This window comes from Mytilus trossulus, chromosome 5 (genome assembly GCF_036588685.1).
Source record: "Mytilus trossulus isolate FHL-02 chromosome 5, PNRI_Mtr1.1.1.hap1, whole genome shotgun sequence".
In the NCBI taxonomy this organism is placed as follows: Eukaryota; Metazoa; Mollusca; class Bivalvia; order Mytilida; family Mytilidae; genus Mytilus; species Mytilus trossulus.
This window is the reverse complement of record NC_086377.1, coordinates 57,281,121-57,425,299: the sequence shown is the minus strand read 5'-3', so window position 1 is coordinate 57,425,299 and position 144,179 is coordinate 57,281,121. Positions and strand designations below refer to the sequence as shown.

The 144,179-nt window shown below is 32.7% G+C and overlaps 4 protein-coding genes across 7 annotated transcripts; 2 read left to right on the top strand and 2 right to left on the bottom strand.

The window, feature by feature from the left end:
• Positions 1-27,439: 27,439 nt before the first annotated feature.
• On the top strand, positions 27,440-33,136 carry LOC134718962 (tubulin beta chain-like). Its single transcript, XM_063581841.1, has 2 exons — positions 27,440-28,308; positions 31,485-33,136. The coding sequence occupies exons 1-2, from the start codon at positions 27,787-27,789 to the stop codon at positions 32,301-32,303; spliced, it is 1,341 nt and encodes a 446-aa protein (XP_063437911.1). The 5' UTR covers positions 27,440-27,786; the 3' UTR covers positions 32,304-33,136.
• Positions 33,137-41,222: 8,086 nt separating this feature from the next.
• On the bottom strand, positions 41,223-61,625 carry LOC134718961 (probable G-protein coupled receptor 139). Of its 4 annotated transcripts, none has more exons than XM_063581837.1 (4): positions 61,471-61,625; positions 46,316-46,774; positions 45,150-45,575; positions 41,223-43,135 (listed from the first exon to the last, which is right to left on the bottom strand). In XM_063581837.1, the coding sequence occupies exons 2-4, from the start codon at positions 46,757-46,759 to the stop codon at positions 42,920-42,922; spliced, it is 1,086 nt and encodes a 361-aa protein (XP_063437907.1). In that variant the 5' UTR covers positions 46,760-46,774; positions 61,471-61,625; the 3' UTR covers positions 41,223-42,919. The 4 variants fall into 4 exon arrangements, with proteins under 4 accessions (XP_063437907.1, XP_063437906.1, XP_063437910.1 ...); XM_063581836.1 differs by lacking the exon at positions 61,471-61,625 and adding an exon at positions 52,125-52,320; XM_063581840.1 differs by lacking the exon at positions 61,471-61,625 and adding an exon at positions 52,121-52,315 and having other exon boundaries at positions 46,316-46,770.
• A 25,992-nt stretch (positions 61,626-87,617) lies between these two features.
• LOC134718960 (uncharacterized) lies at positions 87,618-92,299 on the bottom strand. The gene is made up of 2 exons (XM_063581835.1): positions 92,083-92,299; positions 87,618-88,924 (listed from the first exon to the last, which is right to left on the bottom strand). Exon 2 carries the CDS (start codon positions 88,844-88,846, stop codon positions 88,205-88,207), a length of 642 nt encoding a protein of 213 aa, XP_063437905.1. The 5' UTR covers positions 88,847-88,924; positions 92,083-92,299; the 3' UTR covers positions 87,618-88,204.
• Positions 92,300-100,098: 7,799 nt separating this feature from the next.
• Positions 100,099-120,258, top strand: LOC134718959 (integumentary mucin C.1-like). The gene is made up of 12 exons (XM_063581834.1): positions 100,099-100,171; positions 101,861-101,899; positions 104,248-104,330; positions 105,215-105,286; positions 107,847-108,105; positions 109,096-109,187; positions 110,071-110,148; positions 111,957-112,377; positions 113,156-113,302; positions 117,064-117,221; positions 118,328-118,514; positions 120,047-120,258. The coding sequence occupies exons 1-11, from the start codon at positions 100,153-100,155 to the stop codon at positions 118,511-118,513; spliced, it is 1,554 nt and encodes a 517-aa protein (XP_063437904.1). The 5' UTR covers positions 100,099-100,152; the 3' UTR covers position 118,514; positions 120,047-120,258.
• Positions 120,259-144,179: the final 23,921 nt, after the last annotated feature.

Sequence of the window (144,179 nt, the reverse complement as noted above, 5' to 3'; positions counted from 1 at the left end):
TTTAATATGCCACGTGTTAAGCGAAGAAGCAGCAAATAACCATTGTGAAGACTCTTGTTTGACGCGACCAGTGTATGGACCAACGACCGACCTCCCACACCCAAGGCGAGCACGATACCACGAGACCTCCGAGGCGGTTAAAGAATAATTGAAGGAATTTAGGAAACGAATAATGAAGATATGATAGATAAAATTAATTCATCCAGATCTTGAAGCAAACTGTGTGCTTTAACATATGTTCCGATTGGTTAGTTCGATTTGCATTAGACATTCGGTTTGCAAAAACTCGGATTTGCAATAGGATTAAGAAAAATAAAGAAGTCAAGGCTTAAAAGGAAAATTCAAATAGTACCTAATATATAGTATCCATTTTTCTATTCACAACCAAAATCCAACATTGCTTTCAATTTACATGTTCAAGAATCTACACACAATAAAAAAAATTAAATTAAGATGCTTTAACCTCATCATTACCTTATTCTATTCACAGTCAATTGTTTCAAATCAAAATCCAAATTAAAACCAACAACAATTTTTTATGACGAATCTATCGGCTAGGGTTCACGTGTAGCTTTTCAATTCTTAAAGAAAGCAACTGGTTGATTATTGGTGATTGGTAATACCATAATAATGTAAAATTGTAATATAGCAGTGTACGAAATAGTGACAAAATTGTTCATGTTTCATAGCTAATAACGTTGTTTTATGAATGATTCGCTAGCTAGGTCAAATAAATACTAAAATTAAATCACACTAAAAAGTTATCTTTTTGATCGATCAAATTGAGAATGGAAATGGGGAATGTTTCAAAAAGACAACAACCCGACAATTGAGCAGACAACAGCCGAAGGCCACCAAAGAGTCATCAATGCAGCGAGCAACTCCCGCAACCGGAGGCGTCCTTCAGCTGGCCCCGGGACTCTTTCAGTCCAGAAACTAATTATTTAATTTTTCAGAACTTCTGGATTTAAACAGCCCAGTAGTCATATTGTCTGGACTACATGTTTTTAATAACAGCTCGTTGATGTAGTGTGCAAAGGGAGATAACCATAGTATGGCAACGGTACAGATTTTTTTAATGAAATGTAAATTTTGCATTTGTTTTTAATATCTTTTCATTTACTGTGTCCAACCCAACATATGGGGATGGAGATCGTCGTCATAAGAGTAGCCCTACAGCAATGTTGATCACTACGAACAAGATATGTCCGTAAAAATCGTCAAAAATATCATATATTATATAAAAAAGAAGATGAGGTATGATTGCAATGAGACAATTGTCCACATGAGACCAAAATGACACAGAAATTAACAACTATAGGTCACCGTACGGCCTTCAACAATGAGCAAAGCCCATACCGCATAGTCGGCTGTTAAAGGCCCGAAATGGCAATGTAAAACAATTCAAACGAGAAAACTACGGCCTTAGTCATATAAAAGAATGAACGAAAAGCAAATATGTAACACATAAACAAACGACAACCACTGAATATACATGCTCCAGACTTGGGACAGATACACACATACTGAATGTGGCGGGGTTAAACATGTTAGGAAACTTTGGATAGTGGTATAACCGTACAACACAACAAAAAGACACTAGAAACAGACATGAGTGTATTCTCAGTTAGCTGACCGCTAGTTCAAAGCCACTAACAACTATAATAAAAAAAAATCATGCATCTTAGTCTAAATTATCAATCCGTATACATCCAACATCCAATGTATTTAGTGTAAAGACGTCATAAACAATCAGAGAAAACAATGACCTTGTACAATGCCAAGATACAGGTATCGACAGATTGTAGATCCACGAATGTGTAAAAAGTAAAAACACAAAAATACTGAACTCCCAGAAAAATTCAAAAAGGAAAGTTCAAAATCAAAAGGGATAACAATAATAATAAATGTATATAGGTGTAATACCACCATTGATTTTCCCCTATTAGTCTTTGTAAAATTTGCACTTTTCAAAAAAATCTGTAGAATTTATCTTTGTTTCAAATAAAGAAATACTTGGCACCAGTAAAGTTTTAGAAAACAATGTACATAACATTTCATTGCATATAAGAAAATAACCATCACTGGAAGTTAACCAATCAAATTCCCCCCCCCCCTTATTTTATCTGTGTACAAGGTTTAGTCACCATGTAACCTCAAGATTAAAAAAATATTCTATAGAAATCCCAAATAAAAAAATAATGGTGCTTTGAAATAACCAAGACATATGTTTATGACACAGAAATCTTTTACTGCAATAAAATGTAGGATTAATTATCTACAACTGTCAAATTCAAGGGAATAATTTTTTTCGACCTATTTTCGTACAACAGGATGTGACGTACCATGATTTGGTGGTATTACACCTATAACATACTAGTAATATTTAGTTTGCTTTTAATTTACTGATAACGAAATCAATATTTATACCAATAAAACAATATTCAATGATCTATTTACAGTGTTGAATTGGTAACCTTTTAGAATAAGTTTATTTAAAGGAGCGATAAGTTTACAAGGATCATTTCTAAATTTCCGGGCAAGGTTAACAACATTTCCGTAAAAATGAGGATGTGCTATCCCGTTTGAAATAAGTTTTCTACATTTCTACAGGTAAAACTATACTTCAAAACCAAATCTTTATATCTATGGAAAAGTTTAGTAAAGGTTTTAAGTAATTTATGGTAACGATATCCCTGGTTTAATAATTAACCAGTAATACATAGATTACATTCGTTAAAATCAAAAACGTCACAACAGACACGGGCATAGCGAATGAGCTGTGAAATATAAACACCGTAAGATGTGGTGTCAAAGGAATATCACCATCTAAAAATGGAAAATTAACAATAGGAAACGAAAAATCGTCCCTTTTGTCGTAAATTTTATTGTGAAGTTTCGCGTCTTAAACCGAAATATCTAAATCTAGGAAAAGGACAGTTATAACCGTTTAAATTTGATTCATTTAAAATAAGTTCCTTGGGGTAAATTGCAGCAGTATATTGAGAAAATACTTGATTATTTAACGAAAAAATATCCTCAAGATTGAGGTAAGGAAGAACAACATAACCTGTATCATACCAACAACTGGTTTTAATAGAATAAATGTGTTTAATTCCGATGCAAAGACTTATAAGTATCTGTATTAATTCCAAATTATCCCATCTGCAATAAACTGACAACAGTATCGTAACTTTATCCATTCAGAATAAGTTTGTTTGAAAATTTGGTTAGCTTTTAAGGTGATGACATTTTTGTGCTTTTTATAGAGTATTACCATTATAGATTGGGTTTAAAATACCTGAATAGATAAGATGTCTGCATGTTGATTGAAATTTACGAATGGTGTCCTAGTACTGATTATAAAATTTAGTAATTGTTTTTACTAGTTTGTGAAATCGAAAACCCTGGTGTAACATTTCAATAAAATAAATAATTAAAGATTGGGTGTGAAATGATGATATTTGTGCTTTGTATAGAATATTACCATTAAAGATTGGGTGTGAAATACCTGAATACATAAGATGTCTGCATTTTGATTTAAATCTACGAATGGTGTCCTAGTACTGATTATAAAATTTAGTAATTGTTTTTACTTGTTTGTGAAATCGGAAACCCTGGTATAATATTTCAATAAAATGGTGATACAGGAATATTACCATCTAAAAATAGGATAATTGACAATCGGGAATGAAAAAAAAATGCCTCTTTTATCTTTAATTTTGGTATTAAGCTTCCCGTTAAAGATACAGATATCAAGATCCAGGAAAGGTAAGGTTGTTCATTGTTAGGGAACGACCATTTAACTTAAAAAGGGGGTATGTTTTTTTAATTCTGAATCTTGATTTTCCCTACACTTTATAGTGTTAAATTTGCACAAAATATAATTTGATTGCTAGAATCGAACTAAAAATCTACATACCCCCCACCCCCTTTCACTGGCGAACATTTTTCTGACTCGGAAAAAAATAAAAAAAAATAACCCCAATAAATACTTCTTATTAATTCTTCATGGATCTGGTGATTTGTCGTGTTTGGGTTAGTGTTCCAAAATTCATATCTCATTGTTTGGGGGTAATTTTTTATGATGATAATTAACACCCTTAGGAATAACATTTTTGGAAAAAATCAAAATTATTTCAACATTGACATGATGTAAAGAATACCTTTCTTTAAAGTTTCAATGATAAAATATGATTATAACTGAAAAAAGAAAAAAATATGAAAAACAACATTCTCACTATTCTATAAATTTAACACGCGCGATGCGTTTTTTTTGGATTTGTCTTCATCAGGAACGCTAAAACTTGAATAACAAAGTAAAATAACAAAAGTACTTAACTTCATAAAAATTTCAAAACGGAAATTCCTTTAAGACATCCATAGCTCAAACACATCAAACGAATGGCAAATGACTGTCTTGGATGATGCATACTCATCGACTTGGTTTAGCTATTTTCGTATGTATACAATGGAGGATTAAACCTGGTTTTGTATGTAGCTACACCTCTGACTTGTATGAAAGGAGCGTAAAATATACGAATATTTCAAAATTTTGGTAAAAAAGTATAAACATATAAATTATACCAATTTAATAGTGAAAAATATCTTTACTTTATACTGGTAAAATCTTTAAAAGACAATATAAAAAAGAAGATGTGGTATAATTGCCAATAAGACACTGTCCACAAGAGACCAAAATGACACAGACATTAACAACTATAGGTCACCGTACGGTCTAACTGACTGGTGACTGACACTTACAATTTTTTGTAGTCGTTTAGAGAGTATTTTCAATACAGTTACAGTATCGAAGTTTAAAATTAACAACACCTATATATAGATACAGTTTTTTTTATCCAGGAAGTACAAAGATGTTTGTTGTATATTGCGTAAATTGGTTCGTAAATGAAACGTTTTAAATAAAAATATGGTTCAATGCAGGCCGAGTTAAATAACATGGATTGAATTTTATTATCATTGTTTGTTGTTTTTGCTTAATTTTTATCAGATGGAAACAATAGTCTATGTGCTACAGAATAAAACCGAAACCAATATTCAATCTCATAGGTCATATAATAATTTATTTTTTAATTTCAAGTCCACATTTTACATTGTAAATTTGATAACGGTAACAGTGGGCCGTTTTTGGAACAGCTAACAAATCAACGATGAGCTATTGTCATGTGATCGTGGTCGAAAGTAAAGATTTAAATATACCAGAGACTCTGAACATACGTATCTTACTAGTACATAATTTAAAACTTCTAACTTGTAAAAGTATGTCAAATAACCTTAACACTTCCTTGAATTTTGTTACGGCCGAATAGCCAAACGGCCAAATCAAGGGCCATTTCAAAGTTGAAATTAAACATAATTATTAAACTTCGATGAACTGTTTAAAAGGTCACTAGTAACATTACTTATATCTGCCATCTCGGCATCTATGTCGGGTCATGGAGAAGAAGGGGGGGGGGGGGTCAGAATAAAAGAAAAAGAGTTAAGGATACCTATTTGAACTCGGGTATTTGAAAGATCAAAAGATTTTGTTTTTATATAAAAAAAAATATATTCTAGCCATAGAACTGTTCTAATCTTTTGGTCAGTTCTAGGTAGATCTGTCTGAAATTGATCTAGGATAGAACTTTCAGAATCAGTTCTAGGTAGAACAGTATCTAAATCAGTTCTAGGTAGAACAGTACCTAAATCAGTTCTAGGTAGAACTGACCAAATCTGTTCTAGGTAGAACTGACCAAATCTTTTCATGGTTAGAACTGTACTAGGTAGAACTGACCAAATCTGTTCTTGGTTAGAACTGTTCTAGCTAGAAATGTCTAATATAGGTGTCAGGACTACAGTTCTACATACTGTCCTGAAACAGTTCTGACAGTTTCTGACCGATATGATAAGAGGTAAGAAGTGATCTCCACTGTATCATACAATCAATCAAAAAAAATATTAACACATATCTGCAAATGATGTGAATGGAAAGATTGTTATTTTACCGGATGATTTCTGTTAATACACTCAGACAGGAGTTTAGACCAGCCAATGAATTGTACATTTAAATAATTCCTTGCACTAGTGTGCACGTAACGGATGCCGTATTGGCTGTTTCAGTACCTTATACAGGACGGTTTCAAAGCACAAACTAATAAGAAAAATAAAAAAAAAGGAAAAAATAGAAAATTCAAAGAATAAAGAAGTTTTATGTTTATCCAGCACATACATATATGACAGTTATTATCCATTCGTTTGATGTGTTTGGACTTTTGATTTTGCCTTTTGATTTTGGACTCTCCTATTTGAATTTTCCTCGGAGTCCAGTATTTTTGTGTTTTAACTTTATACATACATGTTGAATGGTTTACTTTTATAAATTTTTATTTGGAAGGAGAGTTGTCTCTTGGCACTCATACCACATCTTCCTATATCTATGACATCATAGACAGAATGTGGAGCGAAACATGAAAGCAACTAAAAACAATAATAGTTTAACGCGCAGATACCTACTACATATCTTTGGAATCATGGAATGTCGAAAATAGGAAATGTACAGTCGTTGATACGATCGAATGCTTACAATTTATTTTAAACTGTTTTGAGATGTTCCTTTAACATTAATAAAATAAAGTTATCTTCCCTGTTAGTAATTTCAGAAGTGTATACACAATAATCACAATTGATGTTGAATTGCGGCAAGCAACATATAGACACAAATAAAAAAAAAAATCCGTAATAACAACTTTAAACAACAAAGGCAGAATAATGAAAGGTAAGTTGTTTTACTGGATGACAAATATTTGAATATAAAACATTAATTGGAATCAAAGTCGACCGCAAAATTACTCAAAAAAAATATATTATATTTTGCAAATTGAAAACTGCATATGTTTTGTGATAAAGTGCTGTGATAGACAGATCAAAGAATATCTTTATTAAATATTTTAGTATTTTTTAGAAAATTAATGTTCTTTAAAATATGTTTTGGGCGGTGTTCTTGTTCTTTAAGATGGTAAATCTCCGCTGATTTCTATACACAAAAAAATTGAGAATGTATGCTCTTTTCTTTCGAAGAATTTAATTTAAGCATATTTTAATTAAGTGTCCGTGTTGCATGTAGCGTCAAAAGACTCTGAACCAGTAGCGGATACAGAATGTGTCATAAGTGGAACTCACTGACTGACCTGATTTCTATATAATCAACGTAATATTTCCCACAAAAAGGGGGGGGTCCTCCTAGATCCGCATGTGAATGTCATTCTTAGTTATGTGTCAGTGCCACCTGCCTCTTCAAGTCGTATCAGTGTACTAGTGTCCGTATTTTCCAGTTACAGTTCGTGTTTCCCCGACCTCCAATAAAGACTGCCTCTATTAAGAACCTATCTATTTTATGTTTTGTTCATTTGTTCAAGTTCTGAATATACATGAACTATTGGCCACTGGGCGTTAAGCAACCATCAATCAATCAATATCTTTCGTCTCGCATTGTATATAGGGGATTGACAATTGAATCGTTGTCAAAATCAGGCTAGTTTTGGGCGAATAATAACATACATTGTTTTGATATACAAGTAACCGGCTACGTCCACTCTGTGTTTGTGTTAAATGTATTTCTACTTGTATCCATCTGATAATTTAAGCCTTTTTCAACTGATTTTTATAGTTTGATCTTATGTTCGATCTTATGTTGTACTGATACACCACTGTCCCAGATTAAGGGAGGTTGACATCCCGCTAAAATGTTTAACCCCGGCACATTCTGTATGTATGTGCCTGTTCCAAGTCTGGAGTCTGCAATTCAATGGTTGTCGTTTCTTCATGTGTTACATATTTGTTTTTCGTTCATTTTTTTGTACATCAGTTTTTCTCGTTTGATTTTTTTTTATGACATTTGTCATTTCGGGGCCTTTTATAGCTAACTATGGGACAAGTTTTAGTTTGTTTGGTTTTTTTACTTTAAAAATGTGTTTTTGTCTTATAAATATTTTTTTTCCATATTTGACTTCAAGTTGAAGTATGATATCGAATATATAATAATATACATTATTACAAAACATGAAGTCCTGGGTTACAACTCGGGAAAAGTGCGATTTTTAAATCACGTGACGAGTCGACAGCTAAACGAACTTTTCACCAAACTTGTGACGTCTTCAGGAGTCAGTTCACCAATATTGACGAGAAAATACCAGTGTTTATTTATATCCTCAATATTTACGTTTTATTTTTAAATTTTGGTGTGCTGTAAAATTTTGCAACAACTTCCATCTAAAGTATGTCAATAGTAAATAATCTTATTAAATACAAATACATGTAAACATTCACATTTAACATCAAAAGGGGGAGGGGGGCGGGTCCGAATCCGAAATTTTATTAACCTTTTCAACGTTATCAATGAAACTATTTGCTCAATATTTAACTCTGAAATGTAGGGGGAAATCTTGATCTGCTTGATCAGAATGATTTCAGTTTTTTCATCAAATAGGGTATTGGAATATCTTTTTGGAAAAAAACCTATAACTTCCCTTGAAGTTAAATTATCGTTCCCTTATTTGTTATTTTATATCAATTACTAATTGCCTATTATTGGTGATGATAAGATTGAGAATGGAAATGGGGGATGTGACCAAAGAGAAAAAATCAATTGAAGTCCATCAATGATTGTGCATTGCCTGTTAATTACGAAGCTATTTAGTTTCTTAATCTACATGGGTTATTTTTCGTTTTTGCTCAGTTCATATACTTCTTTCAAGGCGATATGTCTACACTGTCTGTTTTGATTATATATGGAATCCTGACTTTAAAGTCATATGAAACCTCAAATTAAAAAAAAAATAATGCATATGTTTTTAATAACTCAATGGATAGTTTTCATTATAAAACTAATGTACATATTCTTTTTTCTGAAGAAAATTCTTTAATTTGACAAATTATTCATATTTAGAAGAAGTTTACTTTATTATAGTTGCTTACTTCCAGGTAACAATTCCCCGACATATTTTCCGTATGCAAGTGACCTCAGTGTGACCCATCTCGTAAAAATCCGGTGATCGCAATATACGCATGGATGTCCTTAGAATACACTATTATCTGATTGTATATGTTGAACACGTGCTCAATATCCATGCTTTTTGTTATGTGTTTACTATAAGGTGACAATCGGCAAACTTCGGCTTCAAAACACGGCATTTAATGAGCAGCCATATTTGTTAAATCATAACAGACAGACAGAAAAAAAATTGACGATTATACGATATAATTGCGTAAAACATGATAAAATCGTGCACAGAGGACTAAGTTTATGATATATACATGCGCTGGTTCAAGAATTGGATAAACATTATTTTTCACCACTCGCTCGTTTCATATGACTTTAAGTGAAGTTATTTGCAAACATTCCATTTCATTATTTGTTCACCAGACATTTTTATCAAATGCTTTTATTACCATTTCTGCTATGTGTATTCGTTGTAATGTGTATATGTCTGTTTGTTATGTATGTGACCCTGACCTCATTTGCAATTTTAATTAGTGCGGTTAAGTTTTCATGGTTAAATATGTATTCTCAGTTTTGTTGATTGTTGTTGTTGACAAAAAGTGACAATCTTTAAACTTCGGCTTCAAAACACGAACTTTAATTACCTGCCATATTTTCACAACAGCACTGACCTATGGAACGCCATAGCTGTCTTCCATTGTTCATATTTAGTATATGCTGTGCTCATTTAATTATTTTCAGCGGTTTTTTCTCGATTATAAGTGCCCTTTTCATTATGTTCAGTAGTATAACAATTATGTTTAGCAGTAACATCATAATGATCAGTAGAATAATCATTATATTGTGCAGATCTGGTATTATATTCAGCACTTTAAACAATATACTTAGCAGTTTTGGCTTTATGTTCAGTAGGTAATTATTCTATTGAGTAGATTAGTCTTTATATTCAGTACTTTTGAAAATATCTTCTGTCAACATATTTGTATATTATGTAGATTTATCATTATGTTGACTACAGACACCGAAATATTCAGTGGTCAAACACACTTTATAATCAGTAGTGTTATCACTATGTTGAGTGAAATAAATATTATGTTCTGTAGATTGATCATTATGTTCTGTAAAATATATATTATGTTCAGTACAAACAACTTTATGATCAGTGGTCAAAATGTTTTATGTTCGGTTCAAAAAATATTATACTAGGTGGTTAATCAATTATATTCAGTGCTTTTTTCATTATGTGGTGGTGGTAGACTTCCGGAAATAACCGAAAACATACGAAGCCGGACATTTTTTTCGGGTTTATTTTCATACTGTCTGCTATACAACGTGCTCTTGCAGAACTTAATCTGCGAACCTTTCAAAAGTTTAAAGATGAGAGGATAGAGGATGACACTTTTAAGCAACTTACTAATTAATACTTGTTCAGACTAGGTGTTAAAACTATTGGTGATAGAATAAGATTGAGGGAAGCGATGAGGAAGACTCTGTGACTAAATGACACAGAAGTTAACAACTATAGGTCATCATAATGCCCCCAATAATTAGAAAAGCCCCCGCGTAGTCAGCTGTAAAAGAGGGAGTAAAGATACCAGAGGGAGAGTCCCCGAAATGCTGTGTGGCAGACAGTGTTATTAATTAATTATTAGCTCCCTTAGTAAAACTCCAAATTTCATATTTAATGTATTTCATTGTTAAACAATTTATATGAAGCTTAATAAGTATATATTTGTTAATTGCATAGTTTTTGGTATTTGAATTCATTGGTCAAAGATATATATTTATATTGTAAAGTTTAATATTTGCATCGTCGCAAAATCTTTGCTTACCTTCTTTGGATACCTGCAGTGAGAAAGTTATATTGTTTATATGTATATACCATTTAAATTAACGACCGTGCAACGGCTGTATAGCCAGTCAAGGGCATTATAAATTGGAAATTTAGTGGAAGATAGACAAAATAAATAAAAACTCTAGTTGATGGAAGAATTAAATTTGGGCTGACACTGCAAGCCAATATTATAAAGAAGATTGCCAAGGAGACAACTATCCACAAAAGACCAAAATGACACAGACATTTACAAGTATAGTTCACCATTACGGCCTTCAACAATAAGCAAAGCCCATACCGCATAATCAAAAACAAAAGACAACTCTTATCACCATCTTACGGTGTTTATATATCTCAACTTGTACGAGTCGTAAATATAGCTCAACATGCAGACTTCTTTTACGTTTAGGTATTTCACATCCAATTGTTTATGGAAATATTCTTTATAAAGCACAAAAATGTCAGTATTCACCGCAGAAACTAACAAAACCTTTAAATAGACTTATTAAGAAGGAATATAGTCATGATACTGTTGTCAGGTCATTAAATATTGCATATTTTGGCGTTAATATTGATACACTTGCAGGGTCTTTGCATCGGAACTAAACATATTTATTCAAAAACCAGTTGTTGGCATAACACGGCTTATGTTCTTCTCATATATGTTATGATGGTATGATACTAAACCCCTAACGGGAAGGATTGTGCCTGATATTCATATGATGAAATCATAATCTTTCATTCAGTTTAATTGAAGTCTGGAGCTGGCATGTCAGTTAAACTGCTAGTAGTTTGTTGTTATTTATGTATAATTGTTATTTTGTTTATTTTCTTTGGTTACATCTTCTGACATCAGATTCGGCGTTACACTTAAAATGCGGCGTCGAAGAGGGTGTTTGACTTTGATTATTTTTTGCAAGTTTTATTCGTTTTTTTTTTATATTGTTGGTTGATTTTGGTTCTGTTCGTTTTGTGATGTCATTTTATCAAAAATTACGTCGAGTTGTGGAAAAAGATTTAAAAATACTGTCGCAAGTAATGGAGGAAGGAAAGATGGGACGGAAGTACATGTATACGGTTTTCTATATTTTTTTTTATCATAGGATGTTTAACTTTCAAGGTGCAAATCATCGGTCATTGTTAAATTTCTATATCTTAATTAAACCCCAATACAAATATATCTGACACTCTGCAAGTAAATCGAACATTTTTACCCTTGGTTAAATTTGAATATTCCCTGGCACATAAGTTGTCCAAACACGCCCCTTCAATTACTTGAACCTTGGTTTGAGAATTATTTTCAAGTCATCTATAGTGTTTAACTTCTGATATACATTTTAAAAATATAGCAATCTACTCCTGGATCGTCCGCGAAAACGGCAATTATAATCCCGAGATGAAACGGGTTTCGTCGCTGTTTGGGATTCGTCTTTCAAAGTTTATATTGACGAAAAGTTCCGGCTTCGCTAGTGCAGGAATTACTTTCATCACGACAGTTATAACATGAATAGCGGGACAAATCGCGAAAGTAAAACATTCCGTGAACTGGCATTTTAAAAGTCTTTTAATACTGGTGATTAATTTTGCACCTTACTGAAGTGACGACTTTAAATGATCTATTTCGGAGAACTGCCGTAACATAAATTTCAATTAGCATTTTACATTTAGAGGATTGTCTTGGTGTCTCCAATTTGTCTTTGCAAAAGTTGGAAGAAGTTCATGTAATGGGAATTTTCCCCCATTTCCCAATTCTTTTGAATAAATCGTTTAAAGCTATAAAAGATTGATAAAAATTGCAAAAAGTAACCTGTGTCGAATCGATGTCCCCCAGTGGAGTCTATATATAGCAACATGCACTAATCTTTTTTTTCGGCAGCAATTATAAACCTCGTTTTCCAAATTTCATAAAACGATTTGTTTTAATTCTCATGAACATTTAATTGAAACTTTAGCCCATGTAACGTCGGAAATTAGCGTCTTTAGGATTTTAGACGTTTCAGACGTTTGGACAAATTGGCTACCGTTTTGTAATGTGTGGAAGCATTTTATTCCTTTAAGACCCAAAAATGTTGTTAATACGAAAAGATTATTGGCAGTTTTTACTCTTCGTGTATCTAACTTTTGTATTATCAATTATAAAAAATATGCGTTTAACTGAAAAATGAAATATCAAATGCAATTTGGATAAAATGGTTACAGTTTGAAAAACGACCGTGTAGAGAAGATTTTATTGAATCAGCAATATGTAAACTCACATGAGGCAAATATTTGTACTTTTGTTAGATATTATTATTGTCTTACTTTTTTCATTCATTTTCTGCTATATCTACTTAAAAAATTAACTTTCAGTCGTTGAGTTAACGAAAAACGTCGTTGGACATTTTTCTTATTCCAGCTTAATATGTAGCCACCGAGTCAAATGATATTTGGCAAAAAAACGGCTTTATCGCCACAAAGAACCGACACATGTCGTTGTTCCTGCCAAGAACCAAGAAGATCCGAGGATCGCTATACATTTTAGATTTTAAACAGTTTTTAATAAATATAACGTTCCGTATTTATTAAATATAACATCCGGGTTATTTTTTCACATAGCTTTCATACTCTTGGATTTATTATTATTTGATGGTATTATCTATTTTTTTTTTATCTTTATTCAATTCTTCAACATATATATACAACAGATATATTACATATTACACAAAATATCACAAGGCAATGTTTTTAAGTATAATCATATATAATCAGCACAATATTTAGAAATTAAATGTTATTACACCTTCGGTTTCTTGTACCAGAATATTATTCTTTAAAAAGTGTTTCTCAAAAATATTTCTCATACATCTTGCATCACACAAATATTCATACAGGTAAGTTATATAATGTTTTACAGTGTATTTAAATAGTCTAATAAGATCAACATTACTGTTTAAATTTTTAAGTAAATTCCTTCTTCTGAAGATACAATATCTCGCTACAGATAACATGAAATTGACAAAACTTACATTTACGCCTTTGATAGGTCCAAATAAACCAAACATAAATACCTCTTCATACACTAAATTATCAATTTTGTCAGAATCAACATTATCAAATAAAACTAACAACTTTTGTTGCATAAACAGATGAAATTCTACTAATTCAGAACATAATAGAAATAAATGAGTGATATTTTCTACTTCCTTTTCACATACATCACATACATTGTAATTTATAAGTTTCATAGTCATAAGTTTAGAATTTGTGAAAATACAATAATGAGCTATTTTGAAATCTAGATCCATTAATATAGATGGTTTCCAATAGAAATTAACGTTTTTCCATACTTTACAAAGATCATTCTCTTCAATCTCAAAAACTTCCGTCCACTTTTTATAGCAAATAGGATGCTGACATAGTTTACTAGTAAGTAACAAATACAGTTCTTTTGTCGAACACATAGAAAACTCTGACAATTTATCTTTGAAAATGACATTAATATTTATAGAGCGAGAAACATTTCTCCTATGAATATTTTTATGAATAATTTCTGTCCATTCTTTAGGCAATACAACTTTTAAAGTATTATATCTTTTTACAATACTGTTAATATCACAATGATTAGTTACATTTTGTATCATCTCAACTATAGCCATTTCTGGTAAAAAAAACCTCTATAACTTCATTTTTTTATCTTTAATATAACTTCATAACATATATATTTCATTTATATTTGAGTGGCGGATGTTTCTCAAAAATATATATCTTTCTCACTGAATGTATCCAAAGAAGGTAACCAAAGATTTTGCGACGATGCAAATATTAAACTTTACAATATAAATATATATCTTTGACCAATGAATTCAAATACCAAAAACTATGCAATTAACAAATATATATACTTATTAAGCTTCATATAAATTGTTTAACAATGAAATACATTAAATATGAAATTTGGAGTTTTACTAAGGGAGCTAATAATTAATTAATAACACTGTCTGCCACACAGCATTTCGGGGACTCTCCCTCTGGTATCTTTACTCCCTCTTTTATAGCTGACTACGCGGGGGCTTTTTCTAATTATTGGGGGCATTATGATGACCTTTAGTTGTTAACTTCTGTGTCATTTAGTCACAGAGTCTTCCTCATCGCTTCCCTCAATCTTATTCTATCACCAATAGTTTTAACACCTAGTCTGATCAAATATTAATCAGCAAGGTGCTGAAAAGTGTCATCCTCTATCCTGTCATCTTTAAACTTTTGAAAGGTTCGCAGATTAAGTTCTGCAAGAGCACGTTGTATAGCAGACAGTATGAAAATAAACCCGAAAAAATTGTCCGGCTTCGTATGTTTTCGGTTATTTCCGGATATCTACCACCACCACATAATGAAAAAAGCACTGAATATAATTGATTAACCACCTAGTATAATATTTTTTGAACCGAACATAAAATATTTTGACCACTGATCATAAAGTTGTTTGTACTGAACATAATATATATTTTACAGAACATAATGATCAATCTACAGAACATAATATTTATTTCACTCAACATAGTGATAACACTACTGATTATAAAGTGTGTTTGACCACTGAATATTTCGGTTTCCTGTAGTCAACATAATGATAAATCTACATAATATACAAATATGTTGACAGAAGATATTTTCAAAAGTACTGAATATAAAGACTAATCTACTCAATAGAATAATTACCTACTGAACATAAAGCCAAAACTGCTAAGTATATTGTTTAAAGTGCTGAATATAATACCAGATCTGCACAATATAATGATTATTCTACTGATCATTATGATGTTACTGCTCAACATAATTGTTATACTACTGAACATAATGAAAAGGGCACTCATAATCGAGAAAAAACCGCTGAAAATAATTAAATGAGCACAGCATATACTAAATATGAACAACGGAAGACAGCTATGGCGTTCCATACTGACCGATTCAAAAAAATAGACGATTAAACGAAATTAATCCGAAAAAAAAAGATAAAATCGTGCACAGAAGACTATTAAGTTTATGATGTTTGTATGCATTGGTTCAAGAATTGGAATAACATTATTTTTCAACGGTCACTGGTTTCATCTGACTTTAAATACAGATAACTACTACCCGGTATTAAATTTTAACATGCCGATATATAAACTTTAATTTGGTATCAGGATTCGTGTGAGCGTGCTGTACCATGTGAGGCGTTTAAAGTTCATGCCCTTGACCATCAAGTATGAAGTTTTATTTTCATTTTGGTGTAGGAACAATGAGATTACCCATAGTCTTTTAGATTCTGAAAAGGCGATATTTGTTAGGGCCTGAATAATTTTTGCTTAGCAAAAGTTCGATGAGTGTTCGACCAAAACATGCTCAATTTGAAAAAGGCACTGACTAGGAGGTTGGGCTATTTTTCCACAGGAAAAACATGTTTCCAACCTTTATCTAAAACTACTATTTTTTTATGTTTTTGATATTTTTCTATCAAATCAGTTGGTTTTTTTTCAATTTTTAACAAAAACAAGTTATGTATTCACTTCTCTTCTGAAATAAACTTTTAATTTAAAATCAAATAATTTATCTGACAAAAATACCCCATACCTACATGTACTCCTACCTTAAAAAAAAATGAATGACCGATGCCTTGATTGGCATATTGACATTACTGCTTCATTTCGTCTAGTGCATCTATTGATCTAACAATTTTGTATTTTGGTTTTTTTAAGTTACCAATTGGTGTGCGTACATGAGTAACATGTACAAGTTTTTAAAAAGAAAATTGAGGGACTATTTTAGAGGAGGCTATAGGTTTACATCGTTGAGTGGTGATATGCCGGATGCCCGACAATTTACAGTGGAACTGCCGCCTCTTGAAGAGGAACAGTTTGGAATGGCAGTCTGTGGAGAGTGACATTGAAGGGTAAAGTTTATTAGATGGAAAGAAATCAAATCAGTGATATCTTCAATTGTTTTCTTTATTTATCAATAAAGTTAATTAAAAAAAAAGTTTCCAATTTCGTTGACAAATACGAACAGACTAGATTGATGCGTGTATCTATGATGAATTATTAATATATATAATTATTGACAGGATTCCTTTGTTACACAATGCTTTCACCCAGGGGCAATTCATAGCTATTCATATGATTTTTATTATTGCTACTTGTTGAAGGCCGTACAGTTCAACTCTTTATAGTGCACATGCTCTTACTTTTTTAGATTGTTGAAAACACAATGGTATAAACACTTAAAAGTATATTTGTATCATATAAACTATGTAAACACATCAACAGTCAGAATTAAGGCTAGCGTGCATCCATGTTCTTAACGTTGGTTTTTGAAAGAATATCTGGAACAGTTGACAATGGCAATTAAAGCAGCAACCATTTGTTTGTTTCACCCTCAGCTGACACTATATGTAATGCTAAAATTGAAAGAAAAAAAATATTTTCGACTTGTCGCGAAAAAACTAGATTGTTTTTCGCCGCAGGCTAAAAAAATGTTGTCCAGAAAAACAAACCAAAGCACCCCCAAGCCCCCCCCCCCCTCTTCCCCAGATGATCAAATGGTTGCTGCCTTAGAAGTTTTGTTTATGTTGAGATTTGGCTATATCAATGATATATTTTGGCATGTCGTGACACTGGAAAGTTGACTTCGTTTTTTTAAAATTATTTCTGTTTTTCGACAGATACAGAAATAAACTTATCTTTTTTTCTAATGATTATAAATTTTAGTACTGTGCTCATCATTTATTTGTAAGTTAGTTTCTCATTTCAAGCACAATTATAAATATCTAATAAATAAATTGATCTTGTTCTAACAAATGTTTGCTTTCAATTTCAGGAAAATTTGAGACAAGAAGGAAAAACAATTATACCAGGCAGTTAAGCTATGTAAATTATGTTTTACTTTTCCGTGTTCTCCTGATTTGTTGGAATTTTTATATCATTATTTGTAAATAGAACCATTCGTAAATGAATGTCTATTCTAAATGAGTGAGTTTGTGTATGTTCTACTGAACGTTTTACAAATATAACTTACATTTTATATTTTTATATGTTTTTACTAAGAATTTATTTTTTTATATCATATTGTACACCTTTGTTTTTAATGTATCCAGATGTTTATCTTTCATAATGTTAATTTGTAATTATAAATTTTGCTTTTTTTTGTGAGTGATGAATCATTTATTTTTGACAGGGTCTTCCTGTGATTTAAATATTGGCGTTTGACTTTACTATATGAGGGAGGTACCATTTGATTTTTAGGTGGAATAGGATAAACAATTTGACCTGCCTTTTTTTTTTTCACGCTATTTGTTCATGCCTTTTATTTTCTTGTTTAGCCTAACTTAATTTTACTGAAATTGTCATCCTGCTTTCTTTTTTTGGCAGTGTCTCATCCTGCTTTTTTTCACTCAAAACTCCTGTCGTGCTTATTTTTTTAAATTTTGTCATAGTCCCCACCTAAAGATCAAACAGTAACCCCTTCAGAAGACGCAGTTAACACTTAAATAAATGCAAATAGAAGTCTTATTATAATCATATACAGATAATTCAGTGGTTGTCGCTTGTTGCTGCGTTTCATGTCTGGTTTTTGTTTGTTCTTTTGTACATAAATGACACCGATGGCTTTTTCGGTTGAATTATTTTATATGTTTTATTTCTGGACCTTTTATAACTTAATTTACTACGCAAAATTGATTTTGCTTATTGTTGAATGCCGTGTGTACGCTTAGTTTTCAAAACCTTCATTGTTCTGTGGATATTATATGTTATAAGGGAAGTAACTCGAATTATATTATTTTCATTAGAATTTGACAAACACAGTTGAAATGTATTCGTAATGTCAAGAGATAATATGGATAGGAGGGGGTGTCTTGAAAGTCGTTACTATGCTAGGTTGTACTTATTTGGTCATGAAACAATTTAAGAACCATATTTTGTTTTAAATTATAACTTACAATTCTTTAATTCAAGCAACTCTGAGACCTGTATACATATACATTGTAGATGTTGTAGTGTTATTTGGAGGCGATATTGTTAGCCGAAAACTTGTGTCTGATGCATTGTCATTTTTCTTGTTTTAACAAAAATAAAATTATAAACTGCTATAAAAATCTTAATATTTGATAATTTATTGGGACGTTTTAGATCTTCTTTTTTTTAAAGTAAAAACAATATGTAGTACCGTTTTTCATGTTACATATATCTGCCTTCGCTTGACTTTTCATTCATATACTAGGACTGGAATACTTGCAATAACAAATGTAATTCTGGAAAGATATAGATATGCATATGACAAATGTGAAGTTTGTAGTATCAATTTTGTTACATTATTCAATTTGCGTGTCTTTGTCCTTGGTGTATCAATTAGATATAGCATATACACATGTAACTCGCCTTCTAATGTACTAAGGCCACATTGAATCCATTGACTCTATACAAAATTGTTTCAACATGTTGTCATCCTAAGAGCGGCTGAATTCAGTTTAAAACATACCTGAAGCAAGACATAATTACTTTAATTTTCACTTAGATTTCTCGAAATATTTAGAACTGTGAGGAAATATTTTGTGTCCTTAGGAATTATAAAGTATGCCAAAAAAAGAATGAAATGTGATAATGATATGCAGATTTTATTTTTCATTTTTTATTCTTTTATTTTTTTTATTGTTCAAAAGTGTCTTTCGTATCATAAAAGAAATGTAGTCATTATTATTAAAAAAAATATTGTGTCAATCTAACTTTTTTCTCCAGAACCACTAACAAAACTCGTATAAACTCAAACATAGAAGGCAAGTATCGGATTCACCCGAGTGTTGACGATTGTAACCGACTACTAAGCAGGTGTCAATCTTTTTAAAAACAGTTTGCTTAATGTCCAGTAGCAATTAGTTCATGTATTATGATAGATCGGTCTATAAATGGTAGTTTCAACCAAAAATATATCCATATCCAAATATAAGATTGGTTGATTGGAAGTTTGTGTTTCAAGCCACTTTCAGCACTCTTGCCTACTAGGTATATATATATATAGTATATATTGTTGCAATCTATGTTTGGTGGAGGAAGCTGGAGTGCTTAGAGAGAACCATCGATATTTGGCAAGAAAACTGGCAATCCTAGTCACTTAAGATTGAAGTCAAACACACCTTCCACGTGCGGGTTTCGAACTCACAACTTTTTAAAATGTTTACAGACTATAGTGGTTCAGAATCTAAAGCATCATGGGTAATTTCATTGTTCGTACCCCAAAATGAAAATAACGTCACGTCATTGGTTAAATTTCCATTGTTTATGAAACAATCACGATGTTTTAGTGTACACTTTTGAAAATATTACCCATGATGCATTAGATTCTGAAACGGCGAATTGAACCACTCTTCTTACGAGTACTTCGAATAACACGAGGCATCAATGAGCACTGTCTACATATCACATGCATTTTTCAATTCGATAACTATATGTATGTACATTAATTTCCGTTTTCTATCCATTTTTGCGAACTATTTTTGTACCTTTTTTGAAAAAAGTTAACTTCGAAACAAGTCGTACACAAAGATATTTTCGACCCGGAAAATTCCGATCGCACCTGACCTGTTCTAACGTTCACGTTTTGTCTCGTCTGCTTCAGACGAAGTAAGCACGTGGTCATGACTGATAAAAATACTGTAAAATATTCTTGTTATACAGCAAGGCTCTCAACAATAAGTAAAAGAATTGTTGGTAGAATGACACTTGAGGCCCCTCATGGGGGGTCCTAGTAATCACATAATCACCATTTTTTGCCAATATAATCACATAATCATTAAATATTTGCTTATCTTTAGTAATCAAATAATCATAAACTAAAAATACAGTCCTAGGTAATCAAATAATCATGAAATATTTGGCTTAATAATCAAATAATCATTAAAAAAACGGCCAAGTAATCACATAATCAAAAACCCCATGAGGGCCCTCACACTTTGATGATACCAGATTAACAGTAAATAGATAACAATATGTGGCATGAGTGCCAACAAGTAATTTTTATTTTTTTATCTAACGACAGTTACCTGTTTCGTATTCAAAACCAATAATATATATATTATGCACAGAATGAGATGGAAATAACAAAACAGTTTTAGTTTTTCAAGCAGATAAGTTCAAATTATTTTTAGAGTTGTCCATCTTTAACTGATTTTTTTTCCATTCACATATGAGTCGCATATATAACAAACATTTTTATAAAAACAAGACTTAGTGTTTAGTTGTTAATGTAACAATGTACCAATCATTCTGTACATATACAATTTATTTCAAAATAAAATTACAACAATAAATGAAAGTTTTAACGACCTTGACTGGCTTTATAGCCCTTGCATGGTCGGCGACCCGACTCTGTATGTATGTTAAATAAATGTACCTACATGTACCTCCTGAAAGGAAGACTGATTTTTATCAGCTATAGTCAGAGAGAGGAGAGGGTCTTGTTGATTTGGGAAACGTCCGGTTTGTTGGCTTTTTCATTAGGTGTTGTACTGTGGTTAGAGATTTTTTAGATATATTTTATAAAATAAAATTGAGAATGGAAATGGGGAATGTGTCAAAGAGACAACAACCCGACCAAATAAAAAACAACAGCAGAAGGTCACCAACAGGTCTTCAATGTAGCGAGAAATTCCCGCCCCGGAGGCGTCCTTCAGCTGGCCCCTAAACAAATATATACTAGTTCAGTGGTAATGAACGCCATACTAATTTTCAAATTGTACACAAGAAACTAATATAAAAATGATACAAGACTAACAAAGGCCAGAGGCTCCTGACTTGGGACAGGCGCAAAAATGCGGCGGGGTTAAACATGTTTGTGAGATCTCAACCCTCCCCCTATACCTCTAACCAATGTAGAAAAATAAACGCGTAACAATACGCACATTAAAATTCAAAATTTATGTTTGACTGTCATTTATAATCGATACAATCTGCCTTCTTCTGCTGGTCTGTTGGTGTTTATTTTAATAGCTGTTTCTGATTTTCTTTAAGCCAAGGAAGGTGTCGTTTGTTTTTCTGTCTTGAAACTGATTAAGAAAAGATATGGGTGAAGGGAACAGCTCTCATCCGTCTACAGTAACTGGAAGTATTTGATTGACTCCACGATAAATATCGTCTGTCCTGGTTTAGTGTATTTGGCAAGTAGATTAGACCGTTGGTTTTCCCGTTTGAATGGTTTTACACTAGTAATTTTGGGGCCCTTTATAGCTTGTTGTTCGGTGTGAGCCAAGGCTCCGTGTTGAAGGCCGTACTTTAACCTATAATGGTTTAATTTTTAAATTGTTATTTGGATGGAGAGTTGTCTTATTGGCACTCACACCACATCTTCCTATATCTAAGGCAAGACGAAGTTATGACATGATCATCCTAGATATACGATTGTTTTTAACTATAATTTCTCGTAAGTGACAAAAAAAAACTATAACAGTAAATGTTTTCTTTACATTTTGAATGATTACACTATCATAATTATCATTTGCTCTGATATCCAGAATGTTTTATGTCCTTAACACCGATAAACAATCTTACAGCTTTGATTACAACCATTTTAAACGGAGCCTTTCTCCTTAAGGATGTATTCTTCTGACTTTTCAGTCTCGTTCAGTCTCGTTGAAATCTCGTTCTTGAATTATTTCTAAAACATGTGATAGAAGTGGAAAATATGAATGAATTTTAAAAATATTATAAGCAAAAATAAATCTGTGAAAAAATTTTGTATTTACAATGAATGGTTTTTGCGTAATCCAGTTTTCAAATTTTACGACCAATCAAGTCAGTATTTTTAGCCAAAATTTTGAGAAAATGGGTGAGGGATACAAAAAATGATTTTACAAGAATCATGTACATCCCATATCATTTTGGTCTTTTCAAATTTCTTAGATATGTCTTTTTTCATTCATTGATAACAAAAAAGTTGAAATAATATGCATTTTGTTCTTAAAACTGAGAAAAATCACAAAAATACAAAATTGACAGCATGGTAAATTTTACACAAAAAAGCGTCAAAATATGATAAAACTTTCTTATATTAACACCTACCTATAGTTTTTGTAAGTAAAATCTATTCAGATTGGTCCAATTCATCTTTATAGAAAGTATGAGAAAAAGTTTAATTGTGGAACTGTGATTTTTTTCATGATAATAGCCCAAAAATAGGTAAAAGTCGATGAAAAATGGGAAAATCATCAAAATTGGGCATTTTCAAAGGGCCGTAGCAAAAAAAAAGTGCACCACCATATGATTTTTTCTTCACCAATTATTTTGTTACAGTCTTATAAACCAAAAAATCAGGTTAAGAAAAAAAGTTTAATTCTAGAAATTTTTGGCTCCTCAGAAGTGTACATCCTTAAAAGGTAAGAGACAGTGATTGACACCCATTATCATATACTTGTATAAAATATTACTTAAATTTTACAGTTCAATAACATTTAAAAAAAGGCTCTTGGGCTAATATCATAACCTTGGGCCGATAAAGGGTCTGATATGAAAAATGCCATGTAATAATCTATACAAATTAGTATTTTAGGACAACCATTTGAATTAAAATAAGTTCATTACATGGTATATAAAAATTTCAAACAAAGATAAAATAACAGACAGTTACTTCATGAATAAATGTCATTGACGATCATAATATTGACCTATCAATTGATTTGGGGTCTTTTATTTCTGCATTCTTTATTTTTTATGGAATTTTTCTCTATTTTTTATTTTTTTGTACATTATTCTCTGTCGGTTTTTTTATATTTTTGTAGACAATGAAATATATTCTCTATTTTTTATCAATTTTGTTCATTATCCTCTATTTTCTTACATCTTAGACCAATATTTTTCGCAATTCTTTATATGTTTTCTCATTTTCTGTACATTCTGCCAATTATTGTCTTATCTGTAAGGTATCAACCATTTAAGATCATTTAACATCAAGGGGGTTAAAGTTTTTTTGTCCGAGTCAGATTTTTTTTCGCGCACTCTACCGTAAAGGGAAAACTGCATTCAGCATATGTTATTTTGTGTCATCTGCTTGTCCAATCTAAAAAAAAATTAACAAATTGGGGATCCGAATCTATGTTTTTAAGGAAAAATCAATACCCCCTTTTCCCCTTTTAAAATTAAATGATCCTCCCCTAAATACTTTCCAGACCCTCATCATTGCTGTATTGTGTTGATAGGGATTCTATGGCATTGTCATTTACCCACAATCCTATTCTGTATTCTGTAAATATTTCCTGAACAGCCTTTTTAGCAAAAACCTTCCGCAGCGTAAGAATTTTTGTAAACAATGATGCACATATTACTAACTGAAGATCAGATAAAGATAAAGCTATTGTATTTAGTACCCGTCTGTACTGAGCTTGCAATTTAACACTTTTATTCTTTGTAACTACTTACGAGCGATGTTAAGAACTCGTTTGATAAATGCTAAATGTAAATGATAGCGTTTCAAAAGAATTATCAGAGACAATTTTCGCATAAATGTACAGCTATGATAAGAGTTAAAGACATATTTTGTCCAAATTACAAATTTACTATTTTTTTTAAATGTTTACAATTGGCGCAAACCTGCACTCCAAAAAAAATATCATAAGAAATGAATAAGACTTATATAAGTAAACCAAAACCTAAAATGTTACGATGTTAAAGTCATGTAATGTTTTTCAGAAATAAATTAATAGTAATTTACTTTTCGTGTACCACGCCAGCTTTAAATCAAGTTCTACGGATATCAGCTGCTCCAACGAATATAGGGCGAGCGAGCGAAATTTCCTGTTTTATTTTTCTTGAAAATTATTAATTTCTTTTACATACTAGTGCTTGGTGCGAAAAACAAGCGTTTTTTTTTTTTTTTAAGTTGTTTAATTAAACATCAGACGTACTGTTCATATGATAAAGAATGTTTGATTGCTACTTATAATCCATACGAAACATTGAAACAAATTTATAGAGTATGCCTTTTCTGTCTCAGTGAACATGTCTTAAAAAAGTAAAACTGGAAGCATATCGGACCACTGTTTCCTCAAAGACTGCATATATATCCACGACCATGACCTGACACAACTGCGTGTATTTCCTTTTTGTAATGTTCGCTTACATACCAATTAATCTACATTTATCACATGTGCGTTTGAAACGATTTGAAAAAGAATGCATACGAAAATGTCTTAATTTCCCATGAGAGTTATCGGTCCTTGCTCTCTCAAAGAGAGTGCAAGGACCGATAACTATGTACTGGAGATTGAAAATGTCTGTTAAGGAAAAACAAATAGTTTAAACATATTTTATTTGCGTAAATGTACAAAAGGGATGAGACACAAGTTAATCAAACTTATAAAGTCTACTCCCATGGAAAAACAAATCCAAGGCTAGCCTAAACAAATTTCACAGCGGCATGCGGACTACAAAATTAAAGAAGCGTTGTTTTTTTTTAATTTAATAAGTCCAAAATTAGAAGAGGGAAAGTCCAAAAAGTAAGATATCAAAATGGTGCACTCTTGGGGATGTCCTGTGATGTAGAAATAACTATTAAATTTGTAACACAGTTACAAAATTAAGATTTTAAGCGCACGCACTCTAAATTTTTTTTTATTGGATATGAAAATGAGATGGAAAATTTTATAAATACAATATTTACAATCTTCTTCCAATATCAAAAATTCTTTTAATTTTCATCACTCATAGATCGAAAATAAACAGACAACGCGATGGCTAAGGGAGCTACCATTTGATTTTTATGGGGGGGCTAGGATGAAATTTGAAAAAAATAGGCAGGACAGGAGTTTTGAGTAAAAAAAAAAAGGCAGGATGAGACACTTGCAAAAAAAAAAGTCAGGACGACAATTTAGGTAAAAAAAGTCAGGATAAACTAAAAAAAAAAAAAGGCAGGACAGAGATTACAGTAAAAAAAAAAAGGCAGGACAAAATTTTTCATCCTAGCCCCCCCATAAAAATCAAATGGTAGCTCCCTAAGCTTGAAAGAAATACATGTAGATAGAATACAAATAACAGTACACAAGACACAACACAGAAAACTAAGGACTTAGCAATACGAACCCCATCAAAAACTGGGGATTTATCTCATATTCTCCAAACATACCAGCCAAGAGTAAAAAAAAATCATTCAATTAATTTGAAAACTCAATACGGACGCGCTGTAAACAATAGATACAGCTTTGTTAACATCTGGCCATAGGGTAGAGTGTCACATTGTGAAAGGTAAACCAATGTAAAACCTATGTAGTAGTAGACACGATGAAACAGTTAAAATCGGAAATCATAATGAAAGGAAAGTCATGTTAACTGTGAGCCTGTGTAATGAAAGAGGTCGCGATTTCTCTCTCTCTCTCTCTCTCTCTCTCTCTCTCTCTCTCTCTCTCTCTCTCTCTCTCTCTCTCTCTCTCTATCTCTCTCTCTCTCTCACTCTCTCTCTCTCTCTCTCTCTCACTCTCTCTCTCTCTCTATTCTTTATTTCTATTGAACATTATTTTATTTTTTTGTAGGAGGTCATGGGTGCGAATCCCGGTCAGGTCCAACCAAAGATTTTTAAATTGGTATTTGCTGCTTCTCCGCCCAGCACGCGACATTAGGGTGGCTCGGGTGTCTTCCTCCATCTTGTAGTTTGAAGAAGCAGATAACTTGGGTCAGATATTACAAAGTAGGGTGACTATTAATATTACATTAAAATGTTCTCGTCCTGAATATGCATGTTAATTTGCCGCTTGACGTTAAGCAGCCACCTATCAAGTTGAACATAATCATCTGTTCTGTAGAGCCCCCCCCCCCTCCCCATAATCCACATACCCTTTTGAGACTTTTGAAAAAGGTCTAAAAGCGAGAGATTATAGCCTTGCAATGTTCCCTTTTGCGTGGCACATACGAACTAAAGGCACTTAGAAATGATACGTTAAAAGGGAAAATTGAAAAAAAGCGAGGAAAATTGAAAAGCTCAAACGTCAAACGAATTGATATCAACTGTCATAGACATGGTACGGGCATTTTGTTATGTAAAAAATGGTTGATTAAACCTGGTTTTAAAGCTATAGCTAAAACCTCTTTCTTGTATGAAAGTCGCATAGAATAAAATGTCGCTTGTTTAATGCTGCGGGGTTTTCTGTGAATTTATCAACATGCAGTCATGGGGAATAACTCCAGCCAACCTGTCCAGATCAATATCCATTCAGTTATCGCGAGAGTAAATCTGCTCGAAATATTTTTGTTCAACTACCATTATACGTAAATAAGATCATATTGATTAGAAGTTTTCATATATTTGTTTGGCAACAACTATTACGAATCTTAGTTCTGAATGAAAGGGCTGACAGCATTTGAAAACATATAGCAGACGGACGGACGGACAGAGTGCGGCTGGAACTTGTACATTCACTCCAATCATTGCGGAGATGGAAACATAAAATTACAACACACTGAATTACTTCATTTAAAAACTATTAAGACATGAATAGGATTGTACGTATTTCCCCGTATTCGTTTTCTTTAAGCCAGATAAAAAATAGAAGATAATTTGCTAAACCGTATTAAATGCAGCGTTGAGTGCATACTACAGAGGGTTGTTATTTTAGGTCGCATTTTTTCATTTGTACCTAACATCGCATAAATTTCCTGATTCATCTTTGTCATTTTTGTACAAATTCTTCATTTACCGGTAATGAATAATCGGGGCAGACGATGTACGTATCACATCTGGTGCGAGACATAATTCTCGCAGCAGACGATTGAAAGCTATAGCTTGTAATATTGGAATGTAATTGAGAAAAAATGACAGATATTTGCAGATTGTGATTTCTGCACGTGCCAAAATGTAGACTTTTTGTATGATGTAATATACTCTCGTTGCAACATTCTGGCAAGAACACGGAATTATTTCAAATTATTCTCCAGAGATTGAAGCATAAACTTTTTAACTTTTTTTCAAAATGAGGGAAATTGTACATTTACAAGTCGGACAATGTGGGAATCAAATAGGTTCAATTTTCTGGGAAATGATTTCTGGTGAACACGGAATTGACGAGTCCGGGCAGTATGTTGGTGACTCAGCTTTACAATTAGAAAGAATTGACGTTTATTATAAGGAAGGATCAAACCGGAACTATGTTCCGAGATCAATTCTGGTTGATTTAGAACCTGGAACACTCGACTACGCCAGATCTAGTGCTTATGGAAAGTTGTTCCGGCCGGATAATTTTGTCGCTGGTTATGCTGGAGCCGGAAATAATTGGGCAAAAGGCCATTATACAGAAGGAGCGGAATTGGTAGACAATGTTATGGATGTGATCCGAAAGGAGTCGGAATCCTGCGAATGTCTCCAAGGTTTCCAGCTCTGTCATTCCTTGGGAGGCGGAACCGGATCCGGTATGGGAACTCTGATCATTTCCAAAATTAGAGAAGAATATCCGGATAGAATAATGAATACATTTTCTGTTGTACCATCACCTAAGGCAAGCTAAGTGTTATACAAATAATATGGCTTTTGTTGGCTATAACTTTGGTTGCTTGTTTAAAATTTGATTTCATATTTTCCATATTAGAATGAAAAGAACAGACATATACTAGTACATATATATGCGTAAAAAGACCAGAAAAAATGAGAGCTTTCATAAACTTGTGTGTTTTTTTCCCTTTCTTTTGCTAATAAATGTAAAATCTTCAGTTCAAGGATTAGAGAAGTACTATAATAACAAACAGATTTAAATTTCTAAAAGATATACGAAATCATAATTTCACGTTCAAAATTAGTTATCAGAGTAGCATTCTTTTAGACTATGTAACTGTATCAATCGAAATTTAAAAAGATCTAAGAGTGTCAAGTTTGTTTTGAAACGTTATTTATTGCCAGTTCTTCAAACGACCGATTTCTATTCACGCAATTTCAGAAAAAAAAGAAAATAGTCAGACAAGTATTATTAATATAAAAGAGTTGGAACGAATTTCCCCCTATTTGTTAGTTTTAGTTTAAACATATTTATTTATAGTGGATTGGGAAACAAGTTTTGCAACTTATATTAATCCCTTTCCACTTTGCGGGTGCGAGAGCTGCCTTGTAGCGGCATTAGCCTACTCTTTTTCGAAATCTACAAGGGTGTCTTTAACGTGCAAGAGATATGACTCTCTCTTAACACGGGTCAGCCATTTATCGTCCCCTTCCGACGGACTATCATCGTTTCCTTAAGACCATACTCGCAAATGGTGTGAAGGGAGAGCCGAAAATTGAGTTCCTGAAATTTTGATCCCAAACGGGAATCGAACCAGGTATTTCCCTCGCAGTGCCAATATCTAAACGTTTTTTTAATTCTTCTGGAATTTTAATATAATATATTAGTCTAAATCGTGGAGTTACATATATTAGTCTAAATCGTGGAGTTACACATATTAGTCTAAATCGTGGAGTTACACACATCTTTCAACAAATTTTCATTAAAACGTTTTAATTAGGCGTACAAATTACTGCTGAAGTATTATTAATTTTACAAGTTTTTGTAAAATGTTGCCTCAAAGATCGGATATAAACAAAGGCCTAGAAGTAATGTATATCCTGAAACAAATATAATTGCTTTACTGCCAACAGATTTATTGTTTTTTAATGCTGTCTTTCTAATAACCTATATAATTCATTATTGAGACAATCGTCAAAATCTGTCATATCCAACTATAGCAGTCATCACGTGACTTTTGTGACGTCACACATCACCCGTATCAAGCCCAAGTAAATTGTATAGAAATGCATAGGGGCTTTCTGGAATCGATGAAATACATTACTTTAAGTTCATGATACTAAAAGTGTGGGTCTTTGTAGTAATTCCTCATATATTTAGAAATATAAATTTTCCTTTTGGAATAGTTTAAATTTTGATCTTCTCCCTTCCAAATGCTTTTGAAAATTTGTCTTGTTGCCTCGATAGTTCACACTGTTAAATTATACAACTACGATAAATATTGGATTTTCTGTCGTCTTTAACCTTAAATTGCGATTTAAACAAAACAGATGGAATAATTGTGGGTCTTTGTGCTTATCAATATATTCATAAATATTTGAAATATCGTATATAGAATAGTTTAATTTTCTATTATGTCCCTTCCAAATTGATTTGAAAATAAGCTATTTTCAGAAAATCTGCTTTTATTTTTCAAGATGGCGACCAGATTGACAGCGTGGGGCGACTTGGTAAAAATATTATTTGTACGATTTTTACTATGAAAATTAAATAACTGTTGGATGCTCGCGTTTTCATTCATTGTCTTACCTTAAAGCAGCATGTAATCGAACATTGGTTCCTTTTAATCAAACTTAAACATGCTGTTGTTATTTTTATAAAATTTTGAAAAATGGCGAACAAATAATTTTCAAACGTAGAGGATGTTCGACACTTATTTTGTTAATGCACATAATTCAATTTATTTTCTCTGTTTATATTGCAATTAAATATGACACGTTATTGTAACTATAAGAATAGCCATAGCAAGATTAAGGAGATATTAATTTAGTCATAACATCAACGTGATCAAAGAAAACAAACATGGCACCTAATCACGATGTAAGTTTTGACAATACCCATGTAGATGCATGTTAGTGTTGTCCGATTATCAATGAAATTCTTTGCAATATTATTTTATATTCATAAAAGAAGACATCGAATGGATATAAACCGAGGTGAACTAAATATATTCTTCAATTTTCTTTAAATAATTCATCAGGTAACCAGTATAAAATTCCAATTGAACCAGTCACATGCAGAGTTATCGAACGTGATTATGAATGTAATAGTTGCATATGCAAATTATTCTTTTGGGCTAGATTATTGTTATCTTTGTAGAAATAAGCTAGCTAGAACATTGGTATAATCTCAAATTACGCACATGTATTTAAGTAAAAATCGATGGGCTTATTGAAAACGACACTAGCGTTGAAAAAAATTAAGGGTAATTTCAAAATGACCGAGTGACGTTGTTCAACGCACTGGTCAACTCCACCATAGCAAATCACATGACTTTGACAATCAGTAAGTACCAGCGAAAATATCTTTATAAGTATTAAAGAATTGTACGGTATAAAATTAGATACACGGGAAATGGCAGAGTTCACGAAGTCTAGTCTGATTAATCATTTTACACAAAAACAAAAACAAAAGTCCAAGCAAAGGAGGGGGGGGGGGCGTACGCCCTCTACGCCCCCTCTGAATCCGCCACTGGTATTTCCGCGTACATTATATCTTACGCGAAGGTACATTTATCTAAAACAACATGACAAACGAAATAACATCCGAGGTTGACATAACAAACAGATAAATTAATGGTTGTAGTTTGTGACAAAGATGTGGTTATATAAAATTTGTTTACACTTTGTGAGCTAGAAATGGAAAAAAAATTTCATTTAAATTTTGAAAAAAAACTGAATGACAAACCCATTCATCGTCATATTATTTATTTGTTTTATTGGTAAAGCTAGTATAAGTATACCGTTGAAATGCTATCATCACACAGTTTTAAGTAAAACTTACTAACTAACTAATTTTATTCATTATAAAATCCAAGTATAACCATGTACATATTTCTTGGAAGTTATAGCATTGATAACGAACACTCACATCTATATTTTTATGTAGTTTGTATCTTTCAGGTATCTGATACAGTTGTAGAGCCGTACAATTCTACATTGTCTGTTCACCAGCTAGTCGAAAACACAGATGAGACATACTGCATCGACAACGAGGCTCTCTACGATATATGTTTCAACACTCTAAAATTAAAAACTCCAACATACGGGGACCTGAACCATTTAGTTAGTTTGACGATGTCTGGTGTCACAACATGTTTACGGTTTCCAGGACAATTGAATGCTGATTTAAGAAAACTGGCCGTAAACATGGTGCCGTTTCCGCGTCTGCATTTCTTTATGCCCGGCTTCGCACCACTGACATCACGCGCATGTCAAGAATACAGAGCAGTGTCCGTTCAGGAACTAACACAACAAATGTTCGATGCTAAAAATATGATGGCTGCTTGTGACCCAAGACACGGACGATATTTAACTGTTGCTACTATTTTCCGCGGACATATTTCAATGAAAGAAGTGGACGAACAAATGTTAAATGTTCAAAACAAAAACAGTTCGTATTTTGTAGAATGGATTCCACACAATGTGAAAACAGCCGTCTGCGACATTCCACCGAAGGGAACAAAAATGTCTGGTACGTTTATTGGGAACAGCACTGCTATTCAGGAACTTTTTAAGAGGATTTCCGAACAATTTACCGCAATGTTCCGAAGGAAAGCTTTTCTGCATTGGTATACAGGGGAAGGAATGGACGAAATGGAATTTACCGAGGCGGAGTCGAATATGAATGATTTGATATCCGAATATCAACAGTATCAAGATGCAACAACTGAAGATTTTTGTGATGATATCGAGGAAGAAGAAGAAATTGACGTTGACTAATAACATACTGTAAATTCAAAATTTTGCGATGTTCAAGTTACAGTGAAACCTGGCAAAAACGAACCTGAATAAACCGAAAACCTGTCTAAACCAAACATGATCGTAAGCACCGTCATATCAAATTATGTGCGTTGTGAACCTGATAAAACCGAACATAAGTCCCGAAGAGGTTCGGTTTAGCCAGGTTTCACTGTATAACAAAATTTGCGCAAAATTTGCGACGGGGAACAAGAGTCATATTTTAAATTTCAAAATCATTATTAGTATTATTCCACTGCTTATACATATTTTTTATAAAGTTTTTTTTATCAATGATACAACTCTACACCAGAGGCAAATTGCTTAAGACGTAGAAGCTATCATCATGGTCTTCAACAATGAGAAAAAACTACTACCGTAACGCAAGCTTGTTTTTATGAAATCGAAGTGATAAATTCGCATGTTATTGCAATGTTATTACATTTCTGAATTTTAAAATTGTTACGTTACAGTTTGTTTTGTTATGGTTTGCCTTCAAATTTTGCTTGTTTGTGGTTTTAGTTATCTAATTTGAAAAGAAGAGATAATATAGACATCAAGATATTGCTTACTTTCTAAAATTCCATTAACAGTGTGGAAGCGATTGGCGACTGTTCATTGAAAATATATAAAAAAAAATGTTTGCAAAAAAAAACTCAAGTCTTTTGTAGACGAAACGCGCGTCTGGCGTATTAAATTATAATCCTGGTACCTTGATAACTATTTTTAAACTGTTATATAGTATTGATGTTGCTTTTGAATGATACGAATTGCTCACACTAATTTATTGACTAAATAAAAACAATATATTTTAATTGGTTATATCTTATCACTAATCTCTTTTAGTATTCACAAACGGTAACCAGATGCATCAAAAGTCTAGATTATATAAAGTACAGTGAAACCTGTTTACACCGAACCCTGAATAAACCGGAACCTGTCTAATATAATCCAAACTTGTTCTGAAGACCAATCATACCACATTCTATGCATTATGAACCTGATGAAACCGAATACCTGCCAAAACCGAACAAAATCTCAAGTCCCGAAAGGGTTCGGCTTTAGTCAGGTTTTACTGAATATATGAAATAAGGCTGTGGACTCGATTGGATGTTTTATAAAATTTTGAGTTTCAGCTAAGAATCTGAAAATTGATAGAGCCTTTGTTTGTTTTTTTCTTTTTGGCTAGAGGTATAACCCCGCCGCATTTTTACGCCTGTCTAAAGTCAAGAGCCTCTGGCCTTTGTGAGTCTTGTTTGATTTTAAATTTTAGTTGCTTGTGTATATTTTGGAGTTTAGTAACTGTATGCCGTAAATTGTCACTGAATTAGCATACCTTTTGTTTAGGGGCCAGCTGATTCACGTCTCCAGGTGCAGGAGTTTCTCACTGCATTGAAGACCCATTGGTGGCCTTCGGCTGTTATCTGCTCTTTGATCGGGTTGAATCTTTGACACATTCCCAGTTTCCATTCTCAATTCTCTATTATAGTCATTCATATTTTGGTCCTTTGTGGATAGTTGTCTCATTGGCAATCATACCACATCTTCTTTTTTATAAGTGCTCTAGCTGAAAATGTATGGATTTATTTTCAAAAAACGAAAAATTAGAATCAATTCAGCAAAGCATTAATTATTTTTTGTAAGCATGCATTTGAAGTTTCGTTCAATTAAGCATAAAAAGTGCTTCTCACAAAATTTCAGCCGTATAATGTCGAGTGCATATTATAATATAATGTCGCCTCAACACGTTTCATAAAAGTAAAATCACACCATACAATTGAAAACCCCTTCACACAATAAAAATGAACATTTACAAATAACCGTTTTGGCCGGCCTTCAATAGTTTCACTTAAACGCAGTGAAACGAATGCAACGTTTAAAAGTGCTAGGATGTCTCTTAGAACTGCTACAAAACATTCTAAATTGGTAGTTGCCCCATGCACTCACGATCACGAAGATGGGGATGATTTCGGGACACCATGCTTTTTCCGAATTTCGGATATTTCACGTTTGTGCTGTTCTTTCAATTCTTTGACCTCATTTTGATAATTCAAAAGTTTGGTAACGTCATTTTTATGATTGTATCCCTCCTTGTCCACCCAATGTGAATGTCCTTTTGTTACCTTCACACTCCCAGAATGCACCACTACAACATTTTGGTTTTCCGGTATCTCATACATGCAGCAGATAATTTTCCAGAAATTGTTTTCATCCGGGTGAATGATCGTCAGGTAGACTCGTTTTGAACAATTTGGATAAAATTCTTGTATATTTCCGGGACTTATTTTCATGTAACTCGATTTCAAGTCAATGTCTGATTCATTTACTTTTTGTTTAGTAAACGCCACTAATGTATTATTCACTTCTAGAGAATATTTTGTCCATTCCTCAGAATTAAAGTTAAGATCACCCTCACATTTTACGTAGATGTCGTGGAGGAAAGCGTTAGCCACAGATGTGCTCTTGGACACACCAGAACCCATACCTGTATAAAATAGAAAGTACACAGAGATAACTTACATGTAAGGTTTAAATTGGGATTGCTCTTGGACATATAAGGAACAAAACATACAGAATGGATAAAAAAATGTACAGAAAGAGATAATGGGCAAAAAATATATAGAGAGTAAAATTGCAAAACAATAGAGAAACAAATAGAGAAAAATAACTTTTACAGAATAAAAAACTAAATTGAAGACCGCTGCCCCTTCCCTTGCAGACCCTCATGCATACAAATGGTTTGGACGTATCAAAACTATAACGATCTTATTTGATTGATGGATTGATTAATCGTTGTATGCTTGACGTCCAGTGGCAAATATTTGACATGACGATAACAAATTAGTAATGAATACGGCAGATAGGTCCTGCGATATAGGGACTGACCTTGACAAAGGGCAAATTTATTGAGCTGTTATTGGAAATGAGGGTTTGTGGAATACGGACAGACGTCGCATTGCAGCAGACCACCTACGGACACCTCAAAGAGTAATCAGAGGCGGATGTACCCCCCCCCCCCCTTTTTTTTGGGAGAAAATTTTGTTGCTTATATAGGGAATCACTAAAGCGTGACTGGAGCGGGCCCCCTCTTAGGTCAGTCAGTGGGCCCCCACTTGTGAAAATTTTTTGATCCGCCACTTGTTATTGCAATGGTTTTTAACGTCACGTTGCAGATAGCGTGGTAGTCTGTTTTAAAGAGCCATCCATTCCGATCGAACTTGGTTGAATAGATATAGGAAGATGTGGTGTGAGTGCCAATGAGACAACTCTCCATCCAAATAACAATAAAAATTAAACCATTATAGGTTAAAGTACGGCCTTCAACACGGAGCCTTGGCTCACACCGAACAACAAGCTATAAAGGGCCCCAAAATTACTAGTGTAAAACCATTCAAACGGGAAAACCAACGGTCTAATCTATATAATTCATACATCTTGCACAGTAAAACATGTCGCCCCACTTTAGCACAAATGGGTAGCCAAATCTTTATTTACCAGTTGTATAGTACGCAATAACGCATTCCTGAAAAAAGAAGTTCTGCCATTTGTTTTATTTCCTTGCTGGCCTAGTAGCAAAATTGCCGAATTCCATCCCTTTCCCAACATGAAAAATACCCATGCGACTGATAAAGAACTTTAACGGAATACGGTAAAAAAACAAACAAAATGACTAAAAGAAATTAGACGAAAACAGTACATTGTAAGAACGATAACTCTTGTCTTTTTGAAGTGAAAAGAAAGCGTTTTGAACAAATATAATATAATTTTCAAACCTCTTTGTATCTTGAAGAGTGTTTTTACAGGAGATCCTTCCTAACAATCATTCGTTGCAGACGTCCATCATTAGAAACACTTCGGAGACATCATATTTCAATTGTTTGTCTTTTTCAGTTTAAAAGATCGATTTGTTTGATCGAATAAATTTTAAAGGTTTAAAATAGATTTAAATTGATTACACGTATACACACCTATTGTATATCGACATGCCAACATATAAATAAACAAAGTGTAGTTCGTGTTTATATACAGTGCACATATTAAAGTGTAAAAGCGAACATTTTATATTCCCATGCATTTTTGAACAGCGAAAGGAAAGTGTAAAGAATAAATTATATTAATCTTATCAATCAAAGGTTAAGGGTATTGAATTTATTGAACATTAAATTCCATGGAATATGCATAACTAACTTGTTAATGTCTGTGTCATTTTAATCTCTTGTGGACAGTTGTATCATTGGCAATCATACCACATCTCCTTTTTTATATAAGTTTGTAATTTTCTATGGGACATTGGCATGTATCTCGTTTAGTATTGATTTAAGGTATTTTAGTTGGGGGAGAGGGCGAGGGGTCAGGAGGATTATGCTTTCATTTTACTTGCCGGTTATGAACCGATGAAATACCCCTGTCAAACACTGAATGAAAATTTTTAAACAGAATATACGAGAAATATTAGCAACAGAAACAAATTGTTTTCAAAAAAATTAGAATCAACCAATTTGTTTACGCCCCTTCTTCTCCAAAACAAATGGTAGGTGATTAAACCCACACGATGAGTACACACATCCTCAAATAAACTAAACCGGACTAAATAAGATTCATATGTATTTAAGTCGTCAATTGACTGAATACGCATGAAATATTTTCCACTGGACATTAAGAAATAATAGCTAATCAATCAATTATTGGACCTTGCAGTGTGGAGGTTGTTTATTTACAATGAAATAGGTGCGTACATGTATATATAATTTTAAATAACGTCTGACATAGCAATATGATTTTAAAAGTTTAAAACAAGAGAAGCGAACATCCTTAAGTGTTTACCACTTGAATAACTTGATCAACTTTTACATCAGAAGAATTACATAACACAGAATATTAAAGGAAGGATCGGTAAGTAGCATTCATCCTGTTTCCAATTTAAGTACATGTATACTGACTTCACATCAGATTTACGCATTTTTGTTGATCATTATTACGTTGAGGGTTGAATGACTTCTTGTATATGAACGACTTCTTGTATATGAACGACTTCTCGTATATGAACGACTTTATATTATAATTGTTCATCGAAGATCTATATGGGACAGAAATCAGACCGTTAGTTTTCTCGTTTGAATAGTTTTACATTTGTCAATTCGGAGCCTTAACAGATGACTATGCGGTATAGGTTTTCCTCATTGTTGAAGGCCGTACGGAGACATAAAGTTATAATTTTCTGGAGAGTTGTCTCATTGACAATCATATCACATCTTTTTTTGAAAATAAAGTTATTCGTAAAATCGACTGAAATAACAGCACTGGTAGTTATATGAAATAATTACAATAATTTGTGTCCAGTGGCATACATTACTGGCAAATTTATAAAGAAATCATGTAATGGATATATGAATATATTATGGTGTTTACTTAGACAGATTTAAAAGTGTTAGACTCCTAATTGACCTTTCTTTACTTTTACTTCTTCCTCAAAGTCGGGCGATATATATTAACCATGTTTTGTTCGTATCCTTGTACGCATTTGTATGTTAAACAGTTGTTTTTGTTGTGTTTTGGTTTGTTGGCTAGTGTATACATGTATCTATAGTGTACTGTCCAATATGTGTGATAGTTCTTGCTATTCTTTCATGCATGAAGTATTTATTGATAGTCGCATTCTTGGAAGAGAAGTGGTAACTACCATTTAATTTTTTTTTTTATTAGACTGGTTTTCTATAGTAGTGTCTGCTTGGCTCTATAGAGCACGGGTGATTTTAATACCCGTATGATAAAAGGGAAGGAATCCAATTAAATATTTAGTTTGACTCAAACGGAAATCGTACTCTCGACTTCCTGTACTCCGGAGAAGAATCTATCTCCCATACAGACAGAGTTATCGTCCTTTCCTCTGATTGAGGAGGAAAGGACGATAACTCTGTCTGTATGGGAGATTGGAGAAGAATACTACCATAACGAACACAGACGAGGCTGATTTTTTGTATTATTGAATTCTATATTAAAAATAAACTTGCACAAGCATTAATTAAGCTCTTGAATCGGTTTTCTTATTTCTATATCTATAAATGTTCTGTATAATGATTTGAGGATCAACAACCATCTTCAACGATCCGCGACTAGCAGGATTTATAACATGTTTTTTTTTTAAATTCTTCATTGATAAATTTAGAAACCACGGTTTCAACTCCCTCAAACAAAGTTGACACTGGATAAATTTGGTTATTCTTTTGATGTCACTTTTAGTTATAAATATCCCCAGGCATTAATTCAGATTCATTGGTTTCCCTTTTGATGCGGAGGTGGAAGAGTTGAGAGTCCCCGGAGATTTTGAATCTCGAAAAATGGAAGCATCAAATGTTTTTTTTTTTTTTTCATTTAGTAAGTTGTGTAACTTTTAAAAAGAACCATGCAGAGGCCAAACTAGTTGAGAAGGATAATTAAACCCTATATTATACATTTATGTTACTTTTCTTGTCTCCTATAATTATGTCAATGTTTTACTCACTAACTAGTAGAGTAATACTAAAAGGTCAAGTCATGTTCCAATATAAATCGGGGGTCGGGGGCCGATGGTTCTAAGTAGTTCGTATCCAATATCATTGTCATGCCAAAACTTTTTTAGTTCGAAATCCGCATGTTCGACTCGTTATTGACTAGGATTGTTACTTTTTCCCTTCAAAGGCCAGTGGTTCTCTAACTCCTGACAATATGACATGCTTCATAGATAAAAAAAAAAAAAAAAAAAAAAAAAAAAAAAAAAAAAAGAAGGGTCACCACGATATAGCCAGTAGTGTAAAATGGGGCATAAAACTCCAACAATCAGTTAATCTACCAAACAATATAAAAAGAACCTGTATCAAAATGATAAAAAGGAATTTAAATACTAGTAAGTTTTTGGTAATCTTTCCTACAAACCCAGAAATGATACGAACTGTCTTCGGGTTATTCACGGTTTCAGAATATAATGCATTACTAGTATTTGGAATGTTTTCAAAAGTGTAAACCAAAATGTTGGGATTAGTTTAAAGCATCGGAACATTATTTTCATTTTGGTGTAAGAACAGTGAGATTGTCCATAGTCCTTTAGTTTCTGAGAAAAGCGAAAAGCTTGCAAGAACTTTTCCCTTTAATACAGGGGTTGGTTTTAATGTGTAAACAGAATTTACGCACTATAAAAACAGAATTTACACACTGTAAAAACAGAATTTACGTCTTGTAAAAACTAAATTTACGCACTGTAAAGTATAATGATTCATCTTAATGCTTTTGAAATACATTAAGAAAATCAACACTTGTATACGTCTAAAGAATCACTTGAAAAACTTGACACCATGTTGATCCTGGAAGTTTCTATGATAGGTCGGAAGAAGCAGTACTTAATTTTACAAATATTGGTAAGCAAGTGTAAGGGTTAGTTTGGGTGGGTATTTTTTATAGGTTACTATTTTGATTGGTTTGCCTTGTAAAGATTTGTTCGTTGCTAATTTGTATTTTTTAGCTGATTATGTAGATATAGGAAGATGTTGTGTGAGTGCCAATGAGACAACTCTCCATCCAAATAAAAATTTAAAAAGTAAACCATTATAGGTTAAGGTACGGCCTTCAACACGGAGCCTTGGCTCACACCGAACAACAAGCTCCTGTTGGGCCCCAAAATTACTAGTGTAAAACCATTCAAACGGGAAAACCAACGGTCTAATCTATATAAACAAAACGAGAAACGAGAAACGAGAAACACGTATATATTACATAAACAAACGACAACTATACTGTACATCAGATTCCTGACTTAGGACAGGTGCAAACATATTTTGTTTATATAGATTAGACCGTTGGTTTTCCCGTTTGAATGGTTTTACACTAGTAATTTTGGGGCCCTTTATAGCTTGTTATTCGGTGTGAGCCAAGGCTCCGTGTTGAAGGCCGTACTTTAACCTATAATGGTTTAATTTTTAAATTGTTATTTGGATGGAGAGTTGTCTCATTGGCACTCACACCACATCTTCCTATATCTATATGTCCTTATTTAACCATTCCATTTTTTTCTGTTGATTTCTGGGTTTTTTTTTTGTTACTTGTTTTGATTTCGTTTGTACTTCTGATAATTTTCCTTAAATCACGTAACTAAAATCAAAATTAAATTTCCTGTGGAATTTCATATCATATATAAAGTTTCTTTTCAAGCAAATTGTAGATAATAATCCGGAAATTCAGATTCTCTTGTTTTCGTCTTGTGTTTTTATACGAGACGTATCATGGTATACAGTTTCCTAGATGACGTCTGTCGTCCACATCTCGGACGATTACTCAAAAACACTTTCACCAATTTGCAAAAAACTTTTGTGAATTATCTAGATATATTGAAACGAGCTCCCTTTTGAATATTGTACATTTTAGATTTTACGTTTCCTAGTTATTTGATTTTATTTATAAAAAAGAGTGATTTTCCAGGTTTCAGCGATGCTTTAAGAACTTGTCAGAAAACTTTGGTGACAGGTTTATATCTATCAAGATAACCTCCCTTTAGTTTTCATGAACTTCAGATATGACATTGACATGGAATTGAACTTTATTCTTTATAAGCTACTGGTGTATCATGCGCTCATGGCGTATCATGCGCTCATGGCGCAGCTGTTTATTGCAATTTGATTCAACTACAAACTACAAAGGAATGAAACCAAACATAATTATGAAATCACAAGTGCTTTATTTTTTAACAACAAAACAATACAACTGTATGCAATAACAAGTGATGTACATAGAATAAATGTATTGGAATAATGGTTCAGTGAATGAACATTATCGGAAGAAACATAAATAGTGGTTCCATGGATGAACAATTCAAGGTGAAAACCTAGAATGATCTTTTAAGGTAGTCTGTACTTGTGGATAAATCATTCGCGCTAAACATCATGCGATATAACGAGTCAATTTGAGTGTTGCTGAGTTGAAAGATTTAGGATGATTATCTCCCTTGTAAGATACCGGTATTAAATTTACGTGCTGAACTATAACTACATGTGCAATGCTCCTGTTGGTAAAATAGATAAACATGTGTACCACTAACAAGTGTAACTGCTTCACGAAAAAACTAATTTTATGCTTCTTCTGTTAATCCTCCTAATAATGTTACTAGGAGAAATTCTGAATTAAAGAGCGAAAATGACATGTTTATAGCACTTTTTGTTTTTTCAATCATTTATTGAAAAAAAGTATCTGAGTGGTTAAAAAGCCTTTGTTCCATGAGCATCTGTAATTGGTCGTTGTCTTCTATTCATAATTGGGTTTTCGTTCGAATTCTTTGTCTGAACTATTACCTGCCAAATTTTTATTCTTGAAAACAAGCACAGCTTCATTTGTTTTCTGCTGCTTTAGTTTCTTTATTAATATACTAGTTTGAAAGTCTTTTAAAACGTTTGTTATTTTGAAACAAAGAAACAACCAACATTAAATGAGGGTCTAGGTGGATTTTACAGAATGGAAAATGCTGGTCAAATTTGGAAAAAAGAAGGGCGAAATATTAAAAAAAAAAGTCATGAATACGCAAATATATAAAGAACGGTGAAAAAATAGATGTCAAAATATAAAGATCGGGAATAATGCCATAATGAACGAAATAAGGAGAATAGCTTATGATGGGAAAAATTGAGTGTCAGAATAGTTTCTTTGAAAATGATGGACAAAAGAATAACGGTAAATGGTCTAACCGTTAAATAACACCAAAAAAAATAGATCCCTATCCATTCTGTATTGCTGATTATGCCAAATGATTTTTTTTCCTGATAATTATACACAGTCCGCATCATTTTACTATGTTCCAGGTTATTTTATTTTTTGAACTAGTAGACTTTTACTATTGTTGTGGGAGCTGACCAAATATACTTTATCTTGTGTTTACATCGCCCTCTCGCGGTCAGTAGTGATCGAAATGTAACGACTGGATTATTCGGGTTATATCTTTTCTTAATTTTTGGGCATTCCTATCACAATGTCTACATTTTATATGAATAAAAACAGCAAGGAATGAATGGCAATGAGATAGCAAATTAACGACATAACCTATAAAAAATATATCTAAAGGAAACAAACTGTCTTCAACAATATACAGGAAGAGTGTTTATACAATATTTTAAGCTCTGAATATTCTTAAGTCTATAATAGTTGTAAATTAATTTAAAAGAAAAATTTAAACTGTCAATAACACCAAATCATCCAATCACGAATAACATGAATAGCTAAGACTTCTTTATATATCTCTTTTCTGTTTTTCCTGATTATCTCTCATTTTTCTCTCACTACCACCTTTTAAGCATTTTTTTTCATTCGACCAATACTCAATCTACCCCCATATTTGTTTTGAGTATTAAGATAATTTGATAGCATATAATCCGCGAAAAATGTTACGAATCTTTACAAAATCAATAAATGATAACAATTCATAAACAAATAGTCACTATGTTTATACATGTACGACATTATTTTTCTTCCTCGTGGTACAAAAAAATCGCATCATAATGAATAAATACAACAAGACTTGAAAAACGGTCCATGATTTCCAAGTAGGACTGCAAGGTATGAAATTATACCGCACAGGGGGAACCTCACATTGCAGAAGTTTTCGATTCCGATCCTGATCCGCTTCTGTCTGAAGAGAGGTCGCTGTTATCGCCGAAGTTAAATTGCCATCCCATAATGCTGAAGAGTTCCTTCCGGAAACGGCGTCCACTCAGGCAGTACAAGAAAAAGTTGATTGAGGAGTTGATGATCACACCGAGCTTTGCAACAGCGAAAGCCTCGTTCACAAGTTCAAAGTTGACCTAAAACAAAATTGTAGACAGTTTAATATTCAATAGCAGGGTTGAGTTCAATATCGTAGCAGCTACATTTGTACGTATTGCTAGTCTACGTAGATTTTGACTATTGAATGGGTAACTATAGACCACTTGTTGAAAGCAGCTACGAAGCTGCTACAATATTGAACCCTATTGAACGGGTAACTAAAGACTACTTGTTTAAAGCAGCTACGCAGCCGCTACGTAAATGCTACGATATTGAACTCAACCCAATTCAAATCTTTAAAGTTTTTTTTTACCTTGGTGTCTAAACCCTCGTATCTGTATGATACAATTTTGTCAGACATTAATATTTATTAATATATTTCTTGTGTATTATATATATTCAGAATGTTTTACTATACTTAAAGTTATTCATACCACCTGAAACAGAATTCAATTTTATAGGAATTCGAATTTATTAAAACATTTTCAGTGTAGTTTAAAGAATAGTGTGTGTGTGTGGGGGGGGGGGGGGGGGGAGGGGGGAGGGGGGGCGAGCATGATAACTTAATTTTCGTCGGATTTGAATAAACGACTATGCTGTTTCACTACACAAGTTAAATGGAATAATGTAAAACATATAAAAAACATATTGTGTATTATCCTATAAAGAAAAAAGAATATCCAGGTTAATTTCGATATGTGTCGACCTGAATCGAAACGAATAGTATGTGTTATCGGGAATAATCGATTAGGATCGGAACTTATCAGTTCGAATCGTATGTGTTATCGGGAATAATCGACTAAGATCGGAACTTATCAATTCGAATCGTATGTGTTATCGGGAATAATCGACTAGGATAGGAACTTATCAGTTCGAATCGGATGTGTTTTCGGGAATAATCGACTAGGATCGGAACTTATCAGTTCGAATCGTATGTGTTATCGGGAATAATCGACTAGGATCGGAACTTATCAGTTCGAATCGTATGAGTTATCGGGAATAATCGATTAGGATAGGAACTTATCAGTTCGAATCGTATGTATTATCGGGAATAATCGACTAGGATCGGAACTTATCAGTTCGAATCGTATGTGTTATCGGGAATAATCGACTAGGATAGGAACTTATCAGTTCGAATCGTACGTGTTATCGGGAATAATCTACTAGGATCGGAACTTATCAGTTCGAATCGTATGTGTTATCGGGAATAATCGACTAAGATAGGAACTTATCAATTCGAATCGTATGTGTTATCGGGAATAATCGACTAGGATAGGAACTTATTAGTTCGAATCGGATGTGTTTTCGGGAATAATCGATTAGGATCGGAACTTATCAGTTCGAATCGTATGTGTTATCGGGAATAATCGACTAAGATCGGAACTTATCAATTCGAATCGTATGTGTTATCGGGAATAATCGACTAGGATAGGAACTTATCAGTTCGAATCGGATGTGTTTTCGGGAATAATCGACTAGGATCGGAACTTATCAGTTCGAATCGTATGTGTTATCGGGAATAATCGACTAGGATCGGAACTTATCAGTTCGAATCGTATGTGTTATCGGGAATAATCGATTAGGATAGGAACTTATCAGTTCGAATCGTATGTATTATCGGGAATAATCGACTAGGATCGGAACTTATCAGTTCGAATCGTATGTGTTATCGGGAATAATCGACTAGGATAGGAACTTATCAGTTCGAATCTTACGTGTTATCGGGAATAATCTACTAGGATCGGAACTTATCAGTTCGAATCGTATGTGTTATCGGGAATAATCGACTAAGATAGGAACTTATCAATTCGAATCGTATGTGTTATCGGGAATAATCGACTAGGATAGGAACTTATCAGTTCGAATCGGATGTGTTTTCGGGAATAATCGACTAGGATCGGAACTTATCAGTTCGAATCGTATGTGTTATCGGGAATAATCGACTAGGATCGGAACTTATCAGTTCGAATCGTATGTGTTATCGGGAATAATCGAACATACCGTGGTGAATCAAAATGAAAGGAATAAAATATTGGATAACTTAATACTCACTGTCTTCGGCTTCATCATGAAGAAGCATTGGGTGATACACTGCAATGCTATCAGGACAAGGAATGTGAAGGTCACTGTAAGAAGCAATGTCGTCAACTGGTTCTCTGCTCTCCTGGTTTTCTCCTTGGCGTAGACACTTTTCCTGTCGCTCATTTTCGCGCCGGTTTTCAGGACCTGTTTTATGATCATCAAATTCAAACAGAATATTGTTACCCAGGGTACCAAAACAAGGAACATGCAGTGTACCCAGAATTCATAGCTCTGACTTCCGTGTCCTTTGCCGAATTCCGTCATTACATACGAATCGTCTGTTGCATTTCGTTCGTGGACTGGTTCGTATGTAAAAAAGTGAGGAATGTTTATGATGAAACAGAGCAAGCTTATGATTCCGATTCCAGATAAGGATCTCTTGTGGTTACACATCGACTAAAAATAAAACAGTACATGATAAATTAAGATTTGTATTCTATTCGCTGACAAAAAAAATTTCAATTATAGCATTAATTTGCATATTTTATGAATAATGAGTAAACAATGCATAACTTTGACATACAGATGGACCATTGTCAGAAGGTCAATGTTTTCTAGTAGCAATTAAACTATCTATGCATAAAAAATGCCGTTAGCTTAAAAATTGCATGTTAAAAAATGGTTTGATTTTGACTGTATTGCTGCATTATTCAAGACAAAATAATCCATAAATGTCATGTTTTTTTTAATTCATTTATTTGTTTTGTTTTAGAGTAATCGAATTCAAAACCATGAAATTATAAATTTTACATCTAAAGGTCAATTTTCAATGAAGTAAAGGAAAAAGACCCCGTTATCGTACTTTGTACTTATTAATAGGCCTACACTTGAAATGTTAGGTTTTTTGTAAGCATAGAAAATATATTGGCATTGTTTATAGTAGTGAATAGGAGAAGATGGCGGTCTACACATGTGTTTAAGGAAAAATCCAAGCCACCTTCTTACATTTGTTTCTTTTATCGCAATGTTACTGAAATACTTATCACTGATACTTTTAATTCGGCCGTTGTTGCGAGTTCGGGTGTGTAGAAATATTACGAACGTAACACGCAAAATACTACAGTTTTATATGGATATTTAGATTTAAAAGATATTTCATAGGTGTACTGACAACTATATATTAAAGTTTAACTTACTTTTGAGTAACTGATCCAACAGACTTGTATATATCTGTCTACAGTGACGCCAACGGTCATCCATATACTGATGATAATCGCCAAGTAAAATATGGGATATCCTATGTAAGAATAGAACATCCCATACGAGTTTTCCTTCTTGATATCCGGGTCCATCATTTCTAAGGAGTCCGTGAAGAAGAAAAAGATAAGGACGCTCATGTCCGCTGCCGCTTGTGCTATCAGGTAAGTTCCGGTTGATGATCTAAGCGACTTCCGGTTCCAGATAATCATGGAGAGCATGTTCCCAATAAGACCAACTACCACAAAGAAAGTACCAAAGACCACGCTGCTATACCAGTGCATCTCCTTGGCAACGCTTACCATATCTGCTGTGTTGTCCGTCTTAACCATAGCCAGGGGCGTTGTAGATAAATTCATTTTAAAGGGAGATGTCCCATTCATTGTGTCTTATTCTGTCTAAAAGAAAAAGAAAATGAAAAGATAATGTCTAAATCGTAGATAATTCATTCTCAGATAGATTCATTTTGAGGAGAAATTTTCATTCTTATTTCACCTAAAATAAACATAAAATCTTGACAAGCCTGCTTCATTTCTATATCAAATTTCAACGCTCCATTCTTCATAATCATTTATATTTTGTTCTCCAAAGTACGCCCCTATCGAACAACCAGAAAATTCCGTCTCAAAAATTGAAAGTGCCTATTCATGGTGTTTTATTCTACCTAGAATAAACATAAAATGAAGAAAGAAAATTTTGTGTGACTAACTGTCGTTTTTTAGTAGTGCTGGTTTTTTTTTACTTTTTCTTTTCATATCAGTTGTTTTCTGCGATGACAGATTGTATGCAGTAATTTTGATTGGCTGACAGGAAAATGTGGTAATTTTGATTGGCTGATAATAAACATTCACCATTACTTTTAAATTATATTAATATATTTCATTACGTTTGTCTCAAAATATTTATTGAGGAAGTTTACTTTTTAATATTAATCTTTTTATCTTTTTCACACTGGAATGGATAACTACAGTATCTTAAATTATTTGAGAAATGTACTTCACGAAATAGTTTATAATACTAATATAGCAATCTTGGGTCGGATTAGAATATCTCAATATTCGCAAGTCAATAACCTGATCATAGATAACAGGCTAAAAAACGTTGTTCGCCAGACGCGCGTTTCATTCTAAAAAAACAACTCGTCAGTGACGCTCGTATAAAAAAAGGTAAAATAGCCAAATAAAGTACGATCAGGAAGAGCAATGAGGACCCTTTGCCAAATACAGCAAGATAATATATCCTGGGTTAGAAAATCCTTAGTATTTCAAAATATTCAAAGTTTTGTAAACGGTTAATTGGTAAAATCATTTTCATGGCAGTGTAGACAAGACCATTTAGTGATGTAATAAGAAATGTTGTCATACTTTATGAATTCAACGGTACACCCAAACACAGTATAACTTGCACTTTCTCCATATTTAATTGATTTAACGGATACTCAAACCGGTTTAATATGATTTTTGCAATATGTTATTGATTCAACGGTAATACTATGCCCAAACTCGAAATAATTTACACTTTCTCCATATATATTTTTGAATTCATGATTCAAACAACATGAACAAATCAGGTATAAATCCACTTTTGCCATACGTAATTTATTCAACGGTATAACCAAACCCAGTGTAATAAACACTTTCGTCATAACCTATTATTTCAACGATAAACCCAAACCTTGTGTAATACCGCTTTTATCATATGTATTTCATTTAACTTATTAACGGTATACCCAAGCCTGATATAAATTTCACTTTCGTCATACATAATTGATTCACCCGGTTTCAGTGGCACTTTCGCTATTGATGATTGATTTTACAGCATACACAAACCGGGTGTAATTTCCACTTTCGTCGATACATATTCGTTATTACACCTGGTGTAATTTGTACTTTTTGCTTTACGTTATTGATGTAACAGTAGCCCGAAACCCGGTGTAATTTGCACTTTCGCTTTGACGTAAATGATTAAACGGTTAACCAAAATCCAGTGTAATTTGCACTTTCGCCATATGTAATTGATTCAGCACTTTAGTTTTAGAATTCGGTTTCATTATCACTTTTGCCATAGCACGCTTATCGCACCTCGTTGTCTTAATTGTTCTGATTGGCTTATCGCACCTCGTTGTCTTAATTGTTCTGATTGGCTTAGTATATGCACCTCGTTGTCTTGATTGTCCTGATTAGCTATCATTATTATGTTTTTACATATAATTATGACTATTGATAAGAGATAGAAGAATATAATTAAGTAAAATTCAGAAAAAAAGTACTATAGTTATTATCAGTCTTTTTCACAAAATTAAAGTATTGACGCAAATTCGGGAAATATTGGACAAGGACTATTGACTCGTTATTATTCTTGTTATTTACAATACCACACCTTAGAGGTACCAGTCTTGTATTTCCAGTTCGAGAAATCTTGCATATTTTGTGGGATAACACACCAGTTAAGTGGAAGGATATCATGTTTATTGGATGTGGTGCGGCCTTGCAATAATAGAAAACAGAAAATAGAAAAAAAATATTTGACTTCAGGGTAACATAACTTTATTCTTACTTTATTTTTTTTATTATCCAAGATCAGCTGTTTTGAATGTAAGCCTACGGAGCAGTCAATTACAAGACTGCAGCCTACAGCACACATGGGAAAGACATCATAACTCAAATATGGAAAATAATGACATACACAATAACCAGACAGATTAAAAAATAAATATTAAAGTCTCTAGTAGAATAAACCAGACAATAACAATTTGAAGGATTCTTAAAAATAGTTCGAGCATTGTTTTATGATTTTTTCGATGATTCACAGTTGTGTCTGTTATTTTGTTTTTTTAAATATAAAAAGAGAAGATGTGGTATGATTGCCAAAGACAACACTCCATAAGAGACCAAATGAAAAAAAATGAACAACTATAGGATACCGTATGGCCTCCAGCAATAAGCAAAACCCATACCGTATAGTCAGCCAAAAGGCCCCGAAATGACAAATGTAAAACAATTCAAACATGAAAACTAACGGACTGTTTTATGTACAAAAAATGAATGATTTTACGTATGTTTGACAATGCCTTTTTCCACAAAGATTTTTAATTTGTTTTTATTTCTAAACTAACTTCTGGGACGATGTGTAGCTTTATTGCCATTGATACACATTTATTCCAAAGTGTGGTATATTTTTCAAAGAGAGAGGCAAAAAATAACAAATGGACATTCAAATTTATAAATCGAAAATCCACTGAAAACGATTTGGCTAAAATGGAAAAAGACCACCAGTACACAAAACACAACATAGAAAAAAACCTGCACTACATCAAATGAAATTGTCAATTTGAATCGTGTGGTTCATTTAAAAAAAAAAAAAATTTGTCAACAGATCAAAGTAAATATTGTCAAAATGTTCGTTAACCCCTTAAATTTGCACATTTTTGCAAATATCGAAATTATAGGACATAATAATTTATGATTTCAATTATTCTCATTTAGGACATTTTATTGATAATTTCTTACGAATTTTTTTTAAAAACTTATTTAAATACGAATCAGATTTTGAACAACTTGAAATTTGGGCCGAAAAAATTATATGATATTTAACGCTATAAAATGCAATATATCTTATCCATCATAACAAAAAATCAGACATATTCTACACGCTAAAAAACACATCTTAAAAGAGGTACAAGTTGACCCATGCCTAGTACTCCAAATATCAAACGACTTGAAATGGAGTATCCACATAACCATCCTTAGCAAGAAGCCAATGCTATACCTTAGGTTCCCTTAGGAGGAACTTAAGGAATGTATCAAAAGCATGTAGAAAAGCAGCGTGCATATGCTTCGTAAGATCAACAGTGGAATATGAAGCAACAGTTTGGAACCAAAATATGAAAGGAGATATTGATAAATAAGAACGAATACAAAACAGAGGCATGAAAGGGAACTACAGAAATCGTAAAACAGGATCCATAACCAACATGAGACGTCAGCTAAAAATTGAGACGCCAGAAGAAAGAAGACACAGCCTCTATCTGATCCTGATATACAAGGTGGTTGAGGGTCTGGTGCCGGCTTTGAAACCCGAGAACTTTGTTCCTCCAGCAGGACAAAAAAGAACAATCAAAGCCAAAACACTTGCTTATCGTGAAACAAACAGTGGCGGATCCAGAAATTTTCATAAGTGGGTGCCCACTGGCTTCCTAAGAGGGGACCCGATCTCGCCACGCTTCAGTGAGTCCCTTTATAAGCAACCGAAGTTTTTCTCAAAAAGGGGCAGCGGGCCCATTGCCCCCCCCCCCCCCCCCCCCCACTTAATCCGCCTCCGACAAACAATAAAATTTCGCCTTTACAGAATCTAAAGGACAATGAGTGAGTAAGCTCATTGTTCGTACACCAACATGAAAATAACGTCACGACATTGGTTATATTTCCTTTGTTTTGGAAGTTTTCAACCCATCACGACGTTTTGGTGTACACTTTATTAAATATAACCCAGAATGCATTAAATTCTGAAACGGCACGTAATAAACAAGATAAGATAGCTTAAAGTGATACTTATTCATTACGTTTTATTCATACTTGTTTGCGATATTTTCATTTTATTTATAACATTTCATTGATACGAAATTTTCTGTATACCGATTCACGTCATTTCATGAATAAAAGGTGGACCACTTCTATGATTAGATTAACATTTCCGGTGGGAAATATGGGAGTTTTATCGCTACACTTAGATCTGAATAAATGTCTCGCTATTACTTCCGGCCTGGGTCAATAATAGGGTGTTCATCGGAAGGTGAAAAGGTGGCGTGCGCGTCGGACAGTTATAAAGTGAAGTGTGTGCCTGGTCGTATGCTTTTATAGGAGCAATCCCTGTTTAATTCAATTCGATTTGCGTCAAGACAATTTTTATAAAACCAATTAACCATTTAGAAAGAAAACACACTCACAAATAGCACACTCACGTATGATCATAACTTAATCAGCATACAGTTGTTTGCCAATTTCCAATATAAAAAGATGTCTTTTATGTTTATAAGAAGAGCTGTTTAATTTGCCGTTACACGAGAATCACGCTAATTGGACTGATTTTAAAACATTTCAAAGAACATCATGATCAAAAGCAAACATTTTGATTGGAAAAAATCTTTGCATTGTCCATTGTTTTTATGATTTAAACTAATTTATTTTTCTTATACATATCTTATAGATTTTTATCCTTTTTGCACTGACGCTACTAAAAGAAATCACCCACTCTTTAGAAAAACATGCAAAATTTGCAATTTTGTATCAAAATTAAAATCAGCATCATATATAAGATAAACAAACTTAAGTTTATAAATAAATAAAAAAAACTAATTTAATTCTTTTTAGTATTTAAAATGATGTTGGACAACATAAACACTTAAAGAAATAATTATTAACAAATAGAGTAAATTGAAATATAGGATCCTCTTAATACTATCCTATTTCATAGATGACTTTCATTATATATGTAAAATTTCGATTTGTTTTGTCAAGTACATCATTCAGACTAGTGAGTATTTAAGACCAAAGATTTAATTAACATTCCGATTCTATTTCTCAAATTCAAACAAATACATGATAAATTGACCATCCCTATTAACGTTGGAAAAACTAAACGAACTAACAAAAAATTGTCAGGGAATAAAGAGTTAAACAAAATAAAAAATACAGATGCAGACCATTTTAAGATAAAAAGATTTAAAAAAGTATATGAAAATCAACTTACGTTGAAATCAAGTTCTCAAAATCTTAATGATTTCCCCCTTCACAACGGAGATCTTTCTTTTATCTACACTGGCAGATAAACTCGCCGCTTTGTCCGAGCACACACTGTCTTTCCGATATCGTCACTGGCAGTTGAAATCTATCTTATTATTTTTATAATTTTCCCTTTTATTCGAATACAATCAATGATAATTGCATAAATTTTAAGTAGTCTAAGTAGAGAACATTCAGCCATCATTTGATTCGCGAACGTTGATTGGTTGATAAATAAGGATGTTGTGTTCTGATTGGTTGATGTAAGATAAAAGGATGATATATTCCGGAAAGGATTGCAAAAGTATTACATCAAGTATTTTTCATAATCTTGTTTATTTATAAATTCTAATATAGCCTATGTTTAAAGATTATTCAATTGTTGAAATGTGTTTACTATAATATATATATATATATATTCTTTTCTACGATATGACAAACAAATTTATACACATAGAGGATCTCACTTTTTTGTTATTTACTATTTTTCATTGTTTTTTCCGACGTACTCGTTGTAGTTTGTGCCCTTTGAACGTAAGGACGCTACACTATGGCAACAAAATACGCATGCTCGAAACTCCTTTCTGTGATTGGACAAAATGCTGATATGGTGGGTGATTTGGTTGTGTTTGAAAAAACGTCTCGTTAATTATATCGTGATGGAAAGCTATAAATATTTGAACTAGATCTTACAAAGATTTATATTTTTATTAAAATAATTGTGTCTCCAATAGCTCTTTACATCCATGAGAGCTGTTTATTCTGGCCAATTAAATAATGTAAACTGTGTTGTACAAACGTACATGACTTTTAGAACGCACCTACACATGTGAGATTTTCGCGGGGGTTTTGTGAATACATGTATACTCAAATTTAAATACGTCGGATGTCTTTTTTAAAGATAGTTCTTGTTTTACTTATAACTATCAGTTAAAAATTGCTAAACAAATGATTTGCGTTCGAAGTTGAGGGGCGTTAAAAGCGGCATGGTTTAATGAAATATTTTAAGTATTACAATTTGAAAGATCATGTGTTCATGCTACGGTTAAAGGACCAGAAAAGAGGGGTTGGTTTTTAAAAAAAAAAAATTCTCAAAAAAAAAAACACAATTCTGATCCCCCCCCCCCCCCCCTTTAGAATTTTGAAGTTGAATGGTTACTTCCTAATAATTCGCTATTTCAGAATCTGATAACTACGTTAACCAAAGCATTGTGATTGGCTTACAACGTCCAAAACAAGGGGAATTCAACTATTGTTGTGACCTGATTTTTATTTTGGTTCAAATGAAATTACCAACAATCCTTTAGATTCTGATTTTCAAAGAGGGAATTGGACTAGGAGAGTACCCCATGGCCATAACGAATAACATCAAATTAAAAGTGGTTGATCCTGAGTGAAAATGGTGAAAATATTGTAAACATAAGTTGTAAGGCATATGGAAGTCCAGTTGAATATTTCGACGGATGATACTAGTTAAAATGGTAGAGGATGAAGTTGCTAGGCGTTTTCCCCTTGTAATATACTGGTAACTGGGTTACCCTTGTTGTTTTATATCTTCTACAGCCAAACAATTAAAATTAATAAATATGTTCTTCATATGCGTCTGCACTTTTTTCCGGCCCAATATTCTATATTCTGAAATACCTGTTCAGACCCTCATATATATATAACGAAAATTCAAAAGGGTTTCACAAAATACAATTTTAAGTGAGAAACGAATGTAGTTTGGAAAACAATCTCTCCTGGAATATGTTTAAACAACGCTTTGGTGGAAAGAGAGAAAATAAGGGCTGTAATACTTGGTCTTCAGATGTTGCATAACAACTAAGGGAGCTAAAAATCAGCTTAACGTTGTAAATCAATTATTATAAGTAAGGAGACTTCAAGCTTCTTTATGATCAAAATAAGTATTTGTCAAACTGCTACTGTATATATTAAATGAAATTATCCTCGTGAAATATGTAGTTCAAATTTCTTTTATTTGTGTCAAGGGATTTAAGCAAATTTTTTGTCACAATTTTCAGATAAAAGAAATGAGCCCTATATATATTTTAGTCGAGAGTTTAGGGCAATCCCTCAAATAAATGAAAATTCAATCCAAAATAACAGTTTTTACGTCTCATAAAACGTTATACAATATTCACGTGTTTCTTTGCATCCATCGGTTTTATACATTGTATTTCTCTGTACTAATAATAAATAATACATAAATTGATGCGATAAATTAATGAATAAATACCACTTTCTCGAGTCACGAAATCATTATTTTTGCACATTTAACGCTTGTTTTTGTATCATCATCTCCGTTTGTCACTTAATTTGACAGATGTTCAAGTTATACTAAGGTCTTTACGACGATCTTCGAACTACTTGTACGTAAAAACAGGTTTGTTTGTGTTTTTGTTAGTTCTTTTTTAATTCACTACTTTTAAAAGCAAGAAAACAAAATTTAACCAGGGACAGTTCTAATGAAGTGAAATAGGTATTACATTTAATAATTTTCAGAATCCTGCTATATGCTTTCAGAACGCGCGAAAAATCAACCTTTAATGAATTATATTATTTCCCGTTTGAATGGTTTTACACTAGTAATTTTGGGGCCCTTTATAGCTTGTTGTTCGGTGTGAGCCAAGGCTCCGTGTTGAAGGCCGTACTTTAACCTATAATGGTTTACTTTTTAAATTGTTATTTGGATGGAGAGTTGTCTCATTGGCACTCACACCACATCTTCCTATATCTATATATAGTTTAAACAATATTTCATATTTTTAAAGTGCACGAAATATCATTGTATAATTAAAATGCTGGGATTCGGAAACAAGAAAAACTTAGCTAAAAATTAATTATGAAAATGTTGGCTCTAAATGGCGAATATATCTTTTTGTCTCTTCAACCTGATATCTTTGCCAAAACAGAATAAGAAATAATTAGCACCCCTTAACAAAGAAGGGAAATAACTCGTACTTATCATCTTGGGGGTCAGAGCTTCTATTTTCATCAGCTTAACGTTTTGTTGGTAAGTAAGTATCATTCTCCTAGGGTCCCTTTATACTTGTAGCCTGTGACACAATAAATAGATTTATTGCACTAAAACTAAATTTACACCATCATATTCAGTCATGCAGGCAGTATATTTTTTACAGTCCTATTTAGGCCATCAAGTGTCAGCCCTTTTCATATTTTGACTTCTTAACGGTTTATTTTCGGACGTTTCGCATGAATATGAATTGATATTCCAGAAACACCTGATACGTCACAGTTTTGTTTTCTTACACAAGGATTCAGAGGACAACGATTGAAACTTTGATGTCGTAAAACCCAAGGTCACGTTTGAGCGAGATCTTACGTGAATGTCAATATTTCTATGATATTTGATAAGCTTACAAGTTATTGGAGCGTTAACGTTTATCTGTCTACCTATTTTAAATGCATTAAAGTACACGAATAGATGTATCGATGCTTTTGATATTAAGACAACTTCCGGAATACTGGAAAGATATTATTTCTGATGCGTTAATTTATGATTATTTGTTTTCTCAAGCAATACAGGCTTTGTTTATAAACGTTTGATTAAATCTGAGAAAGGAAGAATTTACGGAAAGCTTATCATTTCATATTTCCTGTTATGGTAATTCGTGACATTGCAAGTGACGGATTTTTTGGTTTTCGATATGCATATCATTGGACTTTGGAAAAACGACTTAACATCTTTTATAACTTCCTATGACAAAGCCATTAATTATAGGATGTATGTCAGCGATTTACATGTTTCAATGTTTAATGGTTTAAGGTAGATAGGGTGTCTAAATTATAATCCATAGAATTTTTTAATAATTTGCCAAAATGTAGTTTTTAAAATGCTTTTTCAAAAAACATAATAAAAAGAATGGGTCACCGTGCTTATTTTCACTCTACACAGTGTTCAAAATTGACAGATTTTTGTACAGATTATGCATGGAAAACCAAATTTTCTACAATAAAGCGTAAACTACACCATAGAATTTTGAGATAACATATGAGAAGATAACTTAAATAGTATGCTTTCAATTAAGAAAAAATAGGGTTACCGGACCCGTTTTCTTGCTACTTTTAAAATAGGTAAATTCCTAACACATTCTATTGTAAAAGTACCTAAATCGTAATTATCTGCCCTTGAATTTGAGTTGCCTTCCCTTATGTGGCAAATTTGGAGAGAAAAAAAATTAACAAAGTTAACTGATTTTTGTAAAATCCAACCATTAATATGATAAATCATGTCATTTTCTATATTGAAGTGAAAGTTCTTACACATGAATTACCTACTTCTCTCAAAATTTGAACATTTTATTAAAGATCTAGACCTTGTTTTCTAGTATTTCCAAATCCAAGATGGAGGAAGACACCCTTTCTACCTTAAAACGTCCCGTGGCGTATATTTGATGCAAAAATATTTCAAATTTCGTATTGACGTGTACCCAAAATGTAAATCACGAAAATACTGAACTCCGAGAAAAATTCAAAACGGACAGTCCCTTATCAAATGGCAATCTCAAATAAAAAAACCCACATCAAACGAACGGACAACAATTGTTATATTTCTGACTTGGTACAGGCAGTTTAAAATGTAGAAAATGGTTGATTGAACCTGGTTTTATAGCGCTAAACCTCTCACTTGTACGACAGTCGCAACAAATTCCAATAGGGTGGTTCTCGCTGAGTATGTGAATCACCCTTTTAGCAGCCAAACAGATAAAGGACAAGTGGAACGGTCAACCAATGCTTCATTATATATATACTAGTACTTTCTGTTTTAAAGAATTTTCCAGATATATGACACTTCAAAAGCATTAACTCTCAAGTGTTAATTCAAAATCCTGAACAAGTAAATTTTGTCTCAAAATGGTCTACATATATTACTCTTTCACCAAAAGGTTCAATTCTTCAAATTTGTTTGTGAATCTAAGTAAACAATGACTTCAAAAGCACTATTTTTGTCATGGAAGGACTTCTTTTACTATGTTCTAATTTTGAGTTGGTGAATTGGTAGTATGACAGCTAAATAGATTCCTGTCTTTGTACATACATACCACCAGGTGTTTGGTTTTAATTAGTTTATCATTCCCTTTCATGGAAGCATAGAAAACTTTGAAGAATATTTTCTTTGTGTAATGAGTGTAGTAATAAATCAAGCTAACGGCAAACAGGAAGTGGCTATAGGGTAGCTGGAGAAGTTTCTTACACGCTTTAGTGTAGTAATAAATCAAGCTAACGGCAAACAGGAAGTGGATGTAGGGTAGCTGGAGAAGTTACTTACACGCTTCACATCTCAATATTATGAATGTCGCAGACCAAATATTGTATAATTTGTTTCCAAATGATTCGCGTGTAAAAAGATCGGAAAACCTTTTTGAGCTTGCCCACCCCACCCCTTTTTTTTTCGAACGGAACTATGGACAGATGGAATGACTCAGGCAGACGAGCGGACATTATACCCAAATTTATTGCGTGGTGTCTTATAGGGATATGTTGTATGATGGTCATTTTTTTGCTGTGTTGAAGACCCATTGGTGGCCTTCGGCTGTTTTCTGCTCTTTTTTTTAATTGACATCGTTTTTATATGCATCCTTATTGGTCAATCATGTTTTCCCAAAATACATTAAGAGGGGGAAGGGGATGAGTGAAAAAATTATATGAATTACGTTAGTTATCCTACAATGAACTTTTGATGTCGTCCTTTAACTCAATCGATTTTATGTATATCAGCCCAGAAAGTATAGGTCACCGACAGTCGTCAAAATTGAACAAAATTACCGTAATACAATTTTAAATACAAAAATGAATACCAAATATAGAAATATATCATATCTGAACATCTCACAATTTTTACTAAAAAAACTATCACGAAAGTCGACATCCTCTTCGGAAGATATCTTTCGGAAGCTGTTTTGTAGATTTTGTTATGATAATACAATTAAATTTAATGATCTGTTTGATTTGAGTTTTATGAGACAATGAAAAGTGGATGCTTTTATTATGACAAGATCGTGCAGTAATGTGCTTGATTTTAAATTTAATGACTAACTTAGTTCTTGAACAGAAAAATCTTTAACATATGTTTTAACAAGACTTTTTGTCTAGAAATAATAATGAATACGAACTAGTATAAACCAGATTTTATTACAATATCAATTACAATGAAACTTGGCTGAACCGAATCCTGCATTAAACCGAAAACCTGTATAAACCAAACATGTTCTTAACCACCGTCATACCAAATTGTATACGTTGTGAAACTGATAAAACCGAACATCGGCCAAAACCGAACAAAATCGTAAGTCCCGAAGAGGTTGGGTTTACCCAGGTTTCACTGTACAATTGTTATCGATGTAAGGACATGTATCCTGAGGCCCGTCTCCGAGTGCTGAATTATCTCGCTGTGTTGAAGACCCATTGGTGGCATTCGGATATGTTATTTGCATTTTAATAAGGTTGTTGTCTCTTTGATATATTCCTTAATCTCAGTTTTTAACCGGATTTTTGTGACAAAAATGTCGGTTATTAAATTGGGGATGCTCGGCGGGCGGCAGGGCGGGCGGGCGGTCGGTCGGTCGGTCGGTCGGGCGGGCGGCAATCAAATGTTGTCCGTGCATTAACTCAAGAACCGTTCAACCAAAGCTTTTAAAATTTTAATATGTTGTTACTGACAACTAAATGAAGGTCAAGTTCAATAATGGCCATTTTGACTTTTACCGTTCAGGAGTTATGGTTCTTGAAAGATTGAAAAATGGCGTTTCCAGTCGTGTCCGTGCATTTACTCATGAACAGTTCTACCAAAGCTTCCCAAATTTTAATATGTTGTTAATGACAACTAAATGAAGGTCAAGTTCAATAATGGCCATTTTGACTTTTACCGTTCAGAAGTTATGGTTCTTGAAAGATTGAAAAATGGCGTTTCCAGTCGTGTCCGTGCATTTACGCATGAACTGTTCTACCAAAGCTTCCCAAATTTTAATATTTGTTACTGGTGACAAAATGGAGGTCAAGTTCAATAATGACTATTTTGACTTTTACCGTTCAGGAGTTATGGTTCTTGAAAGATGGAAAAATGGTGTTTCCAGTCGTGTCCGTGCATTTTCTCATGAACCATTCAACCAAAGCTTTTCACATTTTAATATGTTGTTATTGATGACAAAATAGAGGTCAAGTTTAATAATGACGATTTTGACTTTTACCGTTCAGGAGTTATGGTTCTTGAAAGATCGTAAAATGGTGTTTCCATTCACGTTGTTGCATTTACTCACAAACCATTCAATCTAAGCTTTTCAAATTTTAATATGTTGATACTGATGACAAAATAGAGGTCAAATTTGATATTGACAATTTTAACTTTTACCAATCATCAGTAATGGTTCTTGTGATATTGCCAGAATTTAATGCGTCTTTGGAAATATTTTCAAAAGTAAACACCAAAACGTCCTGAAAGTTGAAAGTAGCAGTTCTATGAGGGGCTCGAAGGGGTCCATCATTTCTGTATTTTTAATTTTTATGTCATTTGTCTCTATTTTGTAAACCCCAATCAAGAATCTCTTTTATATTTGTTATATATAAATCATTTAAGGTACACAGACAATGTTGTACCCGTCTAGTGCATTTAAATCAAGTTGCACTTTAAGTACAGATTGTCTATCAAAATTCTAGTAGAAATAAAGTACTTCGGGTTTTTTTTTGTACTTTAATGCCTCTTGTATAGCACTACACTACTTAAAAAAAACAGGCCACTGACTTCAAATTTATATAGAACAAATCTATAACTGTAAAGTTATTAATAAAATAGTACAATTATTTTAAAGTAACTAGATCCGTCGGGATTTTATCGCTAAGTATAACAATAAGAAGATGCTGTTCGAACGCAATCTCCCATACAGACAGAGTTATCGTCCTTTCCTCCTCAATCTGAGATTGAGATTGAGGAGGAAAGGACGATAACTCTGTCTGTATGGATGAGATTGAGGAGGAAAGGACGATAACTCTGTCTGTATGGGAAATTGGTTCGAACGGCAATGAAACTTTCCACCAGAGATTAATGCCTGCACAATTAAACAACTATTTGGCCATGTAAGGTCTTCAACAATGAGTAATACGTATTTCAAATGCATGCAGTAGTCTACATTATCAGGGGCGTATCCAGCCAAATTTAAAAAGGAAGTTCAAACCCAGGTTGAGGGGATATGTTTCCCCAATCAAAAGCATTGATCGTTGAAAAAGGGGACTTTAAACCCCCGAACTACCAGATATATTTACAGTTTCAGCTAAAAAACATATTAGTAAATAGTGATCAAAGGTACCAGGATTATAATTTAGTACGCCAGACGCGCGTTTCGTCTACCTAAGATAAATAAAAATATTTATAAAGCCAAACAAGTACAAAGTTGAAGAGCATTGAGGATCCGCAATTCCAAAAAGTTGTGCCAAATACGGCTAAGGTAATCTATGCCTGGAATAAGAAAATCCTTAGTTTTTCAAAAAGTCCTAAGTTTTGTATACAGGAAATTTATAAAAAATAACACATTATTGATATTCATGTTAACACCGAAGTGTTGACTACTGGGCTGGTGATACCCTCGGGAACGAAACGTCCACCAGCAGTGGTATCGACTCAGTGGTGTAAATAGTTATCAAAGATACCAGGATTATAAGTTAGTACACCAGGCGCGCGTTTTGTCTACATAAGACTCATCAGTGACGCTCAAATTAAAATATTTACAAAGCCAAACAAGTACAAAGTTGAAGAGCATTGAGGATCCGAAATTTCAAAAAGTTGTGCCAAATACGGCTAAGGTAATCTATGCCTGGGATAAGAAAATCCTTAGTTTTTCAAAAAGTTCAAAGTTTTGTATACAGGAAATTTATAAAATTTTGAGTGCAAACCAATCCAGAATTTATTCGCCGTTTTAGAATATAATGCATCCTGGGTAATATTTTCAAAAGCGTACACCAAAGCGTTTTGATTGGTTTAAACGTTATAAACAATGGAAATTCAACCAATGACGTAACGTTATTTTCACTTTTGGGTACGAACAATGAAATTACCCATGATGCTTTAGAATCTGAAACGGCCAAATTGGTTAGATTGACACAAGTTATGATTTGTGCAAATATGCATCATAACTAAATGAATGAATGATAAAAAAAAAAAAAAAAAAAACCGTCAAAAACTGACAACAAATCTTTACAAAGACGCATACATTTGTTTTCATAATTGATAGTTATATATGATTAATTATAGTTAAGTATTTAATTAGTTAAAGAAGATGTGTAAATTATATAATACATACTGTTCAGCTGAGAAGAGAAAGTAAATATCAAAGAAATCGACGTCCGTTACAATATATATATATACCCTTGCATCTGATGAATTATGCATGTAATTGTATCCAAAAAAAATTGGGGCTTTTTAATACTTGAAAGTAAATTGCGTAATTGTCATGTGTTTACTAGTCCGTCATTTCTTTATAACAAAACAACCTGTGACCAAATACGAAATTACGATGTCTTAATTGATTGATGAAAAAGGGATTTCCGGAACATTATGTTTCATCCTCATGGAGCCCATTCTTTCGGAAGTATTATCTTATGTTAAGTAGATTCATTCATAATAAATTATATATAAGATAAAAAGTAGATTGTGTTATGATTAAACAATTAAATTTAATGATTAGTTTTCTGTGAGTTCATTTTAGATCTCATTTTGCAATGGCGAATACTTTTTTCATGGCACAAATTGTGACCATCGATAATTTTATCATGACACAATTAATACATTTATTATCATGACACAATCGATACTTTTATCATGAAACGATTTTATCTTCATTCCAAGCAATCGATAACTTTATCCTGACACTATCGATACTTTTATTATGTCTCTATCGTTAGATTCATCCTGAAACTTAACATTTTTATCCTGACACAATCGAAATATTTATCATGACATAATCGATACTTTCGTCATGAAACTATCATAAAATATTCTACCATGACACAATCGATGTTCTGTCATGACACACTCGATAATTTATCCTGACACAATCGATACTTTTGTCATGACATAATCGATAATTTATTCTGACACAATTTGTCCGTTTACGCAATCGATACAATTAGTTGGTTCCTTTTGAAAATAAGAAAAAAATCATTTGTTATAAAGTCATATCCCATTAATCGACACTTAGGGAGCTACCATTTGATTTTTATGGGGGGGGGGGGGGGGAGGCTAGGATGAAAAATTTTGTCCTGCCTTTTTTTTTAGATGTATTCTCTGTCCTGCCTTTTTATTTTTCACTATGTTCGGTCCTGCCTTTTTTTTTATAGTTTATCCTGACTTTTTTTTACCTAAATTGTCTCCCTGACTTTTTATTTTTGCAAGTGTCTCATCCTGCCTTTTTTTTTAATCAAAACTCCTATCCTGCCTATTTTTTTCAAATTTCATCCCCCCCCCCCCCTAAAAATCAAATGGTAGCTCCCTTAACATCATTTTGTACCTTTTCTTTAAAAGCACAAATTTTAGTTGGAAATGTCTTTCCTGATCGGAAGATTTCACCTGTTAAACGATCTTAATCTGTAATTTTGCATAAAAAAACACTGCTTTAATGCCGTTTACCATCGTGAATTTATAAAACTTTGTTCATGCTGCAAACTGAAGGGCTTAATATTTATTTACCAAAATGTGTATGCAAACTATTTTCACTTGGTAATTTTAAATATATAATAATAAATATACCTTCGTCTGCTTTTAGAGATAAATGGGGATGAAATTTTTGACATTTACTAATTATATATTCCGATTTCATACTAAACTATTTTTGTTTTAAAAAGGAAAAATACATGCTCATGTTTGTAAAACGATTTGAAATATCCATGTTTGTCCAAAAGTATGCTCTTCATTTGTAAAAGAGTTATTTGAAAATAATTATCTTTATCAAAAATGATATTTATCTCATTTGTTAAAAACTTCGGTGGCTTAAAAATTGGTACAAATAATCTTCATAAAGTATCAAGTCAAATACTTAAAAAAGAATATAAGGGTCGGTGTTCTCGTTTTCAAACAAAATTTAATGCTTAAAATAACTCAAAAACTGCATCTTTTCCATACAAATGTCACAGTTTGACGTCGCGAAATATTCGTACCAATTTAGGTCTTATATCATAGAATACTTAAAAGGTAATCTAAAACTTCAAACAACAAAAATGATCTGCAACACAAGATCTACAAATAAGTCAAATGATATAATCGCTCATTTGACATTTGACGCAAGTTGTTTCCACTAAATTACGATGATTTTTATATTTTTTTTACATTTTATCTTATACAAAATACTTATAAATTATAATACTACATTTCAACCCACAGAGTTTCATTTAACACAACCGTTATTCTTGCATCTTTTTAATATTAGAATAATTGCCAGGTCATTATTCTATCCATCTTCGTCACGTGGTCTTCATTCCGTAACATCTGTGTCAATTAGTCTGTATTCCGTAACATCCGTGTCCTTTAGTCTGTATTCCGTAACATCTGTGTTCTTTAGTCTTTATTCCGTAACATCTATGTCTTTTATTCTGTATTCCGTAACATCTGTGTCATTTAATCTGTATTCCGTAACATCTGTGTTCTTTAGTCTTTATTCCGTAACATCTGTGTTCTTTAGTCTTTAGTCCGTAACATCTGTATCCTTTAGTCTGTATTCCGTAACATTTGTGTCCTTTAGTCTGTATTCCGTAACATCTGTGTCTTTTAGTCTGTATTCCGTAACATTTGTGTTCTTTAGTCTTTAGTCCGTAACATCTGTGTTTTTTAGTCTGTATTCCGTAACATCGGTGTTCTTTAGTCTTTAGTCCGTAACATCTGTGTCCTTTAGTCTGTATTCCGTAACATATTTGTCATTAAATCTTTATACCATTACATCACTGCCCTTGAGCCTTTATTCCGTAACATCTTTATCCCTTAGTCTTTATTTCGTTACATCTTTATCCCTTAGTCTTTATTCCGTTACCTTTTTGGTCTTTTTTCGATCACAGATTTTCATCCTTTAGTCTTTATGCCAAGCATAATAACATAGCCGTATTTGACACAACATTTTTCAAGTTTTGATCTTCAGTGCTGAACAACTTTGTACTTTTTTCCACTTTCGATCTTTTATATCTGGGCGTCTTGGGTCGTCAAGTCTTGTGTGGACGAGGCGCGTTTTTGGCGTATTGAATTTTAAACCCGTTTTGATATCTATTAATCATGTGTTTCTTTGTCTAATATGTTCTCCTATTTATTTGTATTGTAGTCCTGTTATATTATATTGTCATTTCATTTTTATATTTAACATTGCCATTAAAGTGCGAGGTTTGGCATGCCACAAAATCAGGTTCAACCCACCATTTTTTCCTTAAAAATTGTCCTGTACCAAGTCAGGAAGATGGCCATTGTTATATTATTGTTCGTTTCTGTGTGTGTTACATTTTAACGTTGCGTCGTTTGTTTTCTCTTATTTTTGAGTGTAAATTCACATTGCGATCAGACGTGTCACGGTACTTGTCTATCCCAAATTCATGTATTTGGTTTTAATGTTATATTTGTTATTCTCGTGGGATTTTGTCTGATGCTTTGTCCGTTTCTGTTTGTGTTACATTTCAGTGTTGTGGCGTTGTTCTCCTCTTATATTTAATGCGTTTCCCTCGGTTTTAGTTTGTTAGTAACTTACCCCGATTTAGTTTTTTTGTCAATGGATTTATGAGTTTTGAACAGCGGTATACTACTGTTGCCTTTATTTATTTGTGATCATGAAGATGCGGATTACGATATTAATGATTGTGTGCTATATTATATAATTAACAGTAATTGAACGAACATGATCTGTTTACCTTTTCGAAGCACCATAATCAGTAATGATATCCTGATATGTAAAATTGACCAAATAGCTTAATCTATATTTAAAACACTGGACACTTTTAATTTGCAAAACACTCATTTGCAAATCCGCCGCCGCCTCAAACAAAAGCTACAATATCATGTATATAACCAAAATGTGCGGAATTACATGGGATTCAATAATTTCATTGGTTTTCTACTGTTTCTTTCATATTTATTTTGCAATTTGAATTATAAAAACATGGGATTTTCAATATCCCATGGGACAGGGCAAAATCCCATGGGATTGACCATTATCCCATGGGATTTTGGTTAAATCCCATGGGATTTTTTTTGGTCCCATGGGATAATTGTAGTCCCATGGGATATTTGTTGTCCCATGGGACAAAAATAATCCCATGGGATTTATATTATCCCATGGGATTTTCAATATCCCATGGGACAAAATAAAATCCTATGGGATTAAAATTATAAATATATATATATAAATATAAAGTTATGTGTATGTTACAATGAATGCTGTTTGGTATTAAAATGTTTTAAATGTATACAAGTTTTTTTTTAATATATATATTTTGTATATATATATTTTTTTTTATTTGTCACATACATGTTTTTTATTTGTTTATATGACAATAAAGATTATTCTTATTTTGGAATGTATAATAATATTTATAGTCAAAGAATAAAGTCCTTTCACTGAAATAAAATGATGAAATGTCTAAATAAATGAAAAAATATTGTTTTGAAATCTTTGTCTTGTTTATTCTATTATGAAAAATAGAACTGAAAAAATATTTTATATTCTGACTGAATAGTTTACTCTTTTCATGAGGTAAGATTTTCTTTGTTATAGTTTCATTGCAATACTTGTATATGCAAACAATTTGAATTATATATACCTTTGTGGTGTACATAATAGTATGCTTATATTTGCAAATTTATAATATAAACACTTTTTGTTAAAGTTTTTGTTTTCTTTATTCACAACTTGCTATGTACAAATATTCTGTCCACTATATAAGAGTGAAGTCAATAAATAATTTCATTCACTAGAATAATCCTGCAATTCTTAGACAAAACATTTTTTCAATCTGTTCTTCAAAGATCTTCCTCTGTACATCTTTATTGAATGGAGAGATTCAAATGAGAAAACAAAGCAAGTTTATTGGACAACAACATTCTAATATTTTGTTCATTCGTTCCATCTTTCAATTGATAATTACATTGTTGTATTTATATGATCAAGTTCTTGTGCATCAATGATCGTGATGGTATGACTCCTTTTTGTTTATAGTCATCATGTTGAAATTTCCTCTTTCAAATAAATGTAGGAAAAAACACGTTCCATTTCAAATTAATAAAAAAGTCGCACTATGGAGAAAAATATCAGCATTAAGTTTTCTGTTCAGTATTGATCTGTGAATGATGACCATGAAAATCAAGATGTCTGACCTACAAATACACAAACTCAAAAATTATCAGTGAAGAGAGCAATAAAATGGCTATTTTATCATGTTTATGATTATTATGATAAACTTTCATTTGAATATTCAAGTACTAAATTACAGAAATCGCTTAACTTTTATAAAAGTTTAGTTAAAGTACCGCTTAATTAAAAATTATAATAAACAAGAATTCGTCCAAAATACACGAATGCCCCAATCGCACTATCATTTTCCATATTCAATGGACCATGAAATTGGATAAAAATTCTAATATGACGTCCTTATTACGCTTTGTTAACAAAGCTGTGTTCTAATAAGCACAAAAAATATGTTTGACACATGCGTACAAACTTACTGTTTATATTAACGTTATTTCCATTGTTATCTTTTCAAATATTTACATTGTAGCAGCTAATATAAACTTTTATTATATATTTTTATCAAACAACATACATTTGCCCTGCTCGTAGTTTTTAAACTTGAAATGTAATATACAGACTTCTCGGGGAGGACACGGGAACAGCCTAACATTCTTACGCTATTATCGTACGATTCAACCTATAAACATATTGTATTTGTCATATTAGAATCGAAATAATTCCTTCATGTCATGCTCTATGCTCATTTTAACATGGGTAGGCATTATATTTGACCACATTTTACACCTCGCTAACGCTCAGTGTAAAATATCGACAAATATAATGCCTATCCATGTTAAAATGAGCATAGAGCATGACATGAAGGAATTATTTCTTAAATATAATTAGGCATTAGAATTAGAAAGATATTATCATAAGGAACATGTGTACTAAGTTTCAAGTTGATTGGACTTCACCTTCATCAAAAACTACCTTGACCAAAAACTTTAACCTGAAACATGCACTTTCATTTTCTATATTCAGTGGACCGTGAAATTGGGGTCAAAAGTTTAATTTGGTTTAAAAATTAGAAAAGATCATATCATAAGGAACGTGTGTACTTAGTTTCAAGTTGATTGGACTTCAACTTCATCAAAAACTACCTTGACCAAAAACTTTAACCTGAAGCGGGACAGATGGACCAACAGACAGACGAAGGAATAGACGGACGAAAGGACGCACAGACCAGAAAACATAATGCCCCTCTACTATCGTAGGTGGGGCATAAAAATAAAGGCTACTGATGAATTAAAAAAGATATAACATTTCAAATGAAAAAAATGGCATTTTTGCACCCAAGGGAGATAATTTGGAGCTTTTTCAATGATATATACATTTTAAAAGTCATCTGGGGCCAAACCGAATTGATTGTTTTGAATGATTTGGTGTACCATATGATAAAGTTATAAATAAAATGAGTTATGAAAAAAAATTGTTATAGCCTAGAGCCACAGGGGGGGTCTCTTCCTATATAAAGGTATATACATATGTGCCGCTGGAATGGGTCCCTTTTTTGATCCGTCAAATATATCAATGGAGTGCAATTTTACCGAGGAAATATATCAATAGGTAGAAATTGACCGATTGTGATATATCAATGGGTCATAAATATATGAATGGGTTATGATTTCGCTGTGAAATATATGAATAGGTAGGGATTTCACAATTATTCAATATATGAATGGGGGGTGTTTTTAAAATCCCAGCTGCACACCTGCCTGTACCCAAAATCCCATGTTGAGACCCCCCCGTGCCTAGAGCCTCCTTAATTGTCATTTGATCTCTATTGGAGAAATGTCTCATTGGAAATCAGACTGAAGTGTTTCTTATTTTTATATCAACCCAGCCATATTATACCTGTCCAATATCAGGAGCTTGTACATAGTTCAGTGGTTGATGTTGGTTCATATCCGTCATTTTTATTTTTCATAATTTTTTGTTTTTATAAATTAGTCTGGTATATTTGACGTTTGAATTGATGCTCTGTTTCAAATTTGGTTAGTGTTGCCTTTTATAGATTACTATAACACGTATAGGGTATGGGATTTCTTCTTACTTACACATGTTACAGGTCATCAATGGCCTCTAATACTGTAAATTCACAAATTATTGCGAGTTTTTTATTATTGCGAATAATGCGACCGAGTTGTTAACGCAATAATTAAAACTCGCATTTTGTAATATTTTAACTGAATTAAGCATGACTTTTCTCAAAATCTTAAAAATTAAAATCGCATTCAAGTGTAAAATGACAAAATCGCAATAATAAATGCACGCAATAATTTCTGAATTTACAGTAAGTAATTACAATGGTTACATCCACTAAATTGAACTCTGATGGATAGTTTTCTCATTCATCATACCACATCTTATTTTAATAAATATTTAATCATTATTCACGGACAAAAACTTCTATAACAGTGGACTTACCATTTAGGCTTTGTTAACCTCTGTAAATCTTATTTTGTTGATAATATCTTCTGTTTATAATTTCCCCTTTATCTTTAATGTTCTTGCCCTACACATAAAAGGGTAAACATCATTTAATGACAAAAATAACTACTATATAATAATTAGTAGGCAACTGAAAATTTTGCCTTATTTGTTTATAACATCAACTTACTCATCATTCTTGCTGTTCAACATCATGAATATTATCATTATTCTATGAATCAGAGGTCACAGTAAAATTAACCTTGGCAGGCAGACATCTTTTTTTATATGATACCTTGTAGTCATTCCAGACAACAACAAGTAGACCTATGCTTAGAAAAACTGATAACATGGATAAAATGACAAAACCAAGAAAACTTATCATTGACCAAAGAACAATAAAATGCGGTCATGGTTTATATATGAATCTGCCATTCAGACATGCACAAGGGGCCTTATTGCTTACAGTATCCGTAAAAAAGACCAAAGCACAAAAACTAAACATTTTCAAAGTTCCTTATACCCTGCCATTTTGTTATGGATGTGGCAGTTCCAAGTCAGGATCCTATAATTCAGTGATTGTTGTTTGTTTATGTGAAACATATCTGTTTTTTATTTTTTTTGTACATAAATCAGGTTGTTAGTTTTCAACTTCTTCAACTTGGCCATCATGTGTAAATTCATACAAGTGTTCGGAAAACAGGAAGTTGTGGAGTGAGGAATCTGAAAATGCATCACACGGTATAGCTGACTTATTTATTAAACCCTGAAACCAAATTTCAGAAATCCTTCTATTGTAGTTCCTGAGGAAAATGGGACGAAAAATATTTATTGGACGGACTGACTGACGCAAGGATGGATGGACAGACAGGGGTAAAACAGTATACCCCTTTTTTAAAGTGGGGGTATAATTTTAATACGGGGTATAAAAATCCTTGCAAGAAGTCAAAACAAAAAGAAGTAACCTAATTCTTACTTGTTAGGGGCTATTTATTTATTGTCGGTTATACATATAACAATACAACATAAGCTCTGTAGAGCTTTTATCCGACATACATACATGACAAGCACAATACATTTGTACATGAAACCTAAAGCTCATCAATGAGATAGTAGTCTCAGATAGAGGGAGACGGGGTCAACCAAACTCCCCTATTCAATCTGAATGTAGGACAGAAAGTCACATTTAAAGTCACACACTGTCACAGGACAAAAAGTCACAATTTAGTTTTGAGATTATTTTTCATTGAACAAGAAAACACTCTTTTTGTATTTTTCTTGAAGTTTTATACATGAACATGATGTAGCAACTTTGTAATTTTAAAAAATTTGTTAAAAACAAATAAATCAGTGCTTTAGGTTTGCGCACATTACCATTACATTTGCACACAAAAATCATTACGTACAATGTGTGCAGCTTTTGATTACATTTGCGCGCATTTTTTTACATGTAAATATAAAAAAAAGATATGGTATGATTGTCTTTTACAGCTGACTATGCGGTAAGGGCTTTACCTCAGCTTTGCTCATCGTTGAAGGCTGTGTGGTGACCTATGGTTGTTAATGTCTGTGTCATTTTGGTCTCTTGTGGACAGTTGTCTTATTGGCAATCATACCACATCTTTTTTATACTGGCTCATTGTTGAAGGTCATAAAGACCTATAGTTGTTAATGTCTGTGTATTTTGGTCTCTTGTGGACAGTTGTCTCATTGGCAATTATACCACATCTTCTTTTTTATATTATCAACAATTTCCTTAAATTAAAAATGAATATATGTAATAAAAAGAAGATATTTCAAAATCTTTTTTCATTTACATTCAAACAATTGTCAACAAATTGTTTGTGACTTTTTGTCCTATCAACTTTGTTACTTTATGCCCGAGTTTGACATGTCTTGAGCTAGTCCAAATAATTATGACTTTTGGCAAGGCTATTTTTATTTTTTTTCTGGGACGTCTTCTATTTTTTTTCTGGGACGCCTAGGAAGGCGTCCCAGAAAAAAAATTAAAATAGCCTTGCCAGACGTCATAATTATTTGGACTAGTCTTGAGCATGTTGAGTCTGACATGTGTCTGACTTTTTGTCCTGTGACTTTCTGTTCGTTTACCTTCCATCTTAATCAGTGAACTGAATAATTGTTTTTGCAGAAGTCCGGGGAATGTTAAAAGATCTTAAAAAATCACATGTGCAAATTAAGAGTCAACACTTACAACACAATACTTTTTTCAGAATGTCAGCAAAAAAGGATCACTGGTGACACACTGACAGGGGAGTGTAACTGATCCAGAATCGGATAAGATTTTCCCGGTACGTCTAAACACCGCTCAGGAGGACCTCCTGAGTGCACACATGCAGGGCATACAAAGTGCACTCATGACAGACCCTATATAGTCGCCGTGTCTGCACACATGATGGATGCACATATTCGTTATAGATCGTTATACACTTCTCATTTTAGAGTTAGATTTGCAAGTAACGGCCGGGGAACCTCTTAAGATTTTAAAATAATAATGCTACTAAAAATCTATTATTTCCCCCAATTTTCGCAATTTTTTCGCTATAATTATTAAATCTTTAGGCGACTGTGCTTTTAGTGAATATAAATGATGACGAGGGCCTCACGAATAAATATAAATATGAAATATACTGGAACATCGATTAGCATAGATCGAGCTGAATCTTTAGTAAACTTCCACATAAATCTCGAAGTTATTAATGCCGGATAATATAGACTGTGCTCCTGACTAAAGTTGTCAAATACATTAATTTGTGTTTTTTACTTCTACAAGAAATTTGATTCAAATGGTAATTACGCACCATTTGCTGAGCAGAGAATCATTCTAAAACCCCCGTCACACTGAGACAAAGTCCATGAAGTTTCCACTACGTCTTAATTTTTTTTTTAAACGTAGTAGAAACTTGCTCAAATTCGATTGATAATACCGTTATTCGATCTCTAACACGACCCTTCTACGTCCTTACAAAGACCGCACCACGTTCAACAAGTGTTTATTAGGTTCGTGTCAAGTCTATATAACTTCCATCAGGTGTTCGCTACGTTCTTACTACGACCATAAGGTTTTCACTACGTTCCTACCACGTCCTTACAACGTCCATAAAGTTTGCAGAACGACCTCTGTTGGTTCTAGTTACGTCTTAACTACTCCATACAAAACAGAAAAATTCACGGGCATTTTTTATTTCATTCAGCAACATGCCAGCTAGAGGTCGCGGAAGAAAGAGTAAAACGGGAGTTTGTAGGAGTACACCCGCATGTAATCAGCGAGGAACAGTCTATACTAACTGATAACAGTAAGAATAGAAAGTCTCTGTAAAAAGGCAGTCAAATCCTAACAGAACTGTAACTTATGATACATGTACATCAAGTTCCATCACCTCACCAAGCACCGTTGCCTTGCATACTGAGATGGCAAACTGGTGTGTGTCAGTATTTTAATATATAATTTTACAACGATCCTTAAAAAATAACCAAACAAACGTTGAATGAAACGATATGAACCGACGCAGTTTTATCTAAATCTTTGTTAAAATACGATTTTAAATTGTTCAATTCTTTTTAATTCATAATTTTGTCAAAGTCTACTTTTTAAAGTTTTAAATTTTAAAGAAAAAATGAATATTCCATTTTGATTTGAAGAAAATCTTTTTGAACTGTGATGACATGGTGTTGCAAAGCTGATTACAGGTGACTATAACATACAGTAATTTTCCATTACGACAGTGCGTGTATTCTCGGGTGTGTATAACGTATAGTTTTCTAGAGAACATCCTGTCTACGTGTAATACAGATTGATGACATTATACAACATTTCTTTTGTTAAATGTGATAAGGTATCTGTGTCCATTCCTTATTTAAACACCACTAATTTTTCGACGAGAAAAAAATCAAAAAATAATTTATATGAAATTAAGAAGAAAAGTAGCAAATATAAGATATAAACTTCAGTAATTACGCATTGAGTAAACATAATTTCAATATTGCATTAACAAATCCGTGAGAAAACGTATACATGTATGAATTAAGATGTGTTTAAAAAGACCCATTAGCTTTATTTCACACAAGGACCTAAGATAACTAAAACCTTAGCAATGTTTGATGGTTGAGTGGGGACTTATTGACTGCCTTAGAGGGGTCATGCTTCCGTGATTCCCTATATAATCTTCCATTTGTTTCCCAAGATTTTAGGGGGGGGGCTGGAAAAAAACGAAATCCGCCTCTGCTAATTGGGAAGTCATTTGGTCTGATACACACATATATATAAATATACCTCTGTGGCGGATCCAGCAATGTGAAAAGGGGGGGTTCCCAACCCAGGACAAAAGGGGGAGGGGGTGGTTCCAACCATATGTCCCCATTCAAATGCATTGATCGTTCAAAAAAAAGGAGTGGTTCCAACCCCCGAAACCCTCCCCCTGGATCCGCCACTGATACCTAATATGCATATGATTAAGAACAGCTTTAAATATATGCATATAAAATAATGGTACGTCTAAAACCCGTTCAGGATCTCTTGGTTGCACACGGGACATTAAGTAACTTAGGACATGTATATACATGTATAATAGAGACGGAGAGTTCAGGGTATACATTCGATTGATAACTTATTTCATAATTTTGTAATTTTTGTTTTGGTAAATTCAGAGACATATAATACATGTATTGAGACATATATAATACACGTACATATAATACATGTAATACATGTGTCTCTGAAAAAATCAAACCATCTTTAAAGAAGATATTTCAGTTTGAATCGACTGTCTTTTGCATTAGGATTCCAAAACGCTAATGCTATTTACAAATGCCAAAACCTGCAAATATATTTTAGACAGAAAGAAACATTTATATTCGGTGATTTTTACTCTAAACGTTTTCTTAATTTGTTTTAAAAATATTAAAAAGTACATGTACATCGTTTTTTTCCAGATTTGTATAGTAACTGGTTTTATTAAGTCCCCTTGATGAAATTTAAATTGCGAGACGCTAATTAATAAACTATCTATCTATCGGCATGCGCCGTTATTTGGGATACGTCACGGATGACCGATGGTCATATTCAATACGATATACCAATCATCATTTGAATTTGGTCAATTGATCTTTAATAATTAGGACTAATTGGTGATGGCAGAGAATATGTAGCTGGTGATGGTTAAAAACATATAGAAGTAAACTTTGCAAAAAAAAGGTTCCCTTGGAAAAAAATACGAAAATATATGAATATGCTAAATATTTTTTTCTTTCCGAAATAATAATTAAAGACGGTTAGAAATAAAAAAAAATCACAGTTGGGAAATTTTCAATTCAAGTTATTTCATTTTGAAAACGTTGAAAATATAGATCTTATTCGATGTACAATGTGGACCGCTTGGATATTAACTTGTGAAACCCTGCTTAATTAGGGTTTGTCTACTTTCGTCTTTTTATATTGCCAAACATTCTATAATCAAGGATTCGTACAAGGCCTTGTTATAATATAATGAATCTCATCGCCAATATCACTATAATTACATAAAGAACAGATACAATATTGTCCTAAAGAGTTTGCCATCTAACAATTCAAAAAGAAATGTTGAGTCGAAACTGAGGTACCAAATCTATAAAAAGAATCACTATTTTAGTCGAAATTAAACTGTATATATTCTTTTTTCAAAACTCCTGAAATAATTTAACATTATCTATAGAGAGCTTACATATGCAAATCTTTTTAGAAGTATGTGAGCGTAAATAAAATGTGTTTATTATCCCCCCCCCCTTTTTTTCCTTTTTATAAAATTTAATTGTAAACGATTTTCTTTCTTAATTTGTGTTTGCTCATTTACTGGGGTTCATGCTGTTAAAAAATAAAAATGTCTCCTTGTGTATAAGTTATTGATAAAAAAAATACTTTTGAAGCCGCCAGAAGAATAACGGTACGCCTAAACACCGCTTGAAGGACCTCCTGATTGCACTAATGACATATATACGAAGTGCACTCATGACCCTTTATAGTCATCGTACACAGGATGCATATATTCGTTATACGCTTCTTATTTTAAAGGTAAATTTGGTAGAATTTGAAATCGAACTTAGATAGATATGTTAATTCTTATAAAATAATTAGGGCACGTGTCACTGATTACACAACTACTGAGCCATGAACTATCCAATCAACAAAATTGATTTGATTATCTTTATTGTTGTTTATAGATTGTTTGTTGTTAGTACAGTGTGACCATGCCGGAAGTAATATTGTGACGTTTAAAATGAATATCACGATGTCTTAAGATTTTTGTATTTTATTAAAATTTCGTTCCATAAATTTTTAAGTTTTATTCAAAATTTAATTATCCTGTCCTGGACCAGTAATTAATTCTATACGATTTTGAAAAGGGAAATACATGTTCATACTTTTAAAGAATTTATATTAATTAAAGTTTTGTATATGGAATCCGTTCTTAACTGTAAAAGCCGTACTTTTCAAACAATCAAACTAATATACATGTAGTTAGATGTTATTTCTCATTTTTATCGAACTTGTCCAGCAATTTTATTTTTGAGTTATACGAATGTTTTAAGAAATCCGCATTTATTAAGGTTTTTTTCTCTAATTAAAGTCGTTTTGTCCAGTTTCACAAGCCTGAAACGAATTTCAATGTGAAAATAAATTCTGAAAATGAACTTGTCTCCGTTTTCGTCTCCTTTTTTTGAAAATTATGATATTTTGGGTTTAATTATTTCTAAACAATATGTAAGTTAGATTGTAGTAAGATTCAATTAAAAATTAAAAAAAAAAAAATTTTGTTACAGCGAGAAAGACTTTTTCGAAGACAGTCATTGACACGAAATCCGTTCAAACCACAACTAAGTCTTCGTGCACAGATTTCCGTGAAACTGAATATTGTACATAATTGTCTTCTCTTGTATAATGGTTTGTTGAGAATAAAGATATACAAATTCAATAAAATTTGATATTCAGTCAACATTGTGTTTGTTTAAAAACTTGATTTAGAGAGAAAGAGAGAGAAAAGAATCACACTGAAAAACAAAAATCGAACTTGTTACAGAAAAAAACGCAACTATAAAATAATTTTCTTTATTCGTGAACTGCAAAACACAACGTCATCATGAAAAATAAACTGGAAAAGTACATCGATTGAGATATTTTATTGTTTCTATATATGCAAATTCATGTTAAAGGTAAAACTGAACTAACAATACAATTCCTAAAAAAATTCATGGCTCAGTAGTTGTGTGCGATGACTATAAAGGGTCATGAGTGACACGTGCCCTCATCATTTTATAAGAATTAACATATCTATCTAAGTTCGATTCAGGCGGGGATCCAGAGGGGGGGGGAGTTCCGGGGGTTGGAACCCCCCTTTTTTTGGCCGATCAATGCATTTGAATGGGGACATGTAGTTGACCCCCCCCCCATTTTGTCCTGGGTTAGGACCCCCCTTTTTAAAATGGCTGGATCCGCCCCTGCGATTTCAAATTCTACCAAAATTTAACTCAAAAATAAGAAGCGTATAACGAATATAAACATCCATCATGTGTGCAGATACGATGACGGTAATGGGTCCTGAGTGCACTTTGTATGTCCTGAGTGCACTCAGGAGGTCCTGAGCGGTTGTTAAGACGTACCCGAAGAATAAATCATTTCCTGAACCTTAAATACATTTAACTGTAATTAAAGAAAATTCGCCTAAAACATTCTCTCATATATTTAAACAATTGTAAAATAATTAATTCAACGACTTTCTGTCTGTTTACTTATACTTTTCTTGGTCAGTTTTTGTTTATACCCATAATAGATGAAGTATTTTTTTAGGAAAATTTACAACTAGATGAACGGAATTAAGTACTTTTTTAGGAAAATTTACAACTCAAATTTTCAAAAACAAAATTCTACGCTTTTTACCTGGATTTTTTTCTCTGTCTCGAAGCCGCAACCGGTGACGCCGTATCAAACATAGCGACCAACACCTCACATGACGTATTCTCGATGTTGAGGTATTGACAATATACAATCAAATTTATCAATATACAGCAAGTAAGTAATTTGGTGTTGAATGCCAGTAGATCAGAATTTATTAATTGAAATTACCTGTTTAAGGGGCACTGGCTGCCAAATTCATGTTCTTCATCGATTTTGATAAAATTCACATAACGTGTATATAGTGTTGAATTGTTTATTAAAATGTGACGCACAATCTTGGCTGATATTCATAAAACCATTATATTTCATGACACTGCATGAAAAAGAAATTGACTTATCGCATAATACCAGAACCAGAGACATATATATTGAATCTAATATCTCTGCCAGAACTAAAACAAAATAAAGTCCACATAAGAGGGTATGGATGTGAATTAACAGAATAGAGAACAAAGGACAAAGAAAAAAAGGCATAAAGAATAGTATGAAAGAAAGAGAATAATGGAAAAAAGTGTAAGTTATTAAAAATATAACTAAAAAAAAAAAGACAGAAAAAAAGACACCCCGCCGAGACGAGCCTTACATGCACTGTTATTTGACGCTGCCGAGTTATTTTGAGATTAAGACATGTATTAGTAGTCAGCCGTAAAGCCTCTTGCACCAATTTGAGGATTACCCAAGGTCAGTTTTACGGCGGCTCATTTTATTTTGGCTTAGAAATAATCATAATTGACAAGTTTCCTTCCCCTGCACTTTCGATCCCACATGTAAATAGCACGGTGATTTCAAATAAGACATTGATACATTACAACACTTGCCGTCAGTATTTAAATATATTGATTAAGAAGGTATAGAAGATTAATGCACGCACACTTTTATCCACCACTAGCCTAAATAGTTAGTCCGCACACAACGAGGGTCATAAAAACCCAGTACTTTGAACACAGCCACCGGCATGGTGAGAATCTGAAAGCTTCCCACTATCCATTTCTACCAAAACTTTTGCCTTTCATTTATCAAAAATGAAATATGTTGATATTAATGGTATACATGTTTAAGAATTATTGGGAAATTCAAACCATTCCTATTGTAAGTGATAAAACTAAATTTATATCAGGGTGATTGAAATGAGGGAAAAAAAGGGGGGATCAGGAGTTCAGGGCCCCCTGTTTGGGAAAAAAATTGGTTGATTATATATGGAATCACTGTGGCATGGCAGGAGCAGGCCCCTCTTAGGCAGTCGGTGGGCCCCCACTTATGAAAAATTCAGGATCCACTACTGTGGTCTTCAGTTGTATTATCTTTTTAAAAAAAAATTACACCTGTATAGTGTATATGTTCCGGACCATATGAGTATTTGGACCATACGTGTATGGTCATGACCATATGCGTATACTCATATGGTCCGACTGTACGCGTATGGTCGGACCATATGAGTATGATACTTGTTTGGTTATTAACGGGCCGGACCATATAGGTATTTGTTTTTCAATAATATGCATTAGAAAACTTTATAAAAAACAATGATTTCTACATGCAATTGTATTATTTACAATTAAAATAGCATTAAATAACCATGCCAAATCTAATGGTATTCTTGATTGTATGCGTTGGGTGACATTTACGTCCATACGGTATCATAGCTTTTCTTGGGTCCTGGGTCGTTCCGATGTGTCTACGATATGTTTTTCAAAAGCTCTAGATCTCGAATATCGTAACAAGACTGAAGTGCATCATATCACCAGACAACTTAGAAAATTAAACTAGGGTCCTTGTCGGTTACGTCATTCATTTTTTAACAACAAAAACACGTATTAGTATAACAATACTGAATATTGCACTGCTAAATAAATGCTAATTATATAAAGTTTCAAAAGTAAGCAAATTATTAGACTCTTGATCCTGCCGACTTTTACGTCAGTTTATAGTAAAACAATTGATTTCTTGTGTCGCAGTTCATTGAGATATTTTTGGAAGTTATCTTCCCAGATCGACAGTTTGCCATTCACTCGTAATAACACTTTGAAAAATGAAAATAAAAAGATTTTACTATAGTTTTGACTAGTGAAACTAATTATTTCATTTTGTTAATCTTGTTATTATTAAATTTTTTATAGATCTATAATAAAATTACCTTTGGTATTGTCTTTTTAATGACGTGACAACTAAAAGTAAACCTGTTAATTACCCCGACCATATGAGTATATACCCATATGGTCATGACCATACGCGTATGGTCCAAATACTCATATGGTCCGGAACATATATATATATCTAAATCAAGGGAAAATAATGTACCCTGTAAACTATCTGTGCATTGGGACCTATTAAAAAGGTAAAAAAAAAATTTTGAGGGGGAAGAAAGAAGGGAGGGTGAGTCCATGGGAGGTTCATCTAAAAAAATCAAAGAAAGGGCATACATGTCATTAGTCAGACCAAGGCTTGAGTACAGCTCTTGCGTCTGGGACCCTCACACCAAAAGTCAAATCAACCAAATTGAGATGGTCCAACGAAGAGCTGCTTGCATTGCTACACATGTAATAAATATCACAATACCAGCTCTGTCTCAAACATGCTTGATCACCTACAATGGCCTACATTAGAACTGAGACGTATACAAACAAGACTAGTGGTATTCTATAAGATCATACACCAGCACATAGCAATTTACCCTAAAGATCTTCTTATTAAATCAGACAGTAGAACAAGACATAAACATACCAATCACTTTAAACAAATTCAAACAAATAAAGATTCATACAACTTAACAAGTTTTCATTTTATCCACATACAATAGTACAATGGAACCTACTTCCTACATCAGCAATCCTTTGTACAACAGTCGACGGCTTCAAAGAGCAGATTTCTATATCTGCTCTTTCACAAATATTCTAAAAAACTGCATAACATGTACATAGTTTTAACAAGAAATATACATAGGATAACAATCCACAATTTTTTTTTTAAATCACTGTTATATTTTTACTTTATTTATTTTTTGTAAGCACCAATGCAATGTAACGTAATGTTACTGCAAATTTATTTCTTTTAAATTGTAAATAAGCCACGCATGCAACGGTACTTAATAGTCAAAGTTGTGACTGAGTGCGGAAATATGAAGATAGATAGATAGAGGTAATCCCCACCCCCTTCAATTTGAGAATATGCTATTATCTTGTAAACGGTACAGATCCCCACCCCTAAATCATATAAATTCTTGAATGGGACGATAAAACAAATGAAATGAAATTAAAAGGAGGTCTTTGGGGGTTACCCCACCCTGTTCAATTTGAGAATGTGCTATTATCTTGTGAACGATCCAGATCCCCACTCCTAAACCATATATATTCTTGTCGGGGACAATAAAATTTAAATGAAATTAAATAAAAGGGAAGTCCCACCCCCTCTAGTTTGAAAACTTGTAAACGGTCAAGATCCCCACCCCTAAACCATATATATATATTCTTGTATAGAACAATAAAACAAATCAAATGAAATATAGGGAGAGTCCATGGGGGTCACCCCCACCCCTACATGTTTGAGAAACTTTTAAATGGTTGAGATCCCAAGTGGTTAGGTGAAAAAAATTCCAGATCCCTGATACCCACCCTCAAACCATATATATTCTTGTATGAGACAATAAAACAAATCAAATGAATATAGGACCATCCCCTTTGTCTTGTGTTGGGAACCCCCTCTTTTTAAAATGGTTGGATCCGCCCCGGCATACCATCTAGCTAGCTATAAAGGCTTTAAAAATATGAAATCAAACAAGGAAATTAACAGTGTAGGCAACTGTTTTGAATTTAAAAAAAAAACTTTTACATACATGACATATATAACAATGTTAAATTTTTTGTGCATTTATTTTTGCTTACCGTATTTTCAATAATGGACAAAATTGCATGATTGAATATTGCAATTTAAGAAAAATCAGCATACATGTTATAAAATGGGAAGTGGAAACTGGGAATTTGACAAAGAGACAACAACCCAATCAAAGAGCAGACAATGGCCGAAGGTTACCTATGGGTCTTCAATGCAGTGAGAAGATTTCGGCACTGGTCTTCAGCTCATAAATATGTATCAGAAATGAAAATGAGATACAGCTTTCAGTTCTATTAATAAAAACCTCACAATAAGTTCTGAATATCAGAATATACAGTATTGCAAGATTCTCTCAAAATGTACACATAGAGCTGAAAAACTGTAAAATTAATCATGCTTACCCGGTATTTAACATTAAAGTCCATGGTGTCCATCTAAATATGCATACTCTGGTACAAAGGAATATAAGTATGCAATAGACATCAAGTTTTCAAAAATAAGAGTGTCTATGCCATTAATTTACGACAAGATTTTCAATCAAGTAATAATTTCGGTTTGTTTAAATATTTTGGAGGTTACTATGACCTCCTTTTTGATGATGATATTTTCTTTTTAAAGTTGAGAAATTGTTTGTACCAACAAAAATAAAAACGCAAAGTCAATCTAGAATTATGTTTTTATCATTTTTTTTATTTTTAGGTTGTCAGCAAGATGAAAAGGACGAAGTATGCAGTTCAAAATTCAAAATGTGGATAAGCTGAGGTTCAAGGTCTTACCTTTGCAGATTTTCATATTTTGCATGAATGAATTCAAAGGTTATATGATGGACGGCAGAGAAAGAAAAAAACTACTTTTCAATTATCCTGCTCCTGGATAAATGTAAAACATCTTGTTTTTCGGTAAGTTTTATGCTCTGTTTTGACAGTGGTAGTGCATTCATCTGTCCAGTCTTTCCTCTAAATTGTATCCTCTTTAAGTTTTTGGTGAGTGTTCGCCATGAATTTCAGTAAGTAACTTGTGGATTTACATGTATATACTCAAAATTTAGTACACTAATATTAATGGTATTTTAGCATGACATCCTGCCAAATGCTTGTTAATCATGTTTATGTTCCAGAACATACAATTATTTGGACTGTACGCATACAGTCTGCCCAATTTGAAGAAGTTGGTCAAGTTTATTAGAAACAAATGTACAGTACAGATCAACACAACTGAAATCTTTGACTTTAATAGATTAATACAAAAAGTTTAATTGCAATTAAAATAAAAACACAGGTTTGGTCGAGCTGGTACCAGACAGTACAAGTATACTTAAATGGTCTGACTGTACACATATGGTGGGACTGTAAGTTGTGGACCGTTAACGTAAGATCCAAATACTGATATGGTCTGGAACATTTATCATTGTTTATACATGTCTTAAAATTAATATCAAACACATTGGTGTTTTTGAACTTGGTAATAAGTTATTTGATAGAACTATAATGTTTTGGGATATCAAAATCAAAAATATCCCATTTTTACTTTTAATAAAGAAGAAGATTATTGATGTATGTATAAATGTATATTAAAATGAGACAGCAAGCCAAGAACACAAAAAATAAGGATGAAACATACATAATTGTTTTGTATCAATGTTATAATTTCCAATATGTTCAAAGAATTCAAGGTATTTTTTCATTGAAATAAAACACAAATTGAAATCTGTCAAAACTTCAAAAGCTTAAAGAAATATTGTTTCTGTTGTCTACATTTTGTATAATATATTGCAAATTCTTGTGAATAATGGAATGTTATTATAGTTGTCAGTTTTAACATTGATCATTATACTGTAAATTCATAAATTATTGCATGCATTTATTATTGCGATTCTGTCATTTTAGACTTAAATGCGATTTTAAATTTTACGATTTTGAGAAAAATCTTGTTTAATCCATATAAAATATTTCATAATGCGAGTTTAAATTATTGCTTTTACAACTCTGTTGCATTTTTCGCAAAAAAAATAAACTCGCATTAATTCTAAATTTACAGTATATATATTATGTTTATAACTTGGGAAAAATACCCAAATGTTATAAAGACGAACAAATTAATTGATTTTTATATGGTACTAGAATAGGAAGATGTGGTATATTGCTAATTTGACATCAGAGACCAAAGGATGTAGGCCGTTAGCAACTGATGACACTGGACAACCTTTAACAATTAGTAAAATCCATAGCTATTTTTATTGAAAATCATATTATTGCTACATGTATGCAAACAATTTTGTATAATACATTACTTTAGATTTTATTGGTTCTTTTTCAGAAGGATTGAAATTCACCACCTAGAATAAATGGAGAAAACATAAAAACAAGACCAGAATAAATTCAAAGACAAAAGTTGGATCAGTTATTATTTTCATCACTCAGTCAATGATTTGAAGTTCTTTTAAATACAAAAAAATATTGAAACCACAATAATGTCAAAGTTCTGTGCTGAATGACTAAAAATTGGACTATACCATCAAACAATGCTGGATGATCATGATGATAAGAAACTATTAATGTTTTGTGTTGAGGGATATTGTGAAAAAAATTAGATTTTCTTAAATAGCTACTAGTACATGTAGTATTTTAAGCCTAACAATAGAGTTTTTATTGATTTCAAATGAGAAATAATTGTGTTTCAAGAAAGTATTCTATAATTCATGAATAAACATATATTGATACTTACATTATCTGCTTTGTTGTTTAAAAGTTTAGTTTTGAACAGTTATAGAACAATATGCTAAATTAACGTTTCCCAAGAAAAAAAGATATTCAATTAAAAAGATTCATATTATAATAATTTACTACCAAATAGAATACATTGTAACATACACATTACTGCATATATATATCTATATATTTACAATTAGAATCCCATAGGATTTTAATTTGTCCCATGGGATATTAAATATCCCATGGGATTTTTTTTGTCCCATGGGACAACAAATATCCCATGGGACTACAATTATCCCATGGGACCAAAAAAAATCCCATGGGATTTAACCAAAATCCCATGGGATAATGGTCAATCCCATGGGATTTTGCCCTGTCCCATGGGATATTGAAAATCCCATGTTTTTATAATTCAAATTGCAAAATAAATATGAAAGAAACAGTAGAAAACCAATGAAATTATTGAATCCCATGTAATTCCGCACATTTTGGTCATATACATGATATTGTAGCTTTTGTTTGAGGCGGCGGCGGATTTGCAAATGAGTGTTTTGCAAATTAAAAGTGTCCAGTGTTTTAAGTTTGTCTTTTCGCAAAGTTACAGTCTGTAGGAAGACATGATAATCCTATTCAATTAAGATTAGAGTCGAGTGCACCCCGTCCCGCACGGGCGGGGTTCGAACTCTATCATGCAATTCCTTTATACTAGTAAGTAGAAAAGCAAACTAAATGCAAGTCTTAGCGAACGTAAAAGTAACTATCAAGTTAAATGTCCTTAACAGAAAAAATAGTATATTTACACCAGAGTCGTCGCTCTTACTCTGTTTATCATTGGAAAGTATTGCTGAAGTAATGTCGTTAAAATTAGGTCCGAGACCACAATTAATTCGTAGTGCATTTCTTTTAGAACATAAATGAAAATTAAAACAATCCCACCTGCGCTTTCTCAATGAAATTTTTACAGTGTGTTGTACTACTTTTTGGACAAATTATATCAAAATTATAGAAAACTTCATCGTCTCTAACTCAAAATATGGAAAATTTTGTATTTAGGGTGTCTTGAAATCTTTTGACAGCTTCCGAAGTGCTAATTTTTAACCTTTTCAGCTGGACCAAATCACTACTTTCCTGTAAAATTCTGGACCCAAATTTTTTTACAGTGTTATTTCACCCCCCTACTTACAATTTTAGGTATTAAACATGGAGAAATAAATTTGGAAGGGGTATAAAAATTAATGGCAAGTAACCCACTGTTAACACTAGGGACTGAACAACGAAAATCAAGGGACGACAATTGTGGTCTCGGCCCAAATATATAGAGGTATTGTTTTTTTCTGATTTTTTTTTGTGTTAATTGAAAAAGCATTTGTCTTTTGTGAAACAGAACAACGCAATGAACTATAAACATCAGTTACAAAAAGCTTAACTCATCAGATAGATTTCAAATAGAGATCCATCTAACAAAACCACAGTGCGGACGTGGGCGGGTACTTGTACATCCCAACAACAAGAAGAAACTAAGTACAGATGTCGCGTTGTTAAACATGTTAGCGAGATGCCAATTATATATATGTTCATATACATGTATATCTGTCCCAAATCAAGCAACTGTTTTGTTGATTTTGCTCTTTATCAGTCACTGGCTCACTATGTGTAAGGGGAGGCAATCCTCTCTCGTCTATTGAATTATTGTAAACTTGTCATAAAAAGTGTATATATATGAAATATTTGCTAATTGACATTAGATGCTCAACAAATCTATGGTCGCTGCGAAAGTCTGATATTAAAAGATTGTTAAAATGCTTATTTAGTAATATCATTATCAGGTTTTCTTTTCCTTAAATTCCTAATCAACTTACTGAAAAGATCTACAGTAGGTGTACTGTTAATGTGAAAGTAATGCCTAACTCCTCTTCTATTGACAATTCACATCGATTGAATAATATTGATATAAGAAGGTGCGATATGAGGGCCAACAATAAAACTCTCCATCCAAACCACATTTATAAAAGTTAACCATTATAGGTCAAAGTACAGTCTTCAACACAAAGCCTAAGGTCACATCGAACAGCAAGCTATAAAGAGCCCCCAAAAAAATGAAAGTATAAAACCATTCAAACGGGAATACCAACGGTCTATTCTTTATAATAAAACGGGAAACGAGAAACACTTAAGAACCACATCATCAAACGATAACCACTAAACATCAGGTTCCTGACTATACATGTATTGAATATAACCGGAATAACTCGGGCCCTCGCCGTCATTGGTCTGTACTATTCTTGCGACGTTAATGGCTGACTAAAACGCTAGATGTCCATGAGAAGTTAATAACGGAAATTGACGACTGAATTATGCGGGTTAACTGAAATAATGTATATCATTTTTTTGATGCATTTCAATTAATCATATTTTAGAAATTTGTGTATAAAGTTGCTGCTTACAGTTTTCTCATTGGTACAGTGGCTGGTATTAGTAATAAAGAATGTTTGTATCCTAGTTTAACATTGTCACATATTGTTCTAATGCTAGTATACGTGTCTGTCATATATATGTTTGAACCATTTCAATGATCTGTGGGTAGTCATATTGCATGAAATTTCTTCAGAAGTACAGTGGCTGATTTTAGAAATATAGAATGCATGAATTCTATATCATCTTTGTCTAATATTGTTGAACTGTTAGTATATGTGTCTGTACAGTAATATCAATGTTTAAATGTCTGTGGGTTTTTATATTGCAAGATCAGAAGTATAGTGACTGCTATTAGAAAGATAGAATGCATGGATTATATATCGGTCACGATGATAGTCTTACATATTGTTGTTAGTATATGTGTCTGTCGTATTTGTTTTTTTAATTAAATTATTTTGATAGCTTTTCGAAACCTCTGTTTATAATAATGTTGCATTAAGTTTCATCAGAAGCACATTCGCTGATATAAGAATCTCTTTACGGATAAAACGCGCAAAGCAGTTCGCGCTTAACAAAGCGTTGCATTGTGGGATTGTTTGCGTCCTTAGTTTCCCGCTGTACAATACATAAGTGCATGATCACTTGTGATAGTAAGCCGTTTGATTGAGTTATGCCATTTCAATTGATATTTTATATTGTGTCTTTCTTTTTAGTGATGTTGCACTATTGTTTCAGATAAGGGTGACGGTTGGTGTCTATTTAAACGTTTAAACCCGCTGCATAAAAATGATTTGTTTGCACCTGTCCTAAGTTAGGAATCTGATATTTAGCAGTTGTTGTTAGTTGCTGTGGTTCGTAAGTGTTTCTCGTTTCTCGTTTTTTTTTAAATAGGTTAGAGCGTTGGTTTTCCCGTTTGAACGGTATTACACTAGTCATGTTAGGGTCTTTTTAAAGCTTGTTGTTCGTTGTGGGCCAAGGCTCCCTTTGAAGGATATAATTTTATCTATATGGTCTACTTTTACAAATTGTGACTTGGATGGAGAGTTGTCCCATTGGCTCTCATGAATACCACATCTTATATCTAAATTTATTACATCAGCATCCTTTAATATTGTTATACTGCTAGTATATGTGTCAGTCATATTTGAATATGTTTGTTTCTTTTTTTATTATTACTTTCTGTTGATGATAATGATAATGCTGAACAAAATTCCTCTGAAGTACAGTGGCTGGTATTAGAAATATAGAATGTATGTATTTTAGTTTATCATTGTCTCATATTATTCTTCTGCTAGTATACGCGTCTGTCATATATATTTTTGAACCATTTCAATGATCTGTGGGTAAACATATTGCATGTTTGATGTGGTTCATAAGTTGTTGTACACTAGTATGAGTATGTGTCTGTCATATTTATGTGTTTTTATTTCCTTTTGTTATAGCTTTCTGTTTATAATGATGCTAAACGACGTTTTAACCATATTATGCTAACCATGTTCTCAAACTGTTGTTTTATATTGCTATTAATTTGCCTTCGGAATATGGTGTCGTAAGTAGATCTGTGGTAAAGTCTCTTTTTTTTTATTATTGGTGTTTCTATACTCGGGAGAGTTAGAGCTAACCATAAAGACATAGACACCTCAAGACTGTTTGATAACCTCTTAGATTGAATGTACCATCTGATTATTCCTGCCTTGATTAATTTGTAAGCATAATCCGAATTAAAGGAGTGTTAAACCTGGTTTTAAAGCTAGCTTAAACTCCTCGTTATAGAGATTGTGAGGATGTTTCGTGTTTGGTATAAAACTACATGTATTAATCTTTTAGGTAGGAAAAATAACCACCAAAATCTAATGATCAACAGGTTTCAATTATAAAACTGTTTATTAAGACTGATAACATGTGTCATGTTAAAATTATTTACTTAGGTATAATATTCATAAAAGCAAACGGTCTATAAAAACATGTACAACCCATTACATTTCAAAACAAAAACTACATATTTGGATACTTTTGACGTCAAACTTGTTGTTATTCTAATTAACTTCTGTCCAAGTCACATTTTACAGTATATTTCCACTTTTTTAAGCAGCTTCATATCAGAGTTCACCAATGTCAGGAACTTGCACTATTTTTAAAAACAGTTACGTGTTTCAAGTTTAAATCCTAAAAGCAAACAACGGATAAAAAACACTTAAAATCACAAAGTAATCTATATCTAACAATACCATAATATCAAACAATACCATATTTTAATAACAAAAAAATTAAGATTATATGTTAATATGTTTTCAATCGGTTTGCGTCATATTTGAAAGACATCGTTCATTATAAATATCATCAACCTCGCTTTCATATGAAGTTCAAACTGTTTGGCCTCCTGAGAATAAACAGTAAACATTTAATATGTTTGAACTGCTTGCACTATATACCTGAACGTTTGAATATCATCCTATGTCTGAAAAACTTCGTCGTAATCCGGAGGAAGGTCATCGTTACCATAGAAACAGTCGTCGTAATCTGGCGGCATTAAATCATCCACATGGAGGCTACTTTTGTCATCGAAATCGACTTTTGATTGGATCCGAGGTATCCCAAACATACTGTATGAAGTAACACCAAGCACTGACATTGAACCTTCGGATGACCTTGTTGTCTTAAACACATTGAAAACAATGTCATTTTCAATAGGGTGGGTTGTTATATCACTTACTCGGGAAAGTCCGGGACATTCTTCGTCAATGATCGTGTTCGCCATATGCAAATTAGCTTTCTGTCTCCAATCTTTCCATTCCTGTATTTTAGAAATGTCATAGGTATCGTCACCTGGCCATTTGTGAATATTTGTAATAGATTTGTAAAAATTGTAACTGTCTTCTCGTTTCGCGTTAGAAGGATTTCGAGACGAAGTCGAATTTGAGGAAAAACATGTTTTTATTCCGACATCAGAAGGTCTTGGCTGACATCCACTACTTTTGTTTATTTTTAGTAACACATGTTCCGGGTAGCTTGTATTGTCATCTAACTGTATTACGAATTGTCTTGTACTAGGAATATTATCAAAACTGTTTGAAGATACAACAGCAGCTGCCATTTTTAATACAAATCAAGCTAGTAATTCCACTTTCTGTCTGATTCTGAATCAACACATAGTCTGCTGTAACTCGAAAACCTGTCAAAATAAAAAATAAAATAAAATATAGATATAGAAAGTACAACACCAAAACCACTAGATTTTACACAAAGTTCATTCCTTTCCTTGGACACTTGTTTAAATAATTGTCGTTAAAAAATCAGCTATATATGAAGATTTGCTTGAAAAAATAGCGTCCAGTGGTGAATACTTCAAGCATATACAATTGGCCGTTTCAGAATCTAAAGCATCATGGGTAATTTCATTTTTCGTACCCCAAAGTGAAAATAACTTTACGTCATTGGTTGATTTCCATTCTTTATAACGTTTTAAACCAATCAAAACGCTTTGTAGTACGTTTTTGAAAATATTACCCAGGATGCATTAGATTCTGAAATGGCGAGTTGTGATGACGATTGGCATTATGTTATATTGATAGGAATATGTGTACGACGTCTGCTTTGTACGGACTGTTGCTACATTCGGTTTGTTTTCGTTTTTGGCGCAAACTATTTTTTTGTAACTTTTACAATAAAGATAATTTTTTTTTTATATGTTATATTGACAGGATTTGTGAAGTGTCTGTTCAAAATGAAACGTGCACGCAAACCGGACACTTTATCTGATTCCGAATAGACCAGTCTTTGCTTTAACTCATAAATATAACGTGTTTGAGGGGTAAAATGCAAATACAATTTTTTGGGTCTTTACTTTGGTTCGGTAAGGAACCGCTCTCGAGCTCTAACAATAGAGCCAAGCACGCTTCTTATTTCTTTTTAATCATATGCATTGTAGCTCTTCAACTGTTACACTTCTTATACATCATATTGGCATTCAAATATTCAGTTTTGAGGTTTCCTGATTAATGTTATTTCAGAAAAGCGCTTGAAAATTATAACGTGATCCTTTTTTCAAACATTTTTATGACTTCGTAGTTGAATATAGAATATATCAATATGTTGAATCATCAAACGTGTATGTTTCAACAGCCCCTTGTTGACCTACATCCGTCCACCATTTGTACTCCTTACGTTGTGTTACAGTGTTGTAAAAGAACTTCATTATGGTCAAGGAATAAGTTCAATCTTATTCGAATTCTATGTATACAGAGTTTATTGTGATGACGAATGAGTATATTACAAAGGATCAAAAGAATTTTAATAGTTTAAAGCTTAGACTAATTTTTATATGTCAGTGTTTATATATATTTGATCAGAAAGGTCAATTGTACAAAAATAAATAGTTTGAATAGTAAAATCTGGGACTATTATATTAGAATAATAGACCAAGGTAAAATACATGTACGGGTGTAAGTTTTGTTTGGATATTTACATGCTTTGGGTTCTTATATTTGTAACTGATATTCTATGGGCAGAGGTGCAAAGGTAAAGGGACTTTTTTGTTGAAAAGGATGCAAAAACTGAAGAAGAAACGAAGATTAAAGGTGTTTACTTTTGCTTGGTTAATAATATTTTTGGGTTAAAAGATTTTTGTAGTGAAAAAAAATGATAATTTCAGATTTAAACAAAAAGTTTTATTTTTCTTATGAAGTCAAAAATGTAATAGACCGCGAGTAGACCAGAAAGGGAAGATAGTTTTAATTTTTGGCTACCGAAGACATAATGGATTGTATGTTGATGTCAGCATCTTTTCGGCCATACATGTACATTTTCAAAATCAGTATCCCTAATAAAAGTTCGATGACCTATCATTTTTATTCTATCTTTGTACACTTCATCTAGACAAAGTTCGAAAAAAATCTCTTATTTTTCATTTATGCTATCATATAGTACCTCCTTGATGTGTAAAAAAAATATACATGAAGATAGTTTATTCTCATAAAATCATGCAAGTACAAAGGTTACAGAGAAGTTGAATAATAATATACATAAAAAACAAAATATGCATTAAAAATGCATAAAATTCAAAAATGTATATGAAAAGTATGACCGAGTCGACTGTGATCGAAACGTCTGTTTACGAACTGGAAGTGTCGCCGAAACGTCTGTTTACGAACTGGAAGTGTTGCCGAAACGTCCTGAAAACGGTCAGTGACGGAGTTGTCTTTAAATTTTTGTTATACTGTCCGTATTGTCTTGCAATCGTTAATTTTAAAAGTAAGAATACAAGTGAAACCAACCAAGGACCAATATATTGAAGTTATACAATTGTTGAGAGAAATAATAAAAGTACAATAAGAATTCTACATTCATTTGAGTAATTTTCGAACATTTGACATTTATTTAGTATATATATATTTGGCTTGAGGTGTCCTTTGATAATAAATTTTACCACGGTCAAACATGTAAAATTCGAAATATATAATCTTTAACAGAACTATTTTTATATGTTCATGATTATTGTAAGAAATACTTTGTAGTACTGGAATACCAGAAGATTTAACTTGTGACAACTTTTAAAATAAGATTATGGGTCGAATTTCTCTATTCTTTGTATTCTTGCACGCCATTCTTTTTGTTTTTAATTCATTTTTCTTATCTTTATTTTGTTGGGCCATTTTTCAGAAGATTACATGTACATGTACCTACTGTTTGATTAGAAAAAAGCCTTTCGGGATCTCATATTATGGAAACAATTATACATTGGGCCTACCTCATCAATAAAGATGACGTTGCAAATGAAACTGTTTTCGTTAGAGAATTTAAACAGCGCAATATTGATTTAGGCCAAACAAGTAAATATATGTCTCCTGTTTCCCCAACTAATCATAAATTATCCTGCACCTGCCTCTAGCTCCTAACATATTGTATGGACATTCACGTTTGGTTAAGAATCGTAAAAGTCGCATATTCGGGGGAACATTTCTTTAGTCAAGATTAGTTCCCGTCATACTGAACATATAAGTGTTTTAAAATTTAAAATCTATTAACCTACTTGCTTATCCCATTTTCTGCCAGAAGACAGGAATATGAATTTTACCTTACAAATTATCCCACAAAAACGAATGCTTCGAAAAGCTTATGATAAACTTGAAATAACGGATTTATAAAAAATTCGAATGAAAAGATGAAACTTGGTGAAATAATAACAGTGGGGATGAAGTGCAAAACAATATCTGCACAAATTTACATGTAAAAGCCCAAAGCAAATGTACAACCCTTTGATTGTTGCTCTTCATCTCAAATATATCATGGCTATATTAAAAAAGCGTATATTTGCAAGAAAAAAAACCTTACCTTTATGCAATTTTATCCAATTTACCAAACAATGTTTATTGATGTCTTTGTGTGCCCAGTAGTTAATGGGGTCGATATTGGTATTTAGTATTTACCGAACCATATGGCTTCCTCTCATCCAATCAAAATCGATAGATTTACCATATGGCTTCCTCTCATCCAATCAAAATCGATAGATTTGTGTATATTCGATCATAAATTAGCTTCGTCAAAATTTGACAAGTTTGACAAAATAGAAATTATTAGAGCATTGCCATTACGTAATATTTTTTAAAGGGACTTAAAAACATGATTGCGCAATCGCGAAAATCTTGGTTAATAGGTATTAGTAGGTAACCGGGTCATAAATCAACAGACAACAGTGACGTGATTATTGACAAACAATAAAAATCTGTTATCATGTATTATCAATGATATATCAGTGTCAATGATCCGGATCTGACGGATAAGGAAGAAAGATAAATTGTAGAAAAAATATTGTGATGAAAATTTGTTTTGATTAGATGGTAATAATTACTTTGACAACATATTAAAACGGGGATATAGATAGCGTGTCGAATTTATGGTTTCATAAGTCCATAGATAAATTAACGCGTACATTTTTAATTAATATCAGCTTTGGAGATCGAAAGAATTTTGATAACATTTTATTTTCTACTGAAATAACGAGTTACACTTTTTATATTTCTGCAGAAATCAAGCTTAATTTATAGCTACTTATATCAACAGTAAAAGAATTTAATTTGATATAAATGTGAAAAAGAGAGAGAAAGGGGAATTTGTTTAAATTTTAATATTTTTTTTAAATTTTTTTTTTAATTTTTTTTTATTTTCATTATTTTTTGTCATTGTCACAAACACTGATACAAGATGAAGGTCATATCATAAAATTTAATTCAGAAGGATGTATAATTTAAAAAAAAAATTATTTCAAGTAACTGATTTCATTCGGTTAGGAAAATGATTTTTAAAGCAGAGCTTTATTAGATAATACCATACACATGAGGAAATATGTCTTCGATAGTATTACAAGAGGCAAAATCGATCAATCGGTCTCTTGATTAAGAAAATTGTGAAGATATTTAGAATTAGCAATAAACATGTCATGGTTTGCATATGTGATCATATTTGTCAGTTAATAAATTGTTAAACATAAAAGTGGCATGGTCAGTGTCACTGTATATCGGACAAACTGAAATGGTCAGATATTGAAAGTTGTCGAACATTTCTGAAATTTGAATACTTAGATATAAGAAGATGTGTATTAGTGCCAACGAGAAAACTCTCCATCCAAGTCACAATTTGTAAAAAGTAAATCATTATAGATCAAAATACGGGTTTCAACACGGAGTCTTGGCTCACACTGTAAGCTACAAAAGGCCCCACATTGACTAGTGTAAAACCATTTAACGGGAAAACTAACAGTCTAATCTATTAATAAATAACAAGAAATGAGAAACACTTATGAACAACATCAACAAAAAAACCCACTGGAAATCAGATTTCTGACTTCGGACAGGTGCAAACAAATAGAACGGGTTAAACGTTTTAATAGTGCATTATTAAAGAAATCCTTATATATACTAAGAATGATTCGTTTATAATCATAACTTCAAGAGCGGAATTTTTGGAAAGGGGCATTACATAAAAAAATATATTATTTTAAAGAACACGTTTTTTTTTTAGTAAATGAGAAATATTTTTACCTTAAACATAGTACAGCACTATGCGGGGGTGTCTTCTAAATATTAATATTAAATAAATTAAATGAAGAAAAACATGTATGTTTTAAAATAATATTTGCTGCTTCTTAAAACGTGAAATTCAATTCTTCGATATAGTTTTTCAAAGATTTCACATATATAGTACTGAACTTCTGAACTTATTCATTCGGAACAAAGGAACTTAACTGTATAAAATGATATAATTGTATATCGATTTTTATTGAATTTTCGGTGCCTTTTAAATAGTTCCTTTCTTGCATAATTAATGTTAGGAAATTATAGGAGAAAGTCATTACACCTTGAATAAACCGAAAGTCTTAGTAATCATTCTCCAATAATTAATGTTTATAACGTTTTCTTGTAAGTTGTAAATGACCTTTAATATGACCTTGACTTCCATCTTTTATTGACTATTAACTTACGGAAATAATGAAGTGAAACTAAATAAAGAAATAATAAATTGGTTTGAGGATAAAGTGTATCAGATAAATTATCTAAATCAATAGAGACGACACAGAACACCCGAGGGAGTTAACTCTGTAAAAATCAGCTGAACGTTTTAAACAGTGACTATTAGTAAAGAGAATTTAAGCTTCTCTATTATCAATTAAGTGTTTGTCAAACGATATTTATAGGCAGTTGCTATTTGTCCGGCTAGCCGGATGAATAGTACCAGGACTATTTGTCCGGCCAATACAATGCACATGTCACTATAATATTTGTGTGTGCGTGTAATATTATCTTCAGCAGCACCAGGGGGTAGCACATGTTTGTAATCTTTAGTGTTAGGGCCTAATCTTGTTACTTGTAATTGAAATTGTTGTTTTCTTCATACATGTCATACTGGTATATAGTCCAATATGGATAACAAATAATTGAAAAATAATCATATATATTCCATATTTGTTATACATGTTATATAAGAAGAGAGAAGAAATTACTTGTAAACAAACTTGACTCGTGCATTTGAAGTGAACGCAAAGGATTTTTTTCTGGCTGAAAAAAGGTACAAAATTATTATGCCTGTAGCCGTCAAAGAGAATTATCGACCCCTTGACATAAAGTTATCCATATTTTGAGTTGAAAGTGAGAGATTTTTCTATAATGCCCACCCTTTCCCCCAAAAAGAAGTAAACAACACTGTTTTTTAAATTGTACGTGAGGGGTTCGGGGTGAAACGGTGTGCTCCTTTTCCCAAATTTCTCTTCTCTTTGTTTCTCCTGATCCCATCTTTGTTGTTCCGTGTATTTCATTACCCCACGGTTTATAATCTTATTTCCAACATCCCCACTTCAAGTTTGTAGCCTCAATCCCCTTTCTATATACCACTTCGAGGGCTACTTGCAAGATTCATTTTTGGAATATAACTAAGCTAGATTTCATTCAGTTATACATCCATTTGCAAATGCCTTTCTCGGCTATACTCTTGCTTTGAACATCTTTTTCACCATTTACACAGCTGTAGCGAGTCAAATAATTTTGTTAAACTATAGTTCTCCGATCAATTATCTTTTATTTCCAATTTTCCTTGTGATTTCAATTTTTTAGAGTCACTTTTATAAAATTATCATTCTTGGAAGTTCATAATATCGTGTTCCATTGTCAAATTCCGAAAATGAATGCAAAATTTATCACAAATATTGATATCACTGTTTTCAGCAATGATCTTAAAATTGAAAATCAGTGATCAGATTACACGTGCTCCCTTGGTGCTACTGAAGATAATATTACATGCACTTCCGAACGCACATTACATGACATGCGCATTACAATGACCGGACAAATAGCCCTGACACTATTCGTCCGGCTAGCCGGACAAATAGCCACTCCGATATTTATATCGGGCCACGAGTTCATTCCTGTAAATCATATTTGTTTTAAATTTTTATAAAATTTTTAATAGGTCAGAGGTAATATTTTGTCAAAATTTAAAAATTAAACTTTACTTAAACTTTACTTGGTATTTGAATTTACGGCTACCATGATTGACCATTCTTACTTTGCATTGGGGGCAAATTGACTTTTTTCCCTTAACGGTAATTTTACTTCTGATTTCAATGAAAAGGAAACTATTATGGAAGAATCAAGATTTTCTTAATTCAATATATTATTTTCACTCTAATTTGTAGTAAAAACACACCAATCATTCACCTGTTTTCTGAAACAAATCATTGCTTTAAAGAAATTTGAATAAATCAATTTATATTCCCTCTCCATCAGGAATATATATGGCGTGTCTTATACCATGCAACTTCTTATCAAATGTTAAAATCATTTTAGATTTGGTAACTTGATGGTATGAAGGATTTTTAAGCGACCACAGTAAAAGTTGAAGATTTAATTTCTGTATTTGTTTACGAAAAACGTATACATTGTACTGTTAGTAACAAAATGTGTACTGCTTAGACCAGAGGCTACTTTTGAAAAGGTACTATTTCTGTACTAAAAATCGTTAGTACTGGAAATTTACTTTTAATATTCAGTACTATTTTGTTACTTTAAATTTATTGTAATACTTAGGTACCATATCTTACAGTACTTGATTTGAACTTGAAATTTAGGTACTACAGATTGTTGTCTACTACCGTTACATTTTCAGCATTTTGAAAGTTTTTCTATTTCAAATCTCTTAAAATTATGATTTTCAAACATGGAATATTGCATTATTTCTGTACCAAAATATTTAGTACAAATCAAGTACTGTAAAATACAAGTACCTAAATATTACAATAGTTTTAAAGTAAAGAAATAGTACTAAAAATTAAAAGGAAATTTCCAGTACTACATATTTTTAGTACAAAAATAGTACCTATGCAAAAGTAGCTGTGTAGAGGCTGTGGATCCGATCATAGGCAGCTGATTGAACCCAGAATTGAATCTTGACAATGTGTTTTACGCCGCCATACAATAAAAAAAGAGCAAAGACTTATACAATAGATACATAGTTAGAATGAAAGACTTAAATAAAAAGATAAACAAACGCATTGAGTCTTAGAACATGGAAGTATTATAATGTTTTCTTCCATACTTAGCATGCTTAGTGTGCCTTGAAGTAGTAGTTTGGCAAGTTTGTCAGTAGGGTACAATATTCATTAGACACAAAAATACGGTAAACGGACAGAAAGTCACCGGACATAAAGTCACAAATTTGGTAGGACATAAATAATCTGTTGACAATCGTTTGAATATGCAAGAGAAATAAATTGAAACCTTTACTTTTTTATGCATATATTCATATTAAAATTTAGGAAATGTGTCATTATACTTGAAAAAATAAAGATTTATTTAATTTTAATCGTGCAAAAGAAAGATTTCTTGGCACTATGAAGCCATTTAAGTGCCAATCCACTTTGACATTTTTTTATTTTTTTTTTACAATTATTTAATTATCTTTGATATTTTTTTGTTAAATTTTATTTACAAAGATGGTTTGTGTACAATAGTTCAAGAAAAATACAAAAATATTTTTGTAGAAAAAAGCGTTTTTTATTCAAAGCAAAATAATCAGAAAAAATTAAAGTTGACTTTTTGTCCAGTGACTTTCTGTCCTACATTCAAAAATACTGCTGTCCAAAATATGCACGACATATTACCATTCGTCTCAACTCGGCCGATTCCGTACCCTCATCTTACGGATAGAAGGAGAGTAGCGGATTCTACCGAGGATTGCCGAATGTACATATTACCTACAAGACAAGACATCTAGTGTTGAATTAATCAACTATCAAAAAATCAATAAATCACTTTAAACATTTATTACTGTATATAATTGAAAACCAGTTTGATGTATAATCTATTAACAGTTACCTTTGTATGTTCAATTTTTGTTTTGCCCTCTAAGCACATACGGGATTTGACAGATATATTTTTTACTTTTTTGTGCATTATATAAAATAAAAGTCAAAATAAAGCTTTCAAACATGACTCCTAGTATATATGTCTGCCAAAGAAAAAAAGTACGGAATATAGAAATTCATTATTCCTGTAACTGAAGACCAAAATACAATTGTTTTATACTAGCCTGATCTAGATCAACCCATCCTGCATAGTTAGATATAAAAGGCCCCGAAATGACAAATGTAAAACAATAAACTAATTTACGAAAAACAAATATATGATATACAGCATCAAAAGCATCTACTTCCTTACAGGCAAAGCTGGCATGAGAAATTCCGAATGAGGCCCACAAGTTATATTGCGACATACCAGAAAATGGCAGCGTTGCGAGATCGATCTTTAATTGCATTGCTCTGTATTTTATTATTTATATGTATGTTTATGTTGCTGCAATAATGTTGTTCCTTATACCATTCATACATTCAATGTCATAATTTCTTTATTTTTATTATAAAAAAAAACAGTACACAACTTTTCTAAAACCAATACATGTACACGTGCATAGTTTTAATATTGAAATCATAAACATGTATCTTCAAAACAGGGACTTTCTATAGTATGACTATTATGTGGGTATTACATCTATGGTCTATAGTACTATAGAAAGTCCCAGCTCAAAATCAAAGCTATGACATAGCAAGTTTAAATAAAGAAAAATAACTTAAACCTCAAAATTTCAAAAATTAAAGAGCTAGGGGTCAACAAGGTTATTAAAGGTTTCATTAGATTATTTATAGATAACATCAAACTTAGTATTGTTCCCTTCTTCGATAACTGTTGATAACGGATTATCTAATCTTGAATTTATTCAAATGACCCCTGGTCATGTTTATACTGTAAGTAATATTTATAATTCAAAATAAACACTGTCAACATAATGTAAGAGGAGACAACTCATGAAAAAGTCGGTGAGATGGCGGTCAAGTGTTTTTAGAATAGTCTCCACAGCAATGCTTTAATATATGCAAATTAATGAATAAAGCAATTGCGAGGACATAATGATAAACAGTACAAAAACAATCAGTTTGCCCCCCGGGTTCTGAAGTTTTGGTTCAACTTGTCAAAATAAACAAACTTCTAGCATTGTCAACAACATATTAAACGAATAAACTAATGATTGTATGCCTAAAAAGTCAGCCAAGTGTTTTTACTGAAAATAATCATCATTAAGAACAGTTTTAGTCCGAATGCAAATTCTTCAAAAAGCGATTGCGATCATTGATACTGAAAGGACAGAATGGCGAACAGTCCGGGGTTATATTGAACAGTCTTAGTTTTACACTTCCGAATATTCACTGCATATTCATACATTTAGTTTTCACAGAAACACCATGGTCTTTCAACATCAATAAACAGAAATAAATACATTTGTCGGCATTGTCAAATATGCACTTCAGTTATCCGTGTACACGGACACATTCTTTTCGGTATTGTCAGATTTGTGCCATAGTTTTCCACGAACACGGCACATTACTTTGCCTTAGATACGTATTTTTACTGTAGTTAACTTGTACAAGTTAGAGGGCTTTGTCAAATCTGTACTGTAGTTTACACGGATAAGTTACTCGGCATGTCAAATCTGTACTGTAGATTACACGGATAAGTTACTCGAGATGTCAAATCTGTACTGTAGATTACACGGATACGTTACTCGGCATGTCAAATCTGTACTGTAGTTTACACGGATAAGTAACTCGGCATGTCAAATCTGTACTGTAGATTACACGGATAAGTTACTCGGCATGTCAAATCTGTACTGTAGATTACACGGATACGTTACTCGGCATGTCAAATCTGTACTGTAGTTTACACGGATAAGTTACTCGGCATGTCAAATCTGTACTGTAGATTACACGGATAAGTTACTCGGCATGTCAAATCGTTACTGTAGTTTACACGTACAACTTAAAAAGCTTTGTCAAATCTGTATCTGTAGCTTACGACGGACCGTCACCAAATTTGTATCTGTAGCTTACGACGGACCGTCACCAAATCTGTATCTGTAGCTTACGACGGACCGTCACCAAATCTGTATCATAGTACTCGACACATTACTCGGCATAAATATTTGTAAGTTGAGTTTACACGTACAAATTGGAAAGTTTTACCAAATCTGTAAGGACGGATACAGCCATTTTAAAAAAGGGGGTTCCCTACCAAGGATAACCACATGTCCCTATTGAAATGCATAGATCGTCTGGTAAAAAGAGGTTCAAACCCTGGAACCCCCTCCTGAGATCCCCCACTGCTGTACTATAGTTCTCCTTAGAGACAAGACACATTACTGTGTCATTAATATGTGTATTGAAGTTGTCCGCGCAGAAATTGAAAGGCATCGGCTAATCTATATGTGTACCGTAGTTTACATGTACACATAAGTAGGCTTTGTCAATCCTGTACTGTAGTTCTATCTAAATTTATCTTATTCCTTTATAAATGTCACGAAACCATGTCATTCCAAATCACATGTAAGTCTCTTGTTTTTGTTATTAATTGAAAATCTGCCATTTTAGAGGGAATTGTGTATTTTTAAAATGTCTGTGGCACAGACCAGAATCGTGACCGTGCAGTTATGTACGTCTGCAGTCATTGCGTCATAAGGTAATACAGATAAATGAAGAAAGTTCAAAAAGTTCAAGATTATTGTGTGTCATAAGATTAGATCAAATGTAAATTAAATAAAATTGAGAATGGAAATGGCGAATGTATCAAAGAGACAACAACCCGACCATAGAAAAAACAACAGCAGAAGGTCACCAACAGATGTTCAATGTAACGAGAAATTCCCGCACCCGGAGGCGTCCTTCAGCTGGCCCCTATATAAAGTTTGGAACAACTTTAAATACAGATATTGATGCTAATTGTGATAAAATTGTGTTAAAATCCCAGTGCCAAATATTACATGCATACCATGACTAGAACATGTTATGGTATGACTTCGTATATGCCGCTTTGTGCACGATCGCCACACTCGAGTCAGTTTTAAACATTGTAATTAACAGGGTGTCAGCAGGTGTAAACATAGAGAATATGAAGAATAACTATAGAAACATATGGAGAATAATGGCTTATTATTGTTTAAATACAGAATTGGGGAACACCTCGTCTAGATACTCATTACAGTTTTACTTTCATATTTTATTCATTTAGAATAAATAGAACACAATCTTGAATGTGTTTGCCTGTTCCATTGTAAACGTTGTATATATATAGATTCTTACATTGATACCAGTGGATTATCGGATTTATCCAATCGAGATAGTTAAATTATCAATTTTAAAGTCCGAGCCGCCTATCGAGATTGGATAAATCCGGTAATCCACGAGTAACTATGTAAGAATCTGTTTCTCTAATGATTAAAAAGACATTTTCTTTTTTTGTGAACTGAAAATCTCCTTCGAGTGCCTTTCACATTGCACAAAGTTGTCAATTTCATTAACACCTTTAAATTTTGATTCATCCAGTTAGCTTAAAAGGTCATGACCCTTAAAATCATCCAATGATCTTATGAGATCACCAGCAACCACACGTTGATTAAAAATTTTTATACAATGGGTTCGGAAAGGGATAAATTTCAATAGAATTAGAGAAACATATATATGTGGACTTCATTACAAAAGAATTACAATGGAATTATTGAATTTTACTTTCATGTACTTTTATTTTTATGACGACTAAGTATTAGCATAAAAATATTACATTTTATAGCAAACATTGAGTATTTTATTAATATATACTAGTAATGCATGTCCTTCATTTTTGTTGATCAAGTGGTTATTTTTTAATAGTCTTCAGTGACAAACAATTAAGGCAATTTAAGAACAAGAACAAATTAACAATAAATCTAAAAGGCAGCCCTGCAAAGTGAACGACCCGAAAGAAAGGACTGACCCTTACAAATGAGGTTTTTTGGATATTCCTTATAATATGCTACCTGTGGACCCCGTAAAGATCGAGTTGTTGAATAGTACTTAAACGCACAGAGAGTATGGCACTACTCCTATATGTGGTAGTAAACTTTACCCATCCCTAACGATGACCATTCGTATCCTTTAAATGGCGAAATTGAGACCAGTTTTGCTATCTCTATGTGCACTCATGGGAGTCCGATTTCATATTTATTACTTGTTATTTATTCATAATCATTTACATTGTAGATTGCGTTATTTTCCTGTTTATTAACCTATCCACAACTGGTAAGTTTTAATCGATTTTGGCAACTCTCCTGTATACTATATAGTAAGTTGTATTTGGAAACTGTCCTGTATACTATATTGTAAGTTGTATTTAGCATCATTATAACTTACTGTACACTAGTAGTTAGTTGTATTTGGTAGCTTTCGTGTTTACTGTATAGTTATATGGGCTTTGCTCATTATTGAAGACCATACGGTGACCTAAAGTTGTTGATTTCTTTGTCATTTTGGTCTCTTGCAAAGAGTTGTCTCATTGGCAATCATACCACATTTTCTTTTTGGGACCCTATCAACAACTGTTGTAAATACTAAACTTTTAGTTGTGACATTTCTAGACAATGTATATTCCCCCCCCCCCCTCCCCTGTATAGCCATGTATCACCATCATTGATGGCGATCCGATGGATACATCTGTTGTAGGGTTGTCACTGACTCAGACGTACTTATGAATATAATTATTTTCTGTGACTGTATCTTACATTAATTTGTAGGATCCTTTACCATAGATAGTTTAGCTGATCTGTAACAATAACATCTTCATGCCTTATATATCATGTACTGTAGTACGACGCTAGATTAAAACTGACGTGGAAAGGTAACATATGTCCACCGAAAGCTCTTTTTTTGAGAGCCCAGGTGGTCGTGTGGTCTAGCGGGACGGCTGCAGTGCAGGCGATTTGGTGTCACGATATCACAGTCGCATGGGTTCAAATCCCAGCGAGGGAAGAACCAAAAATTTGCGAAAGCAAATTTACAGATCTAACATTGTTGGGTTGATGTTTAGACGAGTTGTATATTTAAGTATATACAGATATACATGCCGTGCTGACTATAAAATATATATTGTGACTTTTATAGTTGTTTTGGACAACTTTCTTGTATACAGTATAAATAGTTATACTTGGTACCTTTCTTGTATATATACACTATATTTAGTTGTACATGTATTTAACATTTTTTTTTGTTTACTGTAAAGTTAGTTGTACTTGACAACTTTCTTGTTGACTGTATGGTTAGTTATATTTGGCAACTTTCTTGTTTACTGTAAAGTTAGTTGTATTTGGTAACTTTCTTGTTGACTGTTAAGTTAGTTGTATTTGGCAACTTTCTTGTTGACTGTAAAGTTAGTTGTATTTGGCAACCTTTTTGTTTACTGTAAAGTTAGTTGTATTTGTTTACCGTAAAGTTAGTTGTATTTGGCAACTTTCTTACTTACTGTAAAGCTAGTTGTATTTGGCAACATTCTTGTTTACTGTATACTTTGTAGTTAGTTGTATTTGGCAACCTTCTAGCATAGATAGTTATATTGTTTACCGTATAATGAGTTGCTATGCTATGTTTGCTGTATCTATCGTTGCTGTCTTGTATACAGTACAGAGACAGTTTGATGTTGTCATCACACGCATAGTTAGTTCATGTATTTAATCAAACAGCTAATTCATGTATTGCGTACTAAATATATAAAAGAAGATGTGGTATGATTGCCAATGAGACAACCGTCCACCAGAGACCAAAATGACACACAAATCAACAACTATAGGTCACCGTACAGCCATCAACAATGAACAAAATCATACCACATAGTCAGCTATAAAAGGCGCCGAAATGAAGTATATAATACGTTGCTGTATACTGTTGGAATTATGAAGCACAAACGCACCTTTAAATATTAGTTTACCTTTAGTAAGATTGACCCGAAACTTATTCTAACTTTTAACTGCACAAGTCAAATTTTTCTGTGAAATTTTAATAATCTTACTTTTGTAATACCAATAGAAAATATTTGAGAAATTTTGAGAAATATCAAAAATTATGTTGATGTCTATAATAAGTAGAAAATGAAATATCTCTCTGCGGTGATACCACTAAATCATGGTACGTCACATCCGGTTGTATACGAAATTAGGTCGAAAAAAATATTCCTATGAATTTGATAGTTGTAGGTAGGTAATCCTACATTTCATTGCATTAAAACATTTTATGTGTCATAAACATATGTCTTGCGTATTTCTAAGCACCAATATTTTTTTTATCTGGGCATCTTTAGAATATTTTGAAAACTTGAGCTTACATGGTTACTAAATCTGGTACACCTGTTAAATAAGGGGGGACATTTGATTGGTTAACTTCCAGTGATAATTGTTTTCTTATATGCAATAAAATGTTATGCGAAATGTTTTCTATAATAGTACTGGACAGAAAAAACTTTACTCATGCAATACATAAAGTATTTCTTTATTTGAAACAAAGATGAATTCTGCACAATTTAACAAAGACGAATAGGTTAAAATCATTGATGGTATTAATATCTATTTAACGTTTTATACCAGATTTAATCTCTATTTCAGACGGAGGGTTGACATGTTTGAGTTGTAAGCACGTGGTACAGCCCGGCGATTGTTTCAAACTGACAACATGTGGCGACCACGAGGTAAACCGTAAGATAACTGTAACTTTTAGCCGAAGAACAGCAAACACAAGCTTAATTTGGTATTTGTGTTTTATTGCGGTCATTGATGAATAGTTCATATCCGGTTTTTTCTATGTTTTACGGTGTTTGTTTTATAATAATAAAAAAAAAAATCGGTGATAATGTAGAAAACTGTTGGATATAAATGGATTGCTGAGCAGTTACTAAAAATCAGAGTAATTACAAAACATCGAGAAAAGGTTTTAAAAATACGCTTGGCGAACACCCATAAGAACCTATATGAAAATAAGAAGTTATTGCCTATGAAACAACTATCAATCAAACAACGAACTAAAAATCAGTTTTAGGTCTTAACCTATTCAATTCTAATTTATCTTAATGTATGAAAAACAAAAAAAAGGACTTACGGTATTTGAACCTACGAAAAACAGCATTACAGACTGCTGTCTTGAGACAGATACATGAAAAATGTGTGCGAGGGTTGTGGATTGCAGTTTTAATCGAATTTTATTACTATGTGTAGCAAAATGTGAGCAATGCCTCCAAAACGCAGTCTATGAGAAATACAATTGAGAATGGAAATGGTGAATTTGTAAAACCGACAACAACCCGAACATAGAGCAGACAAAAACCGAATGCAATCAATGGGTCTTCAATGTAGCGGAAAACTCCTGCACCCGGAGGCGTTCTTTAGATGACCCCTAAACAAAATTATATGTTTAGAGATCGTCAGACATTTTTATCGAAGGAAAACACTTTCAATATATGTATTACATAAACAAGAACGCGCGTATAAAGTTTAATCACATGGCAAATGCAGTCTCAGAATTCGAAATTTAAGAATTTCAAAATATTTAAATAATTTCAAAAATGATTCATTTCAGCAATGTTACTTGAGACGTTATGTGACGTCATCCGGAACAACATGGTATGATGTTGGATGTCTAGATAATACGGTACGTATAGACTTGTAGTCCTCTTCTCTTTTTGTTTAATCTGAAACGTTTTCTAGTGTTTAATGGTACAATATTGTACAAAGTTAGATGGTTACGGTACGTAAAGACTTGTACTCATCTTCTCTTTTTGTTTAATCTGAAACGTTTTCTAGTGTTTTATGGTACACTATTGTACAAAGTTAGATGGTTACGGTACGTAAAGACTTGTACTCATCTTCTCTTTTTGTTTAATCTGAAACGTTTTCTAGTGTTTTATGGTACAATATTGTACAAAGTTAGCTGGTTACAGTACGTAAAGACTTGTACTCATCTTCTCTTTTTGGTTAATCTGAAACGTTTTCTAGTGTTTTATGGTACAATATTGTACAAAGTTAGATGGTAACGGTACGTAATGAATTGTACTCATCTTCTCTTTTTGTTTAATCTGAAACGTTTTCTAGTGTTTTATGGTACAATATTGTACAAAGTTAGATGGTTACAGTACGTAAAGACTTGTACTCATCTTCTCTTTTTGTTTAATCTGAAACGTTTTCTAGTGTTTTATGGTACAATATTGTACAAAGTTAGCTGGTTACAGTACGTAAAGACTTGTACTCATCTTCTCTTTTTGGTTAATCTGAAACGTTTTCTAGTGTTTTATGGTACAATATTGTACAAAGTTAGATGGTTACGGTACGTAAAGACTTGTACTCATCTTCTCTTTTTGTTTAATCTGAAACGTTTTCTAGTGTTTTATGGTACAATATTGTACACAGTTAGATGGTTACGGTACGTAAAGACTTGTACTCATCTTCTCTTTTTGTTTAATCTGAAACGTTTTCTAGTGTTTTATGGTACAATATTGTACACAGTTAGATGGTTACGGTACGTAAAGACTTGTACTCATCTTCTCTTTTTGTTTAATCTGAAACGTTTTCTAGTGTTTTATGGTACAATATTGTACACAGTTAGATGGTTACGGTACGTAAAGACTTGTACTCATCTTCTCTTTTTGTTTAATCTGAAACGTTTTCTAGTGTTTTATGGTACAATATTGTACAAAGTTAGATGGTTACGGTACGTAATGACTTGTACTCATCTTCTCTTTTTGTTTAATCTGAAACGTTTTCTAGTGTTTTATGGTACAATATTGTACAAAGTTAGATGGTTACGGTACGTAAAGACTTGTACTCATCTTCTCTTTTTGTTTAATCTGAAACGTTTTCTAGTGTTTTATGGTACACTATTGTACAAAGTTAGATGGTTACGGTACGTAAAGACTTGTACTCATCTTCTCTTTTTGTTTAATCTGAAACGTTTTCTAGTGTTTTATGGTACAATATTGTACAAAGTTAGATGGTTACGGTACGTAAAGACTTGTACTCATCTTCTCTTTTTGTTTAATCTGAAAGGTTTTCTAGTGTTTTATGGTACAATATTGTACAAAGTTAGATGGTTACGGTACGTAAAGACTTGTACTCATCTTCTCTTTTTGTTTAATCTGAAACGTTTTCTAGTGTTTTATGGTACAATATTGTACAAAGTTTGATGGTTACAGTACGTAAAGACTTGTAATCATCTTCTGTTTTTGTTTTTTTATCTGAAACGTTTTCTAGTGTTTTATGGTACAATTTTGTACAAAGTTAGATGGTTATGGTACGTAAAGACTTGTAATCATCTTCTGTTTTTGTTTTTTTATCTGAAACGTTTTCTAGTGTTTTATGGTACAGTATTGTACAAAGTTAGATGGTTACGGTACTTAAAGACTTGTACTCATCTTCTCTTTTTGTTTAATCTGAAACGTTTTCTAGTGTTTTATGGTACACTATTGTACAAAGTTAGATGGTTACGGTACTTAAAGACTTGTGGTCATCTTTTTTTTTATCTATCGTAGATGTTTTGTAGTGTTGTGCGGTAAATAGATATAGGAAGATGTGATCACACCGAACAACAAGCTATAAAGGGCCCCAAAATTACTAGTGTAAAACCATTCAACGGGAAAACCAACGGTCTAATCTATATAAAAAACGAGAACGAGAAACACGTATAAATTACATAAACAAACAACAACAACTGTACATCAGATTCCTGACTTCGGAAAGGTGCAAATATTTGCAGCGGGATTAAACGTTTTTTAATGGATCCAAACCTTCTCCCTTTTTTCTGAAACAATAGCATAACATCCCAATATAGAAAACCACACGATAAAATATCAATTGGCAGGCTTAACTCAAACAAAAAACGTACATTAATACAGTCACTATGAACTAATAAATTTGGTCGGCGATATGTGAATGCAAATGTACAGTTAATAAAATATAAGGGACAAACATTTAAGGCCAAGCATGATTTTGTTGGATGTTCAGATAACACAGTGCGCATAGACTGGTACCCATCTTTTTCTGAAATGTTTTTGTTAGTGTTGTCTGGTACATCTTTATAGGATGAATTCATTTTATTTTGAATTGTATTCTAAATTTTTAAGCATTTTGTATTGTAGCGAACCGAATCTATACTGTTTATTGTATATATAAGCTATGAAATATCTATTCATGAGTGTCAAAATTTGGTTCAATTTTAGAAATGTGCCGCTATATCCGGGCTACCACAGACTGCTCGTCCCACTACAGTCGGAAATAGTAGAACACTTCCTCCATCGATCATAGGCAAACGTCAAAACGAGGCTAATATGACACAATCGCCCATTACGGCCAGACACTACACATTGCCGCCATCTATAATAGGAAAACGTCAAGATGCTGACGGAGAAACGACACTGTGTGAGCACTGCTGTAATAGTAGTACGATATGTAATACAGGTGGATACTGTGGATCTCTCTGTAAGTACTTTAAGAAACTGTAACCAGACACTCTAAAAAAAATTAAAAAATAAATAACACGAGTCATAATTAAAAATTTCGCGGTCATTTTCATATCCGAGACTGCAATTAGCATGATGACAGCGTTTTGATAAATTTTATGGTCTTATCATAATTTAGTTCGTTATTATAAATGTTTGCAGTCATGAACTACATACTCTTTTTTTAATACGTATTGCTTTCTATCTATTGTACAGTTATAACAGGTTACTTGGAGTAGGCCGATTCCAATGTGGTTGTTTTTCTGACAGCGTGTCTTGTTTGCACTCATTTATTGTTGCTATTTCTTTGACAGCTTATCAATGGAATTGGTCACAGCTATACATGTTTACATTATCATAAACAACATTTTTTTGTTAATATTAACAGATTTAAACATTAGCTGTGTTTATAAAATTGAGAATGGAAATTGGGAATTTTAAAGACGCAACAACCCGACCAAAGAGCAAAAAACTGTCGAATGCCACAAATGGGTCTTTTAAATAAAGCGATAAAGCGAGAAAATCCCGAACCAAAGGCGTGCGTCAGATGGCCTGTAAAAATATATGTACTAGTTCACTGATAATTGGACGTCATACTAAACTCCGAAATATATAAAAGAAACTAACATTAAAATTCATAAAAGACTGAACCACACTTCTTGTTTACATTACTAGTAACAGCTCTTCGGTTTAACAACTTTTCATTTTACTTGAACAGTTTTTCGTGTTTTAATTATCAGCCTTTTATGATAACATTTTTATATTTATATTAACAGCCTTCCATGTTAACATCAACAGCTTTTTAAAATCCCGGTCATAAAAGGATGTATTAACAGTTTTTCATATGAAGGGTAACAGTTTTACATGCTTGCATTACTAGCTTTTCATGACGTTAACAGCTTTTCATGTTTCCTTTACAGCTTTTCGTGTGACTGTTTTCCTTAACAGCTTTTTATATTTACATTAACAGCTTTGAACAATCCTGGTCCCATATGTTACAGTTGTAAAGAAGCACAGACCGCTGACAGTTGTGACCAGATTGTTCAATGTGGCGAAGACGAGGTCTGTGCTTTAGATAGAATTTTAAATGTAACACGTCTTCTGCTTGGCTGAAAGTGTTTTGTCTATCAGCTCAGAGACACAATTTTGTCATGTGAATTTGGCGTCATCAACGATTTTATCATTATTTACTCCTTTTTAGAATTAATGAATGACTTTAATAGTTATTCTGTCTATTTGAAGTAACGTAAAAAATGTGGCTCACACATTTTTATAACCCACTGCTCGCGTTATTCAGTGTGCATTGCCTGATGTTGTTTTGTTCATCAGCTCAGAGACATAATTTAGTCATGTTACCTTGACGTCATCAATTTTTTCATGGTTTACTCCGGTTTAAAATGGAATTTGTATTACATTATAAGAAATAACTGTTATATTGTATCTGTCTATTCGAAATAATATCTTTAAAAAATGGGGCGTACACCTTTTAATAACCCACTACGCGGGTTATTCAGTGGGCACCTCATTTTTTTATGTTATTTCTTCATAGACAGAAAAACTATTACAGTTATTCCTTAAACATGTAAAATAGACAAAACAAAATATTACAGTCATTCCTTAAATAGCTACATATGTTTGTTAATTTGCTAATGCTTGTAGACTAAGACTTTGGTTGGTTTGCCTGCTTTGTTTGTATAAACGTTTGCAAAAAGCATTGTTATCAAGATTGACACCTGCGAACAATATAGATAGGCATAGTTAAACATGTAATATCTACATTTGATTAGGGTAGAGGTAGAGTTGCACAGTGAAAACTTGAATCTATGTCACTTGCGAATTTTCAATATTTAAGAAATACTAGTACACACCGTCTGCAAGCACATACACTAATATAGTAACTTATTTTGACTTCTTATTCGTTGTCATATTTGTTCGTCTTTTTCAGAAATGTTTTATTGGACAAGTATTTAATCGACTATCTCAAGAAAAAAGATGGACACATGGGTGTAAAAGTAATAAAACGGTTTGTACAATCTAATAACAACGAGGATTCTATTTTTGATATTTAAGGTTGTTACGTAACACTGGTATAAACAAACAATAAATCTCGGATATTCTAGCCAAACGGGTACTTTTAACACTGTTTAAACAAAAATAACGTGAATTGGTGATCTCACGGATTTTTTTTATAAAGTTTTGCATAAATAAAGGCAACAGTAGTATACCGATGTTCAAAAAAAATAAATCGATAGAAGAAAAATATTTTACAAATCCGGGTCACAAACCAAAATCGAGGGAAACGCATTAAATATAAGAGAATGACGACACAACATTAAAATGTAAGTCACAAAAACGAACTAAGCATTAGACAAAATCCGATGAGAATAACAAACATAACATCAAAACTAAATACATGAATTTGAAATAGAAAAGTACCGCGACACGTCTTATAATAATGTATATTCACACTCAAATATAAGAGGGAACAAACGACACATAAAAACAACTTACAAGGTTAAAATGTAAATACACAGAAACGAACCACAATATTGACCATATTACTGACTTGGTACAGGACATTTTTTTAAGAAAAAATGGTGGGTTGAACCTCATTTTGCGGCATGCCAAACTCTTTTATGGCCATGTTTAATATAAAATTGAAATGACAACACAACATTACAGGACTGCAATACAAACAAATAGGAGAACACAATTTACCAAAAAATATACGAATAATAACTAACGAAAGGCACTTGGTTTAAAATTTGATATGACAGAGGTGCGTTTTGTCCACACAAGACTTGAACTTGATTTTGTGGCATGCCAAATCTCCCTCTTTTATGGCCCTGTTTAATATAACATTGAAATGACAACACAACATTACAGGACTACAATACAAACAAATAGGAGAACACAACTTACAAAAACATATACGAATAATAGCTAACAGAAGGCACTATATAGGTTTAAAATTCAATACGCCAGAAGTGCGTTTTGTCCACAGAACACTTACTAAATGACGCCTAGTTACAAAAGTTTGAAAGCCAAAACAAGTACAAAGTTGAACAGCATCGAGGACTAAAAGTTGAAAAAAAATGTGCCAAAAACGGCCAGGGTTTTCTGTAAGGAACCAGAACATCCCTTTTATTTAGAATAATTTAAACTTTTGCAAACAGTAAACAGGGACTATACGTCTAAAAAGGCTAACGTTAAAGTGGTGTCGCGAATTCAATGAAATCCGTATAAACTTTATATCTGTGAATGGAATTTATAGTAGCTACAGATATTATAAAACTCTGAGACCACGTGTTTACGTATCTGAACAGGGTACTTCACAATCCAAAATCTGGAAGATTCTAATATTCGGGGTTTATGTATGACGTCTATTATCACCTAACTAGACGTATTATTTTTTGTTCAGGGGCCAGTTGAAGAATGCCTTTTTGTGCGGGAGTTTCTCGCTGCATTTAATACCCATCGGTGGCATTCGGCTGTTGTCTGCTCTTTGGTGGGGTTGTTATCTCTTGGACACATTACTCAATTCCATTCTCAATTCTTTTTAATGTTTGTTTACACAGCAAAGCCCTTACGAAGACAATGTAAATAAAACAAAACATGCTAATATTGGTTTCACAATGAGACTTTTTTTAATTGTAGTGTGTATATACACACGGGTGTTTTTAATTGTAGTGTGTATATAACCAAGGGTATTTTTAATTGTAGTGTGTGTATATAAACAATAAACAAGGGTATTTTTAATTGTAGTGTGTATATAAACAAGTGTATTTTTAATTGTAGTGTGTATATAAACAAGGGTATTTTTAATTGTAGTGTGTATATACACAAGGGAAGAGAGATATAGATGATGGAAACAGTCAAGTATGTGAGGAGTGTTGTGAGGATCACTTGTGTAATAATGTGTGCACAAACTTCGTGGATTGGAACGCCCCCTTTACCACGCCAACTGATAATATCACTTCTGCTGTACCGACCTCGCCATCTTTTAAGACTGCTTCGACAACTGCAATGTCTACACTTGAGATTATAAAAACAACATTGCTGATGACAAAAACAAAACTGCCGACGGCAAAAACCACTGCACTGCCTACGACTAAAACAACTTCATTGCCGACAACAGAAACACCAACAACTAAAATACCGACGACAAAATCAACAACTATTCCAACGACAGAATTAGCAACAACAACCATACCGACAACAACGACAACCACAGTACCAACGACGACGCTAGGTAGGATTTATTGTAATGTGTGCCCTTAAAGATGTACTAAGGTCACTAGGTGAGGTTTGGGAATTTGTGTCAAATGTTCGGACCACTTTGTTTTTTTCTACGATATAGGGTAAAATATCTTGCCCCATAACACACATTTCATTTTTCATGTAAGACTTCCATAGCTCATAAAAAGACCTTTTTCCAAATTTTAAGCAGATTCCTGATTTCGTTTCTTTCGAATTGACCCACATATTACCAACGCAAATATACAGTAAAAGGAACTCCATAACCTACTGATATTTTTAGCTTTTTTTTGTTCCTTAGAACATCCTTAATATAAACAAAGTTTGAAACAATAAGTATACATATCTTTCAACCGCGGATTCAGACGGGAGCGCGACACACGAGCGCACCTCTAAAAATGTAAAAAAAAAGTAATTCATAAATAATGTTACAACCAATTTATTTATTTCACGAACTTTATTGAGTGCTTAATAATTTGCAAATCCTGCAGTAAAGGTTGACTATTACAGTACTGTAAACCAAATTAATTTGGCGAATTCTTTATTTCGCATAAAGCCCTTTCAAGCCCACTTCGCAGTGTCTTATTTTCGCGATTTTCATTCTCTTGATGTAGTTAGATACGGAAAAATGCAAGTTTTCAGCTTTCACGACGATTTATATTCACGTTACTTTTATACTCGCGAAAGTGGCAAACAATAATTCGCTCGGGAAAATTCGTTTGTTAATCGTTAATTTATTCAATACACTGTTATCAGCTGTGATTTATTTACAGACCCTGTTGTCATGGTTAATTGTAATTTTGAGGCTGGTCTTTGTAATTGGCACCAAGATAAAATGGACGATGGAGACTGGAGAATACACTCAGGTCCAACAGCTACGGATAAAACTGGACCAGATAGTGATCATACATTAGGCAATGGTAAGATTAACAACAACATTACATCCTTTGAATATTTATTGTCTATAAACTTTTGACGAGGTAAATATATTATAGACGGATCTGTTCAGATTATTTTCCTTCTTGTCTACTCTTATTCATACCTACCTGTCTGCAACGGCGAATTAAAATGATAATCAGGTTGTCAATTCTCTCAGTTTACCATTTAAGCACTTCAATCTTTTTCTTTTACTTTTGGAAAAAAAGACATTATTCACGGTGGGTATGGTTGTCCTGCGAGAGAACGTACTGTGCTGGTGATTTGGTCCTGACGGGTGCTGGTGAGTCCTGATTCTGTGCTGGTGGGTTTGTTTACATTGTATCAGAACGGCAATAAAACGACTGTTTTGTTGCTTAATTTTTCTCTGATGTGTCATAAGTATCATGCAAAGTATATTACAACAATATTATATTGCAAAAGTCGTGCAAGTTCGTTAAACGGAATTGTACTGACGCTGTGCTGGTGATAAGAAAAACGGTCCTGGTTCTGTGCTTTTATATTTTAGTTTTAGTGGCATATATTCAAGATCATTGATTCTGTACTGTTATTGACTAATTAGCTGTTGTCTGCTTTCTTGAAAATGACATTGTTGTGAATCTGCTTACTGTTATTATAAGAGAAAAAATACCCCTATTTTTTTTTTATATTAACTGTAAATCTTATTTATTGGCCTGTTAATGGAACCCTTCTTGCCCCCCTTTAAGATAAGAAAATATGTTTACGATTTTCGGAATTACGATCATTTTGCAAGATCACCAAAATACGTTGTAGTTTATACAATACTTATATAAAGTAGATGATGTGGTATGTTTGTTGTCAATGGAAAAATTTCCATAAAAAAACAAAGGAAGTATGTGTTAACAACCATACGTCATCGGACGACCTTCAACAATAACCCATAAAATAAAAATGTAAAAGGTTTTACATACAAATGGAGAGCAAAAATATAGAACAAAGGACTTTCTGAGCGTTTGAATCATGTCTTTAGCAGCTTAAAACACATTTGTTAGTGAACAATTGAGTGCTGACTTTAAGAATGACAATAGTATTGCGGGTTTGTTTGTTTGGTGTTTTTTTTTTTGGGGTGGGGTGGGGGTGGGGGGGGATGGGGATAAGTTAGAGCGAGGTTACAGTATAAGCTTGGAATATTTTCCGTAAGATTTAAAAGTTGTATTGTAAAAGAAAAATGTATCTTATAGCTGTTAAGAATCACTTGCTGTTAGATTTTTCCAACATATTTTCTTTTGTCTAAACGGTTGTCAGGTTTTTTTTTTTTGAAAGTGCGATAGAACACTAAAAAAATCACTATTTTATGAAAGGGCAGGCTAGAATATGTCAGAGAATGAAGACGAGATAACCTAGAGAACACTAACAAAATTAAGATTTCTTAGTATTGTCATTTTAAAATAAAAAGTTTTGATAAAGAATTACGGGGGAGGAAGTGAACAATGTGTCCTTCTTTTCTATATTTAAATATTTTTCATGAATAAAAATAAAATGTGCCTTGATTATAATTGAAAATGAGTAAATGGAACAAATACCCAACTAAAATACACTTTTATTTTAATATTGGAAATATCACTAAGCTTTTAAGTTTTGTGTGTCAAACACACTATCTCTGTAGTAATGACTCCTTACTAAGATATTTCACTTCTTTCATTTTTTTTCTGCATTTTTTTATATTGTGAATTCATAGAATTATTAAAAAAAAAACTGAATCTAAAGCCAGATATATCAAACATTTTTGTTTCCATCTATCCGTTTTCAGGACTTTAACAATCAACAATAACACGCCTGGAAAATGCGTACTCGGCTGTCTGTAATCGACCATTTTTAGACACCACAGGCTCCTAAAAAACAAGCCGGGGTGGGGGTTCAAAGATGCAAATTTAGTACTTATATCAATATTTTATCTTGTCGTGTACGCTTTCGTGGCCTGTCAATTCCGAAATGTGCAAACTGCAATAGTATCAAAACAGCACAGACAATGAATAGAAGAGATATAATTTTGTACATATATCTAGGGGAAACTTCTTGCAAAGCATTATTATTTATAGTTCATTATTGTATTTAGTAGAAAAAGAGAATTTAGTGAAAATAAAATCACTATTTTTGTAGAGAATTCACAGACCTTTGTACAGAGATTTTTGTTATGTTTAGCATGGGATCAACACAATGGTTCATTACCAAGTAAAAAAAATCAAAATGTCTATATACCTTGCACATTTTAGAAAATTCAGATCAGATAACGAAACTGGGCCCAGCAACATTTATAAGCAATTTAAGATTGTGACCCTCACAGTTTCCATTCTCCACAAATATTCTCGTTACAACGAATCATTTTAAATACAAAAATACGTGTTGCAGCCTTTTGTTTATCTATAAATATATTTATACGGATAAAGTTATGAAAGGCAGCAGGGTCATCAGGGTGAGGAGTCCATGTAATCTGAAATAAATGCTAAGCATAGATATAGAAAGCGACAGATAATCATGACATTAAAAAATGTCTCTTCTTTTCGACTTTTTTTCGAACAAATCGACACATAAAATGAATTATATAGTATTGTGGAATTTTTAACTTATTTTAGATACTATATATTGTTATCTGATATTGGACGAAAGATGTTGCCCTTTTATGTTATTATTTAATACAACTTCAGATAATTTGAAAACAAATATTAAACAGCCAAATGGATGCACAAGAGCTAAAATAGGAGTTATAGATCCTGTTGGCAACAATTATCTGGCTAACTTTATTGATTTTGTAACATTTGTTTCAAATATGACCAACTTCTTATCCAAAATCACCAGCACCGTATCAGGACCCACCAGCACAATGACAGGACCCACCAGCACAGTATCAGGACATGAATAAATTGAGAAAATGCTAAGTTTTAATTAATTGCAATGTTTTTTTCACAAAATTGTTTTGTCGTGTGGATTGCGGTATAGAAAGCGGACTCAATGAGCGTTTTTGTTTTATTTTTTCAATTCGGGATTTTCTGAAAACGAGCATTTTTGTGTTACGCTTACTGAAACAGTTTAGAGGGTCGATTTTTTAATGTTGTATATATGAACCCATAGGAAACGAAATTGAAAAATCTCAACTGTTTTCTTCCATTTTTTATGAGTGAAAAAATAAAAAATCATTATTTTCGTCTTTGTTTACATTTTTTAATTGATCACCAGCACCCGTCAGGACCAAATCACCAGCACAGTACGTTCAAAACCAAGGAGTAAGAAAACAAAGACTCAAAGTGAGATGTTTAGCGCTTTAAAACCAGGTCTAGTTCACCAATTCTACATTTGAAAATGCTTGAACCAAGTCAGGAATATGACAGTTCTTGTCCATTCGTTTTTTTTATGTGTTTTGTCATTTGATTTTGCCATGTGATTATAGACTTTCCGATTGGATTCTCATCTGAGTTCAGTATTTTTGTGATTTCACTTTTTTCATAGACCAAAAGACATTTACATCAACAATTATAATATAATAAATAAGAAACAACACGAACTCCACTAAAATCCGGGAGTGAAATCAGGTGCTCCGGAAGGGTAATAGCATTTCCTGCACCGTATACGGCACCTGTCATGTTATTTCTTTGTTAAGTCCGGTAATGATGGAAAGTAAACGACATATTTCTTTTTGTAATAAATGCTTATATAGGCGAATATTAATATTATTTACTAAATGAATAAATCATTTTATTGTCATTGATATTTTTTCCTTCTTTATTAGAAAAAGGACACTATTTATACATAGAAGCATCGGATATGAATTATCAGAACTTTGTTCGATTGCTTTCCAATAATATTGTATGGCCACAGAGAACATGTTTAACGTTCTGGTATCATATGTATGGACATTTCATAGCATCTTTGAGTGTTTATATAAAGGTAGGTAAAACCAGTCAGAATATAGAACATAAGCGTATATGAAACTTTTATCTCTCTATAGAAACACAAAAAATTGCAAAAGATAGCAAATGCCTACATGGACCGTTGATTGAACTACATCACACATACAATGGCAAAATATAGCATCTGTGTACATGCAACGTCGATTTCACTATAGAACACGGTGTATAAAGATAGCCTATGCGCAGAGGAAACGAAAATCATACTGTAGAGCACGTACCAAGCAAAACAAGGAGCGTATACGTACAATAATCGTTGATCATACTGTAGAACATAAACATTAAAACAGCAGCGTATACATATAGGAACCGTCAATCGCATTTGAAAAGTAGCATAAATAAACTCATCATAGATACTAGGACTAAATTTTGTATATACGCCAGACGCGCGTTTCGTCTACAAAAGACACATCAGTGACGCTCGAACCCAAAAAAGTTGTAAAGGCCAAATAAAGTACGAAGTTGAAGAGCATACAGTAGCCATTAATCGCATCACGAAGCATATAAAACCAAAAAAGGCACCTTTTATAACGTTCAGCAACCGTCGATCACATTACAGAGTACACGAAAAGCAGAAAAAGTAGCATATACGTACATAATCTGTCGTTTTCTCTATAGAGCACAGGTAGCATATGCATCGTACCATAACCCCACTATGAATCATATCAATGATTAAATTGTAGCATATATGTAGAGGAATCGATACGACGTAATGATTCTGAAAACACTTCCACTGGCCACCATTTTGGATAGTGTAAATAGTCGATCCATTATTTGATCAACTAAATTGCAACATCCTGTATTCGAGATTTTTACTAGATAGTGAAGAAATTATTATTGTCAAGGAAACATATTTTTGCGAAGTTTAGCGGAAGCTGCAGCTATAGGTATATCAAGTTGAACTTGGCTGATTTATCATCGAAAATTCAAATGAGCTCGTGAACTTTGACCTCAACACATTTGTTTACATTGCAACATGGTCACTAACATAGGGCCCATCGTTTGCAAATTGAAGAAAAAAATGGCTGACCAATTTGTTTTTTAATTGTTTTTTTATTTTTGAAAGTTTTCATATTGATATTGAAGGATAGTGATGGAAATTTACAAAAACTATGGAGTCAGTCGGAAAACCATGGCAACAACTGGTTACCAGCCAAAATAAATTTACCAGATACTCCAGGACAAATAGTAATAGAAGGGTACAGGGGAGCAGATATACATGGCGATATAGCAATAGACGATATTACACTGGTTCGTAATTGTGGTCCTTAATGTAAGTATGAGTTAAGTTTAAGGATGTGCGCTACTCTAGCTTTTGACTTTTTCCCTATGTATTTGAGTCATTAAGCTGATTTCACGAAGCGCATTTAAAATATTTGCCCTGACATGTAATTCTAAGCTTAATTTTTATTCAAAATATTTTAAAATATAGTTTATAAAGTCATTATAATCCTTATGTTTTTTTTTTATAGGTTATGCTTTTGATAGAAACAAGTTCAAACATTATGTTTACGAATAATTTAGAGTAATTTCCCGCCAATTCTTTAATTGCTTATAATTATATCTAAGAAACAAGGATACGGATTTCTTCTGTTTTTGTTTTTTAAGTTACTTTCTTCATATACTATCAATTTATCAACCTTTAAAAATGTTTGTTATTTTTAAACGAGGTGCAAGCACCAATACTTTTTATTTGCGAGACTATACCACTAATTAGGTTTGTCTAAAACTAAGTTTTCATATCAGTTTAATGATTCTTCTGCTTTGTATTTTTATTTTACAGTTAGATATTATCGAATTTGATTAATTTATGTTTTGGTGGTAACTTTCGTAGCTTTAAAGGCACTTGGCTATTATTCATAAAATCACTTAAGTTAAGATATTCAATTGTAGTGCGTAGTACAAGTTTATCGTAGGGTATGGAGAAAAATCAAGTCGTTCGGAACAAAGCCTAAATTAAGTACTTTTATGAACATCAGCCTTGGTGACAATAATTGCGCACTAGATATTTGAGTTCTTGTTATATATTGTTATCGTACCAGTTTCTGCTTTAACATATTTAAGTTAAAGACAGCATGTGGAAATTGTCGTGTCGTAACTGACACACATGAAGCAATAGTACGGACACCAGTAATTCCCAAGTTAGGAGCCTGTAATTCAATGGTTGTCGTTTGATTGATGTGTTTCATTTCTGTTTTTCGTATTTTTTTGGTACATAAATTAGACCGTTAGTTTTCTCATTTGGATTGTTTTACATTGTCATTTATAGCTGACTATGTGGTATGTGTTTTGTTCATTGTTGAAACCCGTACAGTGACCTAAAATTGTTGATTTCTGTGTCATTTTGGTTTCTTGTGGGGAGTTGTCTCTTTGGAATTCTTTTTTATATAACAAAATATACAAAACGACAAACAGGATGGTTCATAATAATTATCGAGTTAGGAATACTAAGCAGGCTGGAAGAAAGACAGAAATCATATAAGTAAAACTTATCTTTGATTTTTAATTATATATCCGGACATAAACACATTTATATTAGAAATGGTCCAGTAAAAACGATTAAAACTTGATTTTGTAATGCCTCTTAAGGAGGTAGACCTTGTTTAGGGAGATAACTCATTAAATCAGTTATGCGTTTGTAAAAGTCAAGTTTCATCCATGTATTTAAAGCATTTATCTGAAACATATTGGGAAAAATCTATGTTACCTAGAAGCTTAGAATATATTTATGACGTGGTTGACACAAATGTACATTTCCCTTAACCTAGGTCTACCTCCTTAAACGATTCCTTGTATATATTTCAGATTTGATAACAGGAATGATAGGTGATTGGTATTGACGAGACGTACCATGATGTGACAAAATAATGTTCATCTAAAGTTGCCTCTGTTTTAATATCTAAAGAGTTTAATGCTTGTTTATTCAGTGGTGTGCATGGAAAATCACACCATCTTTTCTGTTTTTCTCTCCTCTAATAAATATCATTATAGCTGATATCAATATAGTATACAAGGCATAGCGATGTTATTTTTTCATTCGACACCCCCCTGGGCAGATCAACATATCGTTAAAAAAAGAGGGACAAAAGATACCCAAGGGACAGTCAAACTCATAAATCTAAAATAAACTGACAACGCCATGGCTAAAAATGAAACAGAAAAACTATAGTAAACATGACAAAACATAGAAAACTACAGATTAAACAACACGAACCCCAACAAAAACTAGGGGTGATCTCACGTGCCCCGGAAGGGTAAGCAGATCGTAAATGTCGGGTAGCGGAATCCGCGCGGTTTCTTATCCAATTGTTTTTTGTTGTTCATGATCAGGAAGAAAGTCACAGGTATGCCATTTTTCCTCCAATTAAAGCAAATATTTGTCGAAAAGCAATATTTATAATCCTGTTTCATCCCGTACTGTTTCGACAATTTTGATGTGTTTTATAAATGTACCTATCCCTTTGAAACAATTTTAGAATTTCATATCACCTGGGTCATGATTCTATTTAAGATTAATGATTATCCTGTTTCCCGTGCTGTTTCATGATTTTTTATATATTTTATCATATTTACCAATCATTTTGAAACATTTAAACGCTTAGACATTGTCCCTAATCGAAAGCTCAAACTCATCGAACGAATTGATAACAACTGTCATGTTTCGGACTTGGTTTGGTATTTTCTGATGTAGAAAATAGTAGATAAAAACCTGGTTTTATAATCAACCTTTCATTTGTATGACAGTCTTATCATATAAACACCAATGCTTTGGAACAGTATACATTGTTTAACTTTGTAGGGAAGCACCTACTGATGTTTGTTTTTTTTGCTCAGTTTTAATCAGTAAGACCTTTTTTTATTTTTGACAACGGAATTAATACTATTTTTTCATGAATTTTCCTTAAAGTAAAGGACAAAAGATAGAGGGAACCCAGCAATAACACAAATCTAGAACATGCGCATAAAAAACACACACGCAAAAGCTAAATGAACTGCTCTTTTATTTCTTTGCTTCTTCTTTAAGTCATTATGACGACTTCAACATCAAGCAAATAAGCTTCCACCACACTGCAGTTTTAAGACAACCTCCAGCACTTGCTTGAGTGGAATTCTTTGTAACTTTGTAAGATGTAACACCACAATTTTTCTCTTAATCATCTAATCATGTCAATATCATGTAATCATGGATTTCTGTTATAAATACTTTTATTAACCCTTTCTTACAAAAAACAACAGATTGCTCACAGCTGGATATAAATGGTTGTATCACCGACATACTTGTACATTTTTTTTACTATAGGTTTCGATATGGCGTAATTTGAGGTATAGTTATTTCGATTGCAATTAATGGCCATGATTTTTTGTGTAATTGCTTTATTTCTTAATTGACCTGTGATAAGACTTTCGTAATATTGATCAACTAAATAAAGCTTTAAGAAATTAAATTTGTTTGAGCAGCAACTTTTTTGAGTGGTGGAATTTGTAATTATAATACATTTGAGGATGGCTGCTATACCCTATTTTTGTCATTGTTATTACTCAATTTATTTCACTTGACTGGGCGGAGTTTAACCGGTTCGCTCATAATAAACCAGTCCATCTATAGTTAGGGGTTTAAGGATAAACTAAAAAAATGAAGTGTCCAGTCATTGTTTTGTAAATTCCTTTGATGACACTGATAGGTGATTAGAAATCAGTAATAATTATAACGGTAATCATCCTTATCACACACATCTTCACATAGACTGTCCTTATGCAAATTAAAACGTAAGCTCCGCCCGATCAGTTGAAATAACATTGGTAATACCACTTATATCTGTTTGATTTTTCATACAAGTAAGAAAATTTAATCCTGGTATCTATGGTGAGTTTTAATTCCCCGAGGGTATCACCAGCCCAGTAGCACATCACTTCTATATATGCTGACATGAATTATCATTGAATATATATTCCTATTTATAAATTTACTGTTTACAAAAACTTAGGAATTTTTGAAAAACTAAGGCTTTTCTACCTCAGGAATAAATTACCTTGGCTGTATTTGGCAAAACTCTCAGGAATTTTGTTACTCAATGCTCTTTAACTTCGTATTTTATTTATCTTTTTATCTTTTTTGGATTCGAGCGTCACTGATGTGTCTTTTGTAGAGTAGACGTATCGCGCGTCTGGCGTAGTTACAAAATTTAATCCTGGTATCTATGATGAGTTTATTTATCTACCTGTAAAACCAGGTTAATCCACCATTTTCTACATTTCTGATTTGACTCTTTCAATTTATCTACGTCTGGGCGAGAATATTACCCTTCCGGAGCACCTGAGATCACTACCACATTTTGGTGGGGTTCATGGTGCTAAGTCATAAGTTTTCTATGCTGTGTCTTTTATTTTTCTGTTTGTATTTGTCTTTTTTAGCCATGTCTTTGTCAGTTTATTTTCGATCTATGTCCCTCTGGTATCTTTCGTCCTTCTAGTTGAAGTGACTTATTTTTGTATTAAGTTTACACTTAATTTAAGTTTATGTTCACTTGGTAAACACAAAACAAAAAGACAAATAGATCGTTTAGGTTTAGCAAAATATATATTGATTAAGACAATATCATTATATTGTACTTAATTTTATCTAATTGCCTCGATGTAAAAATATATGTTGGTTTATGAAGTGTACATATTTGCGTCCAATACCATAATGAACGCAAGTAGAGAGCAATCACAAATTCTTATTCTACCCAGAATGCAGCAAAACATATAATGGGGAAATTTGTATTTGTTTAAAGTGGTTCCTTAGCATTTTATCTTACTGAACTAACTTCCAATACAAAAACATGAATTTTTTGTTTGGAACTATAATGGTTTTTGGAACTATCCTCATGACGCCTCGTTGTTGTGTAACAAAAGAGAAAATATTCAGCAGAACTTCTGGTTTTCGAATAATGGCGTCTTTGACAGAACCTGAAATAAATGTAGCCACCATGGAAGATTGTGTTGTTTACTGTATGCAGACACCATTATGTGTTTCAGCTAATTACAAACCTGACAGTAACGTCTGTGAACTATCGAGGATCCATCCTAATGACCCGAGTTTCGAATTACGTCCGAGACCAAATTGGAATTATTTCTACTGATATTTCATTTTGAGGAAGGTTTACAGAATTTGGAATGTGTGACTTTCAAGATGAAAATACTTCTTTTTGCCTCTTTTTTGTTTTCTATACAACAAATGAATATGTGTCCTTGGAAATGTACGAACAGTGTATTTGAATATTTTCAATTTTAGTAAAAGTTTTGTTTAGTTTTTTGGGAATAAATATAGAAAACGAGAATGAGTGATGAATTTATTTTCTCGTTAATTATTTCGGATTTATTTTTACACTTTCATTTCCAATGTATATGCACAAAAAACGAACACCACAATGGGCCTACATGAAACTAGGTTAACCTTAAACCTTAAACCCATGTATTCACGATGAAACATCAATCAGTACTTATCCAATGGATTTAGTGTACGCCTTAATTTTAAGAAACTGTTTTCCAATTGGTAAGTTCTTTTTGTTACTGTATTGATTTTTGCTTAGTATCGATTTGAAGATCCTTGCCAATTTTGAACTGATTTTAATAGTTTGAACACATTGATATTAGTATAGAATTTAGGTTCAAACTGTTTCTTCTCTAAAATAGAAATACGATGTGGCATAAGTGCCAATGAGACAACACTTCCAATTTACCAAGCGTAAAAAGTAAATATTGTAAACAAGATAACTGTATTGTATTTTAAGCTCCGACGGCATCCAATCAAAATGACCGTTACAAACGTTGTTGCATTAGAATTCCAATTTACCAAGTGTAAAAAGTAAATATTGTAAACAAGTACTACCTTCACCAAGACGTTTGGCTCACACCGAACATCAAGCTACAATGAGTTCTAAAATGACTAGTTTAAAACAATTCAAAAAAGGATAAATCACGATCTAATCTATTTAAAAAACGTGGAACCAGCGAGTAACACATGACCCACACCAAAAACGACAAATACCTCTAATTTTCAATACTGCACATCGGAATGGAACATGAAGAGTTGTTGTCTCCTGTTTGATATGTTTATAAATAAAGTGTAATATTTGATAGCAGCTACAATTGTGATTCAAGTTTCATAGAAAAAGCCACGAGTTGCATTTATGCATCTTTATAAAAAAAAACATGTGTATGTCAATATATACAATATTTATATTGCAATCATGATTACTTTTTTTCTTAAAAGAAAGTCACTTGTCAAATGTTGTCACAGGTGTTATAGGTGATGGATATTGATTAAAAGCAATAATAATAGAATATTGGAAAATATAAAATAATGTTTGTATTGAGCGGGTAAAGATATTTGTTTAGCGGTCATTTGATGGACGACTCCGGATGCGGAAGTTTCTCACTGCATTGCAGACCCATTGATCTTCTGTTGTTGTCTGTTCTATGGTCGGTTTGTTGTCTCGTTGACACATTCCCCATTTCTATTCCTAATTTTATTTCTTTTGATAGGTGGAGAGTTTGATTTTGTGTATTCAGCGATATCGAAATATCAGGGTTTTTTTTCTCCCGAAACACATTTTACAATAGTTCATTGCATTTTCGAATACAAGACGTTTCATTTTTTTTTAATTATCATGACAGGGGGAATTTCAAAGGTATGCAATTTATAGCAACGTTCACCCAATAAAACACATATTGGTTCATATAACCCCATTGAAAATATGAATTCAAAGTGACGAATTACAGAAGACTTAAAGTAATTAAAATTGTTCAAGTACGATAATTTTACATTGATGAGTCTTATGTAGACGAAACGCGAGTCTGGCATATTGAATTATAATCCTGGTACCTTTGATAACTATTCACAAGCGGTCTAGTGTTGGAAAATTTCTAGTGGATTTGAGCACGTAGACTGCGCATTGTGTATCAAAGAGAAAGAACTCATGCTGTCAAAAACACCATAACAGACAGAAAAATGAACAGTCAAATTTCTGTATCATTTGGTGTCTTGTGGAGAATTGTCACATTAGAAATAAAACCACATCTTCTTTTATACAGTCCGATACGTGTTCGTAAAACAACGTGTGTGCCACACAACAACACCAAAAGGGGAGACACGATGGTTTTTGCTTGGTTTTATCAGTTTCTTTTCGATTAAATTGTTTATATTTTGTGCTTGGTATCTTCTTCCAGCTTTTAGAGGTCCTGGATTTTATTCTGATAGAAAATTCAAAAAATGCACTTAAATTACCATCCGAGCATCACAAGTTCACAACTCATAAAAACAAGGATAAACTGATGCTAAAAATGCTAATTAGTTCCCGCTCTAATAGGCGCTCGCATTGTTAATCATAGATTGCAAGTAGTTCTCGTTCCACTTATCGCTTGTTGTGTAACTGATTGGTGGTTAGTAGTTCCCAATCTACTAGGCGCTCGTCGTGTTACTCTTTGATGGCAATTAATTCCAAATCCACTTTGCGCTCGTAGAGTAGCTCACATTAATTGTAAGTATTTTCAAATCCACTAGGTACGATGGTAAATAGTTCCCGATCCATTAGGCTTCAGTTGAGTTACTTTTTGGTGGTAAGTAGTTCACAGTCCACTATGTGCTCGTAGTATTTCTCCTATTGATTGTAAGCAGTTCTGGATCCAATTGGCGCCCGTAGTGTTACTCTTTGATAAGTATTCCGTTGTCCACTATATGACGTAATAATTCTCCTATAGATTTTAAATGGTTCCCCATCCACTATGTGCCCGTAGTATTTCTCCTATTGATTGTTACAAGTTCCCGATGAACCTTACGCCTGTAGTATTACTAATTAATGGTCAGTAATTCCCAATCCACTAGGCGACCGGTATGTAACTCATCGATGACAAGTAGTCCTCCATACACTAAGTTCCGCTCTGCTATGTGCTCGTAGCGCTACACATGGATAGTTGATCATTCTGGTGTCTTTCGCTTTTTCTCAAGAACTCTATATTTCATTCTTCTTTAAAATTCCCAAAATTAATTCTAATAATAGAATGTAAGAATTGCAATCAGATAGTTTCAGGAGGACATTTTTTTGAAAAAAAAGCATCTAATTGATGAATTGATTACATAAAAAACGAATTCGATCTTTCGGCCTTTCTTTCAAAGAACGAGAATGTTAGAAATGCGTTATTTACTATGTAGTTTATCTTTAATTAAATATGTCGGCATGTTAGATCCTGTATATGTTAATTAAATATGTTTACTTATCTCAAACATAACTAAACGATAAAACAAAGCAATATTGAATATAAAAGTAGACTATTCAAATATCATTGAAGGTTATCAGAAATGTAGGTTAACGCTATATTATCATATTGAGTTGAAATTTAATTTAATTGCTTCATTGTGAAAACATGTTTTATGAAGTTAAAATATATACTGTATATGTGTAAAGATCATTTGGAAATACAATCACCATAGATATCAGGATTACAATTATGACGCATATGGAGTTATAGAAAAAATATCTTTGGGTTTTTTCTTCTTCCCAGAAAGCAGCATAGTCGAAAACTGAAGGAAAGCAATTCAATGATTTCTTATTATATTGACTAAAAATGTACAAACATTAACTTGATGATCGGTACTTTATTGATGTATGAGATGATCCTCGTGTCATCTTGCTGTAACACGAAAGAGGAACATTCAGAACTATTTCTGACATAAAAAAAATCATGCGCAATGAACAACTCTTAATCCTTTAGTGTCCAATATGGAGGATTGTTTGGTTAATTGTGTGCAGACAGCATTATGTGTTTTTTTTAAATTACAGCACTGACTATAATCGCTGTCAACTGTCAACGTTTAATCCCAATGATAATAGTTCATTAAAGTTCAGAAAAATAAGTGAATTATGGTTTTCTGCTCAAATCCATATCGAGGAATGTTGAATTATCTGGAATGTGTGCCTAATTTAGACTATTTACCGGGTTTGTAACAACACGAGGAACACGACGGGTGACACATGTGTTGAAGGAACATCTGAGATCACCCCAAATGTTTGGTTGGGTTCGTGCTGCTTAGTCTTTAGATTCTATATTGTGTCATGAGTACTATTATTTTGTCTTTGTCTTTTTCATTTTTAGCCATTGCGTTGTAATTTTATTTTCGATCTATGAGTTTGACTGTCCCTCTGGTATCTTTCGTCCCTCTTCTTCAATAAAGTATCTTCTCTGTCTGCAAAAGATTCAATAAACTAGTGTAAATAAACTTACAAGTATCACAGATCATGTAGATACCAGGATTGAAATTTCGTATTTACCATAGCGTATTTGGACATCTTTATTTTTCACATTTTGTTTTGATTGCCTGTGAAAAAGTTGAATAAGGTTACCATTAATAAATATCCATCCCGTTATATGAATTTGATTTATGTTGGTAATTTTGTGAAACAATTATTTCCTAGAAAATAAACCCATCAATTTGTACACCTTAAACGGATTTAAGGTGACGACGTAATGAGTTGCTACGAACATCATGAATATAAGTATTAGCAGGATGAAGGACCAGTTTATTTTGTGATAGTTTTAACTTTAAGTTTGTTATGAATGGAAAACGAGAAGTAGAGTAAAAATCGAAGAACATGAATTAAAGAGCAAATGTCCTCTAGAATAAAACAAAATACAGTATTGAGCTAAACAGCCTTTTGCAAAAGATATAACAGTATTTTTGAATTGGGTACAAGACAAAGGTTGAACTGCATAAATCCTGTATTTCCTACTTCTTTCTGTGCCTCACACAATGGTATAAAACAACATCTTCATTATATCATTCTTATTAAAAAAAAGATCTAGATAAAAATGAAATAATCAGCGATACTAGATTCGACAAACTCATTTCAATATAGAATTGAGACTTCTTGCTACGTTTCTTTCCTGAACTCCTGATGCCTGGCGTATTCAAATATATCTTAGATATCATAGACTGTAAAAGGCGTCATAAAATCATTCAACCCATTGTGATTGGTTTCCAAAAAATAGTTTTATTTCTGGATTAACCTATAGGAATCAGGGTTTTTAATTAATTCAAACAGGCAACAAGAACAAATAAACAGAGTTCTTTCATTGAATTTTCAGTCAAAAACATCTAATTTACAAAACCGAACATTCCATTGGTATAAACAGTAGTTTCTTTTTATTTAACATATGGTAATGGTATCTTTCAGATGATTAATTATGCCCTCCTATTTAACAGCAACTACATTTAAGTATTGAATGTTTCTGTTTGTAAATTCAATCGTTGAACAAAATATATGCTGTATTAAGCGCGGAGGCGTTTACACCCCTATGAAATTACTGAAAGAAACATTTACTACTTTTAATTACATTTTTCCGCTATGATAATGAAAAGCCGATTACTATCAAGTTTTCTTTTTATTTGCCTGTGCACTTTATTTTAGAAACGTGTGTCATCAGGTATAATACAATTTACGCGAATGACGCGATATTGCTGTTAGCCAATCAAAATAACTGTACAAATGAAATCGACATGTTAGTATTAAGAATCCATGTCCTCTTGAAGAAGAAATTAAATAACAAGTTAAATAACAACAAACCCGATATCCGATGAAAATTTAAAACGGAAAGTCCCTAACCGAATTTTAAAATAAAATAAAACAAGCTCAAACACATCAAACGAATGGATAACAACTTTTATAGTCCAGACTTTTACCACTTTCAAAAGAATGCATATTTCAAATTAAACTCTAATTAGACAGATTACTTTCTACACACCATTCCACATTATCAACAGGATATAAACAGATGCTCATATAGCTGACCATGTGAGAGCGGTATAGCCAGTCAAGGCCGTTTACAAATTCCATAATGCTCCCAATGGCTACAAGTGTAGTAGTTCTCGCTCCACAGGGCCCCAGAAGTTATACTCTTTCATGACAATTAATAAATTATACTTTGGTTCATTAATTTGTCTTTGTCAGTGCGAAAATGTTAACAATGCGTTAATTTTCTTATTAGTTAATACTTGATTGACACGTGTATGTTCACAACAAGTAATTAAAAACCAAATGTAAAGAAAATAACAATGCATTATTGATCATGTTGATAAAAAAGTAGACTATCCAGAAGTCGAAATTGACTGATTATGTTCACTGAAAGTTATTGATTAAGATCTTGTTCTCTTTTTTTTTAAATTGAAATCTTTTTTGATTGCTTCCATGTGAAGATGTGTTGTTTCATGATGTTGAAATATATTCGTGTCGAAAATCATATCGAACTCAAGGACACAATAATCACGGCATTTTTTCTTCATAGAAAGCTGTAAAACGAATACTGAAGGATATCATTTCAAATGTGTACAAACTGGTTCATTAACGTTTTCATTCTATTTTACTGACTAAACTATAAACTTACAAAGATGAATTTTATGTTTGGAACTGTACTGTTTTTCGGAACTTTACTCGTGATGTCTCGTTGTGAAACTAAAGAGAAACTATTTAGCAGAAATTCTGGTTTTAGAATTAAGGAGGCTTTGACATTCCGGGAAGCAGTTGTATTCATCATGGAAGATTGTGTTGTTTACTGTATGCAGACAACATTATGTGTTTCTGCTAATTACAAACCTGACAGTAACGTCTGTGAACTATCGAGGATCCATCCTAATGACCCGAGTTTCAAATTACGTACAAGACCAAATTGGAGTTATTTCTACTGAGATGTCATATTTAGGAAGATTTACATGTGTATCTTAATGAGAATACCTCTTTTTGTCTCTTATTATTCTACCATTGGACAGTTAATAAAATTAACGGTACCAATTTTCTTGCACCAGATGCGCATTTCGACAATACATGTCTCTTCAGTGATGCTCGTGGCCAAAATATTTGAAATCCAAAGCTTATATAAAAGATGAAGAGCTGTGTGACTAAATCTCCTGAAACGAATACACTCAGTTTATTTTGCTGTTCTCTCTTTTTATTTATGTTTTGTTTGCATTTTCAAGGAAATAATTATTTGAAAAAAAGAATGATTTATAAATATTCTTCTCGTAATCTGATTAGGATATATGTTTTCACCTCTGTTCTCGATATGTACAAGTATAATTCATAAGGTGAGTGCAATAAAAAATATTGAAACTAAACCCAGTATTTTTATTGGAAAAAGACACCAATCAGGACATCTCAAAATGAATTTAACGTAAAGCCAATAGTGAACAGAATATCAACACCATGATCTTGTGCAGTGACAATCAAGTATTGACGAGATGCAGGACCATAGGTGTTGGCAATCCATGTTTGGTAATGTATTAACTGTTGTAAATACTAGAAGATGCCTGCAAAATTACAGTAAAATTGGGCAAGTGAGAAACAAAGAGGTTTTAGATGTCGTCGATTTATCATGCACCAGTGCGTATAAGACAGGGATTCCTGTATTTCTTTTGAAAAAAGATTGCTTCAAAAGAAAAATTTAGGATGTATACCACATTACATTTATACGTCATATTTCAATTGGAGTTGAAGCTCAATGACATCGGTATCTCACTTTTGTAGTTTGCAAGATTTCAGTTGTTATCGAAACAGATCTTACTACAATACTAAAGCAATACATTTTAATATAAGTCTTTAAAAAATTGTTCGTATATATTATATATTATTTATACAAGGACTATAAAAGAGGAACAAAAGATACCAGAGGGACAGTCAAACTCATCGATCAAAAAATAAAATTACAACGCCATGGCTAAAAATGAAAAAGACAATGACAAAATAACAGTAGAAGAGGGACGAAAGATACCAAAGCGACAGTCAAACTCATAAATCTAAAACAAACTGACAACGCCATGGCTAAAAATGAAAAAGATAAACTGAAAAACAATAGTACACATGACACAAGATAGAAAACTAAAGAATAAACAACACGAACCCCATCAAAAACTAGGATTGATATCAGGTGCTCCAAAAGGGTAAGCAGATCCTGCTCCACATTTGGCACTAGTACTCATGTCACAATATAGAAAACTAAAGACTGAGCAACTCGAACCCCACCAAACATTGGGAGATCTCAGATGTTCCGGAAGGGTGAGCAGATCCTGCTTTACATCATTATAAACTAACTGTACAAGGTCAGGAATGTGACAAATGCTATTCATTCGTTCGATGTGTGTCAGTTTTAATTTGACCATTTGATTAAGGACTTTCCGTTTTGAATTTGTTATTTATTTGCAATGTCAAGGTAAATAACTGTGGAGCAGAATGATTATACAAGCAACACAACGTATGCCACATGTGGAGCAGGATCTATTTACCATTCCGGAGTACTTAAGACCACCCCCAGTTTTTGTTTTGCAATGTCTTTTTTCTATGTCGTATCTTGTGTACTATTACTTGACTATTTGTCTTATCTTTTTGAGCCATGGCGTTGTCAGTTTACTTTTTTATATTTTAGTTCGACTGTCAGTTTTTTAAAGTTCGTCCCTGCTTTAGTAATATAATGTAATGTATTTTAATGAAAACTCAATAAGTAATATAATTAAATCCCTCCCTCAATTATGAAGTGGGTTTGAAGGCCATTAATTTTGAAACCCACCTATACCCTCCCGTCCTTATACATGAAAAGAAACGCACATGTCTTAGTAAATTAAAAAAAAAGATTAAGTAAAGAAGGTGAATTATTGTTTTGTCAAAGCCAATAACTTTTCAATTATTTGTTTTAATTGTCTCAATTTTATCAACCATTGTTAACATTTTGTGTTTCATTTAATTACGTTGTGTTGTGTTGTTGTATGAATTTTTATGTTGGTATGACACCAAAAGAAGGACAAAATACCAACAGGATATTAAACTTCATTAAGTCTAACATATAGTGACAATGCAATTGCTTTAAAAAAAAAAGAGACAAAAAATAGTACAAAAATACAAGATAGAAAAGTAAAGTTTGTGCAACATAGGTTACGCTTCACGCTTACTTAAAGCTTTTTTGTAGTGCTTTACTACTATTCAATTTTTGTAAATCTATCAAAAAGTTGAAATTAGGTACTCTATAATTGAGTTATTTTCATATTTTTTTAAAGTTTGATTAATGGTTTTGGCCTCAGTTTCGATTTGAAGAGTCTTGGCAATTTATAACTGAATTTTACTGGGTTTGCTGGGTTTTTTAACTGTTATAACACTATCCAATGTTAATTGATTGTCATGCGTAGCCTTTTAAAGTATGTGTGCACAATCTAAATGTGAAGATCTGTGTTAAAGTTATTGTTGATGCTTCCTGCTAGCAACAATTTTTATGGTTTATAAAATTAGCCTTGGTTTTTGATTTTTACTATTTGAAAATATCACCACAGACCCTTTGATATATAAAGGAGGTGTGGTATGAATGCTAACTCTTCACAAGAGGCTAGATGACACATAAATTAACAAATAAAGGTCACCATATGATCTTCAACAATGAGCAAAGTCGCACTGCTTACTATACGGTTTGCTCAATATTTATTAGTAGTTATTCAAAACAAATGTCACAGACTTTGTAAAACGTCACCAGTGTCTGAGCAGAAAGTTGATGAATCAGGGGTATGTCAAATAACGTCTCATCTTTTTCTAAAAACGTTTATTGAAAGGTACCAAGAACTTGTTTATGAATATTGAAAATTTTATGAGTATAAGAAACAATTTTAATGAGTAACTGAACGTTTAGTTGTTTTAACTAGTGATCATTAATTGTAAAAAGTTTTATACAGTTAGTGCCTCATAAGTCAGTATAAATGGCTGGATATTGATTGTTTTATGTGTAAATATTATAATTGTTGTATTTGTTTTATGGCAATCAATATGTGACACTTTAATAAACAAATTTCTTCTTATAATTATTATTACTAATATTCCGTATCAACCTCATCAATAATACACGACGGTCTTGAAGTATAGAGTTTGCGTACTGACATTGTTTATCATCTGAGGTAACGTGTTATAGTGTTCTTTTATTTCTCTTTATGAATAATAAGTTAACTGTCAAGTCTGTTTTTGTGATATCAATTTTATAAGACTCTGTACTCTGCATCCCGTCATTCTTTGAACGACAAAAGTTAATATCTACCTGTGTGATGTCAAACGTGCGGTTCTACATCAAAGTTAGTGTTTGTCTTACCATGTGTCTGTCAGGTCAAGGATATGGTCCCAGTACTTCAAATCTTTAAATCCTATATGAGTGGATTTAACATAGACAAATAAAATCGATTAATAAAAAAGAAAAATGAGGTTGATTTTGATATATGCCTTTTGTGCTTTTTGTTTTGTTAAATTTGTTTGTTTTTAAAGTGGTTAGGATGATAACACAATGTTGACTGCTGTATCCCTATTTTTGACATTTTTGCCTGATGTGTCTGTTTGTTTTGATCATGCATCGTTGTCAATATAGTGGAATTTGATGCAACTGTCATACAAGTGATAGGTTTAGCTAGCTTTAAAACCAGGTTCATTCAAACATTTTCCCCATACGAAAATGCCTGTACCCAGTCAGAAATAAGATAGTTGTTATAAATACATTTGATGGGTTTGAGCTTTTTATTTTGCCATTTGATAAGAGACTTTCCTTTTGGAATTTTCCTCGCAGTTCAGTATTTTTGTGATTTTACTTTTAAAAAAAAAAAATTACGATACCTGTTACAGTACAAAAAGAAGAGGCGCAGCAAAATAGTTCCATTTGTGTAAACATACAATCCCACTTTTTCAAACCTTTCACGTTTGATCCGTGCCAATTGGCAAAGTATTGCCAATCACCCAAAATTATCCAAAAACTTTCCCGATCCTCCTGTCTTAGCTTTTCGGAGACCAGCAAGTCTAAAATACTTATTTGTAAAAGCTGCCGTCTCCTCTAATAAAAGCTGTTCAACTACAGGATGGTGCAGGTCGTGTGGTAACAAACGATGTCTGACTTGCCAACAAATAGTGAATACTCAAACATTTACTTGCCACTCCACTGGGTCTGTGTACACAATATTTTGTAATGTAACTTGCAAAACCCAGAATGCTGTATACATTCTTCAGTGTGGATGTGGTATGCAGTATGTTGGTGAGACAGAACAGCCATTCAACAAACGCATGAATGGTCATCGTAGCGACTTCACATGCAAGCCCGACCTCCCCGTAAGTCGTCATTTAAGATCACATGGGCACGCCCAAGCTGATCTTAAAAAACTTACCATCACTATCATAGATCACAACGAGGATTGGTCAAAGGCCGACAGACTTGCTCGGGAAAGTTTTTGGATAAGAAAGCTGAGGACAGTTTCCCCAGAGGGCATTAATGAAAAAACATAGAAGAGTCACTCATTTTTCTTACCATCACTAATTTCCTGTCATCACTTGTGGCCAGTTACTACGGCTTCCGTACTGGACCCTTACACTTTTCAGGAATTTTTTAATTATACAAGTTTTGATTACAGTTGGCAAGGATGTGTAAGTACGCAGCCACGTTCTATTACTTAACCTTAGTAAACATTTATTACTCAATTTTCTTATCATCAAATTACTATATTTTTTAGATGTTTAAATACGCAGTATCTGATGCAACTGCCCTACCGTTGTCATATTTTAAATATCATACCAGTTTAGATCGGTCAGGACTGTTTATTGGGACTGTATTTCCACGCAGTTGTTTAACATCTCAACTGTCAACACCTTTGGGAATTTAGAGTTGTGACAGTTCACATCGTAAATAACTTTTTTTATTTTTGGCATATTTTTGTAGTCTTTGCGGTGTGTTTGAAAATTTTAAAATTGTTCCAGCGTTCGCTTAAATTGTATAAATCAAGATTTTGATAGAGTCTTAATTTGAATTGACATGATTCATTTTTCATCGTGCAATTACCGAAGAAGGATATCTGTTATCCGAAATATCTAACATATTGTTCGTTTTATTGGTTTTTGGTGATGTTGTATTCTTTTAGACTTGTTATATATTATATTATGTAGTGTACTGCATCATGTTTATATGATCCATCGCCCCGTAAGATTTGTCGTTGACTATTTATTCAGTCATTTTATATATATATATATATATATATATACAACTCGTCTAAACATCAACCCAACAATGTTAGATCTGTAAATTTGCTTTCGCAAATTTTTGGTTCTTCCCTCGCCGGGATTCGAACCCATGCTACTGTGATATCGTGACACCAAATCGCCTGCACTGCAGCCGTCCCGCTAGACCACACGACCACCTGGGCTCTCAAAAAAAGAGCTTTCGGTGGCCATATGTTACCTTTCCACGTCAGTTTTAATCTAGCGGCGTACTACAGTACATGATATATAAGGCATGAAGATGTTATTGTTACAGATCAGCTAAATTATCTATAGTAAAGGATCCTACAAATTAATGTGAGATACAGTCACAGAAAATAATTATATTCATAAGTACGTCTGAGTCAGTGACAACCCTACAACAGATGTATCCATCGGATCGCCATCAATGATGGTGATACATGGCTGTGTACATAATGTATATACAACTCGTCTAAACATCAACCCAACAATGTTAGATCTGTAAATTTGCTTTCGCAAATTTTTGGTTCTTCCCTCGCCGGGATTCGAACCCATGCTACTGTGATATCGTGACACCAAATCGCCTGCACTGCAGCCGTCCCGCTAGACCACACGACCACCTGGGCTCTCAAAAAAAGAGCTTTCGGTGGCCATATGTTACCTTTCCACGTCAGTTTTAATCTAGCGGCGTACTACAGTACATGATATATAAGGCATGAAGATGTTATTGTTACAGATCAGCTAAATTATCTATAGTAAAGGATCCTACAAATTAATGTGAGATACAGTCACAGAAAATAATTATATTCATAAGTACGTCTGAGTCAGTGACAACCCTACAACAGATGTATCCATCGGATCGCCATCAATGATGGTGATACATGGCTGTGTACATAATGTATATACAACTCGTCTAAACATCAACCCAACAATGTTAGATCTGTAAATTTGCTTTAAAGCCGCTATTATAAGACACTTTATCCACTTTAAGTTTGAAATTTAATCGATGCGAAGTGGACTAAAAGACAATATAAAATGGTTTAAAGAAATCGCTTTGATAAATTGGATAAACCTTTTCTTACTTACTTACAGCTCCAGAATTTCCTTTGAGGATTATTTGTTTCTGTACTATTTGGCATAGTAAAATGACACCAAAGTCTGTTTACATTGACCATCTCAACTTGATTGACAAAACACGATGTGAAAAAATACATCTAATTTTCTGTAAATAGAGTCTTCTTGATATCAAAAAGACCTCATTATATAAAGAGTAAATTCACAAAAACACTGAACTTAGAGAAACATCAATTCGAAAATCTATAATCACATGGCAAAATAACCAAAAACAAAACAAACTCATAAAAAACAAAGGGGTGAGAATGGAACTACGTAAACTTTTAGCTATAAATTGTATTGTTACCCTACCTATGTCTGCATTGTCACACCACCAAACAAGAACAGACTGTAAATGGGTGATAATGACTAAATTCAATAAAACGGTGAAAGCAAAAATAAATAAACTAACATAAAGACTAACTAAAGACACAAATCAACGCAATGTTCTCGCAGTTACTGAAAGCTAGTTCAAAGTCAATTATAATTAATAAATACATATGATTTTTACTAGATAAAAGTGTACACTAAATTGGATTTGTTAACTTAATAAAAACAAAACAAAAAGATAAAAGAATATCAAAGCACCATTGATTATCATAGTAGACTATCCAAATACCTTTATTGATCCTATATCATGTTCTTTTGTGTTTCAGAAAATAATAATTATGACCATATAAATATATTGAAATCAAATTTAATTCAATTGATTTTATGAGGGGCATATTGAATTCTAAGGTGAAAATAATCACAGAATGATTATATTCGCCTACCCAGAATGCATAAGAAAACGAATACTTATGGGCAAATTTGAATTGAAAATTCGAATTTTTATATTTCGTTGATTTTTTAACTTATAAAATTCAGAATATGATGTTCGGAAATATAATTATTCTTATTTGGATTATGCTCATGCCGCCTCGTTGTGAATCAAATGAGAAATTCTTTAGCAGAATATCTGGTTTAAAAATTCGCGAAGTTCATATAACACATGAAATAATGGTTTCCATGATGGAAGATTGTTTTGTTTATTGTATGCAGACAGCATCGTGTGTTTCTGTTAATTACCAACCTGACAATAATCGCTGTCAACTATCAACATACCATCCAAGTGATCCAGGAGTTATAATAGTTGACAGATCAAAATGGACTATTTACTACTAAGACTTTATATCGCAGATTGTGCTGTTTTTTTGAATGCATCGATCATGTGTTTCTATAAATAACCAACCTGACAAAAATCGATATCAACTCTAAACTATCAATGTACCATACTAATGATCCAGTAGTTATAATAGTTGACTGATCAAAATTTACTATTTATTCCTAAGACTTTATATCGCAGATTGTGCTGTTTTTTGTATGCATACACCGTCATGTGTTTTTGTTAGTTACTAACCTGACAAAAATCGCTGTCATCTATCAACTATCAATGTACCATACTAGTGATTCAAGAGTTTGAATAGTTTATATCCAGGAATGTTTAGAGAATTCTGAATGTGTGTCTGTCTTAATAACATCTCGTAACATCATGCTCTATAACAAAAGAGAAAAAAAAACATTGAATTTCTGACATAAAATTTCAGGCGCAATTTACAGCAAATTATATTTTTGTGTCCATAATGGAGGATTGGTTAGTTTACTGTATGCAGACAACATCATGTGTTTCTTCTCATGATTTGTTAGCAAAAATAGTTGAGAGAACCAAGTGGACTATTTGTTTCCGAAACATTTAAATCGCGAAATGTTTAAAGAAGTTTGAATGCGTTTTTCTTCTTTATAAAGTCTCTTTTCTGTCTGCAAGACATTCTATAGATCAGTGTTGCTGAGGGATATTACCACAGTGTTTACGAATGACGACTTTATACCAAATATGTAAATTATGAACAAACAGTAACATTTTTACTTCCTCCTTTTTTTTGGCAAATTTTCTACTAACAGTGTTTACGAATGGCGATAATTTCTTAACATAAATATATGGTGCGTTCACAACTATAGACCACTAGTATTACAAATACGTATAGCATAACAAACAGTGACATTTTTGCTTCCTCTTTTTGACAAATTTTGACGAATGGCGATAATTTCTCTAACATAAATATATGGTGCGTTTACAACTATAGACCACTAGTATTACAAATACGTATAGCATAACAAACAGTGACATTTTTGCTTCCTCTTTTTGACAAATTTTGACGAATGGCGATAATTTCTCTAACATAAATATATGGTGCGTTTACAACTATAGACCACTAGTATTACAAATACGTATAGCATAACAAACAGTGACATTTTTGCTTCCTCTTTTTGACAAATTTTGACGAATGGCGATAATTTCTCTAACATAAATATACTAGTCAACAAAAGAAACGATACACGACTTTGAAATAAAATTTATCAAAAAGTATTAAATATATAACAAAATAAGGTACACTATTTTAAAAAGCTTTTATTTGCAATGTATTTACATGTGATAATCAAAATGAAAATCACTCGGAAAGTATCTAAATTCCGTGTAAACGGTCATAGGGTGCAAATTAGTTTTGCGGAAAGTTGAATAAAAAATCGACACTTAATTTTCTAAGTACTGAATAAAATTTCAAATTTGTTTAAAAATATTCAATATGCTAAACAAGTTATGTTCATGTTGTAACTAATGGGTTGAAATATTGTTTTTTTCAAATTTTTCGGAAGAAAGAGTCTTTTTTTTTTAATTTCGTCTCAAATCATTGCTTTAGATATGAAACCAACACACAGTAAATTTGAAACCTTTCGGATTAGTTTTAAGATTGTAACCGCTTTATGAATATCACTTTACACATACTGTCTATGGTAAATCAGTTGATAATGTATACATTTTAACGATTTCTCGTTTGGCCGAACTTTGCTTAACAAATAAACGAAGAAACTGTATGGTTTTTAAAAACAAATTGATGGCAAACATTGTCTTTACCTTTAAAGAGAGTTTGGCATCATTAGTTGGAACTTCTGTTTTTAAAATTGTCGTTTTATTTAAATTTTTGTAAAAAAAATAAATCGCGAAAAAAGTCACGAAAGCAACAAAAACATTTTTTTTAGATGGATTTGTATTTCCATAATGATTTTAAGTATTACTACCTTCAAAATTAGTCCAATGATAGGAAAACTTTATCTTTAATTTGAAAAAAATCTTGTATCGTTTCTTTTGTTGACTAGTATATATGGTGCGTTCACAACTATAGACCACTAGTATTACAAATACATATAGCATAACAAACAGTGACATGTTTGCTTCCTCTTTATGACAAATTTTGACGAATGGCGACAATTTCTCTAACATAAATATATGGTGCGTTCACAACTATAGACCACCAGTATTAGAATCAAGTATAGCATAACAAACAGTGACATTTTTGCTTCCTCTTTTTGATAAATTTTCTACTAACAGTGTTGACGAATGGCGATAATTTCTCTAACATAAATATATGGTGCGTTCACAACTATATACAACTAGTATTACAAATACGTATAGCATAACAAACACTGACATTTTTGCTTCCTCTTTTTGACAAATTTTCTACTAACAGTGTTGACGAATGTCGATAATTTCTCTAACATAAATATATGGTGCGTTCACAACTATATACAACTAGTATTACAAATACGTATAGCATAACAAACAGTGACATTTTTGCTTCCTCTTTTTGACAAATTTTGACGAATGGCGATAATTTCTCTAACATAAATTTATGGTGCGTTCACAACTATAGACCACAAGTATTACAAATACGTATAGCATAACAAATAGTGACATTTTTGCTTCCTCTTTTTGACAAATTTCTACTAACAGTGTTGACGAATGGCGATAATTTCTCTAACAGAAACATATGGTGTGTTCACAACTATATACAACTAGTATAAATATGTATGTATGGTCAACCAGGAATAAATTTACTCCCTCTTTTTTGACAAGTTTGCTACTAACGGGTATGGTGGGTTCGTATCGAAATTGTGTGTGCGTTGTTTTTGGAGCTACCATTTGATTTTTATGGGGCGCTAGGATGAAATTTATAAAAAAAAAGGCAGGACAGGAGTTGAAATTAAAAAAATTAGGATGAGCAACTCGGCAAAAATAATGTATTTAAGAAAGTCAGGATAAACTAAGAAAAAAAAAGAAAGACCAAATAGAGTGAAAATAAAAAGGCAAGACAGAGATAACAACTACAAAACGATGCAGGACAAAATTCTTCATTCTAGCCACCAATCCCCCCTTTTCCCATACAAATCAAATGGTAGCTCTCTAAGGGAGATTTCATTTCAAATCAATGTTTGTATGATTGATACCAGATCAAAAACACAACATCGTGGGTCTATGAAAGAATCGAATAACCTGAGGCGCCTTATTTTTTCTTTACATTTAACTTGTTGCTCAGGGGGAAGGGAGATATTATCGTTCTGGAAACAAGATACGTTTTGATATTGATATGAAGAAGAAAGACAACGCCATGGCTAAAAATAAAAAGATACAACATAGAAAACTAAAGAAGAAACAACACGAACCCCACCAAAAACAGGGTAAACAGATCCTGCTCCAGATGTGGCACCCGTCGCGTTCGTTATGAGATAACAAATCCGGTAAATAGGCACGTATGCAATTGTCTTAATGCTAAGTTCATCCATTGAAACACTCAATTGTAATTTAGTTATTTTGTGTAAGAAACTGCTACTTTTTTTACCTTTTATTGCTGGTTCGCTTGTAGTCTGTAAGTAAATTTACCTTTTTAATATACGACATATATGCTTTTTTTCTTGAATTTTCTTTAGCTGTTCAAATGATCTATCAATTATCAAATAAACACGTTAATGTTATGTTCCTTTTTAAAATCATAGATTCGTGTTATTTATATTCACCCTTATAATAACACAACCAAATTGCTCACAAATGTACATATTCGGATCACCGAAAGCCGCAATAAATTAATAATGTCTACGTATGCATCTTTTTTTTTTAAATCATGTATTTATTATAATCATTCATTGACCCTCTCTCCCAAACAACAGTAAATTGTTCACTACTGTTTATAATGGGTTGCATCACCGAACACGATGTACTGTTTTTAAAGTCACATGGTAAATGACGTAAGGATTGTTGTGTCATGCATTAGATTTATTTACTTTATTTTCCTATTTGATTTATAAAATTGAAAAAATTGTTACACATAAGTTAGATAAAAGATTTTAAATAGATCGTTGTGAAAATTTATTAATGCTTTAAGAGATTAAAATTGTTCAAAAACTTTTTTGTTGTATAAAAATGATTTGTCGAAGGTCTGATGTTTTTTTTCTCGTTGGATTTAAATTTAGAGGGTGAGAAAAAACTCTTTCTGTCATAGCGTCAATCGAAAACTGTTCATAAAAAAGCGAAAATAAGAAAAACTACCATAACAGATATAAAAGAAATGACAAAGAGTGTCAAAAACCGGCCTACAACAATAGTCCGGACAGTAATTTCTAGTTCTTGCTTGGTTTTATTGGTTTCTCTATGGCAAACACATATGTCCATTTCGGTATCCTTCTCCTCCTAGAGGGTCACCACGTGGTATCCTACTCCTCCTACAGGGTCGCCACGTGATATCCTACTCCTCCTAGAGGGTCACTACGTGGTATTCTGCTCCTCTTAGAGGGTCACCACGTGGTATTCTTCTCCTCCTAGAAGGTCACCACGTGGTATCCTCCTCCTTTTTTAATCAATCATTCCACTCTTACGGAAAATTTCTAAATTTCTCCTGTTTGATCAACATCCCTCATAAAACAGGGGATAAACAGATACTCATAATGGTAATTAGGTCCCGTTCCACTAGGCACCCATAGTATTATTCATTGATGGACAGTCGTCTTGCTTGTATCTGTTTCTCTTCGACAAAACAATTGTCCAGTTTGGTAACCTTCGCCTCTCTATTTTAGAAATTTACATTTGATCTTATTGAAAATGTACTATATTGAAAGAATGTGAAGACGCTTGCAAAATAGAAAATTTGTGAAATATTAAATGTGTGCCAGACGCGCGATGTCTACGAAAGACTCACCATTGACCCTCAAATAAAAGTTAAGTCTTGTATGTTTTTTAATTTTAGTTTCTTGTGTAAAGTTTGGAGCTAAGTATGACGTCTATTATCACTGATCTAGTATAGATATTTGTTTAGAAGCCAACTGAAGGACGACTCCGGTTGCGGGAGTTTCTCGCTGCAATGAAGACCTATTGTTGACCTTCTGCTGTTGTATGTTCTATGGCCGGGTTGTTTTCTCTTTGACACATTCCCAATATCCATTCTCAATTCTAAAATAAAGTACGTAGTTGAAGAGCATTAAATAGATAGACCTTCTTTTAAAGAGAATGTGAGTTACTTTCCAATTAATTTATCCTTTACTGATTTTGTTGACCTGTATAACCCTTTATATATTTGCTTATCTAAAAGCAAACAAAACGAAAACAAACTAAGCACCATTGAATATAAAAGTAGACTATTCAAATAATAAAGTTTTCATAAAAATATTGATTAAGACTTGTTCTCCTCAAGCTAATAATATTGAATTGAAGTTTAATTGCTTCAATGTTAAAACATGTTGTTTTATTATGGTTACATATCTGTAATAAGGATCATACGAATACATATTCCCCATATAGACCAGGATTAAAATTCTGTAAGCCAGGTTCATGTGGTATTATAGAAAGAATCATCAAATGATACAGTTTTTAACTAATAAAAAAGCAGCGAAACTAATACCGAAAGAAGACAAAAACAATCAAAATCAAGGAGTAAAGAAGGACTAAAACAACACAAAGAACATTTACATCAACAGTTATAAATAATAAATAAGAACCAACACGAACTCCACTAAAAGCCGTTAGTGAAATCAGGTGATCCGGAAGGGTAAGCATTGCGTCATCTGTTTTAATATTTGTTCATTTCATTAAGTTAGACATGAACTTCGTATTCGGAATTGTAATGATTTTTGGAACTATTCCCATGATGCATTGTTTTGAAACAAAAGAGAAAATATTCACGAAAAGTTCTCATTCTGATACTAAAATCCGGGCAGGTTTTACATTTTATGAACCAGATGTGTCCAGGATAGAGGATTGTTTAGTGTACTGTATGACGACATCGTGTGTTTCTGTTAATTACCAACCTGGAAACAAACGGTGTGAATTATCAACGTACCATCCAAATGACCCGGGAGACATATTAAATCAGAAACCACCTTGGACAATGTACTGCTAAAATCTGTATCGATGAACTTGCAGAATCTTAAAATGTGTTATTTCATTGGACAACTTTATATGTTTTTGATTTTGTTAATTACCGACATAGCAATGAACGGTGTGTACTATCAACCTGATCAACGTACCATCCAAATGACCCGGGATTTTACTACTGAAAATCCCTATCACGGCAAAATTACAGAATCTTAAATGTGTTTTTATTGTATGCAGACAACATCAGGTGTTCATGTTAACTACACACCTGGAAATAAACGGTGTGAACTATCAACGTACCATCCAAATGACTCTAAAGACATATTAAAACAGAAACCACCTTGGACAATGTACTGCTAAAATCCGTACCGATGAACTTGCGGAATCTTAAAATGTGTTATTTTACTGTATTCCGACAACATCATGTGTTTCTTGTTATTACAAATCTTTGAATAATCGCTGTCAGTTATCAACGTATCATCCCAATGACCCGTTGATTCATACTGAGTCAGAAAGCCCCTTGAACAATTACTGCTAAATTCCG

Coding starts and splice junctions, on each gene's coding strand:
- LOC134718962 (XM_063581841.1), top strand. CDS start 27,787: ATGAGGGAAATTGTACATTTACAAGTCGGACAATGTGGGAATCAAATA. Junction 28,309..31,484: donor CTGTTGTACCATCACCTAAG/GCAAGCTAAGTG, acceptor TGTATCTTTCAG/GTATCTGATACAGTTGTAGA.
- LOC134718960 (XM_063581835.1), bottom strand. CDS start 88,846: ATGGCAGCTGCTGTTGTATCTTCAAACAGTTTTGATAATATTCCTAGT.
- LOC134718959 (XM_063581834.1), top strand. Junction 104,331..105,214: donor CAACATGTGGCGACCACGAG/GTAAACCGTAAG, acceptor GATTCATTTCAG/CAATGTTACTTGAGACGTTA. Junction 113,303..117,063: donor TGATCATACATTAGGCAATG/GTAAGATTAACA, acceptor CTTCTTTATTAG/AAAAAGGACACTATTTATAC.
- LOC134718961 (XM_063581837.1), bottom strand. CDS start 46,759: ATGAATGGGACATCTCCCTTTAAAATGAATTTATCTACAACGCCCCTG. Junction 45,576..46,315: donor GTTGGATCAGTTACTCAAAA/GTAAGTTAAACT, acceptor TTTTATTTTTAG/TCGATGTGTAACCACAAGAG. Junction 43,136..45,149: donor TCATGATGAAGCCGAAGACA/GTGAGTATTAAG, acceptor ATTTTGTTTTAG/GTCAACTTTGAACTTGTGAA.